The sequence below is a fragment of the Photinus pyralis genome, unplaced genomic scaffold (assembly GCF_008802855.1).
Source record: "Photinus pyralis isolate 1611_PpyrPB1 unplaced genomic scaffold, Ppyr1.3 Ppyr1.4_LG4, whole genome shotgun sequence".
Classification (NCBI taxonomy): Eukaryota; Metazoa; Arthropoda; class Insecta; order Coleoptera; family Lampyridae; genus Photinus; species Photinus pyralis.
The window spans coordinates 33,174-159,171 of record NW_022170511.1 but is presented as its reverse complement, the minus strand read 5'-3'; the positions used below and the strand labels follow the sequence as shown (position 1 = coordinate 159,171).

The window sequence follows — 125,998 nt, the reverse complement described above, 5'->3', positions numbered from 1 at the left end:
GGACATACAGACAAAAAAATTTCTCAAAATCCGTCCAGCTGTTTTGGAAAATTTCAGCCACCAACACACGTACAGACGAATGGTATATATAAAGAAGATTACAAGATATTCCAGCGTATTCTACGTTACTACCATTTTATTCTACAAATTCATTATGTAATAAAGTGGCAAAAACGTCTAACGTACGGATTGGAAAAATTCCGGATTTATGTAAACATCCACCCACTTGGGGTTTTTTAGGGTTTGTAATTGGTTTTTTTCCTTTTATGAAGTCATGACTCGTGTTTTTTTTTAAATCTATCAGAAAACTTCTCAGTTTTTAAGTGGCTTCATTTTTTTGCAGCTTATTTATCAGTAAACCCTGCTAAACGTCTCTCTGAATTTTTCTTATTTTTTATCCATAGATTAAGTTATTTTCCAAGTATTTATTTGTTCGGTTCAGAACCCCCCTGTTATAAAGTTTGTCAACTTTTCTGTATGTGTGTACTTATGTTAATTGATAGTGAGGTAATCCGAAATCTAAAATATTGAAGAATCTATACTTTTCTACAATACAGACACTTTTATATTAACAAACTGTTTCAAACCAATATAGATAACGAGCGACAAACACAGACCGACGGACAGAAAGTCCAAATGGCGAAAATTTAATGAGTTAGCCCCTTTACCTATCTATTAGTGAAAACAGAATTGGAAAACCGTTCGCGAGTACACAGACTAACGGACCGAAAGTCCAAAATCATAAACGAAGTGGGTCGCTTGTTCATAAAGGCTACGATTTGGAACATTCTGTCTCTCCGTCCGTCTGTGTGCATGATAGCTAGCGAACGGTTTCGAATTTTCCCATTCTGTTTTCAGTGCTTAATAGGTTATCAATGGTCATGGAACTAACTGCTTAAACTTTCTATCCGTCCGTATGTTTGTCGCTCGTTGCCTATGAAACAATTTATTCGATAATCGAATGGACGAAGGGTTCTATCCGGTTCTATCGGAACGTGCTACTTTTTTTTTAGCGGTTTTCTCGTCAATATTTTGACGTTAAGGGTACGATTTTCGGTTGATTACAATAAATGGGTATTTTGCGCATTGGTTGCGTGTAATCAATCAGTTTACTGGCAATTTTTTTAAATTGTTAATAACTAAGTAATGATAGCATTAAGTGGCGTAACAAAAGGATAATATAAATCATCAAGGTTTTCATCTGAGGGATGTACTAGATACAAGTACGGCACAGATCAGTTTTTGAATGATATCCAATCAAAGAGGGTTCACTTCCCGCAATCCCCTGGTATAGCTAATCAGTCTCCAGCTTGTAATGCTAGAGTCACCTCAAAATATTAACCTCAATTTCAAGAAAGCCTTTATTTCAGTATGGATGTGCTTCAGGGAGTAGTGGGAATAGTTTAAAAAATAAATTGTTCAGAAACGGCATTTTTTTATTTTTTGATATCTTTAATTAAAAAAATACCCATTGTAAGTTTTCAAAGGCCCACACGGTATATACAGTGTATATACAGGCATAGATCACAGTTTTTGAATGATATCCAATCAAAGAGGGTTCACTTCCCGCAATCCCCTGGTATAGCTAATCAGTCTCCAGCTTGTAATGCTAGAGTGAACTCAAAATATTAACCTCAATTTCAAGAAAGCCTTTATTTCAGTATGGATGTCCTTCAGGGAGTAGTGGGAGTAGTTTAAAAAATAAGTTGTTCAGAAACGGCATTTTTTTATTTTTTGATATCTTTAATAAAAAAAATACCCATTGTAAGTTTTCAAAGGCCCACACTGTATATACAGTGTTGTGATGTAATAACGTACAAATTCAATAAAAATGAAATGAAAGGGTGTTCGGAAAGACGCTCGGACCAGTCAATTTTGTTTTTGGATTGCGCATGTTTTGACTCAAAATGTAGATATACAGGGTGCCCCAAAAAAACGCAGCAAAAAAAATATGACGGCAGAAATTGCAATATCCGTAAGGAAATTTCAGTAATACATTTTTTAAGAAATCTGCGAGAAATATCGACCCTTTGCAGGTAGTTCAATTGCAATCGATGCAGTTTTGACGTCTGAAATTTCATTCATAATCTGAACTTTAATCGCGGGGTCGCAGACTGGTGGTTAGGGAAATCTCCGGGCAGTCCATGGAAATCTCAATGCCTAATCCGAATTTTGAACCACCGCCATTCGAAAAAAATCGTGATTATAGTAGGGGAGCCTAATAGGGGAGGTTGAGATTTACTCGAGCGCATCAGATTAAAGTAAGGTGGGTTGACTACGTGTTGTAAAGTGTGCATTTCAATAATCTAACGATTTGAGCGTGACGTAAGGGAGTAGGAAGGCCACAAGCTCTAAAAAAAACACGTTACCTTGACAACCTCGAGCGCCCACCATACAAACTGGCAGATTAACACACCTCCAATATCAGAGACACGTGGGGCGCATACACTATCAATATCTAGCGCGCTCGAGTATTTTCATGTGACTATTTGTATTGTACATTATTAAAAAAGTTTAGATGCCCTGTCCATCGTATAACTTTCTCTTTCTACCATCTAATATGCAAAGTTCAGTGGGCCCCTACGACACTTGAGTAAATCCCACGTTTGATTTCCATGGCAGTCTATAGAAATCGCAATGTTCATAACGAAATAATAGAATATGTGACGTGAGTTCAGATGGCACTACTTTTTCTCAAAATCTGCCGCATAAACGGTCAACTGTCTCAGGACTGTGAAACTAAAAAGGCACGAGATACTTTACAACGGTTAGTTCGTAGGGCATAAAAATCTTCGTAACTTACCACGAGGGTGAGCGCCACCGCGTTTCTTTGAAAGGGAAGATGGCAAGGAATGTAATTAAGAAGTAAGGGTATATTTGTCCTCAACAAAAATGAATATTACTTCCTTAAACTTTAATACTTAAATATAACTCCTTAAACTTACTCCCCCACTTATATCCATATATCAAGACTTGAATAAAACTCTAGTAGGAAGGGAGCTCTGTTCCTAGGCAACAATTCAATGTAAAACACAAAAAAAGAAAATGCACAACTCGAGCTAGGTGACTCCGTAATTAAATAACTCCTACTTGAAGAGCACAACAATTTCTTGTATCCAGATTCACGATATGTTAACAAATCACAGAGATTGGAGTACTAAAACAAATTGTAACACGTTTCAAATTAAATCAGTCATAGGTTACGACAGTGGATTACTAACTTTCAAGAAAATCAACGTCGTATAATCCTTGAAGAGGAATTATCCACTAATTACGAACTTGTTTATTTCCATATTAAATAAATTATCCTAACTGACTTAACGTCTTATCTTCATTCCCAGCTCTGCTTGTACCAGGTTAGTCCAATGGGAGGTTGACTTTGCATCCGCGTACGCATTCCATAAAATATCACTGATAAATTTAACACAGGAAACTAAAACCCAACCAAAAATAGAAACCCTGAAAGAAATCACATGGCAATTCCCGTCGAAAACAAACAATTAACATACCTCCAATTAATAAGTGGATTATTACGACCACGATTGACTTGGTTCAAACTCCATATAGAGCGAAAAAAAGGAGATAACCATTGATTCGGCAAATGGCGGTCACTTACGTATTTAATAAATACAATTTGAAGCCTCCAGAATGCGAGAAAAATGTATCACGATCCAAAAAAATCCGATAATCTGATAAACAATCTTACTTAAAAATTTGCAGACGTCTATCAACGTGCTCGCAAAATCATAAATCGAAAGAAGGTGAGCTACAGTGCGCATTCCAAACTCGCCTTAAGGACGCACCAATAGAAATTCGACATGACGAAATACGATACAATTTGCAAAGTACGGTGGTTCTTGAACAAAAATTACCGCAGTTTTTGCATGGAATCAAGAAGATCACTTGCAATCATACTGAAATCTCCTGCAGAAAAGTCGTAAATTGATTTCTGTGGTAGTCGCAATTTCCTTGACCAGTGGAAATGAAATCGTAGTATGTTATTGAAATGCTGCAGTCTGCGATCACACCGTATCGTTTGAAATTGACGCAGTTTAACGCCTGAAATCTAATCCGTAACATGAGTTTTAATTGCCGACAGTCGCAGAAATCGGGTTATTACAAGGGAAACGGTGGAAAAACTATCAGAAGAAAATGTAATCGAAATTTGTTCGCCATTAGAAATTAGAATTCCATTTCATTATCCATAAGTCCAATGCAAAAGAAAGCATTTTATTAAACAAGATAAAAGGGTCATCTAGTTTCCTCTGGAGAAAAAATGCGTTATGCTGTTTTCTTAAAAAAATTGGTAACAGTAGCGCGTTTTTTTTATTTTTGCAAGAACAAGTTGGTTCAGCTCATATGCTCTTTTTGGAATTCCGCGAGTGCAAAACCACAAAAAAACCAATAATCATGATCATCACTCGTCAGCGCCTGATCTGACCAAAAATGTGTATTACAGGCCGGGATTTTAGGCATTTGTATGTAGTGGAAGTTTAGTGGAAATGTCGCGAAAGTTCGAATCGGAAAAAGTAATTGATCCATGCAAACATCTTTCCGGACTGACGCCAAAACTGTTCCAAGGAACGTTGACCTGTGAGAGTTTTTAACTTTTCCCTTGCGTCTTTAACTTAGAAGTTGCACGTCTTTTTCTAAGATGTCTAACATACTCTCTTTGGTGGAGAAACAGAGGCCGTTCTTCTATTGGACTTGCCACCTCAGATTGTACTATAATCCTCTAATCAAATTGCTACAAAAAGTCGCAAACGCTTCTATCTTTAGCTATAAACGTGATAATGAGACTATACTTTGAACTGAGCTTACTGAACTATAATTCGATTTTTTATCCCATTACATTGGAATGCATACGCAGTATTGAACTTTTCCGCAGTTCGAGTGCGCGCTATCGCGCTTTTTATCTCACCAATTTCATTTCCCAAACCGCAAAGTGTCTCGTGCCTAAATTATCTCGCCCAAATTACTCTTGGTTTGTTCCAAAATGTTTGGCCCTGTCCGTAACCTACGCCGCCCATAGCCTTGGCCCGAGATAATACGCTAATTGATATTGGAAAAATATGAGTAAAGTGCTAATTACGATTTGGAGTAACCGATTGACTGCCATTCATCGTTTTATGGCGTGGGTGCTCGCGTTCGTGACGACCTTGTATAAACAAAACTCTTTACTGGCTTGATTTCAGTTAGCTTTAGTTTGTTTGTTGGTGTTAACATAAAGTGAGACGTCGATGATCCGCTCCGCGAAATTACCAAACTTGGACCCAACCGTCGAAACTTAAGGTAACTCCATTTTTTGACCTTTAATAAACCGCACGCCAGTATTGAACCGTACGAATTTTCTAGGCCGCGAAAATCAATTGCCTTTCCCTGAAAACCTCCTGTTTGTTTAGTTTATCTTAGAACTCTACCTGACGAAATCTTTATGATAAGATACTGACGGATTTCGGTATCAGTACATGCTGTGTCGTATTACGGTTCGGTTTAGTTTTTCCTCGTGCCAAGTGACAGTTTTTCCCAAATTTGGATGCGTTGCTGAAGCGCAATGTTCTACTCCAGTTTTAACGAGAAACGCAAAAGATTCGAAAATGATCCGAAGAGATCTTCCCTGGAGAGGCGAAGGAAGGCCCTCTTCGCCTCACTTGAGTCTTTAGATTTCGATCACGATGTATGTATTCGCTTCGCCTTGACATTTTCATTACTTACAGGCGGCAATGAGGTTAATGTAACTGTCGGGTCGTTTGAAGTGCGTTCGAACAACACGCTTATTATCACAATGTCCTGTTTAATTCTAATTTTCTTGACGCCACCGATTTGTTAGTAGCCTTTGATCGATCTTTAATTTTACGTTGCGGGTTTCCTTCCAGTTTTGCCATTGAAAAATCCAGAAACACTTCATTGCTTCATGGGTTTGGCTCAATATATCTTACATGAAGATTTGAAAGGTGTGATTCAGTTTTAGTGCCATTATGACTCTTCCATTCGCAATAGACCAATAAAAAATAATAACTGATACCAGGTCTAAAGTTCCTCGAACTGCTTCATCATGTTGATAATAATTGGGAACTTTAAATAGACTTATTCACCATCTCGATTCGAGTTCGAGCACCTGCGTAAGTTTGATTATTTGTTTCAAGCTTAAAATAACACATCCCACTTTGGGCTGTTGCCCTCTTAGCAGTTCGATACCAAAGCAACTATACTTACTGGATTTATATTATTAGTGAAATTTTGACTGCAAGGTACGATATATGCAATTGTGGTGGCGTTGTCAGATTCTTTGCATTGGAGATTGAAGAAATCATTTCACCATCAGCTACATTTTTGCTTTCCCGCACTTGTTTAAGCAAAATAGCGAAGCCTTTCGACAAATTGCGTTTTTCTTTCAAGAAATTTCTTTCCCCAAAAGTTTGCCTACTACGAAACTTGCTTTTCCGTGCCAATTTCGAGACACTTTTTGGAACCATACTCCCGAACTCGTTGGTAAACAATGCCAATGATATAATTCATCGAATTCGACACCAAAATATCGTAAAATGTCACCGTTACCTTGGTTTAGTAGTACTTATAAATATAGATTTCGATGAATTCATTTGTAGTCACTAACCTTCCAGTGTCACAACCTCTCTTGAGAATTGAAGCATTTCCTCGGTCGCTTACGGTTTCCCAAGAATTTTCAAAATGAAACTTTTTCGGCCAAATCGCTTGGTGCATCCCATGTGCACTTTTGATATTTTTAGACAAAAATTGTATCATATACTCGTTTGGTGAATGAGTTTTATCCAACAGCTGATTGTGTATTATTAGCTGGATGATGTAATTTGAACTGTTATAGACAAATTATTACGTTTACTTGTCTACGTAACAGTTACGTATCAAACGTGATGTCACAAATTCTTAAAAGATGCAATCATTTATTACTCAAATTATTTTTTTCGATAAATTATCGCCATTTGCATACTTGTCGGTACGAAAATTATTACTCATCTATTATTACCGATTGATATCATGTAAACACTCGAGAGCTGAATCATCTTTTTTATTTACCCGGTTTTTTGGAAACCATTTTTAACGAAATCTCTTCGTTTTCAGATGGCGACGGATTTTTCAACGGAAAACACAAACGGCACCGATATTACAACGACAATGATGAATTTGAAAAACAATTTGGCACCGAGAGGCGTAACCGTTTCCACAACATCTCAGGTAACCAACTTTTCCGGATTTACCCGATTTTTTGTTTTATAATCATTTAGATAACTAATCAAAGCTGCTGTGCCGTGCAGGAATGCGAGGTTAACGATTTTTACTGCATTATTTTAGTTATGAAACGTTTGCAATATTGCTTTTTGTAACAATAGCAATTTCGATAAGAAACGTTTCTACGTTTTGGAGTGGCGACAAAGGTCGAAACTTCAATAGTTTATAACTTGCGCGAGTGTTATTTCAACATCTTATTCAAATTATATTTAAATAATTTCGCCATTATAATTTGTTTATAAAGCCAATTATAGTAGAATTCGATTATCATTATTAATTCCTACAGATTAATTATTGTTGGCATTGATTTGTCGGCTTTCATCTGAGATGAATACAAATGTTTCTTGTGTTTGCTAATTAGTTGGTGGTTCGAATTTTCGAAATTATTTGGTAACCAGTCAATAGGTCACAGTTTTCTTTATTTCCTCTTATATCTAAATAGAAAATCCAGCCCAACTGCCCCAATTTCTCTTAGAATTTGTAAAAGCTCAGAATTACAATGAATCAATTGATTATTTTTGACCTAATGTTTTTCCTTATATTCCCTGCCATATCGATTTCATTGTATTTCCAAGATATTTCTTGGCCTAATTGACACTATTGAAAGTTGTGTTAAACCAAAAACGTAGAATCCTTTGCGGTTTCGGTGTTCTCATACCACGGGGGGAAATTTGCACCTTGTCTCATGGTCTTGACTCTTGAGAGAAATCTATAACGGTAGGTAAATAATCATGCAACCTGGGTTTGTTTCTCATAATCGATCCCGAAATCCGGAGAAGACCTAGCAAAACTGCCTGTTTACCTAGGTAGTTATTCATCAAAAACAAATTTTTACATCTACGCTTTGATTGTGCAAAAAATTTGTAGACTTCGTCTTTTAGAGCTACAAATCTGTTAATGGGAATTTACTGGCGCATGATTGTTTTCGCGGTATTACCAATAACCAGCAGTTACTTGCAGTTCCATTTTAAAATTACCTATTTCGTTCATGGATCTTGTTCTCCCCGTACACCTGTAATTGACGTTGGAAGATTTTTCCAATATCAAGCAGGGAATTTTATCTGCTACAACTGCGCACGGAACCTAGTATACAAAATGAAATTTAAGTACCCGAATCAATAACTACAAATTAAAAGCTTTGGGGATAGTACAGCCTAAACCGCTGCAGCCAACAAAACACAAATCTGTACGTATATATGTACCGTAAACCGGGACACGAAATCACAGAAATCTAAATCTGATCTAATTCTAAGCACCCACAATTGTATAAAAAAACCATTGAATACTGTTCCCTGCACTTTGAAATCACAACCAACCCTTACACATCTAAATGGCATAATAGGGTCGGCGACATCGTTATAAAGGTCTTCACTTCTTGAATTATTTGCAGCTGCAATTTTTTCAAATTGGTCGCCTAGTTTTCAAAATAAATGCTTTAAAGAATCTGAATATAGAACGTTGAGAAATTTCATATAAATGCTGTTTCTGATTTTGAAAGAAAAATCTACCCTTGAGGAGTTAAGAGGGTTCTAGAAAGTATTCCGAATTCGAGTAAATGTGGTATCATGGTATATTGGTCCAACCAAGAATAGCACCTGGTTTTTTTTCCAATTTTCAAATTTCGTCGAGATTAGATTTTTTCGTACTCTCATACAGGGGTAAATCATTTTGGGGTAGTCATTTTGGAAATATTTTTACAAAGAGTCATACCAACAAAACCTAGGCAATCAGAGACGCATATTTCATGCTTCTATCTGAGAAAAAAATTAAAGAAGAATCGCGAAGTTTGCGTCGTAGGTTCCACACGATACCGATACATTGCAAAGTAGGCCGATATTGCGGTGTCGGCGAATTTGTTTTTTGCAAGATATCTTGATTCGAAAAAATATATGAAATAGAAGGTATTTATACCGGAATTTGACATCACATATGGTTTTTTACTTTTTCTATCTATGCATAGGGTGGTTCAAATTCGCATTTCACGCGATATTGAATTTTTCTGAATGAGATAGATGAAAAAAGAGAGTAGTGGACCAAATCCATTTTAATTCAGCAATATCTAGTGTTATCCGTGGATGTTTTATTGTGAAATGAATGTAAAACTTTTGATTTTGAAATTCTTCTTGTAAACTTATGTAACAGTATGACGTCTTAACATTATTTCTCTTTCTTATCCTCTATCTCAATCCGTAAAAATCCAATATTGCGTCCATAAGAAATAAGAAAATAGTAGATGTTGATTCTAGATCTAGTGTGCTATAGGAATTTTGATAACAGATTCAGTCCCCATAAAAGGCGCTATAACGGGAACCGTTCATTTCCGACGGGAAAATGAAAACGAAATTTGACATTTTCAGTTTTTCGGTGTTATCTTAGTTGTTTTCAAACATTACAAATGCGTTTTTTTAGTCGCAAATACGGGAAACTTTGCCCCCATTTAACCGACAACTTACACTGTATCTCTCATATGAGATTCCACTGGTGAGCAACGAATTGGAACCGCCCTGTACAGTTTGGAAAAAGCAACTTGGAAACTGAGAAATCAAAAATTGTGCTTGGTTTCTTTAAAAATATGCCACTTATTATTAAAAATATCGAAAAACCACAAAGAATCGAAGTTATAGTCGAATTTTATCCTTTTCCCACACTAACAGGATTTTGCCTGGGTTCTAGCACGAAGTTGTGCTTTTTGAAATTAAACGTACCACAATGTTTGCACTGTGGTTTATACAAAAAAATCAGAGTTCCGTGGCATTAAAAAAAACACTCGTCACCTTCAAAACAGCCCAACAACATGGAAAATACGTAATATAATGCAGAATTCGAGTACTTATACCCAAATAACGTCCATTTGTTGTTTGCGTGGTGTTTTAAAAAATAGGAGTGATATCACGCACAAACGAAATATGCCATTTATAAAAAAATTCGGTTTCCACGTTATTATTTCCTGTCTGAAAACCGTCAAAGCGGTAAAGTATGATCAAGCATGAGTCCGTTTCCTAATATTCCTACAGATAACAGTTATTCCTAGCAAGACATTGGAATTTGAACACCCTGTACAATATATCTTGCTCTCAATTACGATGGAAAGTTCTTCCTCGTGCGCATCGAGACAATATGTTTGCCATTTTCCCAACGAAATTGATGACTTATTGCACTACCTACTGAAAGAGAGGAAAATAGATTTTTCTTTTTCACCACGCAAGATTTGAATCATTAATTTGATATTCTGGGAGAAGTCGTTATGGAGATATCGACGAATACAGACAACCTGCAAGTCTATGTGAAACGATCTTATGTGGAAATTCATTTTGGGGCGTACTATACCGTTATGAGAAAACTTTGATTGAACGCAACCACTTGAGACACTTTAACCCGTGAACGTGAATTTTCCTTGGAGCAAGTTGAAGGTGAAGGAATAGACCAACGGGAGCGAAATTTTCGCTGGCCAATTTTCCGAGACGAATCTACCGGGGGCGAATCTTCGGAGGGTGATTTTCCGGAATGTATATTCTTGGGGCGAATTTACCCGGGGCATATGTATAAAATAGATGCATGTGCACACGTATAATTACCTATATTTTATGATGTTCCGCGATTAATGGCCTATTAGAATTAGACGATCGTTTTGCCATAAATAAAGCGTATATTAAGTTAGGCAAAAAGACATTCAGTAATACTGTAACGTACATTTGATTACGTGATTTATTTTTTACAATTAATTAACAATACATTTATAACAGTTTTGAAATGAATTGAGTTGTAACAGTTAAAATATTATTTATCACTCACACTCACAATTTATAACTGCGCGAACTATTTATTATTTCGGCGTTGAAATTGTAACCGTCCTGAATGGCAATTCGATTTGCTTATATAGCAAACTTGAGTGTCCCTAGAAGCCCTTTTAAATTAATTAGAGCCCTATGGACGAATTTAAAAATTATTAATAGTAAAAATGACAATATTGCGATCCCTTCAAAATAACATTGAAACTTTAAATTTAAAGGTTTGATTCCTGCATTGGAATTACACATATGTAAACAATTCAACTTTCTTTTCATTATAAAATCACATTCTAACTGTGAATGGGATTCACTGTTCACGTAGTAGTAGTAGTTTGAAGAGATCGTCCCAGTTTACCGGTATGCATTCGTCATTTTCAGCTTTGGGTGACGTTTTTTCCTCGACTCACTCATTTTTGTTTTGCTCAGTTTTCGCATCAATTCTTACCACGTTTAATCCGACTCAGTGGAATTTCCCGAATTACGTTTTCGTCTTCTTTTTTGCCTTACTCCCATTATTTTCGCAAAACTATAATGTCATTTTTACACTTATTGCATTCTGTGGCCATTTTTGAAAGGATCATCCGACAAATGGATCATATATTCGTCCAACTGGCAACTGTATGAAGACAAGCTTAAGTTTTGTTGAGCACAACAAGACCTAGATATTGTAAATAGAGTTATGATCTAAGAAAATTCTTGTGTCGTAATTGGGTGTTTACAACGCAACGGGCACCTGGAGTAGGTAGATACGCCGAAAAATTGTTGCCAAGTTTTGACATCAGACGTGACTCAAAATACGTAGTGAAGATCTGTCTTATATATACAATCTGGATACGCAAGTGTACAGTATATTTTTTGCCACGAACTGCTAATGATCACCAAGAGAACGTTTAGCAAAATTAGAATCGATAAACAAAGCGCGTTAGTCGATTTCGAAAAACGAAAAAAAGAGGGTAATTTGGAGTCAATCCAGATTAAATATAATTCAAGCATCACAATACCTAAAATATCACATGTCTCATACTAGTTCCTTTTAAACCAGTTACAGTCAAATTCTCACACCAGTACGACTACAACTCGAGTTGCCAAATCATCGGTATCATCCTCATCGACCACATCGAGTTCCCAAAGGGTTCACCTAACATCGACGTCATCGACAGACCGCAAAGCCTCATCAATGAAATCGGACTTGAACGAGCTCAAAAACAACATGAACGAAATGAAGAACCTATCGAACATCAACGCCCTGAAGAAACTACGAAGCTCTTTGGAAAATTTGGTCGACGTCGAAGATAACGACATGACGCAACCGTTAGTTTCCTTTCCCGATTCGGACACGCCACCACCGTCATCCGAGTTAGCGTCACCGACATCGAATCTGGACACCGTCAAATTCGAACAGAAGACCGTCAATAACTTCAAAGCGAGCAAGGTAAGCTATTTCGGTACGGATAAAAATAATTTTCGCGATCTAAAAATAATATTCGGAATTCCAAGCGTTTGCTACGTGATGTCATCCCATTCTTGCTTTATTATAAAACAATTAATTCAAACGAAAAACACTACGACCTACTTTACCTGCCCAAAACATAGCCTCATTTTCAGACATGTTCTGCAATTTAATTATTGGACAATTTCTTCACGCTGTTAAGTGGGACAGGGTGGTGTCGAAACCTTATATTTTGTTTTAATATTGCAGATTCTCGCAATTTAAATGAAAAATTATGTTATCAGCTCATTAATTGTGCAGTTACTGATTTACTAGACATTATGCTTCACGTCACGCGCGTATATTGCCAGTTAAAAATATATACTTACTCCATTGCGGTGATTTCCCATGAAAACCTTCTACATGTACTTATATTGTTGCAATTTTAGGTGGTTAAAGATGGATTCAGTGCCGAAAAAGCTAGTGCCAATTGTGCCGAAGTCAAAAGGATGCAGGCCGGAGAACTGTCATACCAAGAAAACAGTGCTGCTGCAGCATCGCACGCTCGTCTGGAAATCGACGGCGTTTCGGCCGAGAAAAGCCATCTTCATGCAAAGGTCGGTTTTTTTCTATTCTGGTGTTGCTAAAAAAATAATTCGGAAATTGCTTCGCGTACCTACACAATATTTTTTTTGTTTATCCGCTTACGTAATTAAAAACAATAAATTAAAATGAAGGACGTTGAAGTAGGACAGTAACATTTCGTTTGATGGTTTATTTTCCCATCACATTATGTATTTATTATGCGTTTTTCAAAGTAATTTTTTTAATTAGGCTGTTTTACAATTGAAAAAATGGCAATGAAGCCTTGACGTCTGTCTCTATACAATAAATTATTGCACTACACATCCGATGGTTAGGTTGCCGTTGCAATTAAAAATTAAATATTGTAATAAAAGTGTGCCCCAACTTCACGTGCTGCGCAAATTTGGACGCACCTCATCTGGTAGGACGACCTAAATAGCATTTAGTGGTGAGGTCAAGGCTGGCGCTCCGTATTGTTGAAAACATGGCGTGTTTGTTTTAGTTATCCTCTTGGGTCGTTCATTAATTTGCGTGTTATAAACACGGCACAATTCGTGACACTTAACCGCAACCCTTATTATTAATCCTTGGGGAGTAGTGAGGGTTGCTCGCATCCGTTTGGGCAATTAATTTGGAATTTATTCGATAATGGCGCACTATACCGAGTAGTTTGCCTTGACTGTGTGTTAAAACGGTTGAATGGATCTATGTCGCTATGGCAACCCTGATGTCCAAATTGTAACGACTTTCTGGTCAATAATTTTGCACTGTCTCTTTTTCTTTCTGATCATGTTATCGCCTCACTACCTTTTGGATCCTTTTTGGCGAGATGCTGATGCCCATACTTTTCGGTTGTTTGGGCTGCGTACTGAAACTTCACCTTGGCTTCATTACTCCATTAATTACGCATAACACGTACAGAACGCAGGCCATATCACATACTGATTGCGTGAATAACATGGCGGATGTTGTATCTACTCTTATAGTGTTGTACAGGTTTTTGGAAATATTATTGGATTACATGTTTTCCCTGGATTAATCGAAGTGAGTTTAATTTTTCATTAAAATAATCTAATTGAAGTAATATTAGATAGCATTGTTGAATGTGTAACTCCCCTCACGCAGAAGCGTTTGGAAAAGAGCCATTTGATCAATTATGTCTTAGCACCATGTGGAAAGTGGAAGAGCATGGTAGTGTTCTAAATTTACAAAATTCAAGCAAATGGTTGGTCTTTTGGTTGGTCTTTATTTTTAAGTAGGCGGGGTTTCAGCCAAGGCCGCTCTACCAACCCAACACACATTTACAAATATCCATACCTGAACCCGAATTTGAACCAGGGACCCGGAGTAATTTCTAAGATTTTCTCAACTGTACAGGAGCGCGAGATGCAGGAGGCCGGAGTATACCAACTACAGTACATATATTACGTCAAAGAATGTTTTTATAGGATAAAAAATAAAATATTTTGAAGATCTCAATTTCGTTTAAGTTGTGAAAAAGTGTGACAAACCGTCAAATATTGTCCATGTCCATGAGCTTTGGGCCGTACTTTGTGCTTCCGACTTTTGTTGATTTGCATCTTTTTTAATGCGTGTTTTCCGTCCCTAAACCCTACCAAGATAGGATTACCTGCTTATCTACGACTCTCCGGATCCTTAGACTTCCTAAAGTTATTAAAAAAAGCAAACCTCTATTGAATTGAAGTACGTAAAATAAAGGCTGTAACAGAAGATGGTGCATCCACAAACAATTATTTTATTTATTTTATTGTTGTTTAAACTTTAAATACCTCATAATTGTAAAAATAGGAACTGATTTTCTGTGAATTTTAGAGGTAACACTGTAGTCTTTCCTATAGGTACATTTTGATAGTTTGTCCATTCTGTCCCTTCATACAACCAAAGTAGTGTAATTTTTCTTACACCTGAAATATTCATTTTTTATCGATCTAAGTCGATGATGAGTCTATGAATTTTAGATTAAATTTACAACCCCTAATTCAGAGAGAGGTGTTTCCAGCGATGTATTACTCGCCCTATTATATCATTTAATGTCTGATTTAGTTGATTTCTGTAATTGAAGATCCTAACTGCTTAAGGCAGTTTCCACCGTACGTTTGGAATAGAGAGGTCCGGCTGGGCGAAGAAGTTCTTTATTACAGGCTGTTAATTAATCGTCAAAATAAGATAAAAATTATACAGGGTGGCAAAGCATTCTTTGTTGGAGCGTCATTGATTTTTCACACTTTCCATTTCTTTGTTGAATAACCTTGGCCAAATTCATCGAAATCCCTAATCAATATGTACAAGCAAATACAAGTGATAATACTTTGCAAGTACGTGACAAAACCGCCGTCGGTAAAAAAAGGAAGGGCAGGAAACGCAACTTATGCGAACAATTTATGTGTTGCAATCACGTAGGGTGACGCTTTTCATTTAGGCGTTTATTACAAAGCGACAAAAAATTTATTTACAAATTCCAACAATCAATAAGAATAAGGAGTGACGTCAAACCAGGCAGCGCAAAGCTCTACAAATTCAGTGCGGTCGCAGCAATCACGATGAGCTTTTATTTCTTTAGAGCGTGTAGATATCCCGCGAAAGCCGTTTTGCCCAAAATTGAAAAGGTACCCGAGCTAGTCAAAATGAATTTCTCCCTGAGGAGGTTCTTTAGTCTGGACACGAATGACGGTGAGGTAAATATTTTATTTGTTATTGTCGCGCACTTTGCTCTCTACGCACCAAAATCGTGGAACTTTGCCAAACGGCATTAAAATATTGCGATCGCCATCGGAATGGTTTGGCGCGCTAACTAGTTTTTTTCCAATAACCATGTCGGCTCCATGGCCTGTAAAAAAAGGAGCTTTTCGCAAGTGCGAGAAAATAAAAGCTCCATTAAAACTTGTCATTATTAATGATGGGCCGTCGAGAGCATGTGAAAAAATCCTGGTGCGAGTGGTTAATTACTAATGTGTTTAATGTAATGTAGTGGTTTTACACATCTGCGTCTTATTATAGATAACAGTTTCAGTAGTGATATAGCCTTGTAGCTTCTAAAAATATATCGCCGGCGAGCGGTAATTTTTCTGAAAACGAAATCCACGCGTAATTTTGAAATTTACCATTACAGGAGGCCAGATCGTTGAAGTCGGGCGAACTGAGTCAACAGGAATCGAAAAATATGGCGCACACATCGATGAAAGTGACAACGGACAGCTTCAGCCACGAGAAAACCGCGATGGAAGCGCAACAGCAAAGACAAACGGTAACGAGTAGTGGAATGTACAATCAAGAAAAACACACCTCATCTTCACAATCAAATATCACATACACCACATCTAAAGGAATACATACTTCATCCAGTTCCATGTTGCAGTCTGCTGCATCACAGGTCAGTTGCGTTTTTTTTGCCACACGACACTTCTTCAGTTTCTTCTTTCCACCCATACCTCTCTTCATCATGTAGAAACTAGAATCTTCTTTCTTACACTTTCTCCCACATTTCATTTTATTTGCCCAAATGAGAGATTACACTATTTTATTATAGGGCGAGGGGTGTAGAACAGGGCACAGCTTCCTTTTAAAACTCGTACTATAAGAATGAAGCCCATATATTCTGCAATGATTTAGGTACAGATTTGAGTGTGCGAATTTTTCTCTCTCTGGTCATGACTATGCGAGAGATAGGGACAGACAGACGTCTTTATTTTTGCAAAAAAATTACAAATGCGGTTACGGATGTATTATTTTTTTAATAATTTACGATATTTAACAACGAAAATGGTTCAATAGCGAATAAAATATAAGTATGAAAAAATAATTTCAGGAGGTAGGTACTCTAATATTCCAATGCACAGTCTTCGGATTCCACGTCAAATTTCTTTCACCTATACTCATTGAAATAGTTCTTATTAAAAAAAATTGGTTGATGTCTATTTGAATATTTATGCTTGTTTTTTGGAAAAATGTATTCCTAATGTCACTAGGATTAAATTATTAATTATTTTTACAGAAAATTTTGTACGGAACGGATAAGGAAATTCCTGGGTAATTGTTTATTCTACTTTTTTACGTAATGGATGAATTATAGCATTTTTCCAATCTTTAGGGATATTTTTCGTTTTGCCAATTTCAGAAAATAGATACCTATTTCAATTGGTCAATTAGTTTTGGGGAATTGAGTTTTAGTATTTCTGCAGTTATATTATCATTGGCACTAGCTTTATTGTTTTTTGTAGAGTTTTCTGCACTGTTATCTTAGTATTTGAATCCAAATAAATTTTCAAAATATTTAGGTAACATTATTCAGTTTTCTGTGTATTAAATTGTAATTTTCCTTTTTCGTTTTTCAAACATGCACCCAGCCCTTAATTGTAATTTTGCAAGTTTGTGTTGGAAATTAATTTCTATTTTGTTGTTTTTCAAAGTCTCTTTTTTGTTTTTTAAATACTTTGGCTGTTTGTGTTTGGTATATTTTGAAATTATGAAAGCCTTTTATTCTCTCCAATTATTTCTCCTCCTTTCTATGGCATTCCTCGCATTTCATTCCATTAGGATATCGACTTGAAATTTTGGAAGGGCATCAATGAATCGCATATGAGAAAACCTTCCTCCGGGTCCAAAAAACTGAACCTTCAGACGTAAATATCATGAAGCCTACCAAAAAAACTGCGCTCTTTCAGAATATGTAAAAAAACAGGGTGTCATTTATATTTTTGGATTGGTGGTGGATGAGGGCGTCGAATATCACGTTGGCACGATAGTATATTATACACTATTAATTTTCCCCCTACTAATGAAATTTTAATGATACCAATGACCAAAATTTCAAGTCGAAACCATTTGAAACACCCGATATAATTCGATTTAAAGATTCGCGTTTACCGTATTGTTTATTAATCTGCGCCTAGTCAAGTGGTGTTTTTAGCGTATTTTCCAAAAGGAAAATGAGCGTTATTGTCCGCACTTTGTCCGTCTATCTGTTTGTCCGTCAGTACTACTACTAGTCCGCGCCAGGGTAAGCTTTTTCGTTGTGATTGCTTTCTTATGCGTTGTAGTACAGCCCAGAGACCAGAACGACAAAAGTTTATTTGGATTGGTAATTTCCTTCCTCGCTTCCTTCCCGAGTTATTATTGATTGTGTGCCGGGAAAATGCGCCTTCGTCGGTCGCAAGCATGGTGTACCTATAAGTCGCGAGTTGTTCATTATAGTTGTCGCTGGTTTTCATTTCGGAATCATAAACTGTTAATAATGTAACAGGTTTTCATCGAGAGAGGGTTTCTTTTAAAGCCCAAATCTCTCTACGTTAAATTTAGTTAAGCGTATATGAAGATTCGGCAGGGTTCCCACAAAATATTTTGTTTTGAGTTTTAATTTGGGTTTGAAACTGCTACGATTCTGTGTGTATTCGATGTATTCAGTCCCTCAAAATCCGCGTGGCAGAGATTTAGGTTTGCCTGGACGATTTTCCGTATTGTTTTTGCATCTGTTTTGGGAAATGGTGAGCATGGAACAAATCCCATTACAAGTTACAACCAAAGATTTTCAGAAGCATTGGTGTTGGCCCCTTTGCCCCTCTGACACCGACTACCACAAATGATTTTTTTAAATTTTTTATTGTTTTTCCATTCCCTTAGATAAAGCCAACTTTTACGTAATAATCCGTCTATTTTTGTGGTATTTTCGTTTCCTTGTTTGATATTCTTTACAGGTCCAATTGTATTGTATAATATTGACTTGGGTAAATTTATGTTTCCTATTTTGTAAAGAAGCAATTAAAGAAACCATTAACCATACTTCCTAGACGGGGCAAGACCACGTTCTAGGTGGAACTGAACCCCGCCTGTCCACCCCATGACTGTAGGCGTGCTTCAGAGCAATTTTTCTCTCTTGATTCCTATCGTTTCAATGTGTCACACTTCATACCACTGTGTCCAAATAATTTGTTGACTTCTTCTTTCATACATTCTTTTACAATATAATACAGGGTGTCTCTTTAAAAATTTTTCTATTTTTTCGGATAGATCCTAATTCAAAATTTACAACGGTTTTGTTAGTATACGACCACCTCTCCTACCCCATTTGACATTACCTTCTACCATTTCCAACACGTAATTGGAGAGATCCTAAAAACACTTTCCCTTATCATAAAGGAGATATTTGGATAACAAGTTAATAATTTATTTTATCAAAATATTTATTTACTACATAGTTGGGTTGGTATATAGTGCACTATGAAAGTAATGCGTATTTTCTGGAAAAATAGGTTTATTAACCCGATTAGTAGAAGTGGTTAAAATTCTCTAAAATTCCTTCTGCATCAATACACTTGCGGGGACGATTCTGCCACTCTCAGAAACCTTGTAAGGTGAGCTTGGATTGTGTGTGCCACTCGGAGCTCTGGCTTTTGGATCGTACTGGGAACATTCAGGGTTGAGTTTCTGTTGCATTCTTCTCAAGCCACACACAAAACTTGATCGCGTACTGTTCTATTGCGCAGTGAAAATCGAAAAACAGACTTCGTGCAAAGACGCGTCCTACCGCTTGGAGCGGACTGAGACCGGACTAGAGGTGCGTTGTTTACGAACGACCCGTTCAAAAGATCCGGATTCTTTATGATACCCAAACCAATCGGATACCGAAGACTGCACGACCCTTTGAATCAGTTACTTATGACACAGCTACCACTTTCCCAAGCCCAGCCACACTGTTACTAATTTTCATAATTCATATTGTCAAACTGGTTTCGGTTAACACAAACTAATAATTCATTTCTTCAGTTTCAGCTGATGAACGGTACCAGCATCAAGCCAGACGAAGACCTAATGAACATGTCCTTTGAAGATCTAGACCAGTTGTCGTCCACCACAAATCAGCAAGACGTCGAAAGGGCCATTTACAAATATTCCACATACCTGGATCTGTCGATAAAAAATTTGCAAAAAAATAGTCTGGGCAAAAAGTCACCCGCAATACTAAACAGAATAAACGACGTAATCCACAAGGCATGGGCGGTACCAACGTACGGCCACGAGCTCGGATACTCCCTCTGTAACACCTTGCGGAATTGCGGGGGCTTAGACTTAATTATGACCAACTGTATTACTTCGGACGAAGATTTGCAATTTTCTAGCGCTCGATTGTTGGAGCAATGTTTGACTACTGAAAATAGGGCTCATGTTGTTTCGCATGGACTGGATAAGGTGGTCAACGTGGCTTGCATGTGTACGCGGCACTCGAACTCAGTTGCGCATGCGCGTGTGGGGACCGGAATATTAGAACATTTATTTAAACACAGTGAGGAAACGTGTAGTGATGTGATTAGACTCGGTGGTTTAGATGCGTTGCTGTTCGAATGTCGAAAAAGTGATGTGGAAACCTTAAGGCACTGTGCCGGAGCTCTTGCCAACTTGAGTTTGTACGGTGGCGCTGAGAACCAGGAAGCTATGATCAAACGAAAAGTACCTATGTGGTTATTCCCTCTTGCCTTTCACACCGACGATAACATAAAATATTACGCTTGCCTAGCAATAACCGTTTTAGTTGCGAATGCCGAAATCGAATCCGAAGTATTACAGTCGGGCACCTTGGGCCTGGTCGAACCGTTCGTCACCACCCACAACCCCTCGGAATTTGCACGATCGAATCTGGCGCACGCCCACGGCCAGAGCAAAACGTGGCTCAAACATTTGGTGCCAGTTTTGAGTTCCAAGCGTGAGGAGGCGAGGAATCTGGCCGCTTTCCACTTCTGCATGGAGGCGGGAATCAAAAAACAGCAGGGCAACACAAATATCTTCGCCGAAATTGGCGCGATCGAATCGTTGAAGAGGGTGGCCAGTTGTCCTAACGCGGTTGCGTCCAAGTACGCCGCCCAAGCGCTTCGACTGATAGGCGAAGAAGTGCCGCACAAACTAAGCCAACAAGTTCCTTTATGGTCCACTGAAGACGTCGAGGAGTGGGTCAAACAGATCGGTTTTAACGAATACACCAATAGCTTCGTGGAGAGTCGAGTTGACGGTGATCTTCTACTGCAAATAACCGAAGAGAATCTTCGGGATGATATAGGATTAACGAACGGAATTAAACGAAAGCGATTTACGCGCGAGTTAGAAAACTTGAAGAAAATGGCGGACTACAGTTCGCGAGATGCGGCAAACATTAATAGCTTTATGCAGTCGTTAGGACAAGAGTTTAGTATATACACGTACGGCATGTTAAATGCGGGTATCGAAACGAAAGAATCTCTAAGGAATTTATCCGAGGATCAATTGCTTAGGGAGTGTAGCATAGTAAATTCCATACATAGGCTAAGGATAATGGAGGCGATTCGTGCGTTAGAGAACGGTTTATCGTATTTGAACGACGATAGTATGGATAAATCGTTGGACGTTTTCGTTAGCTATAGGCGATCGAACGGTTCTCAGTTAGCGAGTTTACTAAAAGTTCACTTGCAATTAAGAGGATTTAGTGTATTCATCGACGTCGAGAGGTTGGAGGCGGGAAAGTTCGACAACAATTTGTTGCAAAGTATACAAAAGGCCAAGCACTTCCTTCTAGTTTTAACTCCAAATGCCTTGGAAAGGTGTATCGGTGATGGCGACAGAAAAGATTGGGTACATCGAGTAAGTTCGCTATTATTTGTTTGAGTATAAAGTTTAATGAGCGCTTTTAGGAAATCGTTGCGGCCTTACAGTCCCAGTGTAACATTATTCCTATTATCGACAATTTCCAATGGCCCGAGGCCGAAGAATTACCCGAGGATATGCGACAAGTGTGCCATTTCAATGGTGTTCGGTGGATACACGATTATCAAGACGCCTGTGTGGACAAACTTGAAAGGTATGTTGTTGTTCTACCATTTAATCTTAATTTTTTTTGAGATTGTCAAATGTTAATTGAATTTGTATACTTAGGTTCATGCGAGGCGAGATCAATACCAGAACTGATCTGCACTGTGGGCGTGTCGCTATGAATAAGGGCGACATAACACCTGGCACTCCTTCGAATCCATCGTTAGTTCGTCAACCTCCCAACTATCAACGAATGCACAGCAACGACTCGGGTAGCGGAAAAGGATCTGATAAAGATGTCAACGGGAATTCGGGATTGTCTAGGGATTGACTAGATGGTCCCCCAGCCTCGGTTACAACCTCCCCATTGCCTAGGTAGGTACGTGTGTCATCAATAATTTATTAAATTGATTAATACCGCATGCTGTTGCATTAGTAAATTCAGTGGTGAATGATGATTTTCTGCTATGGAATAATTGTGACTAAAACATGTTAATTAACAAAGCAGCTGAGCGGTGACAAAAGGGAAAATTCTAGTTTTTGGGGTAAAACAAAACGACCTGCCGGCTGTGATTTGGGGTGGATAAATTCAGAAGCAAAATTCAGTTCACATTACAAAAGCATAATCGGTGATAACTGAATAACTTGAGTAAAAATTAGTGCTTTTTGAATTCTGATTTGATTTGTGAGATCTATTCCAGGTCATTGAATATTTATTGTGATAAGTTTGCGACATATTGTATTCTGTATTCGTTGATTGAGTCCATTGTCCTTTGCCACTGAATAAAGTGCATGTTAACATGTATTAACTAATTAATAAAAGATCTGTACTTCTGTTCTATGCAAAGTTTCTGGAATCAGGTAATTATCGCTCTGTTTAATTTGGATCAGTCTGTTTCATGCATTTTCCCATTGAAACTGTTCATATAATCTTTACTTGTAACACATTTTCAGGCATCTAGATTCTAGAATAATGTATCTTGTAATTTTTCGTGAAGAACTTTTATTCCCCTAGAAAGTTACATAGTTTAAAATGGAGGTGACGCAGACACTCATTATTAATTAACATCGACAGATCAAAATGTCCTTACATTTTAATCTGTAGATATTAAAAAATGATGAATATTTCTGCAGTGCCACGTCAATTTTGAAATTAGGCGATCTCCTCGTCTAAATGCCTGAGAATGGAGAAGCTTTTTGTTGACTCCTTGAACCAAACCTTCTTAATACATTTTTCAGTGAACGCCATTTGATTATACAGTTGTGGTGGTACATATGGTAGCTGATACGCATCACACCACAATTTGCAATAGAATCAAACCGGCGTTTTCCACCACGCTGTGCGAAAAATCATCCCCCACAGTCTAATAGGGCTTTATAAGACAGCTCGGGTTGATCCTACTGCTTACTATAGGACAGGTCGCGGTAGAATGAATTCTAGCGCAAGCGCGTTGCCTTAGGGGGCCCATACATTGCACAGCACTTATTTGAGTTACGAGAATAACTCATGCGACTACACGTCTGAACACCATTTCTAATGGAAACGGAAGCGGTAGGAGAAGTGCGTGCGTCACCAAGGAGACTACTTTGAAGGGGATTAAAGTTTCGAACTTCCAAATCAATAAATCTATAACTCTCGCCAGGAAAGATTGCAGGTCACAGCACACTTTGTGTCAAATTACAATCTATGTTTTTTTTAAGATGCGAGCGATTTCCATCGTGCCAATGATGAACGAAAAAGGGTTTATTGAATCATTATCCCCCTTTAAAATTTCGTGTAAAGGTTCGCTGCTCCTTTGATAATCATGTGTAGTAATTTATTATTCCCAATCAGAGCTGGGCAGAATACTTTCAAAAAGTATTTGAATACTAAATAGTAAATACTTTACACAACTCAAAGATATTTGAATACTAAATACTTTTACGTCCCGCACAAGCGAATACTAGATACAGATACATTGAAAAGTATTCAAATACTTTAAAAAATAAGTATTCAAATACCTTAGAATGTATTCGAATACTATCATAAGTATTCGGATACTTTCAAAAGTATTCTAATACTATCAAAGGTATTCGAATACTATAAAAAGTATTCGAATACTTTGAAAAGTATTCGAATACAGTAAAAAGTATTCAAATACTTGTCACTCAAATACATTAAAAATTTAAAATAGTATACTAGATAAAAGTCTTAATACTACTTAAAAATCAAGTTATACTTTGTATGGGGTTAGCTTTTTTTATATTTCTATTGTTATATACAAATTTAAGGGGAGTAAAAGCGTATTATTGTTATTATATTATTATATAGGAGGTACCTACCAGGACCTTTCTTATACCAGTTATATCCTTAAGAATACGTGTACCAGTTTTCAAAGCGATCATACGTCGTGCACATGATACATACGCCTTTCTGAAATTAATCCTAGCGATTTTGGAACAGATCCATTTTTGACCATCCGTTTGTCCGTGTGCATGATAACTTGTTTAGAAACGTGTCATCGCTTTGAAAATTGGTACACATGGTCTTAAGGATATACATATGAAAGGTCCCTATTGTTTTTAAGCTACGTAGATTATCGTATCAAAAAGTTTCACTCCAGGATCGTTCGGTATTCAGTTGTATCGGATTTTTATATTTGATTAACTTAAAAGTACTGCCTTTTTTTGAGGCCGGGAAAAAAAATGTCTGGGATCGACCGGGAAAAAACATTTTCTTATAGAATTTGGCACGTAGAATCCATAATTTCAAACAATTTGAAGATTGGGCTACTAGAAGTTACTGCCCTTTGAATTTTTTTTCGAAATTTGTTTTTTGTACATAACTTTATATTGAGAGGTCTAATCGAAAAAGCACGAATTGTTTTGGATTCTACGCACCAAAATTAATAAGAAAAAGTGTTTTCCCGAGAAATTTTGGTGCAGTCGATTTTTGGTAAAAAGGGAAGGTTATACACTGCCTTTTTTTGAGCCCCGAAAAAAAAAATTGTCTTAGAACGACCCGGAAAAAAAATTTTCTTATAGAATGTGGCCTGTAGAATCCATAATTTCAAACAGTTCCAAGATTGGGCTACTAGTTCAAAAGTTACAGCCCTTTAAATTTTTTTTCGAAATTGGTTTCTAGTCTATAACTTTTGATTGAGAAGTCTGATCGAAAAAGTACGAATTGATTTGGATTCTACGCACACAAATTAATAAGAAAAAGTGTTTTCCCGAGAAATTTTGGTGTAGTCGATTTTTGGTAAAAAAGGAAGGTTATACACTGCCTTTTTTTGAGCACCGAAAAAAAAATTGCCTCAGATCGACCCGGAAAAAAATTTTCTTATAGAATGTGGCCTGTAGAATCCATAATTTCAAAGAGTTCCAAGATTGGGCTACTAGTTCAAAAGTTACAGCCCTTTGAATTTTCTTTCGAAATTGGTTTCTAGTCTATAACTTTTGATTGAGAAGTCTGATCGAAAAAGTACGAATTGTTTGGATTCTACGCACCAAAATTAATAAGAAAAAGTGTTTTCCCGAGAAATTTTGGTGTAGTCGATTTTTGGTAAAAAAGAAAGGTTATACACTGCCTTTTTTTGAGCCCCGAAAAAAAAATTGTCTCAGATCGACCCGGAAAAAAAATTTTCTTATAGAATGTGGCCTGTAGAATCAATAATTTCAAACAGTTCCAAGATTGGGCTACTAGTTCAAAAGTTACAGCCCTTTGAATTTTCTTTCGAAATTGGTTTCTAGTCTATAACTTTTGATTGGGAAGTTAAGTATTCAAATACTATGCGAAGTATTCGAATACTTCTCAAAGTATTCAAATACCTTGTGAAGTATTCGAATACTTTACGAAGTATCCAAATACTGCTTCCATAAAAGTATTTAATTACAAAGTATTTGAATACTTTAAAGGATTTGAATACTAAAAAGTATTTACAAAATCGAATACTGCCCAGCTCTGTTCCCAATACTGTTTCCGGTCGTGGGTAGTCTTCCATGGCTTATAATTTTTCTTTCATGGGTCGTGTGCGATCGCGTGTGACTTGATATCCCAAGAAACGGATTTGCTTTCCGAAACAACATTTGCTAGTGTTGACCATGATTCAACGTGAGAAAACGCCGTGTTGATTCTACTGCTAGTTGTGGTGTGATGCCTATCAGCTACCATATGTACCGCCACAAGTTGATATTTACAATCCAATACAAAATTGTTGCTATTTTGGCAACCAATTGAAGCATTTTTGTTTTATTCAAAGTAAAAATCATCGTTTTTTGACCGATTTATTTTTTGTTACAGATTTTATAAATCTTCAAGTCCATCTCGGAATTGGATGATGGGTTCTGGTAAATACCCCCGCGGTCTGCCGCCCCAATATCCGATCTCGCTTCGTCGAGGTTCGAATTCGCCGGTGTCGCCGGCGTCCATGGACAGTCCTTCGCCGGTTCCGAACAGATCTCGAAGTTTGGATGGACTACTCGATAACGAGCCTTTGGAAATTGTGTCGTCGACAGCTTCAGAAGCGACTCCGTCCGAAATATCGCAAAAATCGCAAAGTTGTGATAGTAACTTAGACATGAAAATCTCAGATGAAACTATTCATGTAGATAAAGAGACTGAAAAATTAAATAATAGAAATAGTAGCATAAGTAATACGAGTAGTAGAACGCAAAATTTCGAGAGCAGCCTGGAAGGGTCACTGGATTCGAACGAAATTAGTAAATCGTCCAACCTAAGTTTACATAGTAACTCGAGTGATAATTCGAAACAGAAACGGAAATTTGTAAATCGGTGCGTTAATAAAGTGCGATCTCTTATTAAGAAATAGTTTAATAGTCGCTTATAAATGTGAGCACTCAAAATAGTATTTGGTCCTAATTCGGAGCAGCTAAATTATTGTGAGAGTACAAAGCACAGCTTTTACAACTCTACTTTTTATAAGTGTAACTTTATAAAGAAGCAGCTAAAAGCAGCCTTTCAAAATCGTGATCGTGGCACATTTTTTTTATGTGTACACTATATAGTTTGTAAGATATTTTATAAGTTAAATTGCCTTCAATGCGAATGTTGACTATTTTAATATGTTTTTAAGTTGTATGTACGAAACTTGCTAAAATTTCGCAAGTTGTGTAGGTATTTTAACATACTATTAGCTTAATTAGCTGGACGCTCAATATTTAAATTATTTTTTAAACAACATCTTGAGCTGGTAAGCTAAACACTGTTTTAACAACATAGTCTCTAGTATTATATTTTATAAAATAAATAGTTTATTGTTTTTTTTATTCAAAATGTTATATTTAAAAATATATTTTATTAAAATCCGCTGGTTGATGTATTTTATTGTAGCGATCCAATCCTGATGATTTTGATTTTGCATTCATTTTCTATTGGTGTAGGTGTCAAATCATCATTAGTTCACTTATCATTAAACATTATGAAAGAGCCAATAGAAACAAAAGTTTATTTGTGCGCCACTAACCAATGAAACCATACCTTTGTTTCTATTGGCTGGTTCTTAAAGATCTAATAATGAACAGATCACTACATTTCAATTTTTTCCAAAGCTTAATAATAATAATGTCTTATTAATTACACATTTTGCAACAAAATTTATAACAGATTTATCGTGTAACTATTTGGGCGAAGTTCAGATGACAGTAGTGTCACCCACTGCCTCTGAGGGCAGTTTGTAACTACAAAACGAAAATGTATGCAGTCATTTAACTTTTTCAATTTTCATTCGGCTCTGATTTAAGAGAATCAAATTGAAAAATGGATAATAGAAAACAATAAACACCAATTACTCCCATCTTTAAGAATGCTTCCTCACGAGATATGTACGTGTTTAAATTTGCTTGTACACCTTGAACAGTTAAGGCTCTGCCAGACAGAGCGCAGTCGGAGATATTTGTATTAGAGAAATATCGGAGACCGCAGTCTGTCTGGTAGATGTATGTTTTGAACTTGGCAAACAGAGCGGTTCTGACTGTTTAATCCGATTAAACCGCGCGACCTATCAGAGTGGTTGTAATATTTTACAGCGATCGCGCGTTCCGACACGTAGGTATTTCGAGTTGTGTTTCCTAATCCAGAAAAGTACATTCTGAAGTTCTCTAGCGGAATAATAAGAAACTATGAAATAACGATAAAATTGAATTGTTATACTGGTCCACGATTTCGACTTTTTGGATCCTACATGTGCTAGTCTTTTAGTAGCGGTATGAAGTGAAGTAAACAAGGCTAAGACTAACAGGTTGTATTAATGAAAAATTTATTATACATAACATTTAAACAATATAACTTCGCGAGACTAAAAAATTATTGGACTTCGATAGCTTTCTCAGTCAAAACCGGAACTTTCTTGCCTTGTGGCTGCAGAAATAAAATTATTAATAATCAAAAAACCTTTCTCGGTGTGGGACCTCACCATTATAAAGACATGCGTAGGCAAAGACCTGTCTATTAAATTATCCAACTGCTCTTGTGTTAAAGTCAGACCTTCCATTCCTTCACCACTAACAGTCAGCGACAGTTTTGGTAACATAACATTACCGGCGACCAACGGATACAAATTATATTGTAACGTTTTCGTACTCGACGGTAAAATCGATAGCTGCAACTACAAAACGAATTAGCGACTGATCATCTTCAGCGGGGACTTACCTGTTTATAACCGGCGTACATGAAAGCCTCACTCGCTTCCATGTTCATGTCAAGCTGTAACAGATGCCGTGATCTATTGTAAAACTTGTAATTGACAAGGAGAGGGGTGCGCACTAATCCGTATGCGGGTAGTGGTAGTTCCAGGTTTAAAGGAATCCACTCGATACTTAGTCCCTTTATTTTGATTTGTGTGACGGCCGTCTCGCCATTTTCTCTGTGACAAAATGGTAATATTAACATAGGGTTTAGCCAGTCCAGAAATTAATGATGGCGACTGATCAAGGCGTTTTGATTCTCGCGTGACGCCAACCTTAATTAAACAATTGCTTTTCACGCTCAAATGATTTAATTAATAAATAAAGGGCGAACAAAAATGAGTTGCTGTCAAGCCGCCTTTGGAAGTTTAAGTTAAGTACACGAAGTGACTCGAGTGCAACTTATTTTGATCGCATAGTACAAAAGGTGTTTTTGGCGCGCTTAAATCCTACTGTCACCTCCACGTGGTAAGAGCCGGGCAACGTCCGTTTTCTAAGGGCGGCTAACGACAGAGGTAATCCCTAAACTAAAATAGTGTACTGAAAATAAATACATTTTGTTAATTGCTTCATTACTAATGAGTTATTAAATAAATAAACTTTTGTAACTAATTGGTCTCAGGTGTGGGGTTAAATAAATTAAGTGATTTAGTGGACGTAAATAGTTACTTCCTAAAAAAGGATATTGGAGATCCTTCGCCACTTGCATGATGGCTCATCTGAAGTACACTTGACCTTACCAAAATGGCTCAACTACCACTTTAAAGAAAGCAAAATAAGGAGTGCTTTATAAGATACTCTGTGCTCAAGCTCTAATTGATTTACGAGGTGATTGACAAAAAACATCTACCTTTTCCATTTAACACTGTAATGGCCGACTTCAATAGGAGTTTCGGTCGGTTTCAATACGTTGGCATAATATATATCAGTTCCATTATCACCGTTGCGCAAAGTTACACCTTCCACTTGGCTCTTTGTAGTTTTGTCGACCAAACTTATTGATGTCGACTGTAAGAGAAACCTATCAATCTACCACTTTGACTTTGTACCACTTACGCATTCCAAAGTTGCACTTTTTATTTCTATTGGCCATGGGGAAAGGCAATTAATGACTGGCATTATAATAAACGGTTCGTCCACATAAAATTTGCTTATATCACCAAATTTTGAAGAGGAAAACTTTGTCGTTAATTCGAACGGCTTAACGACCGGAATGTCAATTAATTCTTCCTTAACGCTTGGTATTGGTCTTTTGCTTTTTAACAAATACGATATTTTTGCGCATACATTTCTAGGGCCGACACTGTAACAGCGCAGGTAAATTTTCTTTTGAACACTTTCAGAAGGACCCAAGTTCTTCAACTTTACTAATAAAGGTAACTGTTGCGCCTTCTCCTTAATACTTGTGTAGAGCTCGGCTAAAAGTTCGGAAATTATCAAGATTTACATTTTCAACAATTTACTTTGATCGGTGAACTCGCTCGTTAAATTAATGTCGAGCTGCAGGTTGTCGATGGCACAAACTTCTTTGTTTGTAATCGACAGCCGGATTTGGTACCACTCCCCTAGGAGAGCGGGTTGATGGTGGTCGATTTTGAGGCCCAGCTTCGAATCGCGCGGTACTATCAGCGCTTTCGACAGTAGCTTGAGATTATCAAATTCGTAGATGGGGCGAGAAGTTCTGCGAAAATGCAGAAAGTCCGCGCATACTTTGTTCGCTTCGTTACCGAGGCCTGTGAATTTCAAATCGATGTGGTTCACACTGCCGTTACATAACCATAAATTTACGGCACCAATCTGCAAGAGAGAGAAAGAGAGACTGTGTTTACCACCAAGTAACCAATTTATACCTGTAACTCTTTCTCGATATCATTTGGATCGGGCATAAATTCAATAACAAACTTTTTCACATCGTTACCATTAAACGTAAGGTCTTTCGTTTCAGCCTTGTCCATTGTATGAACTGTTTGCGACACTCCACTGCTGATAGTGCACGAAATGTTCGCCAACTGCAGCGGAAAAATGCAGGAACTCCTGGAAAAAATAATATCTATACACTTATTCCAAAGATGAAAAGTGGATGTCATGGCAAATTAATATCACTCACCGAACAAGAATTTCAACAGTCACCGGCTGATCTCCCTGATACTGACTTTGGGTAAACCTGGCCTTTGTGTCGATACAGCATAAAATATTACTCATATCTAACGACACGCCGCTCGACTGAGATGCGAACAGCTGCGTCCAAAGTGCGTGTGCAGCCCCGATCGCATTCGACGGTGTATTTACGTCCGGCTCAGGAATTTGTTTCTAAACAATGCAACTCAGTGCATACAAAACCCAAGGCTGGAGACTCACGTTAATTATTCGATGTACATTCTCGTATATGTCCTTTCGCTTGTTCGTACTTATTTTGGTAGAGGGCCCTATTAGCTCCAACGATAAACTTACGTAATCCTGAATACTGGCGGTTAAGTAGGCGCACTGCAGCGCCTTATGCAAAATATCGGTCAATAAATTCCACCAGTTTTCCGTTCGATAATCCCAAAGCATGTGAGTGAATAAACTGCAAGAGATCGGTTAGAATTTTTCTAGTCTCATTTGGTCGGGACTTACGTTAGCGACTTGCCGTAATCACCAGAGTTATAGTACTCCTCCGCCATTTGTACAACTAAATATCTTCTCATCCTCAGACATCTATATGTTTTGTACTGTGATATTGCAAAACCGAAGAGCGATATTATGTTATTCTACAAAGTAAGCATGTTTAGCAAAAATTCTGAGGGCCCAGAGCTGGGCAGAATACTTTCAAAAAGTATTTGAATACTAAAAAGTAAATACATTACACAAATCAAAGGTATTTGAATACTAAATACTTTTACGTCCAGCACAAGCGAATACTAGATACAGATACATTGAAAAGTATTCAAATACTTTAAAAAATAAGTCTTATTCAAATACTTTAGAATGTATTCGAATACTTGTCACTCAATTACGCACCAAAATTAATAAGAAAAAGTGTTTTCCTGAGAAATTTTGGTGTAGTCGATTTTTGGTAAAAAAGGAAGGTTGTACACTGCCTTTTTTTGAGCTCCGAAAAAAAAATTGTCTCAGATCGACCCGGAAAAAATGTTCTTATACAATGTGGCCTGTAGAATCCATAATTTCAAACAGTTCCAGGATTGGGCTACTAGTTCAAAAGTTACAGCCCTTTGAATTTTCTTTCGAAATTGGTTTCTAGTCTATAACTTTTGATTGAGAAGCCTGATCGAAAAAGTAGGAATTGTTTTGGATTCTACGCACCAAAATGAATAAGAAAAAGTGTTTTACCGAGAAATTTTGGTGCAGTCGATTTTTTGTAAAAAAGGAAGGTTGTACACTGCCTTTTTTTGAGCTCCGAAAAAAAAATTGTCTCAGATCGACCCGGAAAAAAATTTTCTTATACAATGTGGCCTGTAGAATTCATAATTTCAAACAGTAACAAAGGTTAAGTATTCAAATACTATACGAAGTATCCAAATACTTTGCGAAGTATTCGAATACTAAATATTTGTGAAAGTATTTGTGTTACAGATACAAATACTGCTTCCATAAAAGTATTTAATTACAAAGTATTTGAATACTAAAAAGTATTTACAAAATCGAATACTGCCCAGCTCTGTGAGGACCAAATGCGTAACTAACCGAATGATTTATTTGTGTCTCTAAAAATTGCAATGCCTGTATTCCTCTTGATTCCAAATGGGGATCTGGTGGTTCGGCTGTAAGTTTGCCAGGCCTCCATGATCTCTGACCGTAAAATTCTATGTTTTTTAGGTTTTCTAAAGGATCTGGAGTGGGATAGCTGGTTATATTCTGAAAAGTAAACCGTTTGTTTCAGTTAGATCAGTAGTCACATAGAGGTCAGGATGACTACGGTTAATGTCAAGTCTCTTTAATTGTACGAAATTGATATATCAATTGAATATAAATTTTGTTTCGAATTCATAGTTTGTGTCTTGTGAAAGAGATTAATTAATTCTAACTTATAAAACTTCAGCAATCTTGTTTGAAGTACATAACTTTGCAAACTAACATCATCCAAAAAGTTCTTTAAAACATCTTATTAGATTGGGGTATCTTTCCCCAATAACTGTCATCAAAAACAGGTCCAGTAATTTTTCTGCCCACACCTCACCGTTGATATTACATTTTTTGGGTGCGTAAGAAGTGGATTTTCTCAAGGCACACATTTTTGGTAATATCTGAAAAATGCCATGTGGCGGCTTAATTTTAATAAAATTGATATACATGAATTAAACCGAACGGTTTTTGGATTATTTGATTTTTTGAAATTACGCACCTTTTGTGTCATATTACGTAGTTTGGACTATGGATAATTTATGTTTATATTCGCATTCGTAATTTGTTTATTTTGTTTATTTAATTGTATAGAAATTATGTATAAATAAAATGGAAATCGCAGTGTAAGATTGAATATTTTGATTATTGACATTACAAGTCTAAGAAAATTAGCCTAAAAATTGTCGATCAGAACGAATAATTCGTGTAGTTTTGAAATTTGGTACAGTTATTCTCTTCCCAAAGGGCGAGGGACGAACTGGCGTCGGAAAATAGGGGAGAAAAGTCCCTTTTTTCAGTTTTCTGCTTGTAACTCAAAAACTATTAATAATCAACCCCTTCAACCCTGTGATGTATCCGAAATGTCAAACATAACGTGCAGGTTATCTGTCAAAAAACGTTATTTTGCATTTAGTCGCCCCTGCGATTCCAAAGGCACCTCTAAAAAGCATTATGCGGGTCACTCTGTAATTGGGAAGAGAAAAGCATCATTTTAGTGTCTTATAAACCAAAATCAGCACCAGCCGCCATTACATAAGCAGGAGAAAAGATATTTTTTGCAGTATATCGTGCGCCCTCTACTTTAGTCTAGTTTTGATTTTTTTGCGATCTTGTACCAATCCCAAACTTTTCTTCCCTCCCTCTTTCCAAAGGGTCATCGAAATATCACACCTGTTCACCAAGTTCAGGAGGCTTGGGAAATGGGAACCAACTACCAGTGAAATGTGGGGTTGGAAGAGAGAAGTCAACGGAAACTTAGAGCCGATCAAGACCTTGGATCCTCCTGCTCGCCTCCTTACACGCTACAAAATTCTATTTTCTGGTTGTTCTGGCAAGTGCATTTGCCAAACAGCGAACATTAACCGGAAACCCAACGCCATGCATAAGGTTAGCAATCTGTTGAATGTGTATATCTGTGGTATCGCCCTTGGGAAAATTTATTTTTTCCCGTACTCCGTTCCCGTTTTCTCTCTCGGAGCACACCTTAACGCCTTCAAAGAAACCTACGTTCTAAATGTGAAGTTTCTTTTTGAGTGTAAAACATAAAATCCTGCTTTTTACCGTTCCCGTGGGAATTTCGGAAAGTGTTTTACATCAGAAACCTTCGCGTCATACGTAATTGACACGTTTGACCGTCTATTTTTTCGCATATCGCTTGAAGTGGACGGCATGAATTCTATATAGAGAGTTTTATTACGATTTAAAATGACGGAAAAGAGAAAAATTGTTTTTTACGTCTCCGTATAAGCCACCTTTCATTGATTAGAAGGAAGGGGCACTTACTACAACTCCTTAATATAATCGTTGCAAACAATTCTTAACAAACATCGAACCGTATTCCACTGATCATTTTTTTTTACTAGTGTAGGTGCACTGGCATAATACATTAGGACGTATTTCTTCTTATGCAATGAAATACTTTCATTTGTATATACGAGGCGCATCCAGAAAAAAGTTGACCCATTTAAAAAAACCTACATAAAAAACTATTGGCCGAAGGTATTTTCCGGGTTAAATACTTTTAGTGTAGAAAAAAAAATAAGACAACTTAGTTTCTGGATGCGCTATGTATATGGTAAATTTTTGTCAATATTTCTCAAAAGTCAAGTAAAGGCCGTCGCACACTTACGCGCGGCGCGGCGAAGCGTCTTTTTCGCTCACATTGATTTATGTAAGCAAACACTCACTTAAGCGATGCGCGGTATGGCTTATTGAAATCAATGTGAGCGCATAAGGCGCTTCGCGGCGCCGCGCGTAAGTTTGCAACGGCCTTAATCTGTTCTCCCATAAGACATGTGTATACTTTTACACTTACATACATACTACTGTGAGTAGATACATTGCAAAAGTATCTTTCCGATCACTGCTTGGAGTGTCATTACTCATCAGCATAAAACCGGGCATGAAACAGTACAAACAAAATATGGATCTTTTTACCTGGCACAATTCGTGACAGGATTTCTTCCTAGCAATCGCATACTGCGCCGCTTGCTGATAATACAAACCGGGATGCTGAGTTTGAACTGCCGGCAACCCTAACTTCACAGCTTCATCGAAAATATCACCAAACACACTAAATCTAAGAAAAAACAGTGCAACCTTACAAAAATCATCGAACTGTATATTCTCACTGTTTTGAAAGCCAAGCGTGATGCTCAAACGCCAACTCTTGAAATCCAATCCTCATCTTAAATCGGTCGGTATGCGAACGGAACTGCGATATCGCATCCCTGGGCAGACTGAGACCAAACATTAGCCGGCACAATTTATAATTGATAAAGCCGGCCACTGTTCTTATCTCCATAGCGTTTGTGTCCACCACTCGTATCTCTAATAAATTATTGTAAGCGTGCGTGTAATGCCTGTAAATTTCGATTAACAAAACAGTGACGTTAACAGCACCTACTTGTGAGCAGTATGATTGTCTTGCTGGAGTTCGTTTAAGAAACCCATCTTAAACTGATGCCGCACAAATAAATACTGATGGGTCGTTTTACTTAAGTGCTCTCGATGGGATTTGACATTCTTAGCTTCTAAATGATAAAAATTCTTAGCTAGATCGTAAAATGCATTTTCTAAACGTATAACGTATCCTTGCAAGTGGTCACCGTGTGGAAGAACGAATAACGACTTGGCATTTAATTCGCAACTGGCACAAAGTGCAACCGCTCTCTCGGTCGCCAGGATATCCTCCCCAGTGGGTAGTGGCAATGTATCCTGAATTAAAACCACCACTATTCTGGTGTTGCGACCGTCCAGTGCGGCTCGAATCGACTGCACACGTGACGCGCACTCGATCATCTTCTCATTCCACTGCGAATCATTCCAATCCAAATCGTAAAACACAGAGATCACCGCGGGAATCTCGTTCAGGTACTTATTCATCCAATTCTTCTTCAAGATTCCCTTCGGTATGTACCATTCGTACGAGTTCCTTTTTGGTTTAACAATGGGAAATTCGTGAGAATTACTTATGAGTCGGAAGAGCACGGGCGACCTTTCTATTCTGCGGTTACTGTTAAACGTTTCCCAAACCGCCTTGTGAATGGCATTGTTTGTAGTGTCGAGGCCCGATATGCCTACTAACGAAAGGGGTTTTGCACATAGTTCGGGTGGTAAGTCACTTTGATCGGTGTAGGTGGCTAAAACAGACTGCATCGTTTTAGTTTGTGGTTGTAAGGAAGCACATTAAAGCTTTATTTTCGGAAATTTATTTGAGAAATGGGGTTGGTAATTTTGGGGTTATGATTGAATCGGCTCAACAAATGTCATAACAATACATTTGAACTAAAAGCAGTGGCGACGCTGGTAAGGGGACAAGGGTGACCTACCCCATAATGGCCATTCAGGCATACAAGAGAGTACTTTATTCATCGCCTTAGAGATGCTATTAAAGTTAAGAGACGTAGAAAACTGATGCACGGTACTTCCTTTGCGGTAGTCGAATCGTACAGGCGATACATTGATAGTACACTTTTTACATGAATGCATTAATAAATACTTAATAAAAAATTATAAAAGCATAACCACCTCTACAGTATAACAAACACCTCTTCCTCATCACAACCCCTGCACAATGGGCTGTCAGTCAGTCTCATTAATGTGCAGGTGTTCCGCCTGTGACCATTTCTGTCGCAAGTTTGATCTTCATCTTACTTAGCTTTAAGATGGACGATGCTCATTCTCGGTTGGGGGTGCCAGAAAGATCTTGGAATGATTCTGTCCTGGAATTTTCTACCAGTGTCTTTCGCAAGTTTTGCATAAATCTTCTTTTTCACTGTGTCATATGTAATCCCACAGGCCGGTTTGGGTCCATACTTTCGCGCTTGCCGCTCTCGCAAGTTCACCTGCAACCTGGTTGCCTTCGATCTGCCTAATGCGTTTCATGGACTAGTCCTGAATCTACTATAAACGAGTCTAATCAAAGTCGAAGACTTTATGGTTGTTGTATGCACAAAGCGTTTGGTACTTTTTTTCTGATACTGCCATTCTTTCAGGTGTGAGATGTGTTGCCTAACCGTAGGGGTATGTTACCACCCACATATTGCAAAGAGTTCAAGAAAGAGCAGAAAATGTAATACCATCAGCTTCATTTGCAGATTATAAACGCTCCACGAATACCTGCTTTGCAAGTGACTGAAACTGATGTGTGATCAAAAGTTCCTAAATAGTTCATACATATTTACACAATTTTTGAATTGATTTACAATAGTAGTAGTAGGGAGGCAACATGTTACAGTGTTTTGAATGTGGAATTGAGTTAATACAATAAATTTTAAAGACTCACCACTGTGGTGGTCCTTCGAAAATTTGAATTAAGCGTTTTTAATCGAGCGAAATTAGCTATTCTTGATGAATTTTACGACTTGAAACGTAGCCAGGTACTTCTCAGAATTTAACAAAATATTTAATATAGTGACACATGCAAACAGCTTTTTTTTATTATTCCTTGCATATAATTAATGTACTGCTTAATTTGATGACAGAAAATTGCATCACTATATCCGGTTGTGTAATAATAGTATGTAAGTTCCTGCACAAGAAAGATGATTTACCACTTGCTACAAATTTCGGTTTCTGATCACTAAAAATAGGGAGTCTCTGGTATTGCCTTAAGTCGGTTATGACCATTCCAGTAAGAAACCTCCAAAGTTTAAAATTAAATTACATCAGATGCCAGTGAGTTTTGGCAGAAAACGATTTTTGTGTAAGTAAGAGATACTATGTTGTATATTTTATTAATTGAAAACAACCAAAGCGAAATTATATTTAACAACGCTTTCTATTTAAATCAAAATCGAAATAGTCAACAATCGAATCACAGTTAATTTGGTAAGAACTTGTATAATGTGCATCAAAGATTAAATTAATGGAAAAGTGTCGCCTGTAGTACTTTGTAAGTAGAGATAGTAGGTATTCATGTTACTTGTAGTAGCAGAAAACACTTCAAATTATGACGAATGTGTCTGTGCGACAGGGATGATTTTTGGCTTTTAGTGTAATGGTTTGGTAATTGGTAGGCAAATTATTTGCCGATTTAATAATAACTTAATTAGATTATTTATAATTTGCAGAGCCCAGGGCCTATTTTAAGTAAAAGAATGCCAAGTGAAATATTTGCTAGAAAGCAGTCAAGATCAGAACACGGAACAGAAAATATTGAGTACCAATTGTACTATTTTAAAAGTTAATCCTGGGTCTTTAAACGTTTCATGACTAATACAAAAACTGCAGGCAAGCAGTATGGTAATCATCAAAGATCACCATCAACATTTTAATGATACACAAATGCCAATTTTCAGCTGTCTGTGGGCTGTTATTCTATAAATTAAAAATAACTTGACCCTCTACTGATGAGCTTTTTAAAAGTATTTAGAGAAGGCTGGGTGCCCACGAAAAGTCCCGATAATCAGTCATTTTCTAACATTAACACTCCTTTTAATATTTTTAACACCGGTATAATCGACTAACACATTACACACAATTATATCATTTTTATGAATAAAATGACAACGAGGAAACACTATTGGCAGCATGTTCTGTTTACCTATTTTTATTAGTAAGGGAATGTCCTCTTCTGCGGGAAAAAAATGAAATGAGGTATAGTATAAATAAAATACATTTCAGGTGCACGTGCCTATAAATATAAAAATACGAACAAAATTGTCAAGGTCACGCGAAAACTGTTACGAATTTACTCTTATCCACAAATGCCAGGGTATTGGATAAAATTAGACTATTGTGAAACAATGGTAATATTTGCCATCATCCTACGTTTTTTTTGGTCAAGAGAATAAAACTGAATTTAATTGTTCAAAATTATAAATAGTCAAGTTGAATAATTACCGATCCAAAAATACAAGACCTGCGTTTCAAATCCGGCGCTCTATATTTGACAATAATTAGAAATTGTGCTTTGCAAAAAAAGATTCAAGGGCTACTTCGTGTTACTTTTAATTTATTAGTGTAAGATATTTGGCAATGATCGCTTTGGCGAAGAAATCACAATGCGTTCATTAAAAACATAAATTAATTTTGGATGTCTGGATGATAATGAAATAATACTAATGAAGATGCTCTTATTTATACCTACCCGGTTTAGATTGACAAAGGCGTTAAAGATAATGAGCAGTCCGTATTTTCGTTCATCTAATGCGTGCCAAAACATTAGTGAGCGGGTAGGCATTATTTGACACCTAATTTAAGAAAATTGCGGTGAAAATTGTGTGTAAATCTGGCCCATTGTGACACAGCAAACTGGCGATAATTTAAAGTAAGTGCACGTTAGAAGTACTCAATAAATATTAACAGGTGTAGTATATGTGCCATTAGGCAGAAAATAGCGCCCTATTTTATTCTATTGAACACTGGCTGAGATATTTTAAAACTCCTGGTGTACCTATGTACTGATGAGGCCTTTGCAATTTATACAATGCGCTTTGGATAAAATGTGAGAAACTAATGACATCTGTGGTTAAATAAATAAAGAAGTCAGCAACTTGTTCAACTGAAGGCAGATTCTCAATTCAAATTTGGCGCTTTGATTATTGTTGATTTCCTTGTTTCTTAGCCCCCCAAGGGTGCTTCAATGTACTCCAAGAGTCAGTTTACCATTGTCCATTCCTTTACGCTAGCTAGGAAAATCCACCCTTCTTGAAAGAAATCCAACGGCCAAACAAACGTCCGGTCTTGAAGCTACAGCTAGGAATAGAAGCGACCCAATAGCTTCACAGTCTTGCACAAATTAAAGAAATGTAATTTAACATGGCAAAAGGCAACAGGACATTTTCAATATCTTTCATAGCAACACATTACCATTCGAAATCATTAAGGGCTGGTTATTTGATTTTTCCATCGATACAAAAATTGAGGACCCTAACAACCAAACACATACATGTAGGTACGGTCATTGACAAAAGTAATGACCGCCTAATAGGTAAACTTTGCAACCTAAACAACCGACGTGCCTCGATGCACGGTTACACAGGAAGCTTCAAATGTCAAATTATATTTGACCAATTTTTCGCATCTCGCCAAATAAGAGAGATATTGAGATGGCCCTCTTATCTCAAACGCACTGTATAGTAAGTTGTAATCACGCGTTGTGCTTTGCTGCGTACTGAGGTCAAAATACAGAAAAATTATTTGGTGAAGTTTCGTTTAGGTTACCACCAAAGCAAGAAAAAGCATTTGAAGTGCATGAATAAAATTTAAAAAAATACAAAAACGTTCAAAATTAATAGCTTTATAATATATTCATCCTCAATTACTTAAAATAAACAATTATCCCTCCAGCTAGCGTGTTTTTAAATACCCATACCATCCCAAAAACGATCCAGACAGGATCAGCCCACTCCTGCAACAAAACCGGCTATAGATAGCGTATATTTACACAGAAGTGCTTACCAAAAGAACGCGCTCGCCACAGGCGAATGCCTCAAAAAACTGTATTGCTGTATTACAAAATCCGGGTGAGACTGAAACTTTCTTAGAATCCTGCGAGCGCTAAACAAAATGCCACAATAAATTATAATAGAAGAAGATTAAATGCATCGGTTGTAGATTTAAAATACCAGTTGCAATATGTTCATACTATTATTAGGTGGAAAATAACAGATAAAAGTTTTGTTATTGCCAACTTGGCATGTTATTAATAAGTAGCAGGTGCTTAATAGTCTTGCCTAAAGAAATTTAATTAAGAAGGACTTCACAGTCTGGTAGTGTAACTATCAAGGGAGGGGTGGTATAAATAGATATACAATACAAGTTTGTTTAGCTAACTTAAAAAAAAACGTAACTACTGAACCAGATAAAGAATAGACACTTACCTGCCAAAATTATCCACGGCTACTATTGCACGCTGACCATTTGATGAATATGGCTTTACCTCCACAAATCCACAGCTGCTCAGCAGGGATGTAACCTAGAGAGTTCTTTATTGATTTAGTCTGTAGGTGATATACCAAAAATTTTATTTGGAAAGAATAATGGTACGTCTATAGTTACATTAGAATTACCCTGTCCATATTTTCGAAACGCAGTAATACATTGTTATCTTTTTGCCTCGCTTTTTGTCTGAGACAAAAATTGACAGTTGAACTTCACCATAAGCCACTTATGTGTGCCACATACCATTTAGTTTATAGCAATTCCATGCACATTTATAGCTTACCATTTATGGTGGTTTTTTAATGAACTATATTGACTGCAGTTGCTATTTAAACAACAATTTTGATGAGAAAAATAATTAAAAAATGGAGCAAAATTGGTAAATGTAGCAAAATTTGGGCGAATGTGGCAAATTTCGAATAAAATGTGGCAAATATAATATAGATCCAAAGTGTTAAATGTGCTGTTCAGTGGGCCCTATTCTGATTGAGACTGCATCTCAGCGGTTTTTAAAGATAGACACGTGCTGTCTTTGCGACCCTGTGCCACTTTTTTGTGAAACTTTTAGACCACAAACAGAATAAGTCTAGCTACGTTTGTTTCTGAGATACAGGGTGAAAACGAAAACTGCCTCAGAAATAAACATAGCTAGATTTTGTGGTAAGATGGTATTAAAAGTTTCACAAAATAGTGGTACAGGGTCGCGAAAACCGCAAGTCGCTATCTTTAAAAACAGCTGAGATACACTGCAGTCTCAACTGCTACTGCAACTAAGGGGGCTTTTTTCAGTATCATTTTATGAGTCATTTTTTTGATTTCCTAAAAAATCCAGTTAAAAAATCAAAATAGGCCTATGACAAATTCAGGGTTCGCAACTGATTTTAGCAAAAAAATAGAGACTTGGTCTCTAATTACATATTTAAAAATAGAGACCATTTAGAGACCTTCGAGAGCCAATTTCCATACAAAATTAAGCAAAAAATATTTATTTTGTAATAGATGAGACATAGACGGCAATATATCTAAACAACTATAAATTGTGCACAACTCTTGTGAGGATAAAACGCATTTTTTAACCCAAATAGCTTTTTCTTGACTTCACCAATGGATATATTCCTTGCAGACGTCCCAATGGCCCTTTGTGAGTACCCTCTTCCGACAATCCGTTCTCGAGGTATAAGGGAATATACCCGATCGCGATAAGAGGTCGAGGAGGAGGGCTATGGTTGGTAAAAATTAAGTCCTTTCGTTGAGACCTTTCATTAGAGTACCATGAAGGATAAAACTATTCCCCCCCCTGCCCCTCCACACCCTACTTTGATAAGAGGACAGAAAGAAGAGCAGTAGTTGGTAGAAAACGGTTGATTCGTTGAGACCAATTGGTTGTCGTATGTAAAAGTTATGTACGTTTTACTTTCAAAAACAGCATCTCAGGAAATAATTCGTGTGGGGGGCGGGGCCCTTTTAGACAGCGAAATTTGGTGGCCGTCTGGCACACCTTCAAAGTATAGGCTACCTACGGCAAAGAATTCCAGGACTACCTACCATTCTCCTAGAAGTAGTTCGAAACGGCAGAAGTGGGTCCGGACGGACCAAACGCATTTTTTTTAATTCTTAAAAAATGCGCTAAAAATGTAAAATTTCTGCGGTTTATCAATTATGAATTATACTTTTTTAACATGCAAAATTTAGAGACTTTAGAGACCAAATATGAAAAATAGAGACTTTTAGAGACCAGCATTGAAAAAAGAGACCAATGTCTAAGAAAGAGACCATTTGCGAACCCTGCAAATTTTGCACGTGTACTCAGTTTTTCATCCTGAAAACTTTTCTTAATAACATTCGTGCGCATCTCGTCCCAAAAGAACACCTTACTGGTATGGCAAAATTTTTTTTTGAAAATTTCAAAGACACCCTTGCTATTCTAAGCTAAAATTATGTCAAAAATTAGTTTCCAACCAAGCAGGCATGATGCCCAGAAGCTCAAAAATCAATGCGACAATTTTTTATCTTTTACACGGACACTGACTACCACAATCATACTTTATGTCTACCAATATAAATTATAAAATTGCATGGTAAGTCAGAATTTTGCAGTTTAAATTGGAACTACTAAAAATGCCTTTTCCTTACCTTGTTAATATCGACAGGTCGCCGTGTAAGTCCTTGCACGATCAATCTCGGCGGTCTTCTCGACTCGGGGTCCTCGCCGTCAAGTTGCTAAAATTGACTATAGTCCCAAATGTTGATCAAGTCCGCTCTAACTTACAATAAACGACAAATGTCCTCGAGCGATATAAACTCTATTTTCAAACTGACTAACGGCCTGCAGTAACTCGTTGCACATGAACAATTTCCGTCTCACCTGAGATTTTTGGGCGGCGCACACGTGAGCCAAACGTATAAAAATGTAACCCGTACAAAACGAGTCCCAACCGGCGTTATGAAAGGTACCGCTATTGCAACCTTGTAGCTGGATGAAGGGAGATTGCGGCGCTAAGTGGCGACCGGGCCCATCTTTGAAATACAAATAGACACTTGCCAAACCCGTCTTTAATTTTTGTTTATCGTTCAGTATGTTTCTGTACACTTCAAACGTTATGTACTTAGTATCGAAAATTTTTGGGAACAGTGAATGGACCGTTCGTTTAAACAACAAGTAAGATTTCGGTAAAGGTGTCTCAAAATGATGGATAAGCAACATTAAATCAAAAAATAAATTATGTCCGATAATTGGTTTCTTTGACAATACCAACAAACGAAACACTCTGGTAAACCCCAATAGATTAGACAATAGTTCTCCATGCAGTTTGTCATTTTTAATCAACTCAAGACACTTTTCTTCCGAGACTCGCTGCACTTTAAAGCCCTCATCGTCCTCAAAGGTCCATAAGCCTCTAAACCGACTTCTCAATTCCCGATGACAAAAGTATTTTAAGTCATAATTATATTTAAACGATTCTAAATATTTCAAAATCAATTCTTCAGTATCTTTATCATTGTTCAACCAATTTTCTACACTTTGACAACACTCATCTAGGAGATCCTCCAAGACCATGGACTCCGAATTGCTGCCGATGCAAAAACTGTCCGCCTCCCTCGCTACTTCCTCCTCTTGTACACGGTTTAAGTACGGAATACCCTCATATACCAACTGAAATAGGCACAATGTAAGTTCAGAGTTTTCCAATTTTTGATCTTACCTTGTTAAAATCGAAGTTATGCAACGAGAGAAATTGAAAGGAGGCGGCCTGCGACACGAACGCTATGTTGGCAATTACGGAAGTTCTGGGAAATGTGTAGAAGGTGTACGGGTGGCCTTTGTACGTGTTGGAATCGGGATCGAAAGTGTACGCCGTCAATCCGAATTGAAACGGAATTATTTGCTGAACGGTCGTCCGTAATTTGGAATATCTGTCTTGTGCTGAATCGAACAGACTAAAAAAACCATAAGGTTTTCGTTATAAAGAAGATTATAGGTACTCCAAATCCCTAAACTAACACTAAGGCTACACACACCCCCGCCCCTTTCATGAATTCCAAAAGAACTATTGAAGAATTTGATTGAATTGGCATAATCATTTTCCAAAGATCTTATACTTAATGAGGTACAAAAATATTTTTTGCAAAAGGAAGTCAAATAACTATCGTCCGCCATATTGGGGCCAATTATGAATATAGCACAATTTTTTTAAAACCTTAACAAGAATATAATGAAAATGAAATACATCTTTATAAAAATTAATTTCTAGACAATATTTTCATTAGCGTTTTGCATTTAAAACACCGTAAAAATGGCAATATGGCCGACGAGCATATCAGTATAAATGCCAGAATTGTATTGTTACGCCACTGCCTTGTAGGTTAGAATTAACTTACCTATTTTCTAAATTACTAGAAGCTGTTAGGCAACTGAATTCTGTATCTATTGCAATTAATTTTGCACTTTTTAATAGATTTTCTAATTCTGGAAGAATTTCGTTAAAGTTTTTTAAAGTCACTTCACACATTTTAAAGATCAGGGACTTAAAATGTAATTAATTAACTTAGTTTACACCTTTTCTATATGAGTAGAGCACTTGTTGTTATTCTAATTTTAATTCACGTTTCGTTTATTATTGGAAATGTAAATATAGAATTTTTTAATTTTGTAGAATAATAAATGTTTACCCCCCTTTTCTGTACTTGTGCCACTGCTGGACTGTGGTTCCCATCCCACATTGCGTACCACAGAATATACACAAAAATCCACGGGAAAACTACAAACGTATAAATATACAAGGCTACAAAGAATAATTTTGAATTTATTAGGATAATAGGATGGTATAATGTGTATACCTCCTGCACCTCCAAATACAATCTAAAACTCTAGCACAGACTGGCCCTCGTTCCAGGAGTACAAAAAAGTGGATTGTAATTGAAAAAAAAAGGTATTGGTGTTCATTTAATCCCCCCCCCCCATTTTTTTTCGCGGCACGTCCTGTTATTTGAGGCAGCATATCTGGTCACCTTGTCCAAAAACAATGTGAGGCCACCTTTGTGTCTACTATGACTGGAGTGATTCGCCCCCCCCCCCCCCCCCCCAAGATCACTAGACTGTAGTCTATTGTGCCATGCAGATAATCCTCCTTGGTGAGGGAAAACTCAATTTTTGGTGGTCGGCTATGAAGAAGCACGCAAGCTATACATATTAGGTACGTCCTTTCACTTTTCCCAGTCTTTTAATCAAGAATATGCAAAAAATGATCAAAGTCCTCCTGTGAGATCGAAGGGACTTCAGCGCATTTTTGTGTGGCAGATCAGTATTCTATTAGCCACTTTCGACTCAACCATCAATAACAGATCTTGTCGAAGACTACTACAACCGTTCCCCACTTTCCACGTGCACCCGCAATTCGCTTTTAATTTTAAAGTTAAAATCGTGTCGGGGGCTACCACATTCCCTTTGACGGTAGCCACTTCCGACGACCAGTTCACCCGCAATTCGCTTCTATTGGCGACACGAGAAACAGAGACAGCGATTCGAGATTTACGAAACGTTAAACCGTGTGAGTTCGCAACGGAAGGTAAAAGGCGTCCGAAGTTGACTACTTCTCGAAGACGCGAGCGCGCCTCGCAAAAGGTCGTTAATTTCGCCGCTAGGACAAAAAACAAAATTCCGCCATGCAGGAGTTGTGCGCGTTTACAACATCTTTCCGACGACATCAATTTGAAAAGAATCGGACCAAAACTGTAGTAGAAGATAGGAAAAAACTGAAAAACCTTCACGTTAGTATACTACGCTCGAGGATGACGCCCAGATGTCGCCAACCCCACATCATGTAGCCATGTCTCTCAGGTTGACAAATTTCACGGCCTTGTAGATACACGTACACCCGTTGCCTTTCTACAAGAGTTCTTCTACGCGCCCACATTTGCAGCCAGCCAGCCAGCCAGCCAAAGTGAGATTAAAAGCTACTTTTTACAAATAAATTTGCAAAAATGCGCTAAAAATATGTTAATAATTAAATCAAACGGGATTAAATAGTAAAAAACTGGAGATGCCGGGGATCGAACCCGGGGCCTTTCACATGCAAAGCGAACGCTCTACCACTGAGCTACATCCCCGATAAAACAAACGTTTTTACAATATGTTGTAATTGTGCCATCTATTGTTATAAATTAATAAAAAAAGACGTAATTGTTTAATAACTGCATCAATCAAAAGCTGTCAAAGATACTTATAAGCCCACAAGTAGGGCACACTTAAAATAAATATGCAAAGCTTTTACTCGTTGCCAAAATTATAAACAAGATGAAACAATGCGGAGTACGATGGGGCCAAATTTTTGAACCACATTTATATAAATCACCCGTTGACAAGTTGGAGGTGATTAAAACAAGTTGATTGTACGTTTCACGCAATTGCAAACTGGAGGAAAACGCGCGCTCGTTATTTTCACTAGCCAGACGTCCTGTGAAATGCACCAAAAAAAAATCTTACACGAAAAGTATTTTAGGGAATACAGTTTTGGGGGTATAAAAATGCACGAAAAAAGTGCGCCTTTTTTAATCGGGGAGCTTTGGACAATTTAAAAATTACATCTACAGTACTGTTAAAGCAAAAGAGTGAGGAAAATCCCGGGTTTTGGCGTCCTGCCAGAATCGTGTATCCCATTTGCGACAGGTAGTAGTAGCACCGAGATTATAAAAACCTCAACATTTGCATTTGGTCAGCCGTCTGTTTAACAACTATTAGAGTGAACTTCTCGCATGGGGTGCTAAAAGGGCACTTGTGACCGTTTAGCTAATCGTTTTATAGTGATCGCCGACGAGTAGTGTCACTAGGGACCACATTTTTGTTTGTGTAGGGGTAAGTTGAAAGTGAATCAGTGAAGTGAGCCTAAATCAAGATCGAAGAAGTACCCTTTGGATATTACACGGATTATTATTTGCTTAAGTAACGGACTGGGAAAGTATGTTTTTGGGGTGGTTTTTCGCGCGCAATTACATAACAGCTGATTGCGTTCAGAATGACGTTCTTTTTTTGTTATATGAGCCAAAATACTATCTAAGTGCGGATTTTCTCGTCGACTTTGCTTATTGGCTCGTCCAACGAGCCCTTGCCAAAATAATTATGAAAGTCGCGTCGTGCTAAAAGCGTCCGCTGGCGCGCTGGCAAGGCGCCCGAACAGGGAAGGCTGCGTCAGTCAGTTGTACGCCGTTTGACGTCGTATGTTCTCAAAATAAAGTTTTAAAGTTATGTAAAGCGAAATATCCTTCTGTCGCAAAAGAGAAATTGCAGCGCCGCGCGTACAAATTCGAAAATTTGCGCGCTCGCGACGCACCGTCACATGATCAAAGCTGTCCAATCACAGGCATCCACATGCTATAACGTTCAATTGTTTCCTAAACGTCAACTTCACAGTAGTACTGTCAGTTCTACAGTTGCGTGGTGTTAGTACTCACACGTTTTGCTTTTGTTTCATTTCACAGAAATAACAAAAATTTAGGTTATATCACACCACTTTTTCTTATACAAAAGACGCCACGTTTACTCACAGTTTTTGTTGAAAATTAGTGCGTTTGTGCCAAAAAGTGATATTTTCGAGTATTCCTTATTTTATATAATGTCCAGTGCGAGTGTTTTCAGTGAGAAACTTACTGTCATCTCGTAGTTGTTGAACCCACGTGAAGCTTTTAGTCAAATATTTACCTAATTTATCACAAACTCTGTTAGGATTTATGCTGTTTTATAGAACGGTGAGTTCTTAGCGCGACACGCTGTTAAATTGCGAAATCTTGACCACGTCAGTCAAATTTGAGGTTAATCCCTCGAAGACTTATCCCCACAATCACACTTTACCAGTCCCTCTACGAGCCACCCCGTTAATCGGCTGTTAAATTTTTTAGAACACAAACCCGACACCATGGAGGATGGCCACATGAAAAGCGTGGACGAGGTAGTCAAATATTTTTCCGTAGACCCAGAAAGAGGATTAACGTTAGATCAAGTCAAAAGGAATCAGGAGAAATACGGACCTAATGGTAAGTACCGAATCATTTCGTAGGTTATAAGAAGCAAGGTACACCGAGGACTATGACCGTCCACGGATATTAGTTAAATAGGTGCGAGATTGCATAATCAATGTTTTTCCTCTGATACTGTCAAGCTTGCCGCCCCTTTAACGAGCTGATGAATAGAGAGTTGAATTGGTTCAAAGTGAAATTCGTGCCATGGGAATTTTTGGAACAGTAACTGTATTTAATTGACAGTTCCACTAAATCCATGTTAGATAGGTACAATTGGTATATGACAATTTTAAGTGGTGATTATTTTCATACCTCTCTTTAATTAAGAAAAAGATGTGTCATTACAAGCAGTGAATATTGTAAATAAATATATTGGTTGCGAGAAAAATCAGTGCTTTTTGAAATATGAACATCTTGAGCAATTGTTTTTGATTCTGCATGCATGATTGTGATTGTTTAAGTACAATTTTTCAAATTTTGGTCCCTACTAGCCATGTGAAAATGAAAAACAGTGATAATCACACATCACAAATTCAGTAGGTATGATCTCTTAAGGAGGAATAAGTAAGGGATATAAATGAAAGTGCGTTGACATTATCTGTATTTTTTTATTTCTATGGCAAGGTAACTGAAACCAATACAAAGTCAGTATTTTTGTGTTTTTAAAAAATCTCTTTCAGGAATAATTTTTAAAATATTTCAGTAGCGCACATAAGACCCATGTTTGCCATTAGTGTGAAAAATAACCCAAAAAACCTTTATTGTGAGACTTCGGACATTAAATAATTGAATATTGTAATTTTTTAATTTCTTGATTCATTAATTTCTGGGATTAAAATTATTCTAGGAACGAATGTTTTTAAACGATGTACCACTATATTATTATGACAGTTCTACATTTAAATAAAAACTAAAACAAACCAACTAAAAACAAACATTTACATTTTTTGGTATGGGTATGAAAATATGTGAGGGGAATTCAGTCTCAAAAAATCTATTGGTCGCCAAGAAGTATATGGGTTATAGCTTGTGTTTGATTAGTCTAAAATGGTCGCGCATGCTCAACAGTATAGCCGGGGTGAGGGGGCTATCGGGGCTCTGGCCCCCGCAATGCATCAACTGGTAGTATGAATTTTTTAGGAAGTTTTCAATTGTACATTTTTTTCGTTTTTGTGCAAAAAATTACAGATGAAAATTTTGAAAAATTAGGTTTGGTATCGTTACTTATGTCAGACAACGGAATTTTTTGAAAATTTGACAAGAGCAATTCATCTAAAATATTTTTAAATTGGTGGCACTTCCTCTTATACCCAAAGTTGCTATTAGGTATGGTTTCAAAAATTTTTGCTTAGTTGGCGTCGAATTAAATATTTTGAAAACAGTAGTTAAGGCTTCGGACGGACGGAGAAAGTAGCCATAATAGCGCCTTCCAACATACTCGCCAACATATATTGGAAAATACGCTAAAGGTGTTCAAGGAACTTCAAAAAATATATTTCATCCATTTGAAAAGGCACAATATACTTATACAGGGTGTGGCATCTAAGACCCCTCGTCCCCTCTTTACCATAAAGGTACGCTCAAACCGACGCGAGAATGCGGGAGCGCGACGGACGCGTGATATACATGCGAACCGCCGCATCGGTATGCATACTTGCATATCCCGCTGTACATTAGGAAAAAAAAATTTTATGTTCGGTTCAACCCCTCGTTGTTTTATTTGTAGTAGACACAACGTTTTAATAAAATAATAATAATACTATCCCGCGTCCCTCCCGCTCCCATTTCTGCATTCCCGCAAAACATATCGAAGAAATGTTCTGGTCACCAGTGGCGTATCAAACTTAGGTTTTTTGAATTTGGAATGCTCCATATTTTATTGAAGAAATGGAAAAAAATTATTTTTATTCAACATGATACTCTTAACTTCAACGATTTCGCCATTTTTTTTGTAAATTTGACCGTTTTTCGAAATTTTTTTTCAGAAAACCTTTTCCACCGTCACTGTCAATGTTGAAAGCGAGGGGCAAACCACTTCAAATTTTGGGTACACTAAAATTCTAAAAGAAGTTCTAAACAATTCTGACTATTCTAAAAAAATTCTAGAACATTCTTAAAAATTCCTACAAAATTCTACTGCTACTGCTAGTACACTAACATTCTAAAAGAAATTCAAAAAAATTCTAGACAAATATAAAAATTGTTTAAAATAGTAATTGTGTGGTTTGAAAAAAAAAAACTAAAAATAAGTACTTAAGAAGTACTTATTTTTTTGTGTAACATTTGAGCTAACCTTGTACCTTTAACTTCAACGATTTCGCCTTTTTTCTGCTAAATTTGACCGTGAGTATTGTAAAAATATTCCAGAATCTAGAATATTCTAAAAAATTCCTATAAAATTTTACAAAATGCTAGTAATGTACACCAAAATTTTACAGTGATTTTCCCTTGTGGTAAACCACCTCAAATGTTGTGTATTGTAAAATTCCAAAAACTTCTAAGTAGGTATTCTAAAAAATTCTGTAAAATTCTCTGAAAATTCTACAAAATGCTAGTAGTGCACACCAAAATTTGCAGTCATTGTCCTTCGTGGTAAACCACTTCAAATGCCGTGTACACTAAAATTCTAAAAAAAATTCCAACAAATTTTAAGGATTATAAAGAAATTCTACAAGATTCTATAAAATTCCTTCAAAATTCGAATTCTTTTTTGGTATCCGCGGAAATGTTGTAGTTTCGACTATCGAGGGTTATAATTTGTTTCAAGGGGGGGGGGGGGGCATTTGAAATTAAAAAATATTATTACTTACATTGGCGAAGGTCAATAAAAAAATTTTTTTTCGATAAAGGACTTCAAAAAATTATGTGAAAGTGGAAGAGGCCTGTATTTTCAGATATTTCTTCAAAATTCGATTTCGTTTGAGCTAAGAAACTGACTTGTAATTACGTTGTTTTGTGGAGTGTTTTAGATTTTAATACCCGAGGTCCATAAAAATAGACGATTTTTTATCGTTTGGTGGGAATCCTGATATTTCATTGTTAGTACCACCTACTTTAAAATCAAGGCCATATAATCACCGCCAAAATGAAATAATTCAAGATGTTTGGACTTTGGAGGTCGTTAGCAGTTTGGAATTGTCTCGTGTTTTGTTGACAAATGTATACATATACATACTGAACATGTGAAAGTAAAAAAGTATCTACCAGCCATTTTAGTGTTTCTTCCAGGGTTCCGATCTTCATCGCATTCCACAGGCCAGCAATCATATTCTGACATGTGTGAAATTCAGGGGGAGTAACCCAATCGGAGAGTATCGGTTTCGTAGATTTTTTTTGAATTGCATAATATAATTAGCAATAATTATGATTAAGGCTTATTATACAGGGTGAATTGTCTAGAACACTTATATCTTCCAAATAGCGTTTTTAAAGAAGCTTTTTGTAGTATTCAAAAATAAAAGGCTTGCTAAAAATCTACGTATTTTAAATTTGTGGTCAGTGGCGTACTTCTGCATGGCCAAGGGCGGCTTTTTTTAATGACATCCACTGGTTTTTATCATATATTATACAGAACCTGAACTAGAAGTCCCTCGAAGAATCCAAAAATATAATTGTAAAAGTGTTTTGATTGAGAAATATGAACAACATGAACAAAAGTTTCAACGAAAAGTGTTTTTTTAAATTTTTTACTAAAGAAGCAAAAAGAATTTGTTCGTCTGAGGACTTAGGGAGATGAATTTGAGGACATTCCCTCGTCTTCGGGTCGCTCGGCATCGTTTTGTACCCACACAACGAGTGACAGACACATTTTAAAAAGAAGTCACTGTTGCTCCTGCCCGACTGCCCGGAAACTGCAATGATCTTTAATGGTTTTCCAAATGATACTTCAATCGATTAGCTGATACGAGTCATTCGAGAACATTCACAAACAAGTTTTATCTGGGCTGATAACGTGGTTAACATTCGATTGATGATACACGTCATCATGTGAAATGACACAATTTTCTACGTATCAAGGTCACTAGTGATATGGAGCGAAATTCTCTGACGTAGCAATCGTTTTGATTCACTACGGAGCTAACGCATAAAAATGGATACAAATCTATATAAAATTCCAAAAATAGTTCCTCCAAGGTAACGAACAAAACTCTGGCTCGGCCAGAGTATTTAGGTAATAAAAAAAATGCTGTAAAATTGTAAATTGGCACAATTATGGTATGCAATTTGGCACGATGATCAATAAAATAGCCCTGAATTGACAGTAATGTTGTAACATTTATTTATAAATTATGTCCATTACACATATTTACCTTAGCGTCTTTTTTTTTCTTCGCCCCAACAATCGGGGCGTCAAAGAAACAGCTGTCAAGTGGACGTCAGCTTGATTGACTTTGTGTAAATGGAGGGCGATTGTTCAAAGAAAATCGCGCCCACGCCCGTACTGTAGGTGTAAACGGATCTCGAGGAAGGCATCAATTATCGAAATCATTGTTGATCAAATGAACAAATATTGAGGTGGCGACTGGCCAGCTGCACTCTTTTAAGATGCGGGTCAAGTTTATTTGGCAGCCGGTACTCGATTTTTCGAGAGGCCCTTTTTTGATAAATTGCCTCATCTCGACGCTGGCTCGAAGTGCAACAAGAAAAAATAATGATTGCAAATAGTATTCAGGGTATTTATAACAAGTTGGACGCCATCCAAGTCTCCTGACCAAAATATAATTAACGAATTTCGACAAATGATGACAATTTCTTTTCTCTTATTCGTCAATACATCCTAATAGCCTAAACTTCGTATCAAAAAGACCGAATCCTTCGTCTTCGGGATGTGCATTTTTTATACACCAATCTCGCTAGGAAAACGACCAAACTGATCCATCTACTTTTTTGGTGTCCAATACGTTCTGTGCATATTTATTTTGGCGTCCAGTATTTTTGTGCTTACCTTTCTGTCAATCCGTTCGGGTCGTTTCGAAAACAAATCTACGTCTAAGACATTAGCCCAAATATTTGTGGGTGGATTATGCTGACAATACACAAACAGCCTTTGACTTTGGTTTACTCGCGAACTCCCGCTTGGAGAATGTATTGAACTCCTCCTCGCGTTTAGATCTGAAAGAGATTGTTACGAATAACAAAAAAATGTAAACTCGTTTAGCTAAATGCCTATGTAATTTAAAAAAAATCGTTAATTGAACGAATTTCATCCGCCCAAGAACTTGAGATCTCAACACTCAAAATTTGATAATAAAAATCAAAATCGAATTTGTGTACACTAGAATTTTAAAAGAAATTCTAAAAAATCCGCAATATTTTAAATACTTCTAAAAATTATATAAGATAATAATTGTGTGTTCATGTGCGTTCGGGAAAAAATTTTAGAAAGTTCTAAAAAAAATTCTAAAATATCCAAAAAAATTCTAGAAAATTGTACAAATTGCTAGCATATTTCAAAATTTGTGAAAAAATATTATACAGGGTTGCTCAGTAAATATATTTTGACCCCCACTTATTTTCCTTAATTTTGGGAATACAAAAAAGTTGTTAAATGTCGAAAAATCGAAGGTAATGGAATTGGGGTGGGGGGGGGGTGGTGCAGGTAGAATGGAAGTGGTGGAAGAAAAGAGTAGAGAAACGCATGACTGATGAGACACGGGTCTCATTTACAGTTTTAACTTTACCATTAGATATGTTTTGTCCAGACGTTCTATTTTGTCTTTGTGAGTACCCACCTCCGACACTCCGTTCACGTGATATTCGTTTTTTATTTTGGCAAAGTGTTCCGATAGTCTTTTGTGAGTACCCTCATCGACAATCCATTCTCTAGATATTCGCACAATATTTGACATCATCAATAGATATGTATATGAAAAAAAAGGGGGAATTAAGTACCTGAGTACTGGAACTAAAGGAAAGGACACCAAATTGCATATTAGAGGAGGAGATAAAAATGGAAATGATAAGGAGGAAGGGAGATAAAGAGGATAGTAAATGGGGATGAACAAGGAAAATGGTGGGAACAAAAATATTATGAAAGAAACGGATACGGATGGGCAGAGGTTGAAAGGAGGAGAGAAATGGGGGAAATGATGGAAGAAGAACTTATTAAAAGGGACAAAGAAATTCCAAGTTTAGAATTCTCGGAGAAACAGCAGGGACTGGGAGCTAATAATAGGAAGGGAAGGGAGGGAAAATCATCAATTTAATAGCGAGGTTCAGATGCGGAAACGAGGAGAGACGAAAGGAGAAGTGAGGAGAAGAACAAGAAAGGAAATACAGACTATGCGGAGAGAAAGAAGAAAATATTGACCATCTATGGGAATGTAAGGAGGTAGAAAGAGAAGGCAGGATAGAAAAACTGGTCGAGGAGGGACAAGGAGAAAAAATGGATGAAGAAAATAATAAAAAAAGGGAATTTTTAATGTTTGCCAAAAGGCGTTAATAATGGACGTATTACGTAATTTCTTTTCCCCATCGTCTTCATCGCGTAGATTAGTGGCGGTGCTGTTCCGCTGGATCGTTTGTTGCTTGGTCGATCCCACATTGAAAATTTGGTCAAATCTACGGTAGAATGTTCATGGCATCATTTACAGTTTGTGTTTTAAGGCACAATTCCACATCTAATTACATCGCAATTAGTGCATGATAAACATTTCCTAACTGCGGTTTTACAGCGGTTCTTTCTATTTCTATAATCATAAAGATAGATTTATTTAGTTTATCACAGCTATAGTGTTCTACATTCATGGAAGATCTTGCTGTACCATTTAAAAAAAACTTGAACATGAAAAAAAGAAGTGCGAAATGCCAGTATTATTGTTACATGACTCCTGTTTACAAAACGTCTTAAAACATTATCTCCGGTCTGTTGTTTACGTGAGTTATTCGCACCAATTAATTCTGACAGGGTACAATCAAAACGATGCCGATTAGAAAAAAAATGGCGAGATGCAAATTTACATTGACGCATTCTTAATCTAAGATACATTATTTCTAATTGATCGTGATTATCATTAATTAGGGATGATTAATTGTGAATCGTTCGTAGTGTTGTAATGTCCCTCCTTTCAAAATTTTTTAACCTGGCGTTCATTGAAATTTATGATCCTAATTTAAATGTTAAGTGCGCTTTTTTCACCTCGCAGAAAATTGGATCTAATGGAGTAGTACCGTCTGGAATTCCGATTTGCTTTAATACCCAGTAAGGGATAAGCAAGGGATTTGCATGTAACAGAATGCTGGCCGTTCCAGATTGGGAGTATTCCCAAATGTAATCATTATGGCAATTTCTATGCGGATGCGTACTTACCGATGATAGGATTGTATCGGATGCGCCGTTATTTAATTAAACTTTTAACGCCTCATAGCTCCACTTAGCGTCCGGGGAAATTTGCGACTCTAATCAGGTTATGATAAAAGCTCTCTCCTCCCCAATATGCATAGGAGCCTTCTCCATAATAATCCGGCACGTTTACTATTTTCGGCCGCAGATTGATTTTTTAATTACAAGGGTGTAATTTTAGTACGGACCGAGGGGCTTGTGCACAATTTGTTGCTCAGAATGTAGGTCAAGCGCTTTATTTTATTTAATTAGTTGTCTTGAAAGGGTAGATCAATCATTCAATTTAAGAATAATGAGCGGAAATCACGGGGATGCAAAATCGTCTTGTAACCGGGTCGTGAGAGAGCAGTCGGTTTCTTTTCTGCTACTCATTAAGTGAATGAAGGACTAATTGGATCAGGCATAACTTTAATCCAATTAACACGTAGACGTTGTTCACTGCTTCAGACTTTTCGGAAGTTTCACGTTGTCTTTTCTTTTCCTTAGGTCTCAATTTTATTGTATTATTTTCGTGATCTTTAACCTGTTGTATCCAAAGTTCGGTTCTGTAAGAAAAATTCCCGGTTCGGATCAAGGTTGAGGTCTCTCCCATCTTTAATTCTAGCAATCTCCAAAAAATATCACTAGATCAACAAAAATATGTGCAGAAAAATGTGAGCTGAAGGTGGTTGCAGCGCACAGAAACGTACTTTTATACCCAGGATAAAAGGTACCTACGCGCATGTGCGAACGAGGAAAAAGCATTTTTCATACGTGGCCACGTATCAGGGCCGTCCATTTTGATAACTTTCGGGTTTTCAGCATCATATTCGTATTATCGTGTTATTCCTGCATCGCTTAGTCTGAACCTGAAGTTGATAATTCCTTTAAATGACCGGTAGAAAATAAGAAAATATTCCTAGTGTGTGTACGAAGGTCGGAAATTAGTTGTCCGATCTACTTTACGAGTACGATATTATTTACTTTGCTAATTACTCAATGGATCGGCAGAAAATGAATCTTGAGTTGATTTGGATGCTAAAACGAAGAAAAAGAAAGCACAAACAAGGTAAAGTAAACGATTTACATAAAGCGCATTTCCATGTGCATTCATTTCAGATGAAACTTTTGTTAAAATTGTAAAAATCCGGCCACAAATATGAAAGATAGCGTTGCACATGTGCAATCCATTTTGGACGTGCTACTTCAATTTCAGTTTATCAGAAGAGTTTCATTTCAATGGTTTTCTAAATAAGAAAGTTAGAACTGCGCATGCGCAAACCTACATTTTGAAGCTAACGTTAGATATTCCTTTGTTCCAAGTGGCTATGTATCGAATTTCATTTAAATCCCTCCATAAATAAGAAAGTTGGCACTGCGCATGCGCAAAGTCAAAATTGGCGTTAAATTTGCTTTTATTCCAAATGGCTATGTGTCAAATTTCATTTAAATACTTTTATAATTAAAAATGTTTGCAATTCGGTTTATAAATGGTCGAGATGCGAAAAGGGCACTGTAAATTTTCAATCGATTCGACTCAACTTTTGGCATTGCGTATTATATGGCTAAAGCTATGCCCATATTGAATTTCATGCAATTCAGTTCATAACTAACGGAGATGTCAAAGCGATCGGACATTTCAAAACAAAGTTATCGTTCACACGGACAGATAGAGGGACAGACAGACAAAGGAACAGACGGATAGACCAACAGGCAGACGACAGACAGCAATGCAAAATTATAAACGATCTCTAGGATCGTTAATAAACGGCAAAAGTGTAAAATTATGAAACATGTAAAAAACGGTTTTTTTTACAATACCTTTTTTTGTAAGCGGTACAGAAAAAATTCCTTCCTTGGTGCAAGACTCAACACCATAACGAACCAAATAGCGACAAAAGTGGAACAATAGCTCTTTTGATTGAGTAGCGTCTCAAAACGAGCGGACGGACAAAGTGGCCACAATAGCGCATTTTTTTTATTTTTGTGGAAATGCGTTAAAAAGAGACCCAAGCTAGGATGCTACAGTTGCGATGAATTTGGGCACCAGCAAATTACCAAAGAAATCTAAAGAGAAAACTTTGTTTCCGAGATACAGGGTGAAAACGAAAAGTTTAACTTTGGGTTGTTATATCTTACTACCCAGGTAATGCAACACCCTGTTTGTTTTTCTGTTGGGCAATAAAGGGAAATTTAATTTAATTTAATTTAATTAAAACGTCAATTTTTTGCATTCCTCTTCCTGATTACATTGGTGTATCACAACCTATATTTTTTTTTAATTTTAGCCATGAACCAAAAATATAAACATTTTTTACGGCTTTTAAATAGTAGGCCATAGATTCATGGAGATTTTGTTTTATTTATCGTATCCATGGTAACTCAGACCAGTCAATGAAAATCTCTGACTGTAGAACATTTTGGAAATATATAATCATATAACATTTACGTTGATATACAGGGTGTTGCATTTAAAAAATCTTATTCTCTTTCGGAGCAGAGGAGGGAGGTCTTCTTCTAGACCGAATATAATTACGTTGGCGACTTCTTCCAGGGACAATTTTAAGGGTGCATTTGTTACCGACGAATATATCGGAAGAAATTTCCTCCCGGGGGGTTTTCTTAGACCGTCTTATATTGAAAGTCACGGTGTTTGTGGTCGCACTCTTCCGGAACGGCTCAATCGATTTTTATGAATTTGAATTTGGCGGCTTTGACAAAAGGTCGTGAAGTATATTTCACACCGCTAGGTGATTATATAGTTAATAATAATAATATGTTTATTGCCTGTGATCAATATACATTGACATAGACGTAGTCACTCACATTAACAAAAACACATTTGTTCCTTGGGTGTGCGAGAAACCGAGCGTATGTTTCGTCCAAGAAAACTTTGACTGATAGGCGGTATGAAGTTTACCGGGTCTGCGAAACCGAGCTCTTCCAAGAAATTGTGATTTTCCAAAGGCGGTACGAAGTTCGGTCTGGTAGTCATTTTATGTAAATTGCAATTCAGGGCTACATGTACAGGGTTGTTCAAATTCGTGGCTCACCATTGGTATCTCCGCAACGGTGATAGATACAGTGCAGGTTAAATGGCCCGGTTTTGTTATTAACAAAACGCATTTGAAAATTTTGAAACCTAGTTCACCGAAAAACTGTAAATGTCAAATTTTGTTTTATTTTTCTCTAACTTACACGGTCGGAAATGGACGGTTCCCGTTAGTACCTTCTATGGGCACTTTTTTCGCATAATCTGAATCTTTTATCAGAATTTCCATTGCCCTCTAGATGTAGAAGCTACAGCCTACTAGTTTTGTATTTCTTATCGACGCCATATTGAATTTTTACGGAATGAAATAGAGGACCAAAAAGAAATTCATTTGAATGCATCGCCATCATAGCCATTTTGATTCAGCAAGATCTAGATGTTTTGTTGAGAAGTAAATGTAAAACTTTTGCCTTTGAAACTTTTTTTGAAACATTTGTAAATGTAGCATCACACGTCATTATTTTTCTTTTTTTATGCTGTACGCATTCCGTAAAAATCCAATATGGCGTCCATAAGAAATAAGTAAGTAGTGACTTGTAGCTTCTACATATAGCGTGCTATGGAAATTCTGATAACAGATTCAGATTATTCGAAAAAAGTGCCTATAAAAGGTAAACCGTCCATTTCAGACCGTTTAAGTTAGGCAAAATGAAAATTTGACATTTTCATTTTTTGGGGATATCCGAGGTGGTATCTGTTATTTTCCAAGAGTTTTCAAACATTTCGAAAGTACCTAAACTGTATCTCTCACAGTTGCGGCGAGATGGGTGAGCCACGAATTTGGACCACCCTGTACAAGTAATGGAGTATGTGCAGGGTATGACGATATAACGAGAAGACGACAAGTTATCCTGACATTAATTTTTCATTACATTATCAACGAAGGGTAACCAGGGTGCCATGATTAAAATTGAGTCGAATGAATAATATGCACTGATCTGGAGTGAATTTGGGGAGACAAATTTCTTACAAAGGATCCGAATGTACCCAGTCATGAAACCCATTAGCTACAATACATAGATTCTACAGGGTGTAGCATCTAAGACCCCTGGTATAATTCCTTTACCATAAAAGATATCGAAAAAATGTAGGAGCAAAATTGTGCACCATTACCGTCGCCATGTTTCTAAAATATTTCTGGTCAACAGTAGCGTGCTGTATTCCAGTGGCGTATCAAACTTATGTTTTTATCCCCCGCACGTTAGTAAAATTAAAATTGCATTGGGGTAAAAAATGACCCCCCCTCCCTCCACTATGATTATAACAGCGAAATCGAAAGTGAAGGGTACATAAAAAAGGAGGTACTCTTGAAGGACTTTCCAATTATTGCTATACAATGTACATTTCGTATAAATTTTGTGTTAAATTTAACAATCTTTATTTTTCTCTCTTGCTCTGACAATGCTAATGTTTACATAATGTAAAACTTATGGCAATAAATTAATATTATTATAATTCTTCAATAAAATATGGGGTATTTCATTCAAAAAAACATAAGTTTGATACGCCATTCGAATATAGCACGCCACTGGTGGCCAGAAATATTTTAGAAACATGGCGACGGTAATTGTGGACAATTTTGCTCCTAAATTTTTTCGATGTTTTATGGTAAAGGAAGCTCTCAGATGTTACGCCCTGTAGATGTCACTGTGATTAGCTACGCTCTACCGAGTACACTTGTGACTCGAAAGAACCTGCTAGTGACGTCATAAAGATAATTTTTATTATAGTTTTACCTCCTCCTTTTTTTCTATACGTCGAAATGTGTTACTTTCACATTGTACCAGCCACTATTTCATATATGTATACAACAAAAGAATCCCCCCATGAGACATCTCTCAGGTTCTTGAGAAATTTGTCGTGTTGTCTACCGAAACCTTGACATTTAAATTGCAAAATTGAAATTTAAAACAATTATTCAGAGGAGAAGTATAATGTTTGCGTGCAAAGTAATCTAATAAACTTATTACACGGCGTGTGTGTGTAAACCAAATTACAAATATCAACAATCTAAAAGCCCCTTTCGTGAGTATTACGCCCAGCGCGATCATTATCGCATTATTATTAATGAATAAAGTACCGAGTTTGTAAACTATCGATTCGCTAACGTACAATTATTTGCCCTTTTTTGGTTCTTGTTTAGGATAATCCGATTTCGAGGTGCGCCTTATGGTACAGAAATAATCCATTAGTGTTCGATTTTGCGTAAGCAAAATGTTATGTCATATTTTATTACTGATAATAAAGCAGTAAAGCTTCATGCTTTATGCATGCAGTAGCGTCTTAAAATAATTTTAACCCAAATTTTATTTTTATCACCGCTTTGGCACATTTTCGTCTTGAGTTCCTTACATTCGTTCTACCACTTAATCCATTCAGGTGAACTAGTCACGCGTGTACGTTATTCAGGAAAAAAATTTACTCCATGAAAGTTGTACAATCTCAGATGAGAATTTTATATTAAATTTGTTGTTTAATCGAATTTGAATAATGTGGCAATTATAAAATTTAACGAGTATTTCATTGTATTCAAAACCGTTAGTGATTTGAGATTAATCCACTAAATAATAAATCTTGAATATCGAAAATACACGGTTTTCTTCGTATTTGCCCAAAATTTCCTTTCAAAAAAAGGGCAACTATGGTCGATTTGAACTATTTTTTAACCGTAGACCCATCGAGGCGATATCGGAAGCATTTCTAATTAAAGTTTTGGCGAATTTCGTGCCGCCGCAAAATCGATAGTTATCTCCGTGGTTACACAAATTCTAATTTCTATTTTAAAATTCGCACATCGCGCGCACGACGCCAGCGGGTTTTTGGAGAGAACTGGGATTTTCTGAGTGCATCAAACACGTGGGCAACTTTCCGTGCCGATGCAATTTCATACTCGATGTGGAATTTTGTTATTGCGTCAGCAATCGTACCACTAACGTCAACGTTTTTGTTACGAGACCTTGGTGACGCAAAACCTTACATTATCAAGTTTGTAAGCGAATCCCTCAATTTAGGATTAACCAGTTGCAAAATTATAGTACAACCATTTTCGTTCGAATCTATTTTAAAAATTTTCAGCTTAGCTAGTCCAAAGGTCAAAATGTAAATATTTCACCTTGTAATAGCCGTACCTTGCTTAAACACAAAGGAACCACGTGGCGCAATTGCTTTGGGCTTTCTTAAAATTTGTTCTCCAATGGTGATCATTAATCGGTTATTTTTTTGTTTCAGAACTTCCCGCGGAAGAGGGTAAGTACTGCTACTGTAACTGGATTTTACCCAAAGAGAACATGTAAGTAACTATTAATTGACGGATAAACGTGCTTGAGGGAGAAATACCCTGCCCTATATGCAAAGTCGAGCGGTACATGCTAATGAATGAGGCCAAGTATCTTGACATAAATTCTCTTTCCACTGCAGAAGCTTTGATCCGCGAAGGGTCGAGTGGAAATCGAGTGTTGGCACCAGTTGCGAAATTGCAAACTAAGGAAGTAAGAAATTTGAAACTAATACGCCGAGAACGCTGAGAAACGAGTGGCATGAAAATTTATATTTCATTTGGAAAGCCTCCACGTTCATAATTTAAAATTCCGCCAAGTTCGCACTTGTTTCTTAATTGTGCCACTTAATTTAATATCAGGCCCAGTTGAAAAATTGAGGAAAGAATGTAATTGTGTTTTCTACATAGACTGAAGTCGAGGGTTTACTCTTAAACACCTATTATTATCTCCAATCGTTTATTAGAGATTAATTTTTCGGCTCGGACACTGCTCGTTTTTCAAACTATGATTTAGTCATTTAGTGAATACATTTTTTTTTGGGAAGGGCATCCTCTCAATTAGATTCGTCCCTAATCTCTGCGTCTCAGTTTTCATGCTCAAAGTCTAAATACCTCGCTTGTTTCTACTGATATTTAAATTGCCTGAAGAAGTAAGTACGAGGGTAAGTATTAACTCCAGAATCTTTGTCTTTAGAGCGTACCATAATTATAATTCTATTTTTTAAAAATTGGCAATCTCCCAAACCTTCGGTACGATTTCTTTCCGTCTTGCAGTATTAAGAATTTTAAGTAACCCCTTAGTTCTAAACTTTTGAGCATTTCTGTCGTGGTAAGGTCATACCCTTTGGTCCAAACAAAAAAATTTGGGAATAGCTCCCTAGGTAAAACCAAGAATCTCGCTTTTGGAAGAGTGTCTTAAAAAAATGGCAAGTGTATTAAAGTTTATTATTTTGAGATGTAGAATTTCCGCAATTATCGACTGTTTCAAGATATATTGGTCACTCTGTATATCAATTAATTAAGTGACATTCAAATATAAGATTACGGAACTAGTAGTCGCAAAGTTTACAGCAACTCATAAAAGACGCTAGACTCCAATTCCCCCCGTGTACACCTTCTATGGACACTTTTTTGAGAATCTGAATCTGAATTCCTACAGCACACTAGATGTAGAAGCGACATGCTACTACTTTCTTGTTCCTTATTTGCTACATATTGGATTTTTATTCAACTGTGTACATAGATACAGACGGGAAACATTTTTATTCTCTAAAACCTGCTTAAAATGATCTAAAACTTAGATATTTGATGAAATTTTGACATTTCTAAATACCGGTCAAGCTAGGACGGTAAACGTTTCCCATTACATTAATTTCAATTCAGTACTTTAACTATGGTCGTAAATTTAGTAGATCATATCTAAAATTTGCAAAATATACAAATCCGAATTTAATTAATTATTGTTCATTTTAACATTTAGTTTGTTCCCATTGTTGATTTGGAATAATTCATTAAACAGTTGTGTGGTAGAGGACACCAGTCCCAACATTTTTTCCTGAATAAACTAAGGGCTCAAAGTGTTCACTTGGCATTTACGCTTAATAAATAGAGTGAATTTTTTTAGAGGTTCATAAATTAAACCTGCGCTACTGTTCACTAGGAACATTGGCTGGTGGTGGCGATAAAAATCTACGTGCTATTGGTGGTAATAGTTGTGGTTATGCATGGTAACGCTAGGCGGCTCCACTTATCTATTTCTTATTGTCGCCACATCTGCATCAGCATGTATATCCGCACTGACAACTGCTAATGTGGATGCCAATGTCCAATATCGATGCGGAAGTTCCGCAATTGCGGATGCGGATGCGAATATCCGCAACATCACTGGTTGACATCCAACCATACAATCTAATCAACGGCCTTCGTCGAGGGGTTTGTCGCGACGTATTTGGGGGGACAAATATTACCTTCATTGCCTAAAAATTGCCACCGTTAATTTCCCGAAAATTTCTAGCATTGCCTCAAATTTACACAAAATTCCTCCGAATTAACGTGAAATTTCCTCTAGATTTCTCAGAAATTTCCTCTGAATTTCCTTTTACCTCCTCAAAATGTTCTTAGAATTTTTTGAAATTTCTTTTTAATATTTCTCCAGAATTTCCTTTAATTTCGTCCATTTCCTACAATTTTTCTCAATTTCCGCAAAATTTCTAGCATTGCCTTAAATTTCCCCAAATGTACATAAAACTTCTCCGAATTAACGTGAAATGAGAAAGGTTACTTCCTTATACCTTTGATTCCTTAAAATGTTCTGTATATTTCCTAACAGTTTCCTCTAGATTTTCTCAGAATTTCCTCTTTTTTTTGTTTCCTGAAAATTTTCAAATATTTTCCTAGGAAATCTTTGAAATTTCCTCGTATTTTCCCAAAATTTCCTAATAAAAGCCTCTAATTTCGTCTAGTTCCTACATATTTCGCAGCTATTTCTTCGAAATTTTCTATATGAGAGACAAGAGTTACCATCGGGGTCAGTCACGACTTATTTTGGAGATAAAGATTTCTTTCATTGCCTAAAAATTGCCTCAATTTCATTTAATTTTTTTAACATTTCTAGAATTTTCTAAAATTTCTCCAAATTTACACAAAACTTCTCCGCATTAACGTGAAATGGGTAACGATATTTCCCCATAGATATCTTTGATTCCTTCAAATTTCCTCTATTTTTCCTAAGAATGTCCTCCGATTTTTTTCTTATTTCCTGAAAATTTCCATATATTTTGCCAGAACTCCTTTGAAATTTCCTCTTATTTCCCCAAAATTTCCTAGTAATCTCCTCTAAATTCGTCCGTTTCTTATATATTTCCCAGCTATTCCCTCTAAATTTTCTATATGAAGGACATGAATTACCCTGGGGTTGATCACGACTTATTTTAAGGGCAAAGATTTGCTTCATTGGCTAAAAATTGCAACATTTCCTTTAATTTCGTCAACATTTCTAGCATTTCCTTAAATTTACACAAAATTTCTCTGAATTAATGTGAAGTGAAGGTTTTTGGTCTCTTGTAATTGTTTCGTATCTGTGACCGTTATTGAGAAAACAATTTTCTTTAGTTATATAGCTAAATGAAAGTATAATTTTTAAAATGATCCAGTAGGCCCTGATTTTATTTGGATATTTTGTTTTCATTAGTTTTGTCAGTTGCCATTGAAAATTGTATCTTGTGTTTGCATCTGTTTATAAATTGAAGTTTTAAATTAACTAAAACACCCTGTAGATTGGTAATGAAGCGTTTGTGTTTATATGAACTTTAAGTCATAAAATAAGCCAAAAAATTAGCTCCTTCCAAAGCGTTCCCTATTTAATCATATTTAGGGACGCCCTATATTTTTAATTTAAAATTTATACGCGGAAGTAGTGATTGTGGCTGCGAAATCAAAGGTTCGAAGTTCTCAAATTTTAAATATTTCTGGCAGCTCACTTCAATTCTTTCATGGTCGACTCTGATTTAGAACTGTTGCGATAACAATAAAGCGACCAATTATAGTTCGCACGTTCGATCGATAGTTTATTTAAGGTTATAAGAAGCAATATTAAACGTGTGGTGCCTCATTAATTATTCAGAATAACGCAAGTTATAATTGTTTGGTTAGTAATTCAATCAGATCATATTTTGTCAGGAAAGTTTGGAGTGATTTTAATGTTTTCCATTTTATATGATTTTTTTGATTTCGAATATAAAGATGACAAAATTTTGTGATAACAATCGACTTTTGAAAGTAAAACAGCTATGAAATCCCTACACTGTCTACTATAATATTTGTCTTAAACATTTTTCAATTTTTTTTCTAAAATGCCCCCCCCCTCGCAGGATAGATTGCTAAAAAATGTTTAGGACCAATGTTGTAGCAGATAGTGTAGGGATTTTAGAAATGTTTTATCTTCAAAAATCGATGGGTCAAAAAATGTTTTTTTGAAATTTTTGATCGATCGCTATTTTATTATTTGAAAAAATAAAAAATAATTGCGAATAAATGTTTTGAGAGCTGAAAGTTATTTTTGAAAATTTTTATTTTTTTTCAATAGACCTTACAATAAGGGAAGATTTTTCAAAAAACAAAAGAACGCCGATAACTTCGAACCGAGGCACTAAATCAAAATTTGGAACTAAAACTAAGACAAGTTGTTTGTTTTAATGAGTTCTAACTGCCGTTTTCGGGCGTAACAACTTGGTATTAACACCTTGTATAACTCGAAAATGTTTCTTAAATGATCGCCATATTCAAAACAAAAGTCCATAAAATTTCATACAAAGTTCACCGTAAATTTTGTATTCTCACCACGTTCGGGCATTTAGTTGAAAATTGGCGTATATCGTGTGTGCCACCAAAACCTCCTTTTTTATTCCAGAATCATACAGAGTCTTGCAACAGTGTATCGGTCTTTCGTAGCTCATACCTCATAAAACTATTGTGAAAACTATTGAATAACCTAAAAACTACGGAGTTTAACACTGGACATCCCTTATCAAAATTGAAGAGAACACAACAGACTATCGAATATCCATATAAAATAGTGGTAGTTATGGCACTTTGAAATTCGGAAACTACCATTTCCTTGTGGACACCCGGTATCACTAAATCCAACTTTCTCATTATCAAAGTGTAACCAGGATGTTCTACTCACAAAAAATTTATTACTGATACCGTAAAAATATGACACCCTCTACATTCAAAAATAATGTCTTAAAGTAATGGTGGCTGCCTTCATATTTTAAAGAATCCTTGTACTTTTAAATGGAGCAAAAGTTAAATTTCCGGAAGCGGTTCATCGTCACGATGATTAACGTAAGTATGGTAAATGTTTTCGTATGTAACGTGTGGGATTATGTTTTCACGATCACCTACTCGCGTTAATTGGAGCCAGTGAAAAATGTTTGACTGAAAACATGCTAACGGTGTCATCTGCTCGTTAATTGTTGGATATTTTTACCCGTAATCCCCCGTAACATTAAACGTTTCGTGCAAATGTTACGTTTTCCTCGAGTTTCCGTGAATATAAACAGTTTCTTACATCGACTTCAACTTTAGTTTTTTTTATCAACCGGAAATCGCCGTATTTAGTGAAAGCGAGGAAAAATAAAGTTTGGAGAGCTTTTCGTCGATATTGAACTGAAACTTGTTGAGGAAGAGGTTTTTTTTTTCATTTATCAGTCGGTCAAATTGCAGTCGCTTCTTCAACAACGTGTCAATTAAAGAGGTTTAATGAAAAAATTCCACGTACACTCATTTGAATTGAATTGGACCAAATGAGGAAATGTTAGCGGCAATTTCCGTAGCTTTATCCTTTGATATTCAGAAAGTTTTCGGTTATGAGGAAAGCAATTTACATGTTTTTCCGAGGGGCATGTAATCTACATGTCTCCTTTAAAAGGGCGAATATAGTGGAGGTTTGCTTTCAGCTAGTTATACAATAGTTCTAGTGATATAATAGATAACTGTGTTGAATATTGCCATCCCAACTCACTATGCGATTGTTTGCTTTAGACAAACATTGACTTTTGCTCTGAGAATTGTGTTAACAAATACAGAGAAATAACCGCGTTACCTTTCCATTTGGAAATTATTTTCGATAGGACTGAACGTTTATTGTTGTCGTTCAGCCATTGCATTTAAAGACCTATTTCCATTGTGGAATAGTAGAAATCATTATGATCTGATTCGTCAAATTAACGCTCATTTCGATTCATTTCACAGCCTATGTTTTTGTCCGGTCGATACTGCTATGTTATGTAGGGTATATAGGGTGTAAAGACTCAAAGGATCCTGTATACGAAATTTCTTCCTCATCGTATCACGTACAGTACAGTGACTCAATTTAGAAGTATCACGTAAAGTCATTAAATATAGAAAGTACCGCAATCCATTGGGCTCGTGTGTTAGAGAGAGAAGGCATGATTTTTGCCCAAAAATGGCGGAAGTTACCAGATTCTAGTAACTTTAATGTTAGATTTTTATAAAACATGACAGTACTATGAAGTTAGGTTATAAAAAATTACAGCTATTCAGATTTTATTTGTCAATTTTTTTAAGTTGGCTGCAAATTTGCCCAAAAATGGCGGATGATTGCGGTACTTTCTATATCTAGTGACTTTAGTATCACGTAAAGTCACTAAATATAGAAAGTACCGCAATCCATTGGGCTCGTGTGTTAGAGAGAGAACGCATGATTTTTGCCCAAAAATGGCGAAAGTTACCAGATTCTAGTAACTTTAATGTTAGGGATTGTTCCATCTGTTTGGAGATGTCTGTACCTGTATATTTTTATAAAACATGACAGTACTATGAAGTTAGGTTAGAAAAAATGACAGCTATTCAGATTTTATTTGTCAATTTTTTTAAGTTGGCAGCAAATTTGCCCAAAAATGGCGGATGATTGCGGTACTTTCTATATCTAGTGACTTTAGTATCACGTATAATAGCGCGCCATCTTGGGGTCAAACGTTTACACAATAAGAGAGCATATTCCTAGAGCTGATTTGTACATTTATCATGGGGAGGGGTAGTTTTCGCCCTTTTCATTCCGTTCACACAATAGATGCTTCAACTGTAATCGGAGAAGCACAAGAAATTAAACGATCACTCCCCCAAGCTGCGAACATTGGTGGAATTTTACTTACTTACATCCGAATTTTTTACTATTTTGGTTTCATCTAAAGAGATCAGCTACCAAGGTTTACTTTACATAATATTTCACAACGTAGAAAAGCATCGTATTACGATAGTCAAATGAGGCCATTATAAACGCCGAGTAGAAAGAGTTTTGAATAAATCATACAAACGACCATCCATGAAATGGCTCTGTAATTTATGGGCACATTTATTATTTCCTCCTTGTTTTCTCTGGTATCCGATTCATTCAGTTGATTGCGTAATAATGCCTAATGTTAATTGAAGCTACAAATTTGCATACTATTCGACTAGGCCTTACGAATGAACGAAATTTGAAGTTTCCGCGTGAGAAAGGCGTCCGCCACGTGCCTATAATGGAATTTTAATCGAGACCCTTCAAAATCAGACGCGTAGGACTGTTCTTACATGTTCTCAATTGGTACACTCTGATAAGATTAGTGTTAAGTAAATTTGCATTAGCGGCTCTTTGTGCTATAAGAAACTTAATAATTTATTTGTTTCAGGAAAATCGATATGGCAATTAGTTTTAGAACAATTCGACGATCTTCTAGTAAAGATTTTATTATTAGCCGCAATAATTTCATTTGTAAGTATAGTGCGATGCGTTTTACTGCCGCTTTTATTTAGGCCGTTTGATTAGAGAACCTCTGTATATTTAGCCGCTTAATTATTTTACCGCTTCCTTTCATTCCAGACGCTCGTTCGATATTCACTATCGAAGCTTTTATGATAATCGCTGTTATTAAAATACAAGTGCTTTAATAAGTAAAATGCCCACGCCGCATCCACTCGCTAAATTATATTCTAATATTAGTTGCGTTAACAGGTTCTTGCGTTATTTGAAGAACATGATGGAGCATTCAGTGCATTCGTAGAGCCTTTCGTTATTCTTCTTATCTTAATTGCAAACGCGGTGGTAGGTGTTTGGCAGGTAAGTTCGCGTGGTTAACGCTAGGGCAAGGTTTTAACACTGATTGCGCAGGAACGAAATGCCGAGTCGGCCATCGAAGCGCTCAAAGAGTACGAGCCGGAAATGGGCAAAGTACTCAGAGGGGATAAATCGGGCGTACAGAAAATTCGCGCGAAAGAAATAGTACCGGGAGACATCGTCGAGATTTCCGTCGGAGACAAAATCCCAGCCGATATTCGTATCATCAAGATCTACTCCACAACGCTTAGGATCGATCAGTCGATCTTAACTGGAGAGTCCGTCTCCGTAATTAAGCACACAGATCCCATACCCGATCCACGTGCTGTAAACCAAGATAAGAAAAACATTCTCTTCTCCGGTACAAACGTCGCCGCGGGCAAAGCGAGGGGTCTCGTCATTGGTACCGGTTTAAACACTGCCATTGGTAAAATCCGTACCGAAATGTCCGAAACCGAAGAAATCAAAACTCCTCTCCAGCAAAAGCTTGACGAATTTGGCGAACAGCTCTCCAAAGTTATCTCAGTTATTTGCGTTGCCGTATGGGCCATCAACATTGGACACTTCAACGACCCCGCTCACGGCGGTTCCTGGATCAAGGGCGCTATTTACTACTTCAAAATCGCCGTAGCTTTAGCCGTCGCCGCCATCCCCGAAGGTCTACCCGCCGTAATCACTACCTGTCTCGCGTTGGGCACGCGGCGTATGGCCAAGAAGAACGCCATTGTACGATCCCTGCCTTCCGTCGAAACCTTGGGTTGCACATCTGTCATTTGCTCAGACAAAACCGGTACCTTAACCACGAACCAAATGTCGGTATCTCGCATGTTCGTCTTCGATAAAGTGGAAGGTAGCGACAGTAGCTTCCACGAGTTCGAAATTACAGGTTCAACCTACGAGCCTATCGGCGACGTATTCCTAAAGGGCCAGAAAGTGAAAGGCGCAGATTTCGAGATCCTTCACGAACTGGGCACCATTTGCATAATGTGCAATGACTCCGCCATCGATTTTAACGAATTCAAGCAGGCGTTCGAAAAGGTCGGCGAAGCCACCGAAACCGCTTTGATCGTCTTGGCCGAAAAAGTTAATCCGTTCGGTGTAACGAAGAGCGGCGACCGACGCGCCGCCGCAATCATTTGCAGGCAAGACATGGAGACGAAATGGAAGAAAGAATTTACTCTGGAATTCTCGCGCGATCGTAAATCGATGTCGTCCTACTGCGTCCCACTCAAACCCACCAAGTTGGGCAACGGGCCCAAGCTGTTTGTCAAAGGCGCAACCGAAGGTGTTCTTGAAAGATGCACGCATGCTCGTGTCGGTTCACAAAAGGTCCCACTTACCTCGACCCTTAAAAGCCGCATTCTCGATCTCACGCGACAGTACGGTACTGGACGCGATACTCTACGTTGTTTGGCATTGGCCACTGCCGATAACCCACTCAAACCCGAAGAAATGGATCTGGGAGACTCTAGCAAATTCTATACTTACGAAGTGAATCTCACGTTTGTCGGCGTCGTCGGCATGTTGGATCCCCCACGCAAAGAAGTAGCGGATTCGATTGCGCGCTGTCGTGCTGCCGGTATTCGAGTTATCGTTATCACCGGCGATAACAAGGCGACAGCCGAAGCCATCTGCAGGCGAATTGGTGTATTCGGCGAGGACGAGGATAGCACCGGAAAGTCGTACTCTGGACGCGAATTTGACGACCTACCTGCTTCGGAACAGAAGGCAGCATGCGCTCGCGCCCGATTGTTCTCTCGCGTGGAGCCCGCTCACAAGTCCAAGATTGTTGAATACCTTCAGAGTATGAACGAAATTTCTGCTATGGTAAGTGGGTACATACAGGGACACGGTCAACTCGCCAAGGGCGACTCGCCACCGGACCACTCGCCACCGACCGACTAGCCAATGGGACAACTCACCAACGCGACAACTCGCCAACGAAATATTTTTCCCTGTTTAATGTGTCATACAAATGCATCCCACAAATGCAATAGTCAATTTCCCTAATTTTGTAAAAAAAAGTTTATCGAAAAATTGTAGTCAATATTTGAATGAAGACCCAACCGCCTATACCTGTTTCTATTACTGCATTTTGATATAACGACATCTTCTGCAAATTATTATTTGAACAGAAAATTTGACAATCACATCGTTATTTGAACGACACATTAAACAGGGAAAAATATTTCGTTGGCGAGTTGTCGCGGTGGCGAGTTGTCCCGTTGGCGAGTTGTCACGTTGGCGAGTTGTCCCGTTGGCGAGGTCAGTGGGTGGCGAGTCGCCCTTGGCGAGTTGACGCGTACCAGTACATACAGGGGGGGTCATGACATATAGACACAAAATTTCGAAACACCTTTGGCCCGCACCGTTTGTTTTTAATTCCAAGATCTTTTTAGACTGGTGACGGTGTAAATGACGCTCCAGCGTTGAAGAAGGCAGAAATTGGTATCGCTATGGGTTCCGGAACCGCAGTCGCGAAATCCGCGTCTGAGATGGTCTTGGCCGACGACAATTTCTCATCGATCGTCGCGGCCGTCGAGGAGGGTCGCGCCATTTACAACAACATGAAGCAGTTCATCCGTTACTTGATTTCGTCCAACATCGGCGAGGTCGTCTCCATCTTCTTGACGGCCGCCTTAGGTCTTCCCGAGGCTTTGATTCCGGTACAATTGCTTTGGGTTAATCTGGTCACTGACGGATTACCCGCCACCGCTCTCGGTTTCAATCCTCCAGATTTGGACATCATGAACAAACCCCCGCGTAAAGCCGACGAGGGTCTGATCTCCGGATGGCTGTTCTTCCGTTACATGGCTATTGGTGGATACGTAGGCGCCGCTACTGTCGGTGCGGCCGCTTGGTGGTACATGTTTGCGGACAATGGGCCTCAAATGTCTTACTATCAATTAGTATGTATTTAAACAAAAGTGTTAGGTGCCACCAACCAACATGTCATTTTAGACGCATCACTTGTCCTGCATCACCACCGCGGAGGACTTCAAGGGAATTGATTGCAAGGTATTTGACGATCCGCATCCCATGACGATGGCTCTCTCAGTACTCGTAACCATTGAAATGTTGAATGCTATGAATAGGTAAGGGGTACTTTTGGCGAAATTGGGGAAAGATTCGAACCTTATCGTAAAATTCACTACTTTAAGATGTGCGCTTTTGACATTTTGTAAGAATTATGGTGTTTATACTGCATTCATTATAAGAGGGCAGTAGTACTGACTCGTGTTTCAACCAATCACAGTAAAGGTCAAAGCTTTCACGTGCTTTCTATCGCTACCTTCTTAAAATGAATAAAGTATAGTTTATCAAAAAAGACGCTTATCCACTGCCATAAGCATCTGCTATTGTAGATCGACCTTGCAAATTTTTTCAAAGAAGACGTTTTGATTTTAGCAGGCCATGGAACAATTTAAACTTCATGGCTGCCATCTGTAGTGAATATCTTTTTTGCATACAAATCTACAAAGTTATATATTAGACAACATGCTAGAGGCATATTCAAAAAGTAAAGTTTTCACATTTTTTTTAATCATTTTTTTACTTTCACAAAAAATTCTAATATATGCTCTCTTTCCTATATTGCACCTTAAATTACCAAATATGAAAGACTATTTTCCATTTGTCATCAGACCGTATTAATCATAAGAAAAAAGATGCTTATCCACGTCCATATACATGAATCATTTTTTATCAGCTGCTTATACTACGCGATCAAAAATCAGTTGCTGTCTAGTCATTTTTGGAATTTTTGTTTACATGAGACATCATACTTAACTTGAACTTTTAAATGCGACTCAACCGCCATAGTACGTCGGGTACATGGCTAGAATGGGGAAAATACTGCACTTTTTGATTGGAATATGACACTATCTGTGGTAATACTTAATACCAAAAGGCAACTTTTGAGATAGGGAGCCACTCGAAAATCCATGCAGGAAATCAAAATCGTAACCGTCAAAATGGCGCCATTAGCCGCAATATATTTTTTTTGTATCTCTGTTCCTAATGGTCCGATTTTAATTTTCTTTTTTTTTTATTGAAAGCTCTTATGACGAGGAAACTTTTTTGCTATATAACATTTATCTCTAAAACTTAAGGATTTAGCACAATTTTAAAAAAGTGTTTTTTTACGAATTTGAATCACAAGTAAGCTCTTAATTGTGCAATATCCCGGTCTTTTCGACAAAAAAGGCCGTCGTTTAGAAATTCAATCGATTCAACCCCAAAACTCTTTGTTTCTACCCTGCAAGTTCGGAAAACTTCAATCCGCCATGTTTTTTTTTTTTTTTAAAAATGCGCAACATTTGTTTCATCAGGCACGAGATCAGGCAGTATGAAAATTGAAAGGAAAAGCCTCGTCAATTTTTTTCTCTGAAAAACAGAAAATACACTCTGCTTTTAAAGTAATTAAAGAAACACTCAGTATATCAACTTTAACTCTTACTCTCGCTGTTACTTATCCTATTTTATTTAACTAGTTGGTTTAAGCTACGACGAATGTGAAATTTGGAGGGCTTATTTAACAGATCATGGGTTTTTTCGAGGGTTTTCTCTCGGGTTCTCTTTAAGAATATTAACGGAATATTAAGATTTCCAAGTTTTAGATACCTATTCATATAAGTTGAATCATTTTTATTATACAGGGAGTCCATCTTCTGTAAGCGGACGATAGAGCCTCAATAATAATAATAATAATAAAGTTTATTATCCCCACAGTGATAACACCAATTATAGGGCAATATTAGTGACAACAGTCCGAGACAATAGCAGTATTAACATACTTAAGTGACAGATGACAAAAGACAGTAAAGAACATGTCCTTAGTTGTTAAAGTGATTAATTACGTTCTTCAAAAACTGGCCATAGCTATCATTAAATATATCCACATTTATATTACAAGATAATAGTTCAATAGCTCAATAGTTAAGATTAATGGTAACGGTTTGTTGGTACGAGAAGCCTGAGGGGAAGCCTAAAACGTGTTTTTAGGTATACAGGGTGTTTTTGGGGCCAGCCTATACATTTTGATACTTCTATATGTATCCCCGGGTATCCCTTAACAAAAGAATTATTTTTGTAGGTCTTATATCGGTTTTTTTCGCAATGCTAACCGCGAGTCTAACCGTTTTCCGGATATGCTTTTTATACAGGGTGAAAATTTTATCTTCAAAACATTTTTTAAAGAAGCTTTTTATGACATCCATAATTATAAAAAGTTTGCTACCAATCCACGTACATTCAATTTGGTGTCAGCAAGCATACTTCTGCACGGTCAAAGGGGGCATACTGTTTTTAAATAGCAACCACTATTTTCTTGTCGATACAAATTGATACAATAAAACTCGTTTTTCAAATAATTGAATTTTAATATTTCTTTAGCTAATCGACTTCGAATCGTATAGACCGATTCATCATCAGACCTTAAGAGTTAGAAAATTGTGCTGAATAATACAAATCCTTACATATTAACATTTGACGTGGACAAGTTACACATAAAAATCGGGTTGAGCTTACTTGTGATTCAAATTCGTAAAGAAACCCCGTTTTTAAAATTGTGCTAAATTCTAAGTTTTAGAGATAGATTTTATATAGCAAAAAAGTTTCCTCGTCACAAGATCTTTCAATAAAAAAAAAGAAAATTAAAATCGGACTATTAGGAGCGCCATTTTGACGGCCACCATTTTGGTTTCCTGCACGGATTTTCGAGTGGCTCCCTATCTCAAAAGGTATTAACTATTACCACAGAAAGTGGCATATTCTAATCAAAAAGTGCAGTTTTTTTTGGCGTACCCAAGGTACTACCACTCATTTGTGGTCACCCGTTATTTCCATCAAATAATTACTTAAGTAACTATATTGATCTGAAAATTCAAAAGAACCAAACCGGCACGGAGAGGACCAAACTTAAACGAAGAGTAGCGACATCTTAAAGTAGTTTGAAGGTGTTAAAATCGCAAAAGGGCTTTTAATCTTGTCCCATTTTCATGGATCTCTTTCATCTGGATTTTTTTTCACATTTTGTTTACAGTTTATCAGAAAATCAGTCGCTATTAGTCATGCCGCCGTGGTGTAATTATTGGTTGTTAGGTTCCATGGTATTATCGTTTACTCTCCACTTCGTTATTTTGTACATTGACGTCCTATCGGTACGAGGAACTGCCGGTTGCGTTCGCCAGAATTAATGATATGTTTACAGGCTGTATTCCAAGTGTGTCCTCTTACAGTGGAAGAATGGGTGGTGGTAATGAAATTTTCGATACCAGTGATATTACTAGATGAATCATTGAAGTTTGTCGCGAGAAAGATTACGGATGGTGAGAATCCCATTTATACTGTGCACGGAATTGTTTTAATGTGGGCCATTTGGTTTGGTGTACTCGCTAAATGCCCTATTTAAGTGTAATGCCTCATAGGACGAGGCCGGCGGAGCGTGAGAAGTGGGTGCTAATATGAGTGACACGTAGCTAGCGAGTTCACAAACAGCAAATACTTTCTCTTCTATTTCATAATCAATCTTTCATTTCCTCTACTTTCACTGCCATTTAGTGTCACCAGGATGTACGATTAGATTCATAAGTAACAAAATTCAGTTTCTTTCGCTTTAGCTTTAAAAAGAATCATGTGAACATAGCATGAAAGAGTATCCCTTCGCTGCATTATTCTATCTGTGTAATTTGCAATTTTTTTATGTTTATTTATTTATGATATCAAGTGTATATTGAAATTTGCAGTAAAGGGATATTGCGAACTGAAAATCTAACCGCACCATGCTTGGTATGACGAAACCCACGCATGACATTGCACTAGAAAAAGATCAAAAGTAATGCATTGGCAATATCTTATTTAGAACCGTAAAATCCGATGGATTACGACACTCGGACATCCCGACTATAAGTAAAAATGCTGTGTGTAAACTGTGCTAGCCACTAATTAGGAAATTTTGTATCTAAACTATAATAGAACGCACCGCATAGACATTTTCGAATATATATCACAGCGGTAGGCTGCTTTTGTTGAAGGGCTGTGCTTTATATTCAAAAAAACTCATACGGACGATGCTCAAGTCGGAAAAAGGAAGTTGCATAAACAGGCAAGTTAGTGTGTCGCATGAAGACCTCAAAGTGTTGTGATTTTAATTAAAAAAAAACCCTCAAGTGCATGAGACAAGACTGATGGCGTAGTTGCAACGAACCCTTTAGTCTGTGTTGCAAATGTTCCATTTGTGTAGGTAATACAGTAGTTAACGAATCGATTATTTGGTCAGTTTTATTTTATCAATTTTTGTACTTATGGCAAAACCGATCAGATATTACGAATTCGAGTTAACTTGTTAATGTAAACTAACTTCGTGTATTACTCGTTAATTAACTACACTTGTTTCGTATAAGTGTAATTAAGTTTAGACAAACGTAATTAATTTCGGTAAAATCATATCGGTGGCAAATATTTAATTCTAATGGTGTACAAAGTAATTTTAATTCGTTACCGAGATCGCTTACGTCTGTTTAGACTGCAATTTGTCGATCCATGATACATTGACAAATGGTTTCCGAATTATTTATTAATTTATTTATTGTAGCAAATAGCTAACAATAGATACCAGTATGCGACATACAAGACATTAATGTCAAACAAATTATTTAAGTAGATCAATTTCTAATTTATATCAAATTATTTATACGCCTTTGTCCGGTGTTTGTAGAAAGAAACGATTTTGTGAAACTGTTTGTCCATTTTTTGCTGTAATCTCTAGTTTTGTATATATTTATATTGGGCAAGTGTTACGAAAACTAATAAAGTTATGGACATTTTTATTCATAATTGGATTGGATGTGTTACCTGTTACTTTTATTTCAAGCTTGCGTTTTGTGTGTTGTGTTTATTTATATACTAAATGTTTAACATACAATTTTATTTAAACTGCCCTGCTAATCTTTATTACACTTACAATTTTTTTTAATGCAATAACATATTGAATTGTGATTATTAGTCATACCAACTTTCGGTACGAATTCAAGGCTGGTTGATATAATAATCATCGAGTTAATTTCCGTCCTTTATCTAAGGAGGATGCTTATCCATTCCCACACACATCTGTAATTCTAGATCAGTGTAGGTATCAGGTGCAATAGGTATTCATCATTGTTTATTGCCAATTAAAACATCATGAAAATTTAAAACATAGTTGTAAACTTGCGCACTTGTATTGCTAAAGGGATGTGGTAATTTATATCCATACTTAATTTTTTCCATCTGTACGGGGAGGTTTTTTACCATATTTATCTATTAAAATTTTCCAATTATTCAATCTCTTCCACACAAATAGTAATTAACCATCACATACTTTTTATCTTCATCTCAGTTTTTCAAGTTTTCAAGTAAACAAATATGTCTTGCACAGTTTTCTTCATTAGCATTCCTTAATTTTTTTAGTTTAATTGGTTGACAAAGTTTGTGAAAGGTGTCCCGAATCAAGGGCCAACAAAGTTTCATATTTGTTATAAATAGTACAATGCTGCGATTAAATTATCCAATGGTAGAAATAATATTTCTAGTGGAGCTAAATAGATTTTCTTAATCTGCTTTTACTTCTCTAATGGATCAACTCTTCTGAACATCGATTTTTACCTTACCTTGGTCATTTATTTATTTTTATTTATTTATTATCCCTCTCTCGTTCTGGGTCCTCAACAGGCTTGCGCCCAATTAATGAGTGACCCGCATAATGCAACAATCAAAACATAATGTTGATATTGAGGCAGAATTAACCTACCCTTTTCTAACGCTTGATAATGATCATAATAATCCCTTTCAACCATGAAAGTATCATTTACAATGGAGCCCCCCCCCCCGCACCAGTGTTTTCCACAATCCAAAACACTACTACTAAATTTGCATGTGGTGTACCCCCACCCGCAATATTAACCAAAGTGTGTTCTCTCAAATTTTCATTTGTCTCCTGATAAAGTAAGTATAAGTGTGTCCGTTACCACCCGTATTCGATTTCAGCAATTTCAGTAAGTATCAATGTAAACATTATACGGAAAACGAATTTGAATTTGTTTGGATATGAATTTTAATCTGAGATTGTTTTGTTTTTCACAGTAACTCCAGTGCACTATAGAGAATAACGCCGTTGTATGACACGGTATAAGCCAATACTGAAGTACAAGCAGATGTGCAACCTGAAGATACCTACAAATAACAGTCAACCAGTTTTATAACAGTTTTCGATACATTTCTACTAACAAAGAAGTTGATTTTGTTTTCTAATACATTAGAATCTAGAAGCTTTGAGCACTAGAGATTCCTAGCCGACTGGGTTTTGCATTTATTTTTTGTTGCAGTTGGAGAAGAGGTTACTGATAGGTGGGAATAAATTTTCAACTTTATGCAGCATCTAACTCTTTTAACTATTCTGCATCAGATTTCCCATCATACAGAGCTTAATTTTCTATCTTTATAAGTTACTAGCCACTTGTAATTATATAAAACTTATTCTTTTATATAATTACAACTTGTAAATAGAAATACCAAAGTAAGTATAGAGGCTAAAATTTTTCAAAAAATTTTTTCGTATATTTTTTTGATCGCTTATTTTGCTGTTTCCATTCAATAGTTTAGAGATGTGTTGTTTTATTTCCTATTTGTCTCCCTTCCTCTCCTTCCATAAAAAAAGACCTGTGATTAAGTAATATTATGAATGACGAACTTGACAATGTAAAATCAACCCTACGTTGAGGTCAGCTCTGAACGGGCTTCAGGTATTTCCAACTAACAAAGAGGAAATAGCCTCGTCATTAAGTTCTGAGTGTTATCACAATACGTCTATTCATTTAGTTTTTAGAAACTTTTACACTTGCCACATGTGTGAAGTGGTATTTACATGTCATTATTAATATTTGTTATGCATAAAAATATGATATAGTTCGAGCTGGTCTCGACTGAAATGCGGTATATTAATATCAGAATACTGATGTACAGATTGTATCTATTTATTACACATCATTTTGTACACACAAAAATTTGTGTAAATAAAGGTTGCGACTGAGTAGTCGTTATATATAAGTTTCTGTATTGTCTTATTCTTTTTTTTTGAATAGGTCTATTGAAAACTTTTCAGGAACCTTCAATTTCTAGAGATTTACTACAATGGTTAGGTAGGTGTATTCAATGTATACTTAATATCCATATGCCTATTTTTGGCTCAAATTTTGCATTTATATTTGTACTGTGAACTTGATATAGTGAAGCACAAAATAATCTACCTTTTACCACAGATTGTTGATATCTCTGGTATTACTGATCGGATTCTTCAACAATTTGTCATTGTATTAAATAGTTTTTTAAACATTTAACTAGTATTGTGGCAACGCGCCGCTGCGTATCCGGCACCTAAACTAAAACGTGCTGCACTCTCATTGGTCAAAACTACTAACCGATGAGAGCGTGGCGTCCCTACCCTGAAAACCTTTAAAATCAGAGCTCCGCAACTGCTGCTTCGAGGGCGCTTCAAGAAACCTCGTCAGAAGACCCGCACAACCGCGCTAACTCGCCTGCCGCGTGCATTTTGGCTACCATATTGTAAATACCATGCGTTCAAAAAAGAGTTGCTGCCGAGTCACCTTTGGAATTTTTATTGACATGGCAAATCACATTTAACTTGAACTTCCAGAGGCGACTCGACGTCATTCCTTTTTTAATCGCCCGTTATTTTATCTAGCGTCGCACGCTACTGGTGAGTCGACTTGGATGATGGCTGCAACGTAAAACCCTGTAAAACCATCCTTTTCAGTACGAACACAGAGCATACAGTTGCATAAGAAAACAAGAACGAGAGCCACGTTCCGGTTTCGGCCAGGTAACCTATGATTGATACGGAACCGTTCTGGAAGAACAACCCCACCTGTGGTTCCACCAACTGGAGGCGGTTGTACACCCATCGACAATGATATATATTAAGACAGATACTTCGCACTGAAAAAGGGATGATGGCCTGCTTCACGGAGAGCGAGCAAAAACTTCTGATGGAAATTGAACTGGGCAACCTCAAACTGTCCCAATTACTTTTACAACTTTGTAACTTAGGAGGTCCACCCATCGGGGGCGCTACAAATACTGAGAATAGAGTCGGTCCCAGAACGCTACCTTGAGGAACACCATAATGTACTTCGGTTGCATATGATACACCATTGTTTATTTTTATCATTTGAGTTCGATTTGTCAATAGTTTATTCCATTTTGGTTTTTGTGTATTTTTTTAGTATTATTTCGTTTATTACGGAAATTCAACGTTCACTCAATGCATGAATAAGGCCCCAAAATTTTGGAAATTTTTGGATTCATTTTATTGATTTGTTGAAAATATAAAAATTAAATTAATTTACCTACACTTCTTTTATTTATTCTAGACATTCAAAACGTCCAATGACACACCCACTATCAAGTGCACATGATGCATTTTATTTCATTCTTGGAATTTATCCATTATTCTTTCTGGTTTTCTTTCTAATAAGTATGAACATTCAAAATGCGCAGCGTTTCAAAGTGCACATCACGATGCACAAAAGGATGCCATTTTCTTTCCTTCAGTAACGAAGCACCCGTTTTCAAGAATTATATCAGAATTAATGAACGCACCATATCTATACATTGATACTAATGGGAGAAGGTAAAAGTAATTGCTTTGATTTCTAGCGTTGTGGGTTAGCCAACGATAAGAAAAACCATCTGCCGAACATAATTGTGAAGTTTCTTATTGCTCCTGGTGGAGATATGTAAATTATTTTTGTAACGTCCGATAGCCCTCGGCGTGAACAAGTAGGGGAAAATTTAGTATTTTAGGTACTACCGCCCAAATTTACCCGCAAGATCCCTGGAGTTTTCCGTTTGTTCCGTATGTCTAGCCGTGGCTTCCGAAACCGATCCAAAACCGACGGCCGTCCTTAACCAGCAGCAAGGATCGACAAAGTCCTGGTGGCGCTCGAGATGCTGTACCTTTCCGCCAAGGCTATCGCACCGCTCCGTCCACTATCGCAGTTGAGTTGCGTAAAATCAAACTTAATAACATTGTGATTTGTTTTATGTAATTTTTCCACTGATTAAAAATTAATTTTTTCCAACTTATTGCATTGTTCATTTTTAGGAAAGTGCGCGTACTTCCCGGCTACTTAATTTTTATCTTCCTAGCGCGATCACCGTTTTTGGACATGATAAAATTTCATCAAATGTCAAAGTTTTAGATCATTTTAAGTAACTTTTAAAGAATTAAATTTTTTTCCGTCTGTATATATGTGCGTACGTTGGAAATTTTCCGAGGTAACGGCTCCACGGATTTTGTGCAAATTTTGTATATGTATATTAGGCATACTGAAGCGAAAAATAACCAGCCACATTTTTTTTTAAATGTTGGAGCGCCACAATTACATCGAATTTTTTTTTCCTAACGGCAACCTAAAATTTTTATTAAGTTATTCGAAAGACCTTATTTTTCTGTGTACAACCTACAAAAATTGTGCCAGGTTGTATTACAAAAAAACAGAAAAACATTTCAAAGTTAAAAAACAAAAAAATTACTTTCGTTAAAAATTTGCGAGTGTATAGGCATTATAAATTATGTAAAACTATCAAAAACTTTTTTTTAATATCTAAGTTTTTAGCGCCGTGACATAACACACCTTTTTTTTCAACTAACAAGGGAATATTTTTATTAAATATTCGAAAGACTTTCTTTTTTGTGTACAACCAAATTAGGTGATGTTTTATTATAAAAAAAGTGGAGAAAAAAAATTATCTAGAGGCTTAGTGCACGTTTATTATTTAGGATGAGCGATTACAGAAGTTCGCTCGGTGCCTTTTGGGGTTTTTTTAAAAGAAAAAAATGTTCTTTATGTAATGGTTTTGTTCGTCTGCCCGTCTGTTCCTCGCCTAATTCCAAAACGGTGTGAGACAGCGATGTCAAACTTTCGCCAATCGATTTTTATGAGTTCAACTATTGAATATGAGCCGGATCAAAAGTTTGGTTCCCGAATACGAACTGAGTGGGAAAAAATGTCCCTACTGAAATTCGCTAAAAAACGTATAAGTACAAATTCTTCCCTGAGAGTGATTTGTATTAATTACCTACATATGTTACAATTTGTAATAGAGAGCCTTAATTAATGCTTTAAAGATGTGTCTTGAATTTTATGGATTGTTTCTACCAATTTGCGATTATCGCTTTCCAGTTGCTTTATTGATGCTTTATTAATTATCAGTTGTTTCCTCATGTCAGCGACGGGGTCACCTGCAAATAAATGTCACTGTTAGAGTATAGCAAGTGGTAAAAGCTCAAGCACATTTCAGGATTCGGCACTATCCTACTACCCCAATTTTAAATGTGAACTGTGATGCGAGTTCGGGTAATTTTTAAATGCATTGATAAACCTAATTTTGGGAAGTAACATCGGATTTACATTTATTTGTATGTGAATTGAGGTTTTACTTATGTGCATAGGTATACACGGACGGATGGACGGAAATTACGCATAAAAGTTTTCAATGTACCTCTACTAAATATAACACATCATTTAGCTAATACTTTTTCCCAAAATGGCATGATGCTCACCATATTTATTTTATATATATTTTTACTGGGAAAACAAATTCTTCTAATAAAATCTGTCCTTCCGGTTAATTGGAAATAATACCCTTAGGGTTTATCCGTTTATCTAGCCTAAGCTCCAAAACAAAGTGGAGGGCACTCGATGGATTAAAAACATTCACAACTTTATTGGTACCTATAATATTTATTTTTAATTTAACCACCCTGAAAATATTGCACGCAATGAATTATAGGTACGCACCCGTAATTTCCGGCAGAGTTTGTCTAAGTGCTTTGGTCCTCTTATTCTGATTGATCCTTCTTTGATCAATAAAATCCTACAAAAATGTAGGGTATCAAACTACGGCAGTATTACTAGTATGTATACAAACCGCAACTCTGTCAGCTAAATTTTCCAAATTATGCGACCTTTTCTCAATTTGCAAATTAATCTTTTGTAATTTTTCGAAGGTGAATCGACACGCAATGTTAATTTCAACAATAGAACGTTTAAAATCCTCGAGTTTATCGCACGAGTCCAATTCAGCCCTAAGGGTTTTGTTCTCTGAATCCGTCTTTGCCAACATTTTCTTGCAAGAATTGATTTCTTCACTTAGATTAGCATTCTCTAGCTTGACAGATTTCAAGCTGGTTTTTAAAAGTTCGCAGTTAGTAGCACTCAGGGCTAGATCCGACGCTTGCGTCGAGACATGCTGTTCGCAAAATGCCAGTTCGTGCTCCAGCTGTGTATTACTCTGCCGAAGATCATTGATCGTTTTTGACAAAGAGTTATTTTTGAGCGTTTCTAAGGACAGTTTTTTAAGTAGACGTTAATGAGCTGTTGCAGGTACCATTCTTGGCCACGGTCTTGGACTGTTGTAGAGATTTATTAGTTTGCCTAATTATCTCTACCGAGTGTTTGTATTTGGTGTTTTTTGAGTCAAGTTTCGTACGCATTTTGATATTTTCGGCTTGCAGTGTCTCCAAGTGGCTCATTTGTGTCCGTATTTCTTCGATGATCGCTTGTGATACTTGTGTTAAACATCCATATTGAGACCTATCGTATATATCTTCTTTGAGAGTTTGCCTGGAGCAAAATAATACTAGTGACGGTCTTAAAATACTCAAAATTACCTTAACGCACTAAGAAGTGTACACCTTTTGTAATCCTGTAATTCATCCATTATGGATCTGACGCAAGTTATTGATACAGCACAGTTTTTGCAAGAAATTGGTTCAACTGGCGTTTGGGAATAGCGATCACACGACAGGGATGAGCTCGCATCAAATGAGGGCGGGTCAAATTTCGACTGTAATCAATTTTTTGAGCTTAACGACTGGTCAAAAAGCTCTACCCACCGTTTCTACAGATTTTAAACCTTCAAGTTTCTGCCACAGCAGTTTGCTCGCTCCTCCAAGTGATAAACTACTTGGCGCTTCCATGCTTTTGAATGGCGGCTGCTGGCATCTTTTATCCTCCAAAAACTTTGCCATTAAATTCACCATCAAATATAATCTTAAACTATAGCTTTATTTTCGAACTTATTGGACTGACACGTACTTATCGACAATGTATTCTAACAGTTTCAAATACTGATTGTCTCCTACCACTTTCGTGTCGATTTCTGTACATTTCTTTGTGGGAAATAACCACGATTTCAGTTGAAACTCGGGCAAATAACGCAAGAGTTGTAGATTGATTCCGTTTATACTTTTCAGGTCGTGCTTTAATGACAGTAGTAATATATTATTGACAGGATTCATTTCGAAAGCTAAACTTATGACTGTGTGGGCTCTTTAACGACAAAATTAATTCATTATTGCAATTATAATCGGGAAGTAGCTCGTTGCATACGATTTTGCACAACGAGTAAGGCAAGTATGCGCACTTTGTCCAACAGGACCCTTTACGGTTCGGGGGTGCGCAATTATGTGGTAGGAATTTTAGAAAAACCATGTGTAGAATTTCAGAATGTCCTTTCCAGAGCTATAGGCGAATCGGAAACTTTCCTTGAGAGCCGTGTAACCTATACCAGTTACCAGTTACCTACGAGTAGATAGTGTGACTATACAGGGGTGTTATTTTTTTTATTCAATCGGATTCAGCTCAGCTCGGATTCTTTCCCGCTAAATGCCATACATCTAGTCAGTCATGCATTTTTAGGGAAACTTTTCGAAAGAAAAAAAATTCCCCCTATGTTATGTTTTGTCTGTCTGTTCATCTGTTCCTCGTCAGAGCTGGGTAGTATTCGATTTTGTAAATACTTTTTAGTATTCAAATCCTTTAAAGTTTAAAGTATTCAAACACTTTGTAATTAAATACTTTTATGGAAGCAGTATTTGTATTTGTAACTCAAATACTTTCACAAATATTTAGTATTCGAGTACTTCGGAAAGTATTTGGATACTTCGTAAAGTTTTCGAATACTTCGCAAGGTATTTGAATACTTTGAGAAGTATTCGAATATTTCGCGTAGTATTTGAATACTTAACTTCCCAATCAAAAGGTTATAGACTAGAAACCAATTTCGAAAGAAAATTCAAATGGCTGTAACTTTTGAACTAGTAGCCCAATCTTGGAACTGTTTGAAATTATGGATTCTACAGGCCACATTCTATAAGAAAATTTTTTTTCCGGGTCGATCTGAGACAATTTTTTTTTTCGGGGCTCAAAAAAAGGCAGTGTATAACCTTCCCTTTTTACCAAAAATCGACTGCACCAAAATTTCTCGGGAAAACACTTTTTCTTATTAATTTTGGTGCGTAGAATCCAAAACAATTCGTGCTTTTTCGATTAGACCTCTCAATATAAAGTTATGTACAAAAAACAAATTTCGAAAAAAAATTCAAAGGGCTGTAACTTCTAGTAGCACAATCTTCAAATTGTTTGAAATTATGGATTCTACGGGCCAAATTCTATAAGAAAATGTTTTTTCCCGGTCGATCTCAGACATTTTTTTTCCGGCCTCAAAAAAGGCAGTACTTTTAAATTATTCAAATATTTGAGAACAATATGTTTAGGGAAAGTTTCCATTGTCACAAAATCAAATATAAAAATCCGATACAACTGAATACCGAACGATCCTGGAGTGAAACTTTTTGATTCGATAGTCTACGTAACTTAAAAACAATAGGGACCTTTCTTATATCCTTAAGACCATGTGTACCAATTTTCAAAGCGATGACACGTTTCTAAACAAACTATCATGCACACGGACAAACGGATGGTCAAAAATGGATCTGTTCCAAAATCGCTAGGATTAATTTCAGAAAGGCGTATGTATCATGTGCACGACCAAAGATCGGTGTAGTATGATCTTTGGCACGACGTACGATCGCTTTGAAAACTGGTACACGTATTCTTAAGGATATAACTGGTATATGAAAGGTCCTGGTAGGTACATACCTCCTATATAATAATATAATAATAATATTACGCTTTTATTCCCCTTAAATTTGTATATAACAATAGAAATATAAAAAAAGCTAACCCCATACAAAGTATAACTTGATTTTTAAGTAGTATTAAGACTTTTATCTAGTATACTATTTTAAATTTTTAATGTATTTGAGTGACAAGTATTTGAATACTTTTTACTGTATTCGAATACTTTTCAAAGTATTCGAATACTTTTTATAGTATTCGAATACCTTTGATAGTATTAGAATACTTTTGAAAGTATTTGAATACATTCTAAAGTATTTGAATACTTTTGAATGTATCTGTATCTAGTATTCGCTTGTGCTGGACGTAAAAGTATTTAGTATTCTAAATACCTTTGATTTGTGTAAAGTATTTACTATTTAGTATTCAAATACTTTTTGAAAGTATTCTGCCCAGCTCTGTTCCTCGTTTAACTCGAGAACGAAAAGAGACAGCTATATCAAACCTTCCATGAATCGATTTCTACGAGTTCAAGGAATATGAATATGAGCCGGATTAAAAGTCTGGTTTTCGAAAGCTGAGTGGTAGAAAATTTCCCCTACTGAAAATCGTATGCCATTCTTCGTATCTTGTTTCTATGTGCTACTGCGTAAATCCGCCACAGTATAGGCGTCGCTGATGCAAATAAAAGAGTGCACGTATTTCATTTTTTTACATTAAAGAGTCATTTAAACGGGCATTTATCTGCCATCTAAATTTGTAAAGAAGCACCGGAGAAACATCGCGAGAGCTAAACGGAAAAAAATGCAAAATTCGGTAATTTGTTATTTAAATGGGAGAGCATGCGGGCTGTACTCTAAGTAGGTTAAGCGAACTGTTTCAAGGATAATCTAAAATTAGTTAAAAAAGGGGCAACTTTTTAAACTTGTCGGGTTTGGAATGTAGATGTGGTGTCCTAAAAAATCAGAGTCCGAGACTTTTCCTCGCCTGGAAACGGCGGTATAACGTCAAGCAAAATTATTCACAGAAATATCGAAGGATATCAGAAAACATCCGCCGTGGTTTGGAATCCGGTGTATATTTAATCAGCGCTGTGGATACCTTACTGATAAAAGATTGGTATAAACATGTAACGTTTTTCTTATTTTTATAAATAAGTTTATTGTGTTGGATGGGGCGAAAAGCAAGGCTGTCCTTCGGTTTTCTGTTTTCATCGTTTCGTAGAAGGGGAAGCTCCCAACAGGAGCCAAGCGCGAAAGCTCATTCATACAGCGAAAAGCTTTCGTAGTAACTTGTTGTTCGGCATTGGTGCCTGGTGTGAAAATGCGAATCTATTTGTGCGCCTTTATAACTGTATTTACACTAAACGGGCTTTTTACCTTGGATTTCAGTTATCATAAATACGAGGAATTGACGAACATTTTAAAAAAATTCTCCCAATCATATCCCAAACTCTCTCCATCGCTGAAATCCATTGGTAACTCCAAAGAAGGTAAGTTCCTTTGGGGCGTTAAACAGTGTTGCAACCGGACATTTCAGGAAGAAGACTTTGGGTGCTTGAACTAACCGCTGTAAATAGATCAGCGGTAGGTGTTCCAAATGTGAAACTAATTGGAAATATACACGGAAATGAGGCCGTTGGAAGAGAACTTTTGTTGCATTTAATTGAGGTAATTGGAACAAAACTAAATTCGGTTGATATCTCCCGACGTTGTAGTACTTGGGGGAGAATTACGAATCCGATCCAACGGTGACGTGGATTATGAAAAATACCAGAATTTACATATTACCAAGCATGAATCCCGATGGATTTGAAAAGGCGAGTGAAGGCATGTGCGTCGGCGAACATGGGAGATGTAATGTGCGAAATATGGATCTGAACAGGAATTTTCCCGATTTTTACGTCGAAAATATGTATCCAACGCAGCCGGAGTCCGACGCAATTCAGCGATGGATGGATAAAATTCCGTTCATCTTGTCGGCTAGCCTGCATGGTGGTGCGCTGGTGGCCAATTATCCTTTTGATACCGTCAAGGAGTTGAGTAAGTTTGAAATTATTCAAGTTTATATACATGATATGATGTCATTGTGGTCAAAACAAACCACCAACAAACGAATTGGAATTTGGTAGCTTTGTTGTTGGTGCTCACACCTATATTATTCATTTTACATAAATTATACAATTTTGCACGGCAATAAAGTTAGAATGGAAAAGTGCCTTTCCCCCTCCCAAAAAAAATAGCGTGCTTGTTAGGATATATTGCTCAGAGAGCATATCAACATGCCAAAATGAAGCTTTTTGTTGATGTTGTATGAATAAAATCTTGCCGTGGTATTGTAGGTCCCCTCTGGGGATCAAAACGATTATTTTAAAGCCATTCTGGATTATACCTATAATCCAGCATTGCTGTTAGGTACAGGTACATTTAGTCCAGGCAATAAAGAACATATGAGGACCTTAGCTTGCAAAATTAATGTTAGTTCTGGAAATAGGCTTACTTTCTGCATTTTGGATTGCTGAATCCAAATTTTTCACTTCCCACCAAAAATTCTCCTAAACAATTCAATTGTTCTTTTCACTGGTCCACTTGAGGTCGTCTGCTACTTCCACTACGCCCTTTCATGTCCTTTTTATTTCTTCTTACTCTTTCATCTTTCCACGCTATGTTCCTCCGCGTTTCTTTTCCACTTCTTTTGCAAGTCTTTAACATTTCTTTCTTGTCACAACCACCACATTCAACAATAAATTACTTGTTGTACCTACTGCAAATCAGGCATTTTCATAATTGGCACAAATGAAAATTACCCCACTAGAGAATGGAATGAGTTATCAAATGGCGTATCACACGACCCATTTTTTGATGGGGGTAAGAGAAGAGGAAATATAATTGTTATCTATATTTTATTGTTAATTTTCCTTGTTAAAATAAGATGTCAACTTAAAATGCTTCCCTTTAAACAAATTTTTAATTGGAATCCCCTGCAGTATAATACACCAAAAATGCATAGGTACCTATAAATTTACATTCCGACTCAGATCTCCAAAGAGGGCATAGAATGTAAGAAGGCAAAATAATACTCTAAAATTTTACTCTAAAAACACTGTCCTGGTAGAAGACAGCCCTAGGTCTTAGATAAAAGGTATAGGACCTCGAGACCCTTCGAGTTCTAATTCATTCGTGTTCGCCCCTGCAATCCAGCCTTGACTATTGGAAGATATGGTCTCTTTTGAGGAATACTGCTGCCTCAATTTCCTGATTAAATTAAAGTTAGCATTTTTTGTTATCTCTTTTGACAGTTTGTTGCGTATAAAAGAAGACCTTTGTATATTCACGATGCCACAAAACCGCAATGCATGCCTTTTAAAAACCAAAACTTTAGATTACGTTTCCTTTGTCTTTGTATGTGACTAATAATTGCTGTTCACTAATAACGTTTTAGAATGGGAGAAATTGTTGCGGGAATTATCTGAGACAGATGATCCACTGGAGCAAGAAAGATTAAGATACCTTTACATAGGTATGCATTTACAGTTCTTCAGCATGGTGTCGGTATTGCCCTTTTAGTTTAGCATGGCTATTATGTTAGCAACGCTTACACGCTGCCGCGAGATGCTCATCATCGTTTTTGATTACAGCGTCATTGCCCACGAATCCGCCATCCATTTCGGCCGATGACGACGTCTTCGTAGACTTGGCGAAAGTTTACGCGAATCGACATCCCAAGATGCATTTGGGCTTAGCCTGTCCCGATGGTGGGAAAAACTTCACGGGGGGAATCACCAATGGAGCCGCGTGGTACCCATTTCAAGGTAGATGCGTGGAAAACTACGCGAAGGATATGTAAAAATTGTTTTTAGGCGGAATGCAAGATTTTAATTATTTCAAACATGGATGCATGGAGTTGACTTTGGAAATATCGTGCTGCAAATATCCATCTGCCAAAGAGTTGCCTCACTTATGGGAAGATAATAGAGAAGTAAGTGCCAAACTTAGAAACTACCATAACAATAATTTCCAGGCGCTGATAGAATACATAACACAAGCACACCGAGGAGTACGTGGCACTATTTACGATAGCCGAAACCAAAAACCGATAGCAAAGGCACGTTTGAAAGTTATCGGAAGGGAAATGACGTTTAATTCATCAAAACTGGGAGAATTCTGGAGAATCTTGTTACCGGGGAAGTACAGACTGGAGGTGGGTATTTGACGTCCTTTAATTCCAATTCAAAAAATTCTTTTAGATCACCGCCACCGGCTATCACTCCAACATTGTGCCGTTCGAAGTTATTGATCACAAAAACGCTCTTCCACAACCAACCGTCCTATCCATTCCATTGTACCATTCTTCGCTACCGAAACCGACGCCTCCACCTACAAAACCGACAACCCTGTTTCCTCCGCACTTTTTCACGTCGACGCATCCCCTCTTGCCCGCGCAAGATATAAAAAATTACAGCAAGGACATTCGAAGTCAAAATATTTACGATGATCCCGTAACGCTTCCAAGGCGAAACAGTATTAATTCAGTCAGTATGACTATTGCGAATGCATGGGTGATATACACCCTTGTTATACTAATGGTTATGTCTTGATATTATTAACGTCTAAGTAAGCCTGTAAATTTCGTGTACATAGCAATGTAAATATTTTTTTCAATCCAAAGATTTTAGCACTAAGTCTATGTAAGTGATTAAGCCTGTGTCGTTAGGTATAAGTATGTAACTGACGTATAATTTGCCAGTTTTTCTAATTTGTATGACTTGTGATGTGATTATTAGACTAATTAGTACCTATTGGTAATCTTTGAATTGCTCTGGAATGTGGACTTTGTAGGTACCTATATTACTTTATAATATCTTTAGCAAGGAGTTTCAATAATCAATAGATCTTAGGGTTCCAGCCTACGCAGGGTGGTACTTCGCAAAAGAAAAACAACCGCTCAGACAAGTGTTGTGTAACGCTTACCATACTTCCGTACATTTCATCCCTTACTGCTAGGGCCGCTGCCTCCGAATTTTTTAATCTGGGTAATTGGGCAAGTGAGAGGCTTTCCGTTCCTAACTTTGGAACGAATAATTATCACAATCGCTTTATAAACATAAAAGTTGTGAAGGAAAGGTCCACATTGAAGACTTTTTTAGCCCCATTTTCAGAGTTGCCACTTTTCCTTGCCTAGGAATGGCCAAGCGGTTTTCTTCAAATTCTTACAAGTGCCTCCAGGATTTTCTAATGCTTTTCTAGAGCATTCCTGTATCTTACCGGAACTGGTGGGGTTAATTCCGTACCTAACCCTCTAGGCCCTAGGTCCCTTTCTAAGCCTTTTCCAAGCTTTTTGTGGACTTTATAAAGCTAGACGATACTGGAAGGCTGTTGCAGTACCGTAATCTAGGAACCCGAGAGCTCTTAAGCTCTGAAAGTGCACTAACATAATCAGAAACATTAGACCGCTCTGTAAAGGCCCCAAAGGTCAATGCTCTTTGAAGGTACTCCATGAAACGCGTTTAAAAGGCGATTTCTCGAACTGACGGTTTATTAGGGCCTTTGTAAAGTTTTAAAGAGACTTTTAAACGATTGTTTAACTGAGCATACGAAGATTTTTATTTTCTCTTGATTCTATAAGCTCCCCCATATCCACTGGAATATGTCCATAGTTTTCTTGCCTTTCCAAAGTCACTTTGAACCAATTGTGTGTTAATAAGAGTCTTTCCAAAGTAATAAAAAGCGCCAAGTTTTGACATTCGAAGGTACAAAAATGACTAAAAATAGAAAAGTCATTAAGGTATTTTTTAAAGAAAAAGATTCATTGCCAATTGATTCCGCTTTATCGACTACAAATGAGGTATGTATGAAGTTTGGAAAAGATACTGTAGTGTTAGTATCCCAGACGTTGGGGCGCCAATAGACGCCATTAAGTCGATAAATGATTAGCCAACTGCGATAAGGTATGAAAGCGGATGTGAAGCATTCTTTCCTTGAAATCAGAGCTGGTCAGTATTCGATTTTGTAAATACTTTTTAGTATTCAAATCCTTTGTGTGACGTCTCAATGGCTGTGATGCACAGTTCCAAGAATAAAGATCTCATTATTATTATTATTTTTAAAATATTCAAATACTTTGTAATTAAATACTTTTATGGAAGCAGTATTTGTATTTGTAACTCAAATACTTTCACAAATATTTAGTATTCGAATACTTCGCATAGTATTTGAATACCTTCCTTTTTTACCAAAAATCGACTACTCCAAAATTTCTCGGGAAAACACTTTTTCTTATTAATTTTGGTGCGTAGAATCCAAAACAATTCGTACTTTTTCGATCAGACTTCTCAATAAAAAGTTATAGACCAGAAACCAAAATGTCGAAAAAAAAATGCAAAGTGCTGTAACTTTTGAACTTGTAGCCCAATCTTGGAACTGTTTAAAATTATGGATTCTACAGGCCACATTCTATAAGAAAATTTTTTTTCCGGGTCGATCCGAGACAATTTTTTCTTCGGGCCTCAAAAAAGGCAGTGTTTAACCTTCCTTTTTTACCAAAAATCGACTGCACCAAAATTTCTCGGGAAAACACTTTTTCTTATTAATTTTGGTGCGTAGAATCCAAAAAAATTCGTAGTTTTTCGATCAGACTTCTCAATAAAAAGTTATGGACAAAAAACAAATTTCGAAAAAAAATTCAAAGGGCTGTAACTTCTAGTAGCCCAATCTTCAAACGGTTTTAAATTATGGATTCTACGGGCCACATTCGATAAGAAAATGTTTTTTCCCGGTCGATCTCAGCCATTTTTTTTTCGGCCTCAAAAAAGGCAGTATACTTTTAAGTTATTCAAATATTTGAGAACAATTTAGAAATGTTTAGGGAAAGTTTCCATTGTCACAAAATCAAAGTATAACTTTTTTAAGTAATATTAAGACTTTTATACAGTATACTATTTTAAATTTTTAATGTATTTGTGTGACAAGTATTTGAATACTTTTTTCTGTATTCGAATACTTTTCAAAGTAAGTTAATGAAATACTTTTCAAAGTATTCGAATACTTTTTATAGTATTCGAATACCTTTGATAGTATTAGAATACTTTTGAAAGTATTCGAATACTTTGAAAGTATTCGAATACATTCTAAAGTGTTTGAATACTTTTCAATGTATCTGTATCTAGTATTCGCTTGTGCTGGACGTAAAAGTATTTAGTATTCAAATACCTTTGATTTGTGTAAAGTATTTACTATTTAGTATTCAAATACTTTTTGAAAGTATTCTGCCCAGCTGTGCTTGAAATATGATAAGCATTCTCAACTCTTTAAAAACGTTTCGTGATTTTATTCTAGAAACTTTCCGTCTGCTACATAAGCAAATTGAAGACTGTTTAAAACAAGTTCCAACATCGATGGCATAGTGATTATTAGTGAACTTCGCACTGGTATGCGATAAATTTACCTGTTATAAATTCATTAATAATTAATATTACATAAATAAATCAGGTAATAAGTAATATCATCTGGAAAAATCGATTATCTATATTTTAAATGTAGAGTTGGTACAGTATTTCAAATTCTTTAACTTCTAGCCAACGATCGAGTAACGAGTATGACCTTTATTTTATTTATTCATTTCTATGTATTTTTGATTATGTATTTTCCGTATGTTCAAAGTGAATAAAAAAATCGAATTCAAGATTGAAAGAAGCTAAAAAGCCTACTGAGCAAATACGGAAATTGAAGGAAACTTCTCTTTGTCGGAAAAATCGATTGAGAGAAGTAAGAGAGCTTTCCAATGGTATACTAAGGGGGCAGCAGTTGTTTGTAGCTTTAAATATATTGTAGCTAAATAGGAACGTTTGTAACACCAGTAGATACTACAACATTTTGCATTAGTGGCTGAGATGGCTTCTGCAAAAAGAAATCTTATTGATCTCGAGTAAATACAACCAAAAGGGATAATAAAGCTGTTCAAAAGACAAAGTTCTATGTTTGAGCTTAACTAATTCGGGACAGAAAACTTTCCTCAAAGTCCGTTAGAACTAAGCCTACATCTTGTGGCTAGTAAAAGGGTGTACTTGGATACCACATTTCACCAAACGTTGTTCGATCCTCATTATTTTTAAAGCTTCGTACGTTTTCCATTTAGTTACTTCAATAATTTTATTCGGAATATACGTTGCTCATACATTTGGCCCCTAATAAAGAAAATTTCATTACATTTTTTTCATCACTCACAGTCAGTTTAATAGGATAACTTCGTTGGCGAGGATTTAAAAGCATTGGAACGGAAAAACGTAACAAAGGGTTTGGTAATCTAAATTGTCATTGGAAATATTTAAAGACAATTTTTTTTGTAAATTTGCGGTCTTCGGCCTCTTGGCCTGTAATTATGAATCCATATTATTATTGTCAACCACTGCAGTAATTTTAACACGTGCAAGCAGGAATATTGTATAGAAACAAACAACCCTTTGTTTTCTGTACGTGCGGGAAGTACTACGCAACACAAAATGGAATTATTCGCTTGCTCAAAAAAAAGTAAAGTGGGGGTAATAAAGTTTCCTCTGTTAAAACCTCAAAGCCTAGAGAAGAGAGGAACGGAACCCTATTTAACTCCTCCCTCTAGAACTTCAACAATAATAACTCCAAAGCAGCCCCCTTGCAGAAAATTGCACTATATTCATCAACAACCAAAAAGTATGATAGTTTGGGTCTTTACTCCTTTTTTTAACCTTTACTTGTTGTAATTTCTAGTTCGTATCTTGTAATAATGTCTATTCTATGTCCGTTAACCTAGCAGAGAGCAAGGTCAGCAGAACACAATCAAACATATTGCATAATTAGGTGCTAATTAAGTGCCCTATTCCCGAATTAATTGCTCCTGTAGACCCGTCCTTAACGTTGTTATTTAGACGGCCCCGGTAGATACCATGTGCAATCCTCGTCTTTCTACAAGCGTTCTTCTACGGGCCCGCATTTGCTGCCATCCAGCCAGCCAGCCGGCAAAAGTGGGATTTAAAAGCTACCTTTTTACAAATACATTTGCAAAAATGGGCTAAATAGACTCAGCTCTTGCGTCAATGCAGAGATCTCAAACCCATGGATGAATGGAATTCAAGCAGATATATAAACTAGGGTATAAAACTTTCTTGAAAAATAAACTGAACATAGTATTTCACCTAATGAAGATATGAAGAATGAAAAATGTTAATTATCTTTATCTAAAACTGCCGCCAAGGAATGTAGTAACTATTTATTAAATTTATTCTGACCGCAGTAACACTCACAGTATAAACCTGCTTAAATAATTGCACATTTTTGTTGATGTTGATTTCATAATTGTTTATATACTTTAGTTTGTAAATACAGCTGAAACAACTTAAAAATAAATTCGCGGCGTAAGTTTACCACAAAAAAAAATGTTAACAACCTTGTCTTGTTGTGCACAAACAATTTTTTGGTACGAAAAACCATTTAATCATCAGTTCGCAATTTTAAACAAATTAATTGCTTTATTAATATTTAAAAAAAGACGGATTGTTAATGATTTTCTAGTTAGCAGGTTGTAGACTGCGCAATTTATTAAGAACCAATTATTCATTGAGACAATTAATTATAGTGTCAAGTAATTTTGCGTTTAAAATCGCCTAGAGCAAAATTTTTGAGAATCGTATACTTGGAAAATAAAGGCTTGATGTGTTTCCAATCTTAGGTTGAAGAACTGCCGAAATGGGCTGAAGAACTTCAGCCTTTCTTCTTCTACCTGATGCTCTTGGAGACGTATCTGTTATACATAGATGAAATTCTTGTAATAGACAGCCACTACATTTTAATTATCCAATGGTTGTTCAGGAAAACTAGGTTCATAAGTACTGATTGAACATTACTTGGTGTCTTGTAGTACGTTGAAGCATCAGTTTGTTTTGCACCTTGGTGTCGTCTAGTATTTACCTCAGATCAATGCCAGTAGTTTAATTTTATAAACTTCAAACTCCTTAGTCTAAACAGTGAGAATAAAAATAAGCAATACTTCAAAACGAAGTTGAACAAAAGCAAGGGCAACGAACGAATGCAATTCGCACATTTAATTAACACTTCCCTCATCTTCACCTCAAGGAGTCAAATTGAATAAAAAAGGTACGGCAAAAGTAATGACAAAAATAGTAACAGAATTTTCATATTGTTTCCTTCCTACTTGTCTCTTCAGTACAGATTAGACGACGGCCTCGTGCGGTTTTACATCTCACCTTCACCAAATCAATTTGATAACGCGTTTTTCTACAAGTTTTCTTAGTGAAAAGCGCATGACCAGGGGAGGTGTTCATCTTTCAGGTGCCGAAAGTAATTACAGGTGAGTGCCTTATCACTTTAACACCACAGAAATCGTCACGTAAGTGCTATTGACATTAATTTGGACTACAGAGGTTTATTAAATAATCCGATGATAGCATCCGGTAGTTTGCTAAATTGTTGATATGATAACCTTGACGTGTTCAATATACAATAACAATTTCTTGTATCTTCGTCTAAATAAAGTGCAAATATTTAAAGACCAATCGGTTTGTTTTGATTTTGCCGCGAGAAAGGCCGAGGTTAATATAAGCAACAGGTTCTCCTAATATAAAACTAGTTATTACATGTCGCATAAATAATTTCAAAATTGTTATATGTCTAACTTTAGAGTTGCAATTATTAGATTTTATTGATATCCACTCTATGTTGAGGTGTAAGAATTGTATGTTAATAAGACGCAGATTTGAATACAAAATGCAATGCAGCTCGTCGCCAAGAGACTTTATTTTACCGCGAATAGGATAATAATAAAAAGATAATGAGAGTTTGCGAATTTAAATAAGTTTTACACCAGATACCAAAGAGTCTCATCAATGTTTGCTAAAGTTACACTACATTCATGAATTTTGCCTGCCGCTTGAGACTTGCAGCAGTTTTTACATTTCTTAATTAGTCAGTGGCACTAAAGTGCTCTTCAAACGGATTCAATTTTCACCGAAGAAACTCCAAATCTAACCTAATTTTCAAGTTTTACGTTTCATCTCCTTAGGTTGAGATTTTCCCTTTTTGAAACCTTGTACGTTTATAATTATGTTCTTACTTGTTAAAAAAGCAGGAATTGTGCGATGCAAAATCACGTACATTAAATATAAAAATAAATTAAGCATTAGCTTGGGATTGAGAAATGGGGATAAACATAAATTAGGGGTCGGAAACATTCAATTTTAACACCTTCCGCGTCGATGTCTTATTACCTTATGCGCGACGTGCGAAAAGGTAACCTATTCAATCCTGTTGCAAATAATATCGTTCCTTCCTATCCTATCAAGCTTTCTTATTTTATTACAATGATTTTCCAACCACCTTTTCCTAGCTTCCTCAGTTTCTTTTTTCAACCTTCTAATAAGGTAAAATATAGTGGAAAAATATGACATAGGTACATCGTTTCTTCTTTTAAATTTGGGAACATGCCAAATTTGATCCTTTACAGTGACTATATAGGTGTATTTGAATGTATATAAAAAACTAGTTTGGGAAGTACTGTGAACAAGTTTTATGTAAATTAGAGAACTAGTGAACTATCGCTGCTTCATCATCTCCGTCACTGAGGAGCATTTCTTAATTCGTCAATATTTTTGACTCATTATCACTCACTAAAAGAGAGTGAAGAATGAAGTACGTAAACGTAAATTTTGTTGTCGATTCTAAAGACCAAAACCTATTTGAAACATTTATTTTGCTATTAACCTCAATCAAAATTCTGTTCTCTCGATTTTGACAACAAGGCTTTATCCTTCTTTTTGCTTCTTTGGTAGTGCTATACTGCTAATTAGTCATCAGAGAATGATGGAAAGGAGAGTTGTACGAATGCTACACATATTGACACGAATGGCAAATTAAAATCCAGTGTCGTTTTTTGCTCTTGGAGTTATAATGAAAAGGAAATGGTTTACTTTAGACGCTAACATAAAAGTGAGATGGTAATATGAGGTTTTGAAAGATAGCTATTTAAAAAAAATGCATTTCGTTCCTTGAATATAAATTGACGTTATAATAAGGCACATCTGTTAACTATATTAAAACAAAATTCCCCATTCACTGCCAATCTGAACACGTGTTCGAAATGTAGGTATATGCGCAGGTAAAAGAAACCTGCTTAGAGCTGATAACAAATTTTAATTCAGTTTGTTTGTATTAAGTGCGTCGGAAACGCGTCGTTTTGTCGTGAATGTTACACATATCGGACCATTTTGACTAACTGATTGTGATTGTGCATAGTGACCATGGATGGATGGGCATCTGCAGTACGCTGTTCATCAAAAAGGTTTGTGGTCCTTTGTTAAATTTGTGTCCTCAAAAGAGCGTCACTAATTTTGAGTAAAAAATAAGCCACTCTGTGGAGTGAGGGTTATTGCATATACCAAACTCATGATCAATGAAGGTTAATGGGTTGTATCTAGGGCCTCGTGGATGTCTGTGCGGATTGCTTTCTTGAACCCGCTCGGGCATTTTCTATTCCAATGTCTGCCCGGCTTTTTTCCAAAGGGGGCCGGAGTGAGGTCCGAACCAACGCTCATTTTTAATGTACAGGTTATTATGCTAGCAACACATGTTCACTGATTAATAAAACGTGGTAAACAGTGTCCGTTACGTTTAAATTATACTTGTCCATTCTCTTCTTGAGTTTTAAGTGCAATTTTTCAAATTGAACTTACTGATAGAAATTAGGGACATTCTTAATTAATCAGTATCTACAAAAAATGCTCGAACATGTCATATTTAGCTTAATTTTTGTCATTGGTTACTCTCTTAAAATATCAATGACAAATGCGATGTCGTGTCACCTCTACGTCATCCAACATTCATATCATAGGAAACGTCATCCGAAAGGGTACTCAATATTTTAACATAATTACAAATTGCAATATTAAAAAAAAGAATTATGGCTTATTTCATGGGAAACCTTGTATATTTTTCATTATGTTCTTTATTCCAAAAAACTAGAAACCCTATGTGACGTAGGAAAAAGTATACAGGGTGTTACATAGAAGTATGTAAAAAAATTGGGTGATAGATCACAACAAGCTTTTTTTTCCAAATAAACCGAAAGTCCAACGTGCTTCCTTTGGGAGCCGCCCCCAAAGAAATGGTGAAATTTGCAATTTTCTTCTCAGCAACCATAAGAGTTAAAAAGTCTTTTCAAAATTCCTGCCAGGAAAGGGCGCACCCCTAAATGAATGTGCGAAAAAAATTCTGATTTGGACAAAATTTGGTATCTGGGGGTTTTTGTACATGAAAATCACGAATCTGAAATTCGTTTTTGAAAATTCGAAAAAAAATATTCCACTGTAATTCTTGGCCAGACAACGAAAGTGGAAAGAATTCCACGAAATTTGTTGTATACAAACTTGATGAGTTAAGGAACAGTTTTTTAAAATTATTTTTCAAACAAAAGTTATACTCATTTGAAAATTAGCTCTTCGGGTCAGAAAATGCCCCCCGCCTACTAGTGAGTCATCTAATTTCGCATGTAATTGAAAATGTGGCAAATATCAAAAAATTAACGATTTAAGTCGATATACCAGATACCAAATTTCGTCGAAATCAGAATGTCTTTCGCACCCCCATTTAGGGGTAGGAATTTTGAAAAATTTTCTGCAAAATCGACAAGGACACACCCTAAAACCCATACAAAGACGTGGTGCCACCAGTCTTTTTAACTCCCAAACGAAACACGTGGGACCCTCGGTTGATTAGGAAAAAAACTTGTTGTGATCCCCTCTGCCACCCAATTTTTTGTTATATGTAACACCCTGTATATGTACATTACAGATTAATGTAAAACTCAGATTAGTTAAATCCGAGGCTAAATCATTGTGATCGAAAGGCGGAAGAATAATCTAAACCGGGGGTTGAATATATCTTTGAGTAACCCTTAATTAATGTTTCAATTGAAGTACGTACGTAACGCGGAAGATAAATTGAAGTAATTCAAGAAGTAATTTGTTATGTACCTAGGTAACAAATTGCATTATGTTCACCAATAAGATAACACCTCATTCCGGTCTACAATTTTGTTTTGCATATTAAACCATTCAATATTGTAGACCTGACCTTATGCTCTATTTTTACGTTTCACCTTTATTCAACCCAAGAATACATTGCAAGGTTTTATTTGTTTTGGGCTAACTAATTAACACCACGTTAGTGACAATTTAATGCAAATAGGGTATTTATCTATGTTTCAAATGTGTAAAGGTTGCTCTTAAATTTGCATTTATTTTTTCGAATTAGTTAGGTATAGTTGGGATTTTTAAGAATTTTTGGGTACGCCGTTTGGGCATCACATCTCATAGCAAGTCTACGGGGTGTCAAATTTAGAGAGTTAAATTTTCCAACGAATTGTATATCCGATGGAATTGTAAGAAAAAGTCATCATATTTTCTGCATTTTGTTAAATTCTGTAGAATATTGTTCTCATAATGGGTTTCGGGAAACGGTGTAAATACTATCTTAACTGGGGCTTCTGTAACCAAAGGTGCTGACAAAATCACGCCACTGTGAGACAAATTCGCCTACTTGGTAATAGTATGATTAAGCGTAATTCTCGTGTGTGGGTTTTTTAATTCGTGCACTCCCTGGGGCACTGCCAATCAAATTTTCTTTAAGAAAAAATGGTTCATTACTGGACGCCATGCAGAAAAATTAATTATTATTAATTAGTTAATAAAGGATAGGGAAGGTACTTGATTCTTGATGTAACGCCTCAGTTACATTTACAGGGGTTGGAAACCTCACCGGTAGAAATGAAAATGAAGTTTATTTCTATAGCACTGACTGGTAACAATTAATTTTTTGTAATGAAATAATTAATACCACGGCCAGCTCAGTAATAAGTAAAATTTTAATATCTTACCTGCGGATGGTTGGTTCTATATTTCCACGTATAATCAGAAAATTAAAACCTGATGCTCTGGTTGGACCACTCACTAAGACGTACGCATGTAATTTGCTTTGTTTGAAATATATTGGCAAAAATAAAATCTTTCGAACTAATATAAATTAAAATTTTGGCCATTTTATCCTTAAAAGCTAGCCGGGATAATAAAAGGAAATTTTCAGAACCAATATGTTTAAGTAAGAGAGTTCAAAACCCGTGATTTTCATCCAGAAGAGAAACCAAACGTATTAGAATAGATTGACTCAATTCAACTATTTTCAAAATTTTAGACATTTCAATTAAATGCAATTCACGACTGTACAAAATAACGGGATTGTAGAGGGGCGTTTGAGGAGTAGCTTACAAATTTCATTTTGTATGGAATCAAAGCGACCGTAAAGCTAGATCTGCTCAAAGAATGAAATGAGCTTTTAAATCATGTATCTCACGTCCCCTTGCGCCTTTTAAATTTTTTAATGGGGTATTAACCCCAAGGTGATGAGCTGCAAGCCTTCAAAGTTGTTACATTTTACTCCCATTTTATATGAAATCCACGTGCCAGAGCATTTTTTTATCTTTCAGGACGACTTTATTTGTTATAGTTTGAATTCCCTTTGTCTAAATGCACAGTGGCGATGAAATAACTTAAAAAAAATGGAAATTGCATCATATTCTTCATCGGGTATTAGTATTCTGGGAGGATGGTTTGCGTTGCATCATTTTATACATGTCAGAAAGGATTAAAACCAGTAATTAAATGGTAGTGCAGCAGAAGTCACGTAGAATATAAAAAAAAGAAATAAGCAACAATTCTTGTGTAGAATAATAATCCAATTAGCCCTTGACGTTGAGGTCTAATTAATTAATATCGGTTAATAACCCTTTGCCTGTACGATAAGCTTGATGACTAAGCCACGCTTTGATGTAAGAACTGAAATTGCAACCAGTCGATTTTATCTAATCGATCTTCATCATGCCGCAGCTAATGCTTTCGAGAGAGGGGTTGAACATTAAAAGCTTCCAGTGCATTTTTGACGTTTTTTTGTTCGCCTACAACATAAAGGGTAGCGTCCTCTCATACTCGCGTCTTCTATAATAAAAAGAAGTTCTTTTATCCTATGTAATCTTAATGCCTATTCATGAACTAAGTGTTGGGGAGAACTCACTTTTATTGCAACTTTCTTGATCGTAACCTGCTTGCACGGTTTTCCACCGTTATACAAACGAATTTGGAAGCCCTTAAAATAACATAAATAGGGTGACAGGTGACCATCAATAGAGAACACTGAATTCTAGATGTCCCAAAAATCTCTATTGAAAAATTTAATATTTCAATTTCTATGCCCTCGTGCTGATCTAGTTTCTATCGACAGAATATTCCCTATGTGAATTTAGAAAGATAGGTTTATACGCCCGCGTTTACCGGGAAAATTTCATATAAAGTATGTTATAAAAACACTGCCTGTAATTTCCTTTACACGACAGAATATTAAATTGCCCGCGGGGAAATCTCCTGACAAGGCCGTTTCAAACAGAATACGCTAATTAAATTCAGTACCTTACCATAAGCGTTTCTAATACGAAATATGTTATATACACGTATACGCTTGACCAATTAGCGTCGGGGGTTGTTATTTTTGCGATGGAAAATTTAGTTCTAACAAACGGGTAAGCTTATCGAATTAATTAGACATTTGAAAGTACGTAAAATGTTTATCTTGCGTGACAAATTCACCTAAATACCGACGCGAATTAAAACGTACACGCGATTATTGTAATTTTTGTAAATTGCGTGTAAATATTTATTTTTATTACCGCAATAAACATTCCATTCCGTTTTATAAATTTTTTGGGTTTTGTGTGAGTATATTTTGGAAATGACCAGTCAAACACGTTAAGCAGTAGGATTTATCCGGCGCGAGTTATGGGTCATGAATGTTTGCCATATAGCGTCATTTATGCTCTATTTTGGGTTTTTGCAGTATTTTCGTTGAGATTTTCGTCATTCAATATCACCGAAATTGGCGAAAAATTTAGAACTCTGCGGAAGTTTTAAATTTAAAGTAATTTTAATTTATTTTTTATTTATTTTAATTTAATTTTAAATTTAAAGTAATCTACACAAACTATTAGAAAGAGGCCATGTGCATGGTGGACACCTCCCTTATTTTAATATAGAAAAAAAAATTGACCTAGGTGTCTGGAACTCAGTTTTAGAGAAAATCACTGGTTCCCAAATGATAAATTTTACCAATCACTGGAGGGAACAGATTTCAGTTATCTTTAATCGTTTGGCCGCTAGGGGGCGTTTCTCGAATTTAGTCGATTTCTTTAATGCCCCATAACTTTCTTATTATTAAAGATAATTGATTTTGACAAAACTTTCTGTATTGGCGCACGTGTTCCAGAGTTTGTAGATCTAAGCCATGTAATAGCTACATCATAGTGGTGTCAGAAGTGGGATATATAAAAAAAAACGGTTGTCGTTAACGCAAGTTAGTGTAGTGCATACCCCCTGGTATTTCCTTCTCACTATAAACGGTCTTCAGTCCTCCGCGCTTTTATGATCGTTTAAAGAGCAATCCACTTTTTCTTTTCCTGGAGGGTATTTGACCCTCCAGTATTACCTTCGTACTACAAAATATGTATCTTCAGCCCTCCGCACTTTCATGATTGGCCGAGAGAGCAATCAATTTTTGATGGGTAGTTTGGAAAATTTTAAAATTTTGGGTTTCTTATTGGTCTTTCTCGGTACCATAAATTTTTAATCATATACCTCCCAGGCGAAACATTTGTAGTTCTTGGTTTATTTGGGAAAAATGTTTTCTTTCCTTTTTTTGTGAAAAGGTAGTTAATCTCACTTTGACCGGCTGGCTGGCTGGTTGGCTGTCTGGCGGTCTGGATGGAAGGCAGCAAATGAGGGCCCGTAGAGGAATGCTTGCAGAAAGACGAGGGGCCGTGTAATTAACAACTAACACAAAAATGCGCAGAAATCCCTTCGCTCACGAAGACTTTGATCATTCTCTAATACAGGTACATATACTTACTAGATCCACGCGATGAGTTATGGTATTTTTCTAGCTAACGAGTATTGGATATCCTCCCGACTCCCGGTTTTGCGTTTTCTCTCAAAACGTTCTCTCCTTAGAACTCTCGTGCATTGAATATCTTCCAGAAAAGGAAGGTTTGGTAGGACTGACCCCCAGAGAAATTTAATGACTTTCTCCCAAAAGCAATTGTTGTAGTTTTCAGGCAATTTCTCGTTTGCCTGGTGGCGTCATCATATTTTCAAATCATCAATTAATAATAGAAGCAAACTGTTGACTTTGGAATTTCAACGTGACCTATTTTGAGGATTTTAAATTGGTACGTTCAAAAATTGTGAGATTAGGCAGTTAAGTTCATGTCACAAGGAAAATTTGTTTTGTGTGGGCCCTTGAAACACTGAAGCTTTGGGGTTACCTTAGGCCCCCTTCCGCCCACCCTTTAATTTCTAAGCTTCAAGTTACACGATTTACCATTCTTTCGGGAATTAAGCGTTCAAAATTCAAGATTATAAGTTCATCATCAAAATAACAAGATCATTCAGGTTTACAAATCAAACTGAATTACAGTAATATTTTTCAGTTGTTAATACACATGTACATTTTGGGACCTAAAGCTTCAATCATCAAACTTGAACCTTCCAACAAAAGTTTGAATTTTGAACTTCTTCCAGTTTGATTTGCGAACTGTATAACGTTAAAAAATTTGTTTTGCTTGAATCTTAAAGAAATTTGAAGCTTGAATTAAGAATCATTCAAGGTTCAATATTCTAGGATTTTTGAAAAATTTTGGAGCGCCGCAACGTCTTTTTTTCAAATAATTCAAAATGTTTATTAAATTATTCTAAAGATCTTATGTGTTTGATTCGCAAACCACAAACTTTGACGCTCAAATTTTGTACTTAGATCTTGAAGAAGCTTGAATCATCATTGAAGTTTCATGATTTAAATTTGAAGAATAATAATACGTTACCTTATTTTAAATGTGTGCTCTCACAATCAAAATTGGTTTTAGGTTTCAAGGTTCAAGTTTTCAAAATTTTAATTTTTAAGGTCCAAGTTTCACAATAGAAAATTTTCAGAGATCAAAATATCATAAGAATGTTGAATAAGTTCCCAAGTTGCTTTTCAAGAAACTTTAGATGGGTAAGAAATAAAATGTGAACGAGAGAAGTGTTTATTCATCTACAGGTCTTGTTAAAGTAATCACATGTTGCAAATCGTCCAGTCTTCCTCGCAACCCATAAATAAAGGACGATACTGTGGGTACGTTCGAGTAATTTTCTCTTTTGGTCTGCTGCGAGGCGTGCTTCGTGTCGTACGTCTGCGTTACCGTAGCTTCTCGTGCTCGTGATTTGGTAGTTTGCGTAGAACACGTGATACACCTGGATAAATTCGCCTAGAACAAAATTGTGAGCAGTTTTTTGGAAATTGAGCTCCTCTTACGTATAGGATTGCCTGTCGTTTCCAATCCCAGATATTCCACATGTAGCTTGGGTCGATGTATGTCGGGTTTGGATGCAAGTCGGTTTGTGCTTCGACTTCGCATGTTGAAGTGGGTTGAGGAATTTCTACCACCAACCTTAAAGAGTTGGATACAGGGTATGACCATTGGACCAAAATCAAATGTTTACTACCAACTTTCTTTGGAATTACTACTATACTACCATAATCGCGGTCGTGCCACAGTGTTTCTAAGTCAACATTACCTTTTTTACGTTGGGGGAGGAGAACCATGATTATTTATTTTGTATGCAGGGAGGTAAAGTTAATCTCCTCTTTATTTATAGTTTTAGAAGAGGAATGTATGACTTTTTATTATCGTTCTTACAGTTACAGTTTGTTTAAACTATCTACCAATTCCAATTTATTTCATAATTTAATTAAAGAACTTTTTCATTTGTATATAACTTGTTAAAGGACTTATTTTAAAACTTAAAATGTTACCTAAAATAAATATAGCGCAAAAAATGCCGCCCTCTAAACCTGCCGCCCCTAGGCTCGTGCCTAGTGTGCCTATATGTCAATCCGCCACTGTCTCTCACAATCGAATACTCAAGTATTCCTTGTTGTAATTTTTATAGTAAACATACAAAAAAAAATTGTAAAAATCCGCCGAGCCGTTTCGGAGGAGTGTGACCACCTAGGCGACCACAAACACCGTGACACGAGATTTTTATATATTAGATGTGGCGTTTTACAATAAAAGAAAACTATTACTTTTAAACATGAAACCGACGGAAACCACGTCCCTTTTCAAAAGCGCTCTTCTGCACAGGGTGGGAGTTCAATTTTAAAGAGTAAATCACTGGCACACACAAAATTTAGGTATCTCTAATCGTCTGGTCGGTAGGGGGCGTTTCTCGAATTTAGTCGATTTTTTAATGGGCATAACTTTCTTATGATTAAACATAATTGATTTTGGCAAAATCTTTCTTGCGTAGAATACATCGCGATTAGCAGTTATTATACGGGGTGTTTTGATTTTTCATATACGACCTTTAACTACATTTTTTCATTTAGACCACTTTATATATTTTGGAGTTTTTGAAAAGACCTTAAAATTTCCTAAACTTTGATATCACTTGTTTCATTAATATTAAATATTATTTGCAATATTGCTTTTTATACATTAAAATACTTTTCTCTGTTTTGCGTTTATAATGACAGTATTCCGACATCAAAAATAGTGCTGGAATGAGTTTCATTCCAACACTATTTTTGGTAACTATTTTCCACAACTGACAGATTTTTAAGAACATTTGGTATTCAGTGGTTGGCATGCTCGTCTAAATCATCCAGGCTGATCATAATACGCGAATGGTCAATTCAAAGTTCTGCCTGGATGATTTAGACGTTAATACTTATCTCAACGGTTTAGTAAAATGTGGACTAATTTCACTTATTGTTATAACATTATGTTACAGTTATTAACGATACGGGTAATTGAAATCATTAGGTATTGAAAATTCAGTGTAGGTACTTAGAGAAATCCACATTTAATACAAATGAGGTTTTATAACCTAACAAAATTACAAAACTAATCTTTGTCACTAAATGTACAATTATTATAAACTTTTAGAATAATTGTGGAATTATTGCCTGGTAGCAAATTATGAACAGTCTCTTCTGCTAACTGTCGAAGCTCTGGAGGAGTGGAAGGAAGAATTTCTTCGCACATTATTCACTTATTGAAAAAACTAAAATATACTGCACAAATTCGTATTTGACGCGCTTGTTAAATTGAATTTTTTCAAAATGTAGCGTAGCCAACTTAATTTCTTGATTGAAATATTTATTACAGAAAATGTCAGAATTGTTAATTTTTTTAATACAATTAAAATGCTCAACAGAGAAAATAGTATAAAGCATATGTTGCAGAAGGCCTTTCTATAGCGCCTTTCTATAGCGCCTTCTGCAACTTATGCTTTAATATACTATTACTGCAGATATCTAGGTTTCCATGGCGAACAAAAGATGGCAGGATTGTTTAAAATGACAATTTATTGGTGATTTGGCAGTTTTTATTCGTTCCAAATATTTTAATTTCAAATAACACACAAAAAACAAAGGACGTGAAAACTCTAAATAATATAATATAGAACTAAATAATGTAGATAACCAAGAAATTGCCGTTTTAAACAATCCTGCCATATTTGTCCGCCATGGAAACCTAGATCACCTAGGATGTCTGCAATAAAAATATTCTAATAGATAAAATGCAATATTCGAGTTAAACCAAACACCCTGTATAAAAACTGTGTATCGCGATGGATTCTACATAATTAGGTGCTCTAACAAAGATTTTCTTTTTAAAATTGAGCTCCTGACATTCTTAAAATAAAGGGCATTACTATAAGAAAGTGCCCAACTTGGATTTGGTTCAACTTCGTGGCTCACCAATGGGATCTCCGTAATGGTGCGAGATACAGCAAGGGTTAAATGGGGATAAAGCTTCCCCTTTCTGTAATTAAAAAACGCATTTGAAATTCATGAAAAATCTTTGAAAATAACTGAGAATCACCGAAAAACTTAAAATGTCATTTCGTAAAAATCCAATATGGCGAAATACAGTAGTACACTGTAGCTTCTACATCTAGCGTTTTATGAAAATTCCGATAAATTCAGATTCTTCGAAAAAAAAGTGTCAAAAAAGATGCGAACGAGAACCCTCCATTTTACACACGTAAGTTTCAATTGTGCGCCTTTTGCATTAAATTTTGTTCTAAATTAGAGGCAAATTTTTGGCTTTTGTCACAAATAGTACTTGGTAGATTACTAACTGTTCGATTTTGGAAACCTTAATCAGCTGATCTTCCATTTGAAGTAAATTAATTAGCTCACATCGACGTCGTACCACCTCAAGTCCTCTTAAGATATTTCTAAAAATAACCCAATTATTGTACAATAGAAAGTCGCTCCTTCATACCGGAAGGGATTTGAACAAAAAGCGACCGCAGCTTCCGGGCAACAAAACGCGTAGTATTTCCCATCAATTCGCAAAACGCCCATATTGGGATTCGCCGGTATCAGCCCGCCGCCGGTCTCCACGAACTTCCAAGCGCAAAACCCGAGGTACTAAAATTTTCAGAGAATAATTTCCCATTCGAGTGCGAGAAGTTGGGACACCTGAAGCTCGATTCGTTCAAAGTCGGATACGTCCGACGGATAGACGATGGGAGCGTCCGCGCTTGTCTGTCTAATTTTCAGTTGCGTTGTTTTCTCTAATCGGTCCGCGTCAGAGATGATACTGGAGGGGCCGAGCATTAAGCGAATCACATCCTCGGTAAAGTTTGTACGTTCGACCTCAAAATGGAGGTTTAGCAGCATTTGGTTCAGTTGAGATAAGGCTATGGTTTGATTTTGCAGACGGTACCATGCGTCGGCAACCTGGGAGAATAGTGGCTGAAAGTAGTTTGTGTACCATCTATGGGGTTAAAGTTAGTACCATACAAAAACTTGGATTGTTGGAATCGCAGTTCTAAAACTGACCGAGTTGTGCACTTTAGACAGAAGATCTTTTAATTTTTCAATGGTACTCTTTGCGGTGGTACTCATGTTGCTGACTTCAACTAGAATTTTCCTGAAATGTGGATGTGAGCTGTATTCAGAGACGTTTGCTAGGTTTACCTGACAAACAATTCATATTGCCTATAAATGATTAATAAGTTCATCACGTGATTGAGCTGGGGCTCATCAACGTTATCCGGTAGGCGCCGACGTAAGACGTACGATTCTGCACTCGGCTCAATCTCGTAGTTGTTGTCAACAGCAGTCGTAAGCAAGTTGACAGTTTCCATGATCGACTCCAATGTCTTTTCGATATCTTGAAGCGTCACTTCAAGGGCCTTGGTTAGCATTTTCGGTACTGAAACAGGCGGACTTCAACATCAGGGCAGCTAGAGAAGACCCATACAGTCCTCAATTCCGGATCCGCATTTTTTACAGTCCCGGTTAAATAGTCTTATCCCCGTCACCAACTCGGTCAACTCAATCAACTGATACTCCTTATTTTCACGCGTCTCATTAACAAACTCCTTAAGATCCGTTTCGAGCAACGCACTTTTTAAGGCAGCCGCTGATTCCTTGTACACCTAGTGTTGAAATTAGTCGATGACTTTGCAAAGAGCCTCACCTGTTCATCAGTTGGATTGCCCAACCCGGAAGTTAAGGTGATGAAGTATACGACTTTCCGGAACAGTCTCCCTAGTCCTTCCTCGTCCTCGACGTACGCGTCTAGAATATCTTTTTCTAAGGGCAAAATTCGCGCCTTAAGATCAGCCCGGTTCTTTATTATCATATTTTCGAGATTTTCGAAGTTTTCTTTAAAATAGTGTTGGATTTTTAACGTTACGATGCTGGAGTGCGATTGATTGCTTAATTTCTGCACGCACTGTTTCACAAGGTACCTCACGTCGTTACGATGTGGTAGCGTTCCCGGAAGTATCCCCCAGGAGGGGTTTAACAGTAATAATTTCACCTAAAGCTGGGTTAAAGATCAGGTTTAACATCGTTTCATGCTTACGTAGTATAAGATAAAGCTTTCTGGAATTTGTATCGATTTGTTGGTGCATTCTCTTAAGAGTTCTTGCAATACGTTTTTAGTTGCGAAATCCATTGGGACTGCCATTAATGTCAAACCAAACTGAAAAGAGATGACATTTCGTATTTTTATAACTGCGAAAAAAGGTGGCTTCTGTACTTTGTTTGAGAATAGAAAACTAAGGTTTCTCGGAATGTGAGCGACAAATGCTTTTTCATTGGTTACTATTGACAATCGATCAAACACATTGTCGGCGTACCAACAGCAAGAAACCAAGAATTGTATACTGACGTTGAAACATTCATATTTCTTTTTAGATCTCGATCTAGGTGAATTTTTGTACTATAATTAATTATAGCAACTTAAAAACGTTAAAGCGCATATAATAAAGAAATAATTTTGCTTTAGGTATTCTCGAGGGTATTATACGAAATCAATCACGTTAACTTTTAAAAAGAAGCAGCCCCTAAATTATTCCAATAATGCAAATTAGAACGTGAGGAATTTTAATTAGAAAGTATACGCATTGATTTTTCCTGTTTGTTTGGTCCTTAACTGGAGAAAAGTGATCACTTAGGGACTTAAATTTAGTAATGCAGCAGATTCCATAGATTTTAATAAATGTTATGGCAGTAAATTGTTAAAAAAAATGGATGTGTTGGTATACGCAGTAAATGAAACAACTTTTACTTAATATAGGAATTTAATTGAATTTTTTAAGCGACAGCCGGATTGAGCATTGGCTGGCCTTGTAAAGAAGGGTAAGTCGCCTGAACCTTTCAGATAAACAATACATATACCTTGGATACAGGCTAGATACGCAAAATCGTTTTGTGTTTAACTTTAAGGAATCCCACGAATTGAGATGAGCTTTTGATTAGTAATTAAACGAGCCGTATTCACTTCAGGTACCTGGATCTAAACCTCAACGTCCAATCCGACATTGTTTACACAGCGATATAAATCTTCTTTGATCATTTATCCAGATTTTTTGAGGATGCCGAACGATAAATTTCAGATAAAATTTTGTAAACCTACCATTTAGCTAATTAGGATATAATATATTTCGGTGTATAATGGCAGACGGTCACTAAACCACCCACCTAGCTTAATTAAACGAAGTCACCCAAAAAATATCAACATGAATCTCTTAGAATCCTGAGTCGTAAATTGGGGGTTCAATCTAATATGAAAGTTGTAACGTGTTTTTTTTTCAGTTTAATTTATTTAACTTTTTTGATTCGTGGCCAATATTTAGTATTCTTACGCTAATGTCCCCTTAATATCCGTACGCCATCTAGTGATCTTCGTTGTAATCCACTAGTTCAAGGTAGTTATTCTTCTATCCCCTAGTTCTTTATTCTCGTGTTATAAATTTCTTTCAGATAGTTATTCGTGTCGCCCATCGAGGTCGTTGCTTTCCCTTCTTCTTTAAGTTTGTCTTGCTCGTGCAGTTCACCTTTAGTGAAGTCTCTGCCGCCGAGTTGATTAGATGTAAATGTCTCTTGGTAACTATTACTTTTCTGACTACGTGTCTACCTGACTTAAGGGATTAATGTTTTGGCTTTACCATACTTATCTTTGAAGTGGTTCTCTCTTTCTCCACCAAAATTTTGGTTTTGCTAGTGGAAAATCGTTCGAATTATGGGTTCTTTTTCAGTTTTAATGTCTGATTTACCTGCTTAGTATCAGACGTTAGCATTGCTATGTATGTCGCAATACTTTATGTACTACCCCTTTTGTTTACTTGCTTGTGTTGTTACAGATTTGCAGAACGCGCCCTTCTGAATTCAGACAGTCCCTACGACCAGAATTCAAGGGAAATTTTTGTTATTTTCGTCGATTCCCTTTTAACGTTGATTACATATTGGTTTTCCATACATTCGAACTATAATTATTACATTTACTTGAGATTCACTTAATGACTATTGCTCCGTTGTTTTTGCGTAAGCCTGTTTTGATATTAATATTAATATTTTCCCGGGCTACGTGTTGTACAAATAATGATATAGCAGATCTATACAGTCTGATTCAAATTCGAGGGGCACCATCGGGATCTGTAAGAGATATGTAGATAGGTAGTTTAAATTTGGCAAAGCTGCGTATTTCGAAGCTTAACAAAATGCCGTTTTGAAACTGAAAAAATTTCGACTGTGTTCCGAGATCCTGATCCTGCAAAAACGGAATTTTCCATAATCGTTTTTATTTTTTACCGATGTTATTTAAAAAGGTATTTTAAAATAAATGACACATTATGATGACTTTTTTCCGTCTACCTACAAGATGCTAGTCTTAAAGTTTAAGTCTGACGTTTCGTCTTCGTTTAACCATTATCAACTTTGTTTCTTCTTATGGAAGTCATTTTTACTGTTTGTGTCATTTGATAGAGCATTTTTTTCTGATTTCAAAAATGTAAATATCACTATTTTTTAAATATTGGTAAAATATCTTCTTTTTTGCCTGGCAAACTTTATCTTGGGTAGTAGATGTTCGTAGTTTCTTGCGTTATTACGAATTAATAGCGGTATTTTTTAAAAAAATAGTGATATTTACATTTTTGAAATCCGAAAAAAATGCTCTATCAAATGACCCAAAAAGTGCTTTGGCGGCTGGATCGTCCCTCTTCGTATACTAATACAATAGGGGACAAGGCACCGGTACTTCGCTTGAAAATAATTTAGATCTCCTGTTTTTTAGCTGAAATTTGACTACAAAAGGGGTTTGACTCTGCACTGTCCAGTAAATAATAACTCAGAACATTATTGTATAACGATTAAAAATCAGAAAAAAATATTAAGGGTGGTTTAAGGATGCATCTCCTTTCTGACATTGGTTTTCTATTTAATTTTCTACTTACTACATGTCCAGGTCCACCTGTCACAAATCTGGATAGTTAAAATTTAATTCGAGGTGGCCTTTGTGACCATCTCTTTTACTATCACTCACTGATTTGATCAAACATTGGAAATTAAATCGAAATACCTTTACACTTCAAACGCAACCTAGTTTTTTATTTGACGTTGACAAACTAAATTATGGATGACCTCTGAACTTGGTTTCGTTAAATTGAATGGAACTTTTTTTACTCCACAAGGTAAAATCTGACTCGACTGGTCAACAAATTCATAACAATACACAGAAGATTAAAAATATTTTATATGATTCTCTACTACTTTAGGATCTCTCATTTTAATGGTAATTAATAATACAATTAGTCAAAATTTATCTTTTTTTAATGGAACGTAAAGCTGTCGATTGAAATCGATCTTTCTTTTACAAGTCTTATAGGAACGAGTAATAAACTTGAATATTATCTGGATTTACTAACAGTTTTCTTTGTCGTAATTTCGTTTTACACATGAAATTAGATTAACTCTCTTTTTACTAGGAATTTTCTGACTTGTGCGTTTATTTTCAATGAAGGAATCTGCTTTATAAACAGAAAACGACACGATTACGAATTTTTCCAACTCTCACACTGGAATATGTGAATATCCCTTGGTTTATTACTGTAATCCTTGTTAAACTGGCACCTTTCGACAACTATCGGTCGCGATCTATGCACTTACATTAGGATGAGTGTCGCGAAAACCGTCTGCACTTTTTATAATTCTCCAAGATTGAAATTTGGAATTTTATCACGTCATTTTTTTCCACTGGGGCAAATGGTGATCTTCCAGAAAACTTCTGGTTAAAAATGTGGACTCTAATGGCCGCCTTGAAAGTGATTAACTGTTTCTTTTAAGCTCGGTATTCCTGAACGCCAATTTAATTTAGGCTCAAAGTTCCGTTTGATCGCCAAACCATCTCTCGCCATGAGTCTTCGAAAGCCACAACGAGAATCCCAAATTTCGTACAGAATAATTCCCTCTCTTACCTCTAAATCATCTTGTAACACCTATTTAATGGTGGAATAGTAATGGGGTAGATATGTTAGTAATTTTCATTGGTTCCCTGACTTTCAGGGGTGTTTGCAAAAAATGCTGACTGCAATTTTAGATTGATTTTTCCTTAAGAATGTTTAATTCGCAAACTAAAACAACCTATTTCCAGCGTGTAAATCAATACCAACCCCCGATACAATTTAGAACAAAGACGTCACTGATAGACATGACAAATATAACTAAAAAAGTTCACTGTTTTACAATCGACAAAATAAAAACTTGAACCTGACATAAGTAACATTTGTTCGGTTGAATGTTCCTGGAACCTTGACTCTTTTTAAACTAGGAAATTGTTCTTCCTCATATAACCATGCATGTGATAGCCAAATTAAATTAATCAATCCTAACTGAGGTGCTTACCCAAATGTTAGGTCTCCTATTTTATGCACATCTTAAATGATTTAATTACGAATAAACAAAGCAAAGTTTTGTATGAAACTTTTTCTTATTCTCTTGACCTTGCTATAATATGTACGGAAATCACTTTGGTTATGCAGCACATATTATGACTGTCCAAGGAAAAAGCCTCAAAACATTTGTAGTGCCTACTTAAATTTCAATAATGAGTTGGGGGAGTGAAAATGTCCGTATTGTAACACAACGGTGCCATTTTGGAGCATTCAAACGGAAACGAAATTATTTTTTATAGACTCCAAAATCTGTAATAAAACCTAGACCACTTTTATGTGCTCCGAATAGTATCATGAGAAAAAATAGGCCTTATCTAAAAAGTGTTTATTTGAGCTAGTGTTATCGAAATAAAAAAATTAATATTAGAATGGTTTTATAGAAAAAACTGCCAGACTATAATACGCCGCTTGCGATTTTTTCTTCTAATCGGTCCCAAAATGACATACGGTACCCTTCGGGATTTATTCCGGTTGTAAAGTTTTCTCCCAAATCAGCAAAATGCATTTCGCCATTTTGCACGGGCTTCCAACGCGGTCGCTCGATTGGATCCTCAGGTGAATTAGGATCGCCATATTTGGCGAAGTTGGTCCATAGCTTTACAAACATTTCTACGCCTTTTGCTTCAATGGAATGCGGACGAATCGTTGGAGTCAACATGTGCGTAAATAGGTAGCCCAATTCGTCGGCGTGCGAGGTTCCCTTTCGTTTACAGTTAAACGCTGCCTTAAAAAAGTTTAAATCCGCGTCCAACGACATTCTGTACAGATATACTGGGGTGGAGGAGGTGAGCGAGTGCAATTTAGCGGATTTGTAAATGGGGCGTACAAACAGGTTATCACCTACGAACTATCATGTGTATTAATATGGGGTTGATTTATTGTGAAATACTACCACGAAAAAATCATCCGACCGCTGTTGTTCCAAATCATTTCCAAAGTAGAAATCTTTCAACTCATTTGCAACATAATCCGACAGCTGACTACCTTCTTGAACTTTAAGGGGGAAAGGTATTTGTCTCTCGAAATTCGCACTGGCCTTATGTTGTTTGTAATGCAAGTCGACCAAATAGCCCTCGCGTGCCGCATACCCAAGCATTAATGGAACAGAATTATAGTCACCAGACTGCAACACGCCTAAAGGATCTTCTGACGTGATCATCTGTTTCGTTTGGTAAGCTTCTTGTACAATTCCAAACGGACGGGGGACGTCAGGGAAGTACGTCTAAAAGAACAAATTTGTCAAAGTTTTTTTTTAAGAAAATTACGTCTGGAATCGTCTCTTGCAGTTGAAAAATACGTTCAGCGCTCATTTCGTTTAGGATATTGAAAATGTCCCTGTCATTCACTTCCTCTAGATCGAGTGCCTTTTTGATTAATGGAGTGGACCACTGTCCAGTTCCTCTAGTACCCAGTGCGCAACCACTTTGCATGATCACTTTATGGAACAGCCCTTAAATGCAAATTGAGGGTTTTCAACTATGTGGCAATTATCCGAACCTTTTCCCTGTGGCGAGAGCATTAGGTAATGCGCGCAAACAGCACCGACGCTTTCACTAAAGATCGTAACGTTATTGGGATCACCTCCAAAGTGCGCAATATTCTTTTGCACCCATCCCAATGCCTGGACCACGTCTTTAATGCCAGCATTTCCAGGCACTTCTAGTGTTGGGTCTTTCAAGGTGAGAAACCCTACACGTCGTTGTTTTAATAACGTCCCCTGCCAGCGGTTTACTTACCAAACAGTCCAAGACGGTAGTTGATCGTTACAACTACAACATTCTGACTTATTAGAAAGTCAGGACCGTACAAGTCTTTATCGCCCGCGCCCATTATGAAAGCACCTCCATAAACGTAGAACATCACCGCTTTAGGTTCTGTTAACTGACGTTCGGGTATAGCGGGGAGTTATATACACGTGCAACTTACCTCAGGAGTGTAAACGTTGAGAAAAAGGCAATCCTCAGACCCATTCACCGTTTTTGTTACGACATGTCTGGATATGGGCGGATTTCCCTCTCTTGTACAGTCTCGAACACCGTCCCATGGTTCCGGGGGCTCTGGTGCCTTGAACCTGAGATTTCCAATCGGAGGTTTCGCATAGGGTATCCCTTGGAAGCTTAAGTACGTGCCACCGTAAAAATCTTTACATAACTTTCCTCTAAGATAACCTTGTTGGACTTTCAATATGGGCGTCATGTCAAATACTGCACGACCGAGAAATTGCGATAATTGATAATGTTAACCGACTCGACTAGTTAATCTTTTAATTATTTACCCAGTGTGGTGATTTCACATAACAGATGAACTGTTTACCTTGAAACTTAGATTTCCCGTCGGCGGTTTCGCATAAGGTATCGCTTGGAAGCTTAAGTACGTGCCGCCGTAAAAATCTTTACACAATTTCCCCCTAAGAAAGCCTTGTTGAACTTGCAATACTGGCAACATTTCAACGACTGATAAATGCTAACAAAACATTATGTAATTCAAAGATGATATAATTTATTACATTGATAATGAACCGACTGAACTGGTTAATTTTAGAAATGTTTCATTAGGGTGTGTTCTCTCATTACGTGCACAAAGTTTAAGGATCAGTTGCTGTTTGTTGATCTCAGGGTTAGTCAGTGATTGATAGAGTCGTATACAAACGAAAGTTCTAGATTATTGCTACCTACTTAGATATGCTTCAGATTTTCATATCTAATCTTTAGAAACGTTTCAATATTACATTTTAATACAAACAAGATACGAAGAATCGCATACGATTTTCAGTGAGGGAATTTTTTGACGCGACTTTTGATCGGGCGCATATTCAAAATCACTGATTCTTGAACCCGCAGAAATCGATTGGCGACATGCGACGAGTTGAACTTTTTACACAGTTTACCTGTGATTCAAACTTTTTCTTTGTAAATTTGTATTAATTTGCCAACGACTAGTCTCTATGATATGTTTCTCCCGTTTACTGCACCCTTCACCCAAGGAAGAGCTGGTTAAATTTCCAGTGATCCAGGAGCTCGTTGGTTATCAAGTTTATTAAACTTCGATTTCATACATATTAAATTTACGCGAATTTTCCTCAAAGATTTTGATCTTTAGTTTTATATAATGTAGAGAACATTCCAGAAATCTCGATAGACCTGGAAGTGCCATGAAAGATTAGTCATCGGTGATAAGAGCGAAGGTGTAACGTACTCCTTCCGAGAAAAACGACCTATTTATTGTAGAACATTCCGAATTGTTCGTTTACTATATAAGCAAATTGTAGAGTACTTCAGTCAGTTCCAACTTCGATGTACTTGAGTCATCTTATTAATTGTAAGTGATAAATAATAGTAATATTAATTCATTTTAAGACCGTAAAAATAAATTTATTGTTAATTAGCTGTAATAAACAACGCAGGTAAATACATTTGCGATACAATAATTATAAAAAACAAATACCTGTAATATTTTGAAATAGGTTTTCTTATTTCGTGGGGTTGAAATTCTTAGTTCGTTTTTTGACCCACGTTAACTTCCACTTTCTTATCTGGATTGTATCAATAAAATAATTCCCAGCTACCATGAAATAGCTACTTTAGTTATTGAAAGAAAACTGATTGAGAGGAAGAAATATTTCCAATAATTCATTTACACAAAAATTGGGGCCGCTTGGTAAAAAAATCCACTTTATTAAACGGCGACAGTGAAAGAGGGCTTTTATTGTTTCTTTTATTCGCTTTACGGACCCAGCTAAAAAACAATTTAGATTTACAATAATTATATAGATAGCAGACTTTTTCTAGTTGCAATTTCTTGAAATTTACGTTTGCCGACGGATTCCGGATGAATTGTTTTGGCTGTATCATCGAACCCACTGCGTATAACGATAAAATGTCGGCTAGGTTGAATGTTGAGAACGGTTGTTGTCTTAAAATCTCTTTAAAATTTGTAGACCCCGGGTAAAATTTTGAAAATAGCGAAACGTTGGGCGTTGCTTTAACGTTCTTCATGATTAGGAAACTTTACTGGTTGAAACTTTTTAACTAGCACAGAATTTAGTGAATACACTTTCGTTTCTACACCGTATACTTAAATTTTTAAGGCAGGAACATACCTTCCTGACTACTCAACACAACGCCAAACTAAATGCCGAATTCTTATAGGAATGAAAGGCATCACGACACGCTGCGCCAGGGAAATATGTTCATTCCTATAATAATTCGGCATATTTTCTTGTTTTGCTATCAAATCACGGGTTTTAAAAAAGATCGGATGAATTTGACTTAGCAATAACAAATTGTTAATTTTCGGGATTAATTTCTTTAGTTTTTCCATAAAAAACAATTATATTTGAAAATGAACGTTCCAGAGCAATTTTATCTTATAGAAAATTCAATTCTAAACAAATTCATTTCTATCAATAGTTTACCACCTCCCATTTAATCGGTAGAGCAGAAATGAAGACACGAATTAGGGATTAAAGATGTCCGTTATCGTTAAAAACGCAATTTTGTAAGCGTTATTTTATCAATAAAGAAATTAAGAAGGGATTATCCCGGGAATTATCATTATTATTACTATTATTCGCGTTTGAGCCGGGGATACGACCAGTAGGTGTCCACAAAAGATCGTTATTTATTATTTGATTCTGGGTTATGGAAGCATTAACAGTTCAGAATAAAGATTCGCGTTTTCTGAATCAACCATGCCGTGTGATCCCTACGGACACTTGAAAAAGCTTCGCGATTTGGATCGCTGTTGTGATCAGTATTTGTATTTTCAAGTGAGTTGCGTGATTTTTAACGTTAAATAAAAAAAGGCGACAATTCTAAGTGAATTTAATAGTATTGTAGCGCAAATTTAATATTACGTCGTTTATTTATTTACATTTAGTTAATAATAAATTAAGATGGATTAATTTATAACAGTAATTATTATTTATCACTTACAATTTATAGTCCCCGTGCACAATAACATGCTATGCTATTTTGTTTCTGTTTTTCATTCATAAATACAGTTGACTAAAAAACATGAGGGGGTTCTGCAACCAGACTTCTGTATGCACGGGAATTTGTATAGGAATTTTTAAATTGATGAGAATGCGTAAGTTATATTTAGGTATGAATGTGTTTATGCATTGCAAGGAAATAGATGTTTCAATTATGCTACCCAAATTGGTATATTATTTAACCGCGAGAAAGCTAAAAGGCAATTAGCAAAATAAAGTAATAATCGGGGTTAGAAATGTAAGTTCACATATAAATAGAATAGGATCATAAATACTGCTTTGCGTATGTATATTCGGAATGAGGTAATTAAATGAGCCACGGTAATAAAATAATCGCAAGGAGAGAGTTCGTTTGAATACGTCTAATACCGAAGTCGAATTGACAGAAGCTGGTAAACGAGCTCTTTATTATAAAAAAATTGTTTGTATTTCTGTTACAAACTGACCGACTACATGCCGTTTGCGATTTTTTCTTCTAGTCGGTCCCAAAATGCCATGCGGTGCTCTTCGGGATTTATTCCGGTTGTAAAGTTTTCTCCTAAATCGGCAAAATGCATTTCCCCGTTTTGCACAGGCCTCCAACGCCCCCACTTGCATGGATCCGCATCAGGTGGATTGGGATCGCCGTATTTGGCGAAGTTAGTCCACAGCTTTGTAAACATTTCCACACCTTTTGCCTCAATGGAATGCGGACGAATTTTTGGAGTCTTCATATGCGTAAATATGTAGCCCAATTCGTCGGCGTGAGCAGCTCCCTTTTGATTGGAGTTGAATACTGTCTTAAAACGGTTTAATTCGGCATCCAGCGACACTCTATACAGATATACTGGGGTGGATGAGGTGAGTGAGTGTAATTTGGCAGATTTGTAAATGGGGCGCACAAACACGTTATCACCTACGAACTGTTATGTGTTTTAATATGGGGCTGTTTAATTTATCCTGAAATACTACCACAAAAAAATCATCCGAACGCTGTTGTTCCAAATCATTTCCAAAGTAGAATTCTTTCAACTCATTTGCAACATAATCCGACAGCTGACTACCTTCCTGAACTTTAAGGGGGAAAGGTATTTGTCTCTCAAAATTCGCACTCGCCTTATGTTGTTTGTAGTGGAAGCCGACCAAATAGCCCTCGCGTGCCGCATACCCTAGCATTAATGGAACAGAATTATAGTCACCAGACTTCAACACGTCTAAAGGATCTTCTGATTTGATCATCTGTTTCGTTTGGTAAGCTTCTTGTACGATGCCAAACGGACGGGGGACGTCAGGGAAGTATGTCTAAAAGCACAAATTTCTCAAAGTTTTTTTCAAATAGAAAATTACGTCTGGAATCGTCTCTTGCAGTTGAAAAATACGTTCAGCGCTCATTTCGTTTAGGATATTGAAAATGTCCCTGTCATTCACTTCCTCTAGATCGAGTGCCTTTTTGATTAAAGGAGTTGACCACTGCCCAATTCCTCTCGTACCCAGTGCGCTACCACTTTGCATGATCGCCTTATGGAACAGCCCTTAAATTCAAATTGAGGGTTTTCAACTATGCAGTAATTCTCCGAACCTTTCCCTTGTGGGGACAATATTAGTTGTTGCACGCAAACGGCACCGACACATCCGCCAAGGATCGTAACGTTATTAGGATCACCTCCAAAGTGCGTGATATTCTCTTGCACCCATCTCAATGCCTGGACCACGTCTTTAATGGCAGCATTTCCGGGCACTTCCAACGTTGGGTCCTTCAGGCTGAGAAACCCTGCATGTATTGTTTTAAGAACGCCCCCTCCGTTTGTTTACTTACCAAACAGTCCAAGACGGTAGTTGATCGTTACAACTACAACATTCTGACTTATTAGAAAGTCAGGACCGTACAAGTCTTTATCACCCGCGCCCATTATGAAAGCACCTCCATAAACGTAGAACATTACCGCTTTAGGTTCTGTTAGCTAACGTTCGAGTTACAGAGGGGAATCATACGCATGCACTTACCTCAGGAGTGTAAACGTTGAGAAAAAGGCAATCTTCAGATCCACTCACCGTTTTTGTGATGACATGTTTGGATATGGGCCGACTTCCCTCTTTTGTACAATCTCGAACACCGTCAAATGGTTCCGGAGGCTCTGGTGCCTTGAACCTGAGATTTCCAATCGGAGGTTTCGCATAGGGTATCCCTTGGAAGCTTAAGTACGTGCCACCGTAAAAATCTTCACATAACTTTCCTCTAAGATAACCTTGTTGGACTTTCAATATGGGCGTCATGTCTAATACTGCACGACCAAGAAATTGCGATAACTGATAATGTTAACCGACTCGACGAGTTAATCTTTTAATTATTTTTATTTAGAATTTAAAAAGATAAAAAGACTATTTCATTAGGCAGCAATAAAAAGCCAATTTTTCCACAAAGATAGCGATATAGACAATATTGATACCTAAATGTGTATACAGGCAATGTAGATACTAGATAGAAATTTATTTATTTATAACAGCACTCAGAATTACATTCTGTAAGCTATTCAGCTGGCTGAGAGACTATAACAGCACTCAGAATTACATTCTGTAAGCTATTCAGCTGGCTGAGAGACTGGTTAAGGTCTCTCTATATTCGTGTAAGGCTTCTCCGTTGAAAAGACCCCTTTTTCACCCTATATCAGGTCTATTGAACATCTTTTCAGCTTTCTGTAGTTTTTCTCTTGTACTAGTGGCCGTAATACAATATTGGCGTGTGTCTCTAGTTTCTGGTGATGTTTTTGGTTTCTCTTTCGAATTGTCTCTTGGACTGTTTGGATACGAAAGTCTTACTGAATTATTTGGTTAGTTACATACCATGGAGCATTAGCTATTGCTCTGATAATTTTCGATGGCGCTTGTAGGTTCTCTCCAATTAAGTTTAGTGTGAAAGTGCATGTATTTATTTATTTATTCCAGAGCTGGGCAGTATTAGATTTTGTAAATACTTTTTAGTATTCAAATCCTTTAAAGTATTCAACTACTTTTATGGAAGCAGTATTTGTATTTGTAACTCAAATACTTTCACAAATATTTAGTATTCGAATACTTCGCAAAGTATTAATTTGGACACTTCGTAAAGTAACTTCCCAATCAAAAGTTATAGACTAGAAACCAATTTCGAAAGAAAATTCAAAGAGCTGTAACCTTTGAACTAGTAGCCCAATCTTGCAACTGTTTGAAATTATGGATTCTACAGGCCACATTCTATAAAAAAAATTTTATTTCCGGGTCGATCTGAGACAATTTTTTTTTTCGGGGCTCAAAAAAAGGCAGTGTACAACCTTCCTTTTCTACCAAAAATCGACTGCACCAAAATTTATCGGGAAAACACTTTTTCTTATTAATTTTGGTGCGTAGAATCCAAAACAATTCGTACTTTTTCGATCAGACTTCTCAATCAAAAGTTATAGACTAGAAACCAATTTCGAAAAAAAAATTCAAAGGGCTGTAACTTTTGAACTAGTAGCCCAATCTTGGAACTGTTTGAAATTATGGATTCTACAGGCCACATTCTATAAGAAAATTTTTTTCCGGGTCGATCTGAGACAATTTTTCTCTCGGGGCTCAAAAAAAGGCAGTGTATAACCTTCCTTTTTTACCAAAAATCGACTGCACCAAAATTTCTCGGGAAAACACTTTTTCTTATTAATTTAGGTGCGTAGAATCCAAAACAATTAGTACTTTTTCGATTAGAATTCTCAATCAAAAGTTATGGACTAGAAACCAATGTCGAAAGAAAATTCAAAGGGCTGTAACTTTTGAACTAGTAGCCCAATCTTGGAACTGTTTGAAATTATGGATTTCTACAGGCCACATTCTATAAGAAAATTTTTTTTCCGGGTCGATCTGAGACAATTTTTTTCTTCGGGCCTCAAAAAAAGGCAGTGTATAAACCTTCCTTTTTTTACCAAAAATCGACTGCACCAAAATTTAGTATTCAAATACTTTTTGAAAGTATTCTGCCCAGCTCTGATTTATTCATTGTTTTATTGTTGTATTATGTTGTGAATTGCTTTCGTTTATTTTTATATTCCATCTTGAAAGCTAATCCTTTATTTGGAAAAGTTGGTCCTGAAGGTTTGCTGAATACAGAAATTATTTGATCGACAGCTGGCTCCACAAAAACAAATCTTCATGTCCTACCTGAAAATCAAAGCTTGGCGCTTTGGTATCGATTGGAGACAATAATAAATAGAAATTTAAAATGAAAATTTTGATTATAGCGGCAAACTAAAATCGATCAAAATTCCACTTTCTCTTTTTTCACGTTTTTACGTTTACGAGTACTGAAAAAGTAATCCTATACCGTGGTCAGCCCTATTTAATACTCAAAAATAAACATATTAATTGTATACAAAAAAAAACATCACCTTATAGCTAGCAAAAACTGCTCATTTATACGAATATTCTTATTTTAAATGGCAGACAACTTCAAAAGAGAATTCCAAATTTTTTTCTAAATGAGTTCAAACATAATTATTTTTTATATAATACAATATGGCTCCATTCAGCCAATTTATAAAAATCCTTTATGAGTTTCTCTGATTGTTCTCCGACTGGCCTAAAGCTATTTTTCAACTCTTTATTATAATTATTTTTCCCATGCACAACTTTCGCTCAAATTTGGTAGTGCCAGATTTATTGGAAAATTATAAAAGGGCTCCTAGTTTAGAGTCTTGCTTGATCACTATAATTGATGAAGTGTGATTAAAACGACCGAAGGTGTAAGGTGTATGTGGCCTTGTGCATAAACTGCTAATAAGACGACAGGTTATAGACTTTTGTGTAAATTAATGAATTATTAATGAGATTTGGTCCGGTTTTACGAAAAATATGCGGCGGCTATTTACTCAAGATCCTATTATTCCATAAAAATATTATAACTGCACTCTTATACAATTAAAAACACGATGTAGATTACTACAGCTGTGTTATTTTATTATAATGAAAGAATAACAGTTTTCTCTTTTGTTGTTTATTATGTTGAGGCGCCGTTTACCTTTTTAGAGCATTTTTTATTGCAGGTGCTCGCAAAGCATATTATTAATATAAATTCCCAAAAATTTCCATTTGAATTTTTACAATGACCCTCAATACATTGTTGTAGTAATTATAAATTATCAGAAGTCATCTGTAAATGGAAGGTTATTCAGGTAATTATCCTTATTATATAATAGTTACAATTGCAGACATAACAAGGGGGAATGGAAGATGTATTTTTACACCTAATAATATTGTACACAGCTCATTTATTTCTTAATAGTTTATTTGTCTTATAAAAATATGTAAGCGTAATTTCCTATGCAAATTAGTTATTTACAATATAAAATTTGAGTTAGTAAATGTAATAATGTAAATAGATGGGTTTGCTGTCTCTGAGGCTAAATAAAGACTATGGGTATAAATGTTGTTTTGATAAAGACATGTTAAGTATAACACTCTATAGAACTCGAATAACTTGCTTTACTAAACGGACCGAACCAAAAATCAGTGTAGATTTACAATGGTTTTATAAAACAAATGGTTATGATACCTTTTTTTGTTAATTTTACTCGAAATTGACGTTTGCGAAACCGCTTATGATTATCAGATGTCGGTGGGATATAGGGTTGAGAACCCTACTGTCCTACAATCGCGTTGCAAATGGAGACTCCGGGGAAAACTGAGGATAATGAGGTGGGGGTTGTTTTAATGTTTTTACCGGCTTTTGTCTCTTGGTTTTTTTACAAAAAGGAAATCGATACAAAGATTTTTCGCTGCACCATAAATGTGGGATCAGCAAGTAGATACAAAAGCAAAGTAGTTCTTTATTAGACAAATTAAGACGCTTTAAAGCACAATTCTTCAATTTCGTCCCAGAACTTCATTCGCGTAGATTCAGGGTTGACACCAACAGTTACGTTTTCCCCAATCTCTAGGTAATTAATCGTCCCTTGCTCCACCGGCTGCCATTTTACGTGTATGAGGGGATGCGGAACTGTAGGATTCGGATTTCCAGTTTTTGCAAATGTCGTCCACAACTTTACAAACACTCGCATGCCGTTTTCCTCGATACTGTCCGGCTTAATTTTCGGTGAGAT

General features: G+C 36.5%; 10 protein-coding genes and 1 non-coding gene across 24 annotated transcripts in view; 3 read left to right on the top strand and 8 right to left on the bottom strand.

The window, feature by feature from the left end:
- Positions 1-5,136: 5,136 nt before the first annotated feature.
- LOC116167622 (sterile alpha and TIR motif-containing protein 1) lies at positions 5,137-26,679 on the top strand. Of its 7 annotated transcripts, none has more exons than XR_004144583.1 (10): positions 5,505-5,677; positions 7,102-7,215; positions 12,100-12,489; positions 12,936-13,103; positions 16,202-16,462; positions 19,852-21,693; positions 21,744-21,910; positions 21,985-22,236; positions 22,710-22,722; positions 26,144-26,679. XR_004144583.1 is itself a non-coding variant. In XM_031483036.1 (9 exons), the coding sequence occupies exons 2-8, from the start codon at positions 7,102-7,104 to the stop codon at positions 22,190-22,192; spliced, it is 3,150 nt and encodes a 1,049-aa protein (XP_031338896.1). In that variant the 5' UTR covers positions 5,137-5,292; the 3' UTR covers positions 22,193-22,236; positions 26,144-26,679. The 7 variants fall into 7 exon arrangements, 5 of the variants coding, with proteins under 5 accessions (XP_031338896.1, XP_031338898.1, XP_031338895.1 ...); XR_004144582.1 differs by having other exon boundaries at positions 21,985-22,240; XM_031483036.1 differs by lacking the exons at positions 5,505-5,677; positions 22,710-22,722 and adding an exon at positions 5,137-5,292.
- Positions 26,680-28,088: 1,409 nt separating this feature from the next.
- LOC116168455 (trafficking protein particle complex subunit 11) lies at positions 28,089-36,148 on the bottom strand. Of its 2 annotated transcripts, none has more exons than XM_031484302.1 (14): positions 35,294-36,148; positions 35,019-35,249; positions 34,825-34,966; positions 32,230-32,400; positions 31,162-31,295; positions 30,904-31,111; positions 30,653-30,855; positions 30,396-30,579; positions 30,009-30,342; positions 29,602-29,963; positions 29,396-29,553; positions 28,511-28,724; positions 28,275-28,466; positions 28,089-28,219 (listed from the first exon to the last, which is right to left on the bottom strand). In XM_031484302.1, exons 1-14 carry the CDS (start codon positions 36,043-36,045, stop codon positions 28,166-28,168), a joined length of 3,339 nt encoding a protein of 1,112 aa, XP_031340162.1. In that variant the 5' UTR covers positions 36,046-36,148; the 3' UTR covers positions 28,089-28,165. The 2 variants fall into 2 exon arrangements, with proteins under 2 accessions (XP_031340162.1, XP_031340163.1); XM_031484303.1 differs by having other exon boundaries at positions 30,396-30,576.
- A 3,968-nt stretch (positions 36,149-40,116) lies between these two features.
- LOC116168457 (pre-piRNA 3'-exonuclease trimmer-like) lies at positions 40,117-44,982 on the bottom strand. The gene is made up of 7 exons (XM_031484304.1): positions 44,656-44,982; positions 43,980-44,214; positions 43,046-43,930; positions 42,910-42,996; positions 40,716-40,810; positions 40,294-40,392; positions 40,117-40,243 (listed from the first exon to the last, which is right to left on the bottom strand). The coding sequence occupies exons 1-7, from the start codon at positions 44,784-44,786 to the stop codon at positions 40,183-40,185; spliced, it is 1,593 nt and encodes a 530-aa protein (XP_031340164.1). The 5' UTR covers positions 44,787-44,982; the 3' UTR covers positions 40,117-40,182.
- A 1,329-nt stretch (positions 44,983-46,311) lies between these two features.
- Trnaa-ugc lies at positions 46,312-46,383 on the bottom strand. The gene has a single exon. It is a non-coding gene; the product is annotated as a tRNA-Ala (tRNA).
- A 587-nt stretch (positions 46,384-46,970) lies between these two features.
- On the top strand, positions 46,971-79,642 carry LOC116168454 (calcium-transporting ATPase sarcoplasmic/endoplasmic reticulum type). Of its 5 annotated transcripts, none has more exons than XM_031484299.1 (11): positions 46,971-47,128; positions 48,169-48,303; positions 61,890-61,907; positions 69,132-69,214; positions 69,455-69,559; positions 69,611-71,383; positions 71,956-72,465; positions 72,518-72,651; positions 75,600-75,717; positions 75,768-75,885; positions 78,919-79,642. In XM_031484299.1, exons 2-11 carry the CDS (start codon positions 48,186-48,188, stop codon positions 78,948-78,950), a joined length of 3,009 nt encoding a protein of 1,002 aa, XP_031340159.1. In that variant the 5' UTR covers positions 46,971-47,128; positions 48,169-48,185; the 3' UTR covers positions 78,951-79,642. The 5 variants fall into 5 exon arrangements, with proteins under 5 accessions (XP_031340159.1, XP_031340160.1, XP_031340161.1 ...); XM_031484300.1 differs by lacking the exon at positions 78,919-79,642 and adding an exon at positions 78,677-78,854; XM_031484301.1 differs by lacking the exon at positions 78,919-79,642 and adding an exon at positions 76,419-77,375.
- A 3,086-nt stretch (positions 79,643-82,728) lies between these two features.
- LOC116167942 lies at positions 82,729-84,917 on the bottom strand. The gene is made up of 7 exons (XM_031483565.1): positions 84,715-84,917; positions 84,513-84,669; positions 84,288-84,463; positions 84,005-84,240; positions 83,546-83,958; positions 83,416-83,491; positions 82,729-82,856 (listed from the first exon to the last, which is right to left on the bottom strand). The coding sequence occupies exons 1-7, from the start codon at positions 84,915-84,917 to the stop codon at positions 82,729-82,731; spliced, it is 1,389 nt and encodes a 462-aa protein (XP_031339425.1).
- Positions 84,918-87,632: 2,715 nt separating this feature from the next.
- Positions 87,633-91,336, top strand: LOC116168537 (carboxypeptidase D-like). 2 transcript variants are annotated; one of them, XM_031484437.1, is made up of 8 exons: positions 87,633-88,030; positions 88,078-88,208; positions 88,256-88,580; positions 89,980-90,057; positions 90,176-90,349; positions 90,398-90,516; positions 90,559-90,738; positions 90,785-91,336. In XM_031484437.1, exons 1-8 carry the CDS (start codon positions 87,862-87,864, stop codon positions 91,133-91,135), a joined length of 1,527 nt encoding a protein of 508 aa, XP_031340297.1. In that variant the 5' UTR covers positions 87,633-87,861; the 3' UTR covers positions 91,136-91,336. The 2 variants fall into 2 exon arrangements, with proteins under 2 accessions (XP_031340297.1, XP_031340298.1); XM_031484438.1 differs by lacking the exon at positions 89,980-90,057 and having other exon boundaries at positions 87,644-88,030.
- Positions 91,337-105,683: 14,347 nt separating this feature from the next.
- Positions 105,684-110,754, bottom strand: LOC116168067 (cilia- and flagella-associated protein 206-like). 2 transcript variants are annotated; one of them, XM_031483719.1, is made up of 11 exons: positions 110,548-110,754; positions 110,158-110,502; positions 109,939-110,116; positions 109,653-109,890; positions 109,476-109,605; positions 109,152-109,427; positions 108,952-109,100; positions 108,806-108,904; positions 108,423-108,486; positions 105,969-106,104; positions 105,684-105,921 (listed from the first exon to the last, which is right to left on the bottom strand). In XM_031483719.1, exons 1-11 carry the CDS (start codon positions 110,650-110,652, stop codon positions 105,704-105,706), a joined length of 1,938 nt encoding a protein of 645 aa, XP_031339579.1. In that variant the 5' UTR covers positions 110,653-110,754; the 3' UTR covers positions 105,684-105,703. The 2 variants fall into 2 exon arrangements, with proteins under 2 accessions (XP_031339579.1, XP_031339580.1); XM_031483720.1 differs by lacking the exon at positions 108,423-108,486.
- A 4,475-nt stretch (positions 110,755-115,229) lies between these two features.
- LOC116168068 (esterase B1-like) lies at positions 115,230-117,116 on the bottom strand. Its single transcript, XM_031483721.1, has 6 exons — positions 116,846-117,116; positions 116,656-116,800; positions 116,417-116,608; positions 116,185-116,369; positions 115,812-116,141; positions 115,230-115,766 (listed from the first exon to the last, which is right to left on the bottom strand). The coding sequence occupies exons 1-6, from the start codon at positions 117,113-117,115 to the stop codon at positions 115,314-115,316; spliced, it is 1,575 nt and encodes a 524-aa protein (XP_031339581.1). The 5' UTR covers position 117,116; the 3' UTR covers positions 115,230-115,313.
- A 3,190-nt stretch (positions 117,117-120,306) lies between these two features.
- Positions 120,307-122,181, bottom strand: LOC116168069 (esterase B1-like). Its single transcript, XM_031483722.1, has 6 exons — positions 121,896-122,181; positions 121,708-121,852; positions 121,471-121,662; positions 121,239-121,423; positions 120,864-121,193; positions 120,307-120,814 (listed from the first exon to the last, which is right to left on the bottom strand). The coding sequence occupies exons 1-6, from the start codon at positions 122,163-122,165 to the stop codon at positions 120,362-120,364; spliced, it is 1,575 nt and encodes a 524-aa protein (XP_031339582.1). The 5' UTR covers positions 122,166-122,181; the 3' UTR covers positions 120,307-120,361.
- Positions 122,182-125,705: 3,524 nt separating this feature from the next.
- Positions 125,706-125,998, bottom strand: part of LOC116169801 — an 8,302-nt gene continuing 8,009 nt past the window's right edge. Inside the window, exon 16 of the mRNA XM_031485977.1 lies at positions 125,706-125,998. This exon is cut by the window's right edge and continues 44 nt beyond it. Within this exon, the coding sequence (XP_031341837.1) occupies positions 125,738-125,998 (261 nt within the window). The 3' untranslated portion in view covers positions 125,706-125,737.

Bases quoted from the DNA above. Each gene is read 5' to 3' on its own strand.
- LOC116167942 (XM_031483565.1), bottom strand. From the start codon at position 84,917: ATGAATCCTGTCAATAATATATTACTACTGTCATTAAAGCACGACCTG. The intron at 84,670-84,714 runs GTACGTGTCAGT...CTATAGTTTAAG, and splicing joins TTAGAATACATTGTCGATAA to ATTATATTTGATGGTGAATT. The intron at 83,492-83,545 runs GTTTGTATACAT...ACATTTTTGTAG, and splicing joins ATTTAGCTGACAGAGTTGCG to GATTTTATTGATCAAAGAAG.
- LOC116168537 (XM_031484437.1), top strand. From the start codon at position 87,862: ATGCGAATCTATTTGTGCGCCTTTATAACTGTATTTACACTAAACGGG. The intron at 88,031-88,077 runs GTAAGTTCCTTT...CGGACATTTCAG, and splicing joins CATTGGTAACTCCAAAGAAG to GAAGAAGACTTTGGGTGCTT. The intron at 88,209-88,255 runs GTAATTGGAACA...CCGACGTTGTAG, and splicing joins TTTTGTTGCATTTAATTGAG to TACTTGGGGGAGAATTACGA.
- LOC116167622 (XM_031483035.1), top strand. From the start codon at position 5,555: ATGTTCTACTCCAGTTTTAACGAGAAACGCAAAAGATTCGAAAATGAT. The intron at 13,104-16,201 runs GTCGGTTTTTTT...TTACCATTACAG, and splicing joins AAAGCCATCTTCATGCAAAG to GAGGCCAGATCGTTGAAGTC. The intron at 16,463-19,851 runs GTCAGTTGCGTT...TCATTTCTTCAG, and splicing joins TGCAGTCTGCTGCATCACAG to TTTCAGCTGATGAACGGTAC.
- LOC116168069 (XM_031483722.1), bottom strand. From the start codon at position 122,165: ATGACGCCCATATTGAAAGTCCAACAAGGTTATCTTAGAGGAAAGTTA. The intron at 121,424-121,470 runs GTTCGGAGAATT...TTTGAATTTAAG, and splicing joins ATTGTCCCCACAAGGGAAAG to GGCTGTTCCATAAGGCGATC. The intron at 121,194-121,238 runs GTAATTTTCTAT...TTGTGCTTTTAG, and splicing joins TGCAAGAGACGATTCCAGAC to ACATACTTCCCTGACGTCCC.
- LOC116168068 (XM_031483721.1), bottom strand. From the start codon at position 117,115: ATGACGCCCATATTGAAAGTCCAACAAGGTTATCTTAGAGGAAAGTTA. The intron at 116,370-116,416 runs GTTCGGATAATT...TTTGCATTTAAG, and splicing joins GCTCTCGCCACAGGGAAAAG to GGCTGTTCCATAAAGTGATC. The intron at 115,767-115,811 runs GTAGTATTTCAC...TACACATGATAG, and splicing joins GGTCGGATGATTTTTTCGTG to TTCGTAGGTGATAACCTGTT.
- LOC116168067 (XM_031483719.1), bottom strand. From the start codon at position 110,652: ATGGCAGTCCCAATGGATTTCGCAACTAAAAACGTATTGCAAGAACTC. The intron at 108,487-108,805 runs GTTAGTAATCTA...TTTTAATTACAG, and splicing joins AAGGTTTCCAAAATCGAACA to AAAGGGGAAGCTTTATCCCC. The intron at 105,922-105,968 runs GTAAGAGGAGCT...ATTTTGTTCTAG, and splicing joins AACGACAGGCAATCCTATAC to GCGAATTTATCCAGGTGTAT.
- LOC116168454 (XM_031484297.1), top strand. From the start codon at position 48,186: ATGGAGGATGGCCACATGAAAAGCGTGGACGAGGTAGTCAAATATTTT. The intron at 72,652-75,599 runs GTAAGGGGTACT...TTTTGTTTACAG, and splicing joins ATGTTGAATGCTATGAATAG to TTTATCAGAAAATCAGTCGC. The intron at 75,718-75,767 runs GTACGAGGAACT...ATATGTTTACAG, and splicing joins TGTACATTGACGTCCTATCG to GCTGTATTCCAAGTGTGTCC.
- LOC116168457 (XM_031484304.1), bottom strand. From the start codon at position 44,786: ATGTGTGAAGTGACTTTAAAAAACTTTAACGAAATTCTTCCAGAATTA. The intron at 42,997-43,045 runs GTAAGTTAGAGC...AGTCAATTTTAG, and splicing joins GAGGACATTTGTCGTTTATT to CAACTTGACGGCGAGGACCC. The intron at 40,393-40,715 runs GTAAGTGTCTAT...CATTTTGTTTAG, and splicing joins GCCGTGGATAATTTTGGCAG to CGCTCGCAGGATTCTAAGAA.
- LOC116168455 (XM_031484302.1), bottom strand. From the start codon at position 36,045: ATGCAGTCTGTTTTAGCCACCTACACCGATCAAAGTGACTTACCACCC. The intron at 31,112-31,161 runs GTAAGTCCCGAC...GATCTCTTGCAG, and splicing joins GATTACGGCAAGTCGCTAAC to TTTATTCACTCACATGCTTT. The intron at 28,220-28,274 runs GTGAGGTCCCAC...TTATTTCTGCAG, and splicing joins CTACGCATGTCTTTATAATG to CCACAAGGCAAGAAAGTTCC.